Here is a 144,179-nt window from a genome sequence, read left to right on the forward strand (position 1 = left end):
CCATCCCTACGGTGAAGCATGGTGGTGGCAGCATCATGATGTGGGGATGTTTTTCAGTGGCAGGGACTGGGAGACAAGTCAGGGTTGAGGGAAAGATGAACGGAGGAAAGTACAGAGAGCTCCTTGATGATAACCTGCTCCAGAGCACTCAGGACCTCAGACGGTGGCAAAGGTTTACCTTCCAACAGGACAACGACCCTAAGCACACAGCCAAGACAATGCAGGAGTGGCTTCGGAACAAGTCTCAATGTCCTTGAGTGGCCCAGCCAGAGCCCGGACTTCAACCCAATCGAACATCTCTGCTGAAACCTGAAAATTGCTGTTCAGCGACGTGCCCCCTCCAACCTGACAGAGCTTGAGAAGATCTGCAGAGAAGAATGGGAGAAACAGCCCAAATACAGGTGTGCCAAACTTGTAGCGTCATACCCAAGAAGACTTGAGGCTGTAACCGCTGTCAAAGGTGCTTCAACAAAGTACTGAGTAAAGTCTGAATACTTATATAAATGTGATTTCAGTTGTTTATTTTGAATACATTTACTAAAAATTAGAATGTGGGTTACATAGCGGTTAACTAGGCCTCCCTGTTCAGGGCAAAATCTTCCCAGGTGTACACGGAGAGGGGTCAAGCGTTATGGAATGACAGGTCATATTTATGCAAACATGTCCAAATAATTGGAATAGAACGTTTCACTTCTTCAATCCACTAGTCTTGTGACAAACATACAGGATCTGGTACAGCCTTTTGACCATTCCCAGCCATATCATAAGAATGTTATTCTTAGTTGTCGAAAACCATTGAGTGCTGGTGTTTGTGCATGGTGACTTTCTAGCATCTGAAATGATGTGTTGTTTGGACTATGAGTGCCCCTCATCTCCTACTTGAGAGTTGAAGTGTTGTGCAGGGTCCAGCTGATGTCCAGTCATACACTACATGGCCAAAAGTATGTGGACACCCATTTGTCGAACATCTCATTCCAAAATCAAGGGCATTAATATGGAGTTGGTCCCCCATGTGATGCTATAACAGCCTCCGCTCTTCTGGGAAGGCTTTCCACTAGATGTTGGAACATTGCTGCAGGGACTTTCTTCCATTCAGCCACAAGAGCAGTAATGAGGTCAGGCACTGATGTTGGGCGATTAGACCTGGCTCGCAGTTGACATTCCAATTCATCCCAAAGGTGTTCGATGGGGTTGAGGTCAGGGCTCTGTGCAGGCCAGTCAAGTTCTTCCACACCGAATCATCTAGAATGTCATTGTATGCTGAAACATTAAGATTTCCCTTCACTGGAACTAAGGGGCCAGCCCCAGAACATTATTCCTCCTCCACCAAACTTTAGTTGGCACTGGCATCCGCCAAACTCAGATTCATCCATCGGACTGTGTGATGGTTAAGCGTGATTCATCACTCCAGAGAAAGCATTACCACTGCTCCAGAGTCCAATGGCGGAAAGCTTACCATCACTCCAGCCGACGATTGGCATGCGCATGGTGATCTTAGGCTTGTGTGTGGTGGCTCTCCCATGGAAACACGTTTCATGAAACTCTCGATGAACAGTTCAGATGGAAGCAGATGTTGCTTCCAGAGGCAGTTTGGAACTCAGAGTGTTGCAACTGAAGACAGATGATTTTTATGTGCTACGCACTTCAGCACTCAGCGGTCCCATTCTGTGAGTTTGTGTGGCCTACCACTTCGCAGCTGAGCAGTTATTGCTCCTAGATGTTTCCACTTCACAATAACAGCACTTACAGTTGACTGGGGCAGCTCTAGCAGGGCAGAACTTTGACGAACTGACTTGTTGGACAGGTGGCATCCTATGGCGGTGCCACTTTGAAAGTCATTGAGCTCTTCACTAAGGCCATTCTACTGACAATGTATGTCTATGGAGATTGCATGGCTGCGTGCTCAAATTTTATACACCTGTCAGCAACAGGTGTGGCTGAAATAGCCAAATCCACCAATTTGAAGGGGTGTCAACATACTTTGTATACACAGTGTGTTTGTTATTGTAACAGGGGTTGCCTCAAGTTCATAATATTCCTGTCACCATGCCAGACTGGCCAGCCCTGAGGAAGGAATATTTTTTTACAGTAGGTGTATTCCTGTCCCTCATGCGCAGAGCTCAGGGCGGATGGGAACGGTGTGCAGCAAGGAAGGCTGAGGAGAAATATTCTCATTAATGATGACTATGTAATGTCCAGGGAAATGAATGTCAATGGGGAAAGAATTGCCTGCCCAGGAAAAACATTGTTAGGGCCCTAGTTATAGGCTATTCCTGTTCAGTTTATGTGGTCAGGAAAATCTCAGGGTTTTAGTCATGTCTAATGCAAGAGAAACCTGAACATGGTGTGACACTGCTTGGATCTAGTAAGCATTGATTTAAGGTTGCAAGTTAAAGTCCTTTGAAGAGGCTAGTAAACATACCAGGAAAAAATTGGGATCGGTACATCATTTTTTAACTTTTAAATAAATTATTTATACCCCTTGATTCTTGAAGTATCTAATTTATAAATGCCTCATGCGCCTAGTTCAACTGTCGTACCCCATCAGAAACCAAAATATATGCTTGTTTTAGAACCAATGTTTGTAAACAATGTAAATGCAAACCAAATGAAATCACATTTTATTTGTCACATGCGCCGAATACAACTGGTGTAGACTTTACCATGAAATTCTTGCTTACCAGCTCTTCCCAACAATGCAGAGTTTAAAAATAAAATATTAACACGAGGAATAAAATACACAAGAATGGAGCTACATACAGGGAGTACCAGTACCAGATCAATGTGGAGCTACATACAGGGAGTACCAGTACCAGGTCAATGTGGAGCTACATACAGGGAGTACCAGTACCAGATCAATGTGGAGCTACATACAGGGAGTACCAGTACCAGATCAATGTGGAGCTACATACAGGGAGTACCAGTACCAGGTCAATGTAGAGCTACATACAGGGAGTACCAGTACCAGGTCAATGTGGAGCTACATACAGGGAGTACCAGTACCAGGTCAATGTGGAGCTACATACAGGGAGTACCAGTACCAGATCAATGTGGAGCTACATACAGGGAGTACCAGTACCAGGTCAATGTAGAGCTACATACAGGGAGTACCAGTACCAGGTCAATGTGGAGCTACATACAGGGAGTACCAGTACCAGGTCAATGTGGAGCTACATACAGGGAGTACCAGTACCAGGTCAATGTGCAGAGCTCCGAGGTATTTGAGGTAGATATGTACATGAAGGCAGAGTAAAGTGACGGCATCAGGATAGATAATAATAAGAGTAAAATAAAGAATAGAGCAACAGCAGCAAATGATGAGTGTAAAAGTGTGTCTGTGTGAGTGTGAATGTGTGGTGTGTAATGTGTGTTTGTGTTGTGTCAGTCTGCCTGCCTGCCTGCCTGTGTTTTCTGTGTGTGTGCATGTAAACATACAAATACTGTACAGCCTCAAAACATGGTTAAAACTATAATTGTCATACCATGGAAGGCCAGTCCCTGCATCCATAGCTCTGTCTATGAATTGGAGAGTGGTTACATTGTTTGAACTGCAGATTGGCGCTTTAACTACGAGACTACAAACTAAATTATTCAGAACTCAGTTTAACAGATGTAAGATCTTAATTTGAGCCAGCTTGCTACAACAGGAAAATAATGTGAATTATTATGTGGATTATAAATAATGGACATTTTTGTTGGGATTGATACATTTTTCGTTAGGGCAAATCAAGTGAAAATTACAAACTTTAGAAGTTTTATAAAAACTCAAATACACAACAAGTTAGCATTTTCTGTTGTGCAGGAAGATTCTGAGCAACAAAAGAGTGATCAAATTAAGATCCTACACCTCTATCTACTTGTCTACCGAAAGTTACTCGCAAAGTTACTACATGGGTTTGCCTGCAACTACCAGTAGTCTGTGTAGGTAGGATGAAGGCAAAGGCTACGACATGTCAGGGTTTGTTTTCCTGTCCCTGGAGTTCTATCAGCCTGATTTAAAGATCCCTTCTCTTTGCATGTACTGAGTGACACTAAACAATTGCTGGAAACACATTCCAATGTGTTTATACATAGGTCAAAAAACCATCCTGTTGTACACCAAACCTCTCAGTTATTTTCTCAGTAGTAAACGAAATCTGGCAAGAACTAGAGGGTCTGTGTGATTTTCCTATTGGAGAAGCCCTATTTTACAATCTCAGGGCTAGCTGTCTCTGAAAACACATTCCACCACAGGGTATGTTCTAACTGAACATCCACTATGTCTCCGTCCATCTCCTTCCATTGAACAGTCTCACTCTGAGATCTAGGAAAAGATAAATAATGACCGGATTCTGAGACTCAAACCCCCAGGGATGAAATTTGAACTCAGCCTACCCAAGAGATGGAATTTGTTGTCCATTAACCACAATCTTTCAAAACTCACTTTCGTTTGAGTCTAGATTGTGTATTTTGAACTATTAAAGGGGTTTTGATGAAGATGCATGGTATTTTTCTTGTTTAAACTTAAGTGAGCTGTGAAGGAGTGATATGATCTAAGAGTCCTGTGAGGCCATTTCCTGCCGGTGGATCTACCTTTCCTCCCGTTCTAACACAGGACATGATTTACACTACGATTATTATCTGTGCCTCTCAGGCAGCGAAACACAATATCCTCACAGTGAGTTCCTTGAGGCAGAGGGTTAAGAGGTTCAGAGAGGGTCAACAAAGCAAAGCAAGGTAAGCTTAGGCTGTGGCAGACAGAATACTAAAATATGACTGGCTGGGTTGGGTCCACTAGCAATAGCATGAGGCATGCCAAATCATTTTGAGAAGAATTTCGCTAGAATCATATTACGTGGTTGCTGGGTTTGACAATCCCAACATAAACGTGAGTGAGTAAGACTTTTCATGTATTCATTACACATGGTACATTTCTGTGGAAAATGTGTGTCAAATTACATAACTGCAAGTTATGAGCAGATTGCAAATTGATGCTCCTAAAATGCAATGCTGTTGTTAAGACAAAATTGTAAAGTTTCAAGTTTTCAATATGGCATGTCTATATATTCTTTAATAAATATATAAATGTCTTCTTTCATCCTCCACACTCTATAGTTTTCCATTGACAACAACATGAGGGAATCTTTTTCAAGGTCATTTCGACCATTTCCATAAAGGTTATCATCAATGTAGAGTTGGTTGGGAGTAGCCATCTCATCTCACCCATGCTATCTATGGCCTCTTCTGTCAATGCTTATTCAGAGAGAAATCACTCCTGAGAGGGTGTGTTGCACAGAGAAGGTTATCGGTACAGACCTCCTCCCTTTCTCCTCATGCCCAGCTACACCCTGCAGGGGAAGACCTCCCATTTCCTCCATCACAGATAAAAGACTGTTGTACCCTGTGGCTACAAAGAACTGGTCCCTTTTGAGGTACTGTTTACTCAATGATATGCTTCAGATATGTTATTGGTGGCACCAGCAATGTCGGAACTGGCTGCGTCAGAATGTGGCTATGCAAACACAAGCCAAGTAAGTGTTGGAAAGAACAGGCACTGTTTCTTCCGTTCTGGATATCTTTGATTTTCCCAAAATAAACATTCTGCTGCAGACACATCTTGAAGTTTTCACTAGTAAGTTTTATCAAATAGATATGCAAAATAGAGAACATTTTTTTCCCCAGGTATATCAAGAAGCCATCAATAATTCACAAACGCCACTACTTATCATACAATGTCCGTAATGGTCTTCATCGTGACGACCTTTTTGTCATGAAGACCACAGTAGGCCTAATCAAATGAGCGGGTTAGACAGATTTTGTTACCATTGCATGAACAAAAGATTGCTTCCCCGAATGCCAAAGCCACCTCACTTCCACCCCATTCCTCTCACTTCATCCATTTTTTTCAAAGGAAATACGGAGACGCTGAAATAGCATGCCGTTTCTATCAACTGCTACCGTGAATTGTGGGGTGGCCTTAGAGGAAGTGAGCCCACCTTCCACGTCCTGTAGCACAATGTGTAACTCATGACTCACACTTTCCCCCTGGGAAAGGTCCCTCCCACGAGTGATTATGTTTCTACTCCTCCCAAATAAACAGAGAGACCCAGAATCACTACATGACCAAACGTATGTGGACACCTGCTCATCGAATGTTTTATTCCAAAATCATGAGTTGCTCCCCCATTTGCTGCTATAACAGCCTCCATTCTTCTGGGAAGGCTTTCCACTAGATATTGGAACAGTGCTGCAGGGACTTGCTTCCATTCAGCCACAAGAGCATAACATGCTGACTAGACCAGGGACGTGCGTCCATGTGCACAATCGCACACGTGTTGATTTTGTCCTGATGCAATCAGGACACACAGGTTGAAATATCAAAACGAACTTTGAACCAACTATATTCATTTGGGGACAGGTTGAAACACATGAAACATTCATGGCCATTTAGCTAGCTAGCTTGCTGTTGCTAGCTCATTTGTCCTGGGATGTAAACACTGGGTTGTTATTTTACTTGAAATGGTCCTTTTTTTTCCTGGATCTTTGTAGAATTTTGGCCCATTTTGAGTCACACAAAATCGTGTGTTCTCTGACAATTAATCCACAAATAAAAGGGGGAACTTAGTTAGTTTCTAGTAATATCTCCTCCTTCAGTCGTTGTCTTTTTCTTCTTCTTCTTCGGACTTGGTGGTTGGCAAACATCTTTAAGGTGCATTACCACCACCAACTGGACTGGACTGTGGACCTCAGTTCATCTTGCAATCACCCATGTGGGTATATGCTCCTAAAAACCAATGAGGAGATGGGAGAGGCGGGACTTGCAACGCGTTAAGCGTCAAAAATAGAACCACGTTCTATTTTAGCACCTGTCTACGCAAACACTCGTTGACGCGCGCGAGCAGTTTGGATGAAATTATTGAATAACATGTATGTGTACATTTATTTTGCATTGCTCACGCACGTAACACAGGCAGTGTGGTCAGCATGTTAGTGAGTTCGGGCATTGATGTTGGGCGATTAGTCCTGGTTCGCAGTTGGTGTTCCAATTCATCACAAAGGTGTTCGATGGAGATGAGGTCAGGGCTCTGCGCAGACAGTCAAGTTCTTCCACACCGATCTCAACAAATCCTTTCTGTATGGACCTCGCTTTGTGCACTTGGGCATTGTCATGCTAAAACAGGAAAGGGCCTTCCCCCAAACTGTTGTCACAAAGTTGGAAGCACAGAATCGCCTAGAATGTCATTGTATGCATTGTAGGCCTACCATGAACAATGAAAAACAGCCCCAGACCATTATTCCTCCTTCACCAAACTTTACATTTGGCACTATGCGTTGGGGCAGGTAGCGTTCTCCTGGTATCCGCCAAACCCAGATTCGTCCGTCGGACTGCCAGATGGTGAAGCGTGATTCATCACTCCAGAGAAGGCATTTTCACTGTTCCAGAGTCCAATGGCAGCGAGCTTTACACCTTTCCAGTCGACGCTTGGCATTGCGCATGGTGATCTTAGGCTTGTGTGCAGACGCTCGGCCATGAAAACCCATTTCATAAAACTCACAACGAACAGTTCTTGTGCTGACGTTGCTTTGGAAAATCGGTAGTGAGTGTTGCAACCGAGGACAGACAATTTTTATGCGCTACGTGTTTCAGCACTCAGTGGTCACATTCTGTGAGCTTGTGAGGCCTACCACTTTGAGGCTGAACCATTGATGCTCCTAGAAGTTTCCACTTCAATAACAGCACTTACAGTTGACCAGGGCAGCTCTAGCAGGGCAGACATTTGACGAACTGACTTGTTGGAATGTTGGAATGATGAGTGTACAAAGTAATTTATTCCACGAACAGCACCAGTATAAAACAAATACTAAAGGTGCGTGAAATTACCGGTCACTCTTAAATAACGGGCGTAATAACGAACCCGGCAAACAATACCAGCCAACAAGTAACGATCTGAACATTATAAAAAAACACGCACACAAACATGGGGGAAACAGAGGGTTAAATAATTAACATGTAATTGGGGAATAGAAACCAGGTGTGTAGAAAACAAAGACAAAACAAATGGAAAATGAAAAATGGATCAGCGATGGCTAGAAAGCCGGTGACGTCGACCGCTGAACGCCGCCCGAACAAGGAGAGGGACCGACTTCGGTGGAAGTCGTGACAAACCCTTATTTTACCAGGTAAATTGACTGAGAACACATTCTCATTTACAGCAACAGGATGAATGAGCCCATTTGTAAACTGGGGATTATTAGGTGGCAATGATGGTACGAGGGCCAGATTGGGAATTTAGCTGATATAGCCGAATCCACTACTTTGAAGGGGTGTCGCGATGTGATTTCTGCCCAGTGCTCTGAATGTCAAAGTGAAGAAATTCCATGAAGTGAAATTCCACACACAACATACACTACATGGCCAAAAGCTGACTTAGAACTGGTGCGGATCATGGGAATCCGACTGTTTAATTAAACCCAGCTATGTTAAGTAAACAGTCGGATTCCCATGGTCCGCACCAGTTCTAAGTCAGCTTTTGGCCATGTAGTGTATGTTGTCAATATAATCACAGTTGTTCCTGAATATCAAGTATAATAAGATATTATTCAGAATTCATGTATTCAAATATATCCTAAAACGTGTTTAAATCACCTCATGAAGAATGTGTTTGTCCTCGTGTCCCCATGTCTATTTGTAATAGCTCAGAATGTGCCATTTGGCTGCCCAATAGGTATTCTCATGAGAGAACCACATAAACACAAGGAAAGAACTGAGAAAATTAGGCTGCATATCACTGAAATATGTTATCTACGTTTTTAATTTCATTGATGTGTTTTCAATGTGTTTCTTATTTAAATGCTAGTTTTGCCATATGTGCATAATTTGACTATAGCTTACTACAAATATACATTTCGTGTGTGTGTTGTGTGTGCACGTGTCAGTTCAATGTATAGGTTTGATTTACATTTGGCTGAGTTGTCAACTAACGTCAATTCAACGTGAAAAAAAATCGCCATGTTAGATTTAGTTAATGGTTGGGTGAAAATATTACTTTTTGCAAATCTAATTAGTTTTCCACATTGATTCAACCTCAACACATTGATATTTTGGGTTGAAATTAGATGGAAACAATGTTGATTCACCCAGCTGTTACCCAGTGGCTGGATGTTTGGCATGATAGTCAGGTTCAGAGAGAACTTGTTTGTTCTTGGTCAGCAACTACGCCATCCAGAAAGGAACTTCCTTCCTTGATCAATCGAAAACATGGAGGGAGGCTTATATAAATGGGAGTTATCGGCAGTCTTAACGTTCATTCTGCTACTCAAACCATGCCTGATAGACGAGTAGCCTACATCTAAATTATATGCGAAATTGTTATATTTAGTTTGAGGCGTAGGAGATTGATTTAAAAAAATGACGGATACAGTAGTAATACTCGTTGCCCTGACGTTCCTGTTGAGAGTGAACGGGGAAGCCCCCGGTGTCGGATACTGCATCGGGAAGCAGTGCTTTGCCGTTTTCCAGGACCAAGCTAACTTTGGAACAGCTCAAAAACGTTGTGAGGAATATATTAATGGATATTTAATGACAGTTCGCTCTTTGATATCACATAGCATCCTATTAATATTACTTGGTATTCATACAGGAGATTATTGGATTGGTTTACATTTGCCAAGCGGGCAATGCCCCGACCAAGCATCGTTTTTACGAGGGTACAGGTGGATAACTGGAGGTAATGAAACCAAATTCCAGAACTGGGGGAGCTTTGATGATGTCTGTTCTTCAAAATGTATTTCGGTATCAAAATACGACTTTGTGTGGAAGGAACAACCATGCGATAATAAAGTAGATGGATTTATTTGTGAGTATAAACTTGACAGTCCCTGCCAGCATGTAATTGTAAAAGGGGACGATTCAGTTCTGTATGAGACCCCGTTGGGATTCAAGGGAGAGAACCTACTGACATTACCCCGCGGAACCACTGCAACGATCAAATCCATCGGGTCGAAGTATATCTGTCTATCTGAACAGTGGCTACAAGCACCGTGGAGTTGCGAGGTATTCAAAGGTGGCTGTGAGCATGACTGTTCCTCAGTTAATACTAAACCTGTATGCACCTGCCCACCTGGAAAAACTCTCCAGGACAATAACGTCACATGTGAAGATGCGCAAAATGACCCCTGCCTTGACTCAGGATGCGCACATCTCTGCCAAAAAAAAGATGACAGCTACACTTGCATGTGTCACCATGGGTATGCACTGGCAGACGATGGGAAGGAGTGCAAAGACATTGATGATTGTATCGATAATAGACAGTGCCCGGGACATAACATTAAGTGTGTGAATACTGTTGGTGGATTTAAATGCGAATGCCATAAGGGATATGTGTTTGAAAATGACAAATGCGTTGATGAAGATGAATGCTTCATGGGTCCATGTGACCACGAATGCACAAACACAATAGGCAGTTACAATTGCTCCTGTTGGGATGGATTCAAAAGAATGACAGAAGACACCAACCGGTGCCAATTAGTTTGTTTAGCAGAGTGTATCGCAGAATGTGACCCAAGTACACCACATGATTGCAACTGTCCAAATGGTTACTTACTCGATGAAAAAAATGGGGAGTCAATTTGTGTTGACATAGATGAATGTGAGATGGGTGAGTGCCATCATAATTGTACAAATACGTATGGAGGTTACTTGTGTTCTTGTGATGAGGGATTCGACTTGGTTGGTTTAAATGATTGTGTTGAGAGAGAAGCATCAAATGATTCAGGTTTTACCATACCATTTACACCATTTGTCAAGCATCCAACTGAGCGCCCTTCCACTGTAAAGGCTGGGGGTCTTCTTGGAATTATAGTATGCATTGTCGTTGTTATTTTTGTGATGGTTGTACTTATTCACCTGATACTAAAACGCCGAGGTAATTTAGACATTGCTTTCGAAAGCCAAGATTTTGGTAATCACGATTTGCAACAAGTCACAATGGATAAGTACAAAACATTATCATTTGACAGACAGTTGATATAGGACAATCAATATTTTGTTGGATAACTTTGTCATTTTCATTGTCATGACTTTTTTACACGTCTACAAAGGAGAATCAGATGTTTGAATGTTTTATATTTTTATTTCATACAGTTGTAGTAAACCTATCATAAATGTAATGGCTCCATAAGCATCTCATTACTGAAAATTCAGCTCTGTCTAAGTGACCAAAGCCAATAACAAAGTAGGCCTATGACTTGCAAATGTATAATCTGTTATTTTATATATACACTACCGTTCAAAAGTTTGGGGTCACTTAGAGATTTCCTTTTTTTTTAAAGAAAGGCACATGTTTTGTCCATTAAAATAATATAAAATTGATCAGAAATACAGTGTAGACATTGTTAATGTTGTAAATGACTATTGTAGCTGGAAACGGCAGATTTTTGATGGAATATCTACATAGACGTACAGAGGCCCATTATCAGCAACCATCACTCCTGTGTTCTAATGGCATGTTGTGTTAGCTAATCCAAGTTTATCATTTTAAAAGGCTAATTGAGCATTAGAAAACCCTTTTTGCAATTATGTTAGCACAGCTGAAAACTGTTGTTCTGATTAAAGAAGCAATAAAACTGTCCTTCTTTAGACTAGTTGAGTATCTGGAGCTTCAGCATTTGTGGGTTCGATTACAGGCTCAAAATGGCCAGAAACAAATAACTTTCTTCTGAAACTCATCAGTCTATTCTTGTTCTGAGAAATGAAGGCTAGTCCATGCGAGAAAATGCCAACAAACGGAAGATCTCGTACAACGCTGTGTACTACTCCCTTCACAGAACAGCGCAAACTGGCTCTAACCAGAATAGAAAGAGGAGTGGGAGGCCCTGGTGCACAACTGAGCAAGAGGACAAGTACATTAGTGTCTAGTTTGAGAAACAGACGCATCACAGGTCCTCAACTGGCAGCTTCATTAAATAGTACCAGAAAAACACCAGTCTTTAATGAAGCTGTAAATAGTCATTTACAACATTAACAATGTTTTCACTGTATTTCTGATCCATTTTATGTTATTTTAAAGGAAAACATGTGCTTTTCTTTAAAAAAAAATGACATTTCTATGTGACCACAAACTTTTGAACGGTAGTGTATATTAAATTGTCATTATTTGTGCGTCTTTTACATTCTTACCACAATACCCAATCCTTTGTGAAGTGTGACCCCTTGTGGACTATGAAAGAGGCTGCTTTTTGATGACGCTTATTTATCCTTATCTCTTAATAGTCAGCCCTTTTTCATTGACTATAGCTTGGTTTCCATCCAATTGGCAACAGATTTTTCGTGTGAATATTCTAGAATCTGCACAAGGAAAATATCTGCATTTTCCCACCAGTGGTATTTTTCCACCTGCATTGCTTGTTGTTTGGGGTTTAAGGCTGGGTTTCTGTACAGCACTTTGAGATATCAGCCGATGTAAGAAGGGCTTTATAAATACATTTGATTTGAAATAGACTTGGTGAGGATAAAAACCAGTGCGTGATGACATGGTGCACAGAAAATTTACTTTTTTGCTTAAATGTCCATGTGGAAAAAGTACTAAATGTTCATACTTGAGTAAAACTAAAGATACCTTAATAGAAAATGACTCAAGTAAAAGTGAAAGTCACCCAGTAAAATACTACTTGAGTAAAAGTCAAAAAGTATTTGGTTTTAAATAAACTTAAGTATCAAAAGTAAACATAATTGCTAAAATATACAAAGTATCAAAAAAAAAAAAGTATATAAAGTAAGGTATAAATTATTTCCATTTCCTTATATTAAGCAAACCAGACGACACAATTTTCTTGTTTCTTTTTTATTGACGGATAGCCAGGGCATGCTCCAACACTCAGACAATTTACAAACAAAACATTTGTGTTTAGTGAGTCCGCTAGATCAGAGGCAGTAGGGATGACCAGGGATGTTCTCTTGAACCATTTTCCTGTCAAAATGTAACGAGTACTTTTGGGTGTCAGGGAAAATGTATGGAGTAAAAGGTACATTATTTTCTTTAGGACTGTAGTGAAGTAAAAGTTGCCAAAAATATAAATAGTAAAGTAATGTGCATATACACTAAAAAACTACTTAAGTAGTACTTTAAAGTATTTTTACTTAAGGAGCAGTTATCTCTATGTGGGTCTAACCCGAAGAAGTTCTGGAAAATAAGAATAAACCCTCCTCCTCACAGCTGCCCATGTCCCTTAATGTTGATGATATGGTTGTTACTGACAAGGAGCACATGGCTGAGCTCTTTAATCACCACTTCATTAAGTCAGGATTCCTATTTGACTCAGCCATGCCTCCTTACCATCCCAACATTTCCTCATCTCCCACCACTTCTAACACGACTAGCCTCGATGCTCCTCCCTCTTTTTCCCCTGCCCCGCTACAAAGTTTCTCCCTGCAGGTGGTCACTGAGTCCGAGGTGCAAAAGAAGCCCCTTAAACTTGACCCCAAAAAACCATCCGGGTCAGATAGTTTGACCCTTTCTTCTTTAAGATTGCTGCCCCTATCATCGCCAAGCATATCTCTGACCTTTTTAACCTGTCTATCCTGTCTGCGGAGGTTCCCATTGGTTGGAAGGCAGCAATGGTGCGTCCTTTATTTAAAGGGGGAGATCAAGCTGATCCTAACTGTTATAGGCCAATTTCTATTTGGCCTGTTTATCAAAAGGGTTGGAAAAACTTGTCAATGATCAACTGTCTATAACATTCTCTCTGGTATGCAATCTGGTTTCCGCTTAGGTTATGGATGTGTCACTGCAAACTTAAAGGTCCTAAATGATGTCACTATTGCCCTTGATTCTGAGAAATGTTGTGCTGCTATTTTTATTGAATTGGCCAAAGATTTTGATACGGTAGACCATTCAGTTCTTGTGGGCTGGCTAAGGAGTATTGGTGTCTCTGAGGGGTCTTTGGCCTGGTTTGTTAACTACCTCTCTCAAAGAGTGCAGTGTATAAAATAAGAACATCTGCTGTCTCAGCCATGGCCTGTCAACACGGGATTACCCTAAGGCTCGATTGGAGGCCTCACGCTCTTCTCACTTTACATCAACAACATAGCTCAGGCAGGAGGAATCTCTCTCATCCATGTATATGCAGATGATAGTCTTATACTCAGCTGGCCCCTCCCCGGATGTTGTGTTAAATGCTTTACGACAAAGCTATCTTAGTGTCCTACAAGCGTTCTCTGCCCTTCACCTTGTTCTGAACACCTCCAAAACAAAGGTTTGGTAAGAAGAATGCCCCTCTCCCCATCAGTGTGATTACTACCTCTGAGGGTTTAGAGCTTGAGGTAGTCACCTCATACAAGTACTTAGTAGTATGGCTAGATGGTACACCGTCCTTCTCCAAATTAATCCTGATTCAGATGACCATCCTACCCATGCTAGATTACGGAGACGTAAGTTATAGATCGGCAGGTAAGGGTGCTCTCGAGATGTTCTTTACCATTTGGCAAACAGATTTGCCATCAATGCTCCTTATAGGACACATCACTGCACTCTATACTCCTCTGTAAACTGGTCATCTCTGTATACCCGTCGCAAGACCCACTGGTTGATGCTTATTTATAAAACCCTCTTAGACCTCACTCCCCCCATCTGCGATACCTACTGCAGCCCTCATCCTCCACATATAACATCTGTTCTGCCAGTCATATTCTGTTAAAAGTCCCCAAAGCACACACATCCCGGGGTCATTCTAATTTAGCGACTGGAACTACTACTAGCGACTGGAACGAGCTGCAAAAAAAACCTCAAACTGGACAGTTTAATCTCCATGTCTTCATTCAAAGACTCAATCATGGACACTTACTGACAGTTGTGGCTGCTTCACGTGATGTATTGTTGTCTCTACCTTCTTGCCCTTTGTGCTGTTGTCTCTGCTCAATCATGTTTGTACAATGTTTTGTGCTGCTACCATGTTGTGCTGCTGCCATGTTGTGTTGCTACCATGTTGTTGTCGTGTTGTGTTGCTACAATGCTGTGTTGTTGTCTTAGGTCTCTCTTTATGTAGTGTTGTGGTATCTCTTGTCGTATTGTGTTTTTTGTCCTATATTTTAATTTTATTTTTAATCCCAGTGTAACGGCTGTCTTTAGAGAGAGTGGACCAAAATGCAGCGGAGTTAGTGTTCATCATATATTTAATGATCAAATGGACACTATACAATACAAAACAATAAACAGACAACCAAAACAGTCCTGTCACGTTTAACTTCTCTAGGGCCAGTGGGACGATTTCGTCCCACCTACGTAACAGCCAGTGGAATCCCGTGGCGCGTTATTCAAATACCTTAGAAATGCTATTACTTCGATTTCTCAAACATATGACTATTTTACACCATTTTAAAGACAAGACTCTCGTTAATCTAACCACACTGTCCGATTTCAAAAAGGCTTTACAACGAAAGCAAAACATTAGATTATGTCAGCAGAGTACCCAGCCAGAAATAATCAGACACCCATTTTTCAAGCTAGCATATAATGTCACATAAACCCAAACCAGAGCTAAATGCAGCACTAACCTTTGATAATCTTCATCAGATGACAATCTTAGGACATTATGTTATACAATACATGCATGTTTTGTTCAATCAAGTTCATATTTATATCAAAAAACAGCTTTTTACATTAGCATGTGACGTTCAGAACTAGCATACCCCCCGCAAACTTCCGGTGAATTTACTAAATTACTCACGATAAACGTTCACAAAAAACATAACAATTATTTTAAGAATTATAGATACAGAACTCCTCTATGCACTCGCTATGTCCGATTTTAAAACAGCTTTTCGGTGAAAGCACATTTTGCAATATTCTAAGTAGATAGCCCGGCATCACAGGGCTAGCTATTTACACACCCACCAAGTTTAGCCCTCACCAGTCAGATTTACTATAAGAAAAATGTTATTACCTTTGCTGTTCTTCATCAGAATGCACTCCCAGGACTTCTACTTCAATAACAAATGTTGGTTTGGTCCCAAATAATCCATAGTTATATCCAAATAGCGGCGTTTTGTTCGTGCGTTCAAGACACTATCCGAAAGGGTAAATAAGGGTTACGCGCCCGACGCGTTTCGTGACAAAACATTTCTAAATATTCCATTACCGTACTTTGAAGCATGTCAACCGCTGTTTAAAATCAATTTTATGCCATTTTTCTCGTAAAAAAGCGATAATATTCCGACCGGGAATCTGTGTTTTAGTACAAAGAGAGAGAAACTAAAAACGTGGTGTCGCCCCATGCACGCGCCTCAGCTCATTGTCCTCTGATAGACCACTTAACCAAAGGCGCTAAAGTTTTTCAGCCAGTGGCTGGAATTACATCATTCAGCTTTTTCTCGGGTTCTGAGAGCCTATGGGAGCCGTAGGAAGTGTCACGTTACAGCAAAGATCCTACATTTTCAATAAACAGAGCCAAGAAGCCCAAGGAATGGTCAGAGAGGGTACTTCCTGTACAGAATCTTCTCAGGTTTTTGCCTGCCATATTAGTTCTGTTATACTCACAGACACCATTCAAACAGTTTTAGAAACTTTAGGGTGTTTTCTATCCAAAGCCAATAATTATATGCATATTCTAGTTTCTGGGCAGTAGTAATAACCAGATTAAATCGGGTAAGTTTTTTATCCGGCCGTGTAAATACTGCCCCCTAGCCCTAACAGGTTAACACAGTAACAAGAACAATTACCCACAAACCCCAAAGGAAAAGTAGGCTACTTATGTGTGACTCCCAATCAGCAATAACCCTCTACAGCTGTGCCTGAATGGAAGCCACACGGCCAAAATAAACCAAACAAACAAACCAACCTACACACTTCTCTTCTGCCACGTCCTGACCCAACTACACCCTCTACTGGTCAGCACGTGACACGCAGCCCCCGTCCCCGCAGGAGGCCTTTTGGTAGGCCGTCATTGTAAATAAGAATTTGTTCTTAACTGACTTGCCTAGTTAAATAAAGGTTAAATAAATAAAAAATGTAATATTGTATATTTGAGATTCTTCAAAGTAGCCACCCTTTGCCTTGATGACTGCTTTGCACACTTGGCATTCTCTCAACCAGCTTCATGAGGTAGTCACCTGAAATGCATTTCAATTAACAGGTGTGCCTTGGTAAAAGTTAATTTGTGGAATTTCTTTCCTCATTAATGCGTTTGACCCAATCAGTTGTGTTGTGACAAGGTAGGGGTGGTACACAGAAGATAGCTCTATTGGGTAAAATACCAAGTCCATGTTATGGCAAGAACAGTTCAAATAACCAAAGAGAAACGACAGTCCATCATTACTTTAAGACATGAAGGTCAGTCATTCCGGAACATTTCAAGAACTTTTAAAGTTTCTTCAAGTGCAGTCGCAAAAACCATCAAGCGCCAATGGTGTAAAGTACTTTGGTACAAAATACTTTAAAGTACTACTTAAGTAGTTTTTGTGGTATCTGTACTTTACTACTTATATTTTTGACAACTTTTACTTCACTACATTCTTAAAGAAAATAATGTACTTTTCACTCCATACATTGTCCAGAACACCCAAAAGGACTCGTTACATTTTGAATGCTTAGCAGGACAGGAAAATGGTCCAATTCACTCACTTATCAAGAGAACATCCCTGGTCATCCGCATTGCCTCTGATCTGGCGGATTAACTAAACACAAATGCTTCATTTCTAAATTATGTGTGAGTGTTATAGTGTGCCCCTGACAATCCGTAAAATAAAATAAAAACTAGAAAATGTACCTAATAAGGAATTTTAAATGATTGTTACTTTTACTTTTGATACTTAAGTATATTTAAAATCAAATACTTTTAGACTTTTACTCAAGTAGTATTTTACTGGGTGATTTTCTATTAAGGTATCTTTACTTTTACTCAAGTATGGCAGTTGGGTACTTTTTCCACAACTGTCAAGCGCTATGATGAAACTGGCTCTCATGAGGACACCACAGGAAAGGAAGACACAGAATTACCTCTGCTGCAGGGGATAAATTCATTAGAGTTACTAGCCTCAGAAATCAGCAATTAACTGCACCTCAGATTGCACCTCACAGAGTTCAAGTTACAGACACATCTCCAACATCAACTGTTCAGTATATACTGTATACTAATACTGTGAATCAGGCATTCATTTTTTATTTATTTAACCTTTATTTAACTAGGCAAGTCAGTTGTCTTATTTTCAATGACAGCCTAGGAGCTCTGGGTTAACTGCCTTGTTCAGGGGCAGAACAACAGATTTTTACCTTGTCAGCTCAGGGATTGCGATCTTGCAACCTTTCGGTTACTAGTCCAACACTCTAACCACTAGGCTACCTGCCAACTCATGGTCGAATGTCTGTAAAGAAACCACTACTAAAGGACACCACTAATAAGAAGAGACTTGCTTGGGCCAAGAAACACGAGCAATGGACATTAGACCGGTGGAAATCTGTCCTTTTGGTCTGATGAGTCCAAATGTGCGATTTTTGGTTCCAACTGCGGTGGTTTTGTGAGACGCAGAGTAGGTAAACGGAGGGTCTCCTCATTGTGGTTCCCACCGTGAAGCTTGGAGGAGGAGGTGTGATGGTCCTTTGCTGGTGACACTGTTGGTGATTTAATTACAATTCAAAGCACACTTAACAAGCATGGCTACCACAGCATTCTGCAGCGATATGCCATCGCATCTGGTTTGCGCTTAGTGGGACTATCATTTGTTTTTCAACAGGACAATGATCCAAAACACATTTCCAGGCTGTGTAAGGCCTATTTGACCAAAAAGGAGAGTGATAGAGTGCTGTATCAGATGACCTGGCCTCCACAATCCCCCGACCTCAACCCAATTGAGATGGTTTGGGATGAGTTGGACCGCAGAGTGAAGGTAAAGCAGCCAACAAGTGCTCAGCATATGTGGGTACTCCTTCAAGACTGTGCATTCTTCAAATTCATTATTTTACACAATATCTTATCACAGCACTGGCAAACCATGGTTAACCAACTCCCTGACCAAGATGGCTGACCTTTATCAGAATGGTCCATGGCCATTCTAGTATTCCAATTCCACATTTATGGGAGTGGGTCTTTAAGTAGCCCAGGTTTTTGGATTGTATATTACTATATGGAGTTTTGAGACAAGTTCCCCTGGTTCTACACATTTAATTAGCATAATGTGTAATAGCAATGTAATGCATTGAAAGCTACAGAATTTCAATTGGACATGATGAACTTCTACAACTTTGCAATGTCAGCTCATTGGTGGTCTGTAAAGCAGAAATGTTGCAGTTATTTGGAAAATTGACACAATATTGCACAACATGTTGACACAGAGGGAAAACATGTTTTCCCTTTGTGTTTCAAGAGGACGGTTTGAACTTGTAAGACCACTGGACTATAAAAACTGAATTTAAAGTCAGTCAGATTATTGTGTAATTAACTCTCAAACATGGTTGCATAAGAACATTTCAGTCAGTTTCAGGGGAGGAGTTAATGAAAAACAGTGCGTCGAGTTACAGTATCTGCGACTGGAATAGCCTATCCGGTAAACAGGCTCAAAGGCTCGACGACGCGTATTTAGGTAAGCCACAACTATTACCTTTAGCCTACTGTTTACTCTAAGTGCATAATCATGTATAGTTGTTGATAGATATCAGAGAACATTTCTTTTGGTTGTCGTAGTTCACTTCAACAAATTAGATTATTGGCCTATGCCTACTTGAATGGTTACATTGCCCAAAGACAACTTTACTCATTGATGCACCAGTCTGCAACAATTGCTGTCATATTAAGACCTCACAGTTCTTTAGATGACAACTTTATTAAATGTCAAATAATTGTAGCCTCATTAGGTACATTTAAAGGGGGAAACTGGGATTGGTAGGCCTACATCCATTTTCTGATTCTTGAAGAACATACTGTATTTTATAAATTGTCTTACCCCATCAGAACCCCAAATAAATAGCTTCAAAACATGGTTAAAACTGTAATTACAATGGATGGTCAGTCCTTGCATTCATAGTACCCTCTATTTGAGAGTGGTTACATTTCTCCAGCCCCATCCCTCAGTTGTTTGCCAAAAGAGTGTCACAGTTTTTGAATCTCAGATTGCCCCTTTAAAACAATTTTACTGGCCACATAATAGGTCTCATGATAATCGTTCAGCCACATCAAACGAAGCCATAATTATATTGCCCAAGGCACTCTCATTGGTTTACTGACTTGGGGGTAGAAGTGATTCATTCGTATAATACAAACATCCTTATGTAAGCCTTGTGACACCTGACTAGAGTAAGGCTGTGTACCCAGCACACAAATAAAGTATTTTCATTATCAGGTTGGGACAGAAACTGTGGACTATGGATATTTCAAAGAGACAGTTAAATGTGAATTCGCTATAGCCAAGGATGTCTCATCTGAAGCGGATACTCTAAGACTGATACAGCCAACAAATTCATTTATGGACTGTAGCCCTGTAATGTCATAACAATCATTTGAATTATTTTGTAATAATTTGCATTATTTTCTACTTTCTGTCAGGGGGATGATGAGGAACCTTATACTGCTGGCTGTCTTTGGAGTCTATCTGCAGGTGGTGAAATACACCCCAAGATGCCCACTATATTGCTCTATAGCAGCTTGCACCAGCCAGTCTCTACATCAGGTCCCTCTGCTGCCTCCATACATTACCATTGTGTATATGAGTGAAAACTACAGTGAGATCAATGAGACATCATTCTCTTGGCTTGAAGGGTTAAAGGAACTGGACCTCAGTTGGCAACGAGGAAATGGGCTTATTATAAGAACTAACACCTTTCAAAGGCTGGCAAACTTGGCAAAGCTCTATTTAGGACATAACTCAGGTTTACAGATCGAACCAAATGGGTTTGTGGGACTGTCTAACCTGAACTCTCTCTCTATATAATTGTGACCTGACTGAATCTGTGTTTACAAGGTGACTATCTCAGACCCCTGGTCTCCTTGGTATCGCTAGATCTGTATGGTAACCAGATGAAAGGAATTCAACCTGCACTGTTCTTTGTGAACATGAGATTTCCAAGAGCTAAATGTTACCCTAAACAGGATGAAAAGCTTATGTGAGGATGATTTGCTTGGCTTTCAAGTCAAACACTTTCAGCTCCTTGACTTGAGCAGCATCCAACTGAATAGTATGACTCCACGTGGCTTTGACTGGAAAATATGCAGACATCCCTTGAGTTTGAGTTTATTTTATTTTTACAGGGACAGTGCACATTAATCAACGTTTCAGTAAAAGTGCCGGTTTTAGCCAGCCGGCTAATTTTCAACCGCAGTCCCTGGGCAGGTTATTAAAAACAATTACAATATAGACAATCATTGAACAGTGAGCACACGCAGAGTAACATAGGACAAGCAAGACATAGCATACAGACAGAGCAACATAGGACAAGCAAGATGTAGCATACAGACAGAGCAACATAGAACAAAAAGCAACAAGACAAAATCCATAAAAACAACAGTGTTTCCACACCTCACAAGTTACAGACAACAGACAACATGGAAAGTGGCAATACACAGCTAGTGATTATGTTCACAAATCTGATTGACCTTTAGCCATGTCTTCATGCTTTTTGTGAAAGTGTGATATGTGGTGCAGTTGTGTGTCTGATGGCAGTGTATTCCAGACATGGGAAGCTCTCACAGAGAAAGCGGATTTACTAAAGGTGCTTTTCCTTAAGGGAACTATACAGTCACCTCTCATGGCAGACCTTGTGGATCTGCTGCCATATGTTTGGGTTTTCTGTTTAACAAAAATACTGAGTGGAGGGGGAGCTAGGCCATTTAGGATCTTGAATACAAGACATGCGTCGGTGTATTGAGCTCATGCTTTCTGAGGATGTAACAGTGATGATGGCTATTGGGCTTCCTATCGAGCACTTTGAGAGCCTGTTTGTAGACAGACTGAATAGGTTTTAATGTTGTATAGCAAGCTTGGGCCCAACTAGTCAAGCAGTATGTTAAGTGGGGGAGTATCATCGATTTGAAGTACAGTCTTGCTACCTCTGTGGTCAAACAATTTCGTATAAATCGGAAATTAGCTAGGTTGAATTTGGTTATTTGAATGACCTTTTTCACATGCTTTTTAAAAGAGAGGTTGGAATCAAGTATGATGCCAAGGTACTTAAAAGCAGATACCACCTGGAGCTTCTCCCCTGACACAGACATCTGGCTCAGTAGCATCTGTTGCCCTCTTTGTGAAGAACATGCAAACAGTTTTTTTCACATTGAGATGCAAACACGAGTCACTGAGCCACTTTGTAACCTGGACCATTACAGTAGTGAGTTCTTGTGCAGCTTGTTGTTTGCTCTTTGCATGCACATATATCACTGTATCATCTGCATACATTTGAACTTCAGACCCAGTGCAGACAGAAGGCAGATCATTAATGTACAGGCTGAACAGGAGGGGCCCCAGTATTGACCCTTGGGGCACGCCCACATCATAGCTAAGAGTGGGCGACAGCTCATTGCTCACTCTGACACACTGAGTTATGCCTTCAAGGTATGATTTCATCCATCTCAAGGCATCGGGGGAAAAGTTCAACTTGGACAATTTTGTGATGAGAATCTCATGGTAAACAGTATCGAAAGCCTTCCTTAGGTCCAGAAACACAGCCCCAACAATGCCCCCTTTGTCCATCTTGGACTTCACATTTTCCAGAAGAAAGCAGTTGGCCGTTTCTGTGGAGTGTTTCGCTCTGAAGCCAAACTGCATGGAGTGTAATGTGAAGGGGCTGTTGTTGAGGTGGGAAATCAGTTGTTCTGCTACACACTTTTCAACAACCTTCGACACCACAGGTAGTATACTAATGGGCCTGTAGTTACTCACGTCAGCAGGGTCGCCCGATTTAAAGATGGCCGTTATTATGGCTGACTTCCATACCCTTGGAAACACCCCCAGACCAATAGATGTGTTGGTGACCTTAGTAATGGGGCCAATGAGTGACTCTTTGTAGTTTTTAAGAAAGGTAGAGTCCAGCCCAAACACATCTTTAGATTTAGAGTTCTTTAGTGAGCTAATCACCTTGTTCACCTTTGACTCAGAAACCTCCCTTATGATGAAGAGAGGTTGAGCGTCATTCACTAGCACTGAGCCCAATAAACCAGTGGAGGGGTTCTGTGTCAGTACCTTGATAGAGTCAATAAAGTAGGAATTGAAGGCTATTGCGACTGCATCCTGTGTTAGATTGTTATTCACCATGATTTCTAGTCTTTTTGCATCATTACTATGGTCTTTCCCTGTTAACTTTTTTAGATTCTCCCAGATCAATTTAGAATTTCCCTTTGCCTCACCAATTATGTTAATAAAAAAGTTTGCCTTGGCCTGTCTGATTTCTTTCGTCACCTTATTTCTCAACATGGTAAACCTACGTCTGTCATGCTCTAATTTGAATTTTAGGGCTGTTTTTAGAGCATAATCTCGTTCTTTCATCAATTTCCAAATTTCTCCATTTAGCCAAGGAAGAGTGCTCTTTTGGCCAGGTTTGGATTTGATTTTCTTTAGGAAACCATTTATTGTAGCCTGGATTGTGGATAGAAAAACCTCACTATCAGCTTCCACGTCTGTATAGGACTGTAACAGCTGTCTTCAAAAATGGACCAAGGCGCAGCGGGTATGTGGATACTCATAGTTTTCAATAAACAAAAGTAAAGCATCCACAGGGAAAAAGCAATCAATGATACTCACGACAGGAACAGTCTTGCAGGCACACGAAACGCAATGCAAGAACAACTACCCACAACCCCAAAGAAAAACACACACTCCTATATAGGACTCCCAATCAAAGGCAACTTAACACACCTGCCTTCAATTGGGAGTCCAATCACCCACACAACATTTAACAAACACAAACCCCCTGCCACATCCTGACCAAGACTAACACAATTACGCCCTCTGCTGGTCAGGACGTGACATGGACAAGAGATCATTCCAGTTAATTCCATTAATTGCGTTTTCAAAATAGTTTAATTCACTCTTCGGTATTCTTAGTTGATCCAGCTTTCTAACAGTAGAGAGCTTAAATCTGCTCTTAGACAGCTTTCTGGCTATAAGTGTCAAATTATGATGAGATAGCCCAGTAACCATATTGAATGATTTAGTCACTCTCTCTGGTTTATTACTGAACACCAAATCAATCTGTGTTTTAGAGCAACAAGTCACCCTGGTTGGCCCTTTAACGAGCTGTGTAAGGTCAAAGGTATTAGTGATCCGTTTGAGGGTTTTCCTACAAGACTTGTCTTCATAATTAATATTAAAATCTCCCATTAAGATGACCTCCTTCCCAAAATCACATTCCCTAAGCATGTTATTAAACTGATCAAAAAACACACTTTTGGTGGAAGGTGGTCTATACATTCCAATAAGGGTAAAGGACATTTGGGGAGACAGTGTAACGTTCAGGCCAATACATTCTAGTTCATTATCACATGACCACTCAATTTGTTTACATCGGATATGTTCTTTAATGTAAATCATCAGACCCCCTCCTCTTCCTTCAACCATGTCTCTCCTGAAAACATTGTAGCCAGGCACAATCAAAGCAGCCCATGGAGAGTTTTTATGGAGCCATGTCTCTGAGAGGCAGAGGAAGTCAAGGTTGGAGTCTGTGAGTAGATGTTGAATTTGATCACTTTTTGGAATGACACTACGAATGTTCAAGTGCCCTCCTAGTAGTCACTTGGGCTTAGCCCGTGGGTCCCAGATGACTCGAGAGTGATTGACACATTGAAAAAAGTTAAATTTTCTGTGTTTTCTGACAGCTGGGTTTAGGCCGTTTTGTTTCGTTTTGATTAGGGACAGTTCGGTAGTGGAATGAACAATCCCTCCCGCTTGCACTGGATGCGGAGAACTAATTAAAACAGCTTACGGAACATGTCCATGGAGATACTTGACTTACCGTCCAATGGATTCAATGTGGACAAGGCAAAACAGTTTTTCAGTGCAATCCGAGGGACCAAAATTCCCCATCTTATTCTGGAACATAGCACCATGGGGAAATAATTTTGTTTCAGCAACGTCAAAGACCCAGACAGGCAAACATTGAGGGCTTCAAGAATAGTGGTGTCAAGATTCTAGATTTGTCCAAATGCTTTATTTTTACTTTGCAATATGCAGTATTCAATCCACTGAGAGAGGTACAGGACATAACAATAGCCCAAAACAAAATTAACAAGATTGACAGGGGTGAGTTTTTTGGCCTTGAAAATCTACAATGGCTGAACCTGTCACACAATCTTATAGGGGAAATCTATTCTTACACATTTGAAAATCTACCCAATATTTTAGAACTAGATTTATCCTACAACCATATTGGTGCATTGGGATATCAGGCATTTACAGGACTTCCACACCTGCAAGTCCTTGATCTTACAGAAAACTCTATTCGTGATCTAGGTACAAATGGTTACCTTGCACCACTCCCAAACATCCAACTTCTTCATTTGACTGATAATAAGATCACATCCTTAGAGGGCCTCGCTGGCTTTGCTGATAGTACGATCATACTTAATATTCAAAACAACAGGTTAACTAATTTAGAGGATGTATACATTGTTTTAGCTAAATGAATGCACATTAAGCTTCTCTGGTATGGTAACAACTTCATAAAGTGGTGCACCGTTAACAATAATATTTCAGTGCCAGCTGTGAACTATTTAAAGCTGCTTGAGCTAAGGAACATCGCCTTGCAGGTGATATGGGCACGGGGAGAGTGTTTGCATGTTTTTGAAAATCTTGGCAACCTTTTTAGTCTGGATTTAAGCTTGAACTCCCTGCAGGCTCTCCCAGATGGTATATTTAAAGGCCTCATCTCTCTGGAAGAGATGAGATCTCCACTTCAACTTCCTCACATACCTCCAACCAGACATTTTCCCAGAGACTCTCAAAACACTTCACCTCTCTTACAATTCCTGGCCTCTCCTGACCCAGCGGCTTTCCATTCTCTCAGCTGGATCAACCTGTATAGGAATCGATTCCACTGTGACTGCGGCCTGGAGGACTTTCTGACTTGGCTGAACGGGACTAACGTGCCTTTTCCAGACCCTGGCGTGGATGAATTCAGCTGTGATTTTCCCTCAAATCTCCATGGCATCAGCCTGTTGAATACATCAGTCATATCGTGTGAGTAGAATGACGAGGGGCTGGTTCAGGAGCTGAGGCTCACGCACTTCGTCTGCTCAGCCCTGATCACCGTCGGAACGACTGTTTTAGCCCATCTCCGTGGATACCTCTTCAAAGTTTACAAAAAGGTGATCGCCAGGATCCTGGAGGGCCCTAGGAAGGATCCTCCTGCTGATGGGCCCCGGTAGGACGCTTACTTAAGCTTCAGCAACAATGACCCCAAGGGGGTAGAAACTGCCCTGTTGAAGAAGCTTGACTTTCAGTTGGCGGAGTGCAACATACTCCACTGCTGCTTCGAGGCCAGAGACTTCATCCCAGATGAAGATCACCTGTCCAACATCAGGGACGCCATATGGGGGAGCAGGAAGACTGTGTGTATCGTGTCTAAAGAGTTCCTTAAGGACGGCTGGTGCCTTGAGGCCTTTGCCCTGGCTCCGAGCAGGATGCTGGAGGAGCTCAGAGATTTTCTCATCATGGTGATCGTGGGGAAAGTCCCCCATTACGGACTGATGAAATGCGAAGCCATTAGGACCTTTGTCCAGAAGAGGGAGTATCTACAGCGGCCGGAGGACACACAGGACATAGAATGGTTCTATTACATGGGCTTGCTCCTATTACATGGGCTTGCTCCTACCTATCTTTCCGATTTGGTCCTGCCGTACATACCTACACGTACGCTACGGTCACAAGACGCAGGCCTCCTAATTGTCCCTAGAATTTCTAAGCAAACGGCTGGAGGTAGGGCTTTCTCCTATAGAGCTACATTTTTATGGAATGGTCTGCCTACCCATGTGAGAGACGCAGACTCAGTCTCAACCTTTAAGTCTTTACTGAAGACTTATCTCTTCAGTAGGTCCTATGATTAAGTGTAGTCTGGCCCAGGAGTGTGAAGGTGAACGGAAAGGCTGGAGCAACGAACCGCCCTTGCTGTCTCTGCCTTGCCGGTTCCCCTCTCTCCACTGGGATTCTCTGCCTCTAACCCTATTACAGGGGCTGAGTCACTGGCTTACTGGTGTTCTTCCATGCCGTCCATGGGAGGGGTGCGTCACTTGAGTGGGTTGAGTCACTGACGTGGTCTTCCTGTCTGGGTTGGCGCCCCCCCCTTGGGTTTTGCCGTGGCGGAGATCTTTGTGGGCTATACTCGGCCTTGTCTTAGGACGGTAAGTTGGTGGTTGGAGACATCCCTCTAGTGGTGTGGGGGCTGTGCTTTGGCAAAGTGGGTGGGGTTATATCCTGCCTGTTTGGCCCTGTCTGGGGCTATCATCGGATGGGGCCACAGTGTCTTCTGATCCCTCCTGTCTCAGCCTCCAGTATTTATGCTGCAGTAGTTTATGTGTTGGGGGGCTAGGGTCAGTCTGTTACATCTGGAGTATTTCTCTTGTCTTATCCGGTGTCCTGTGTGAATTTAAATATGCTCTCTAATTCTCTCTTTCTCTCTTTCTTTCTTTCTCTCGGAGGACCTGAGCCCTAGGACCATGCCTCAGGACTATCTGGCATGAAGACTCCTTGCTGTCCCCGGTCCACCTGGCCGTGCTGCTGCTCCAGTTTCAACTGTTCTGCCTGCGGCTATGGAACCCTGACCTGTTTACCGGACGTGCTTGTTGCACCCTCGACAACTACTATGATTATTATTATTTGACCATGCTGGTCATTTATGAACATTTTAACATCTTGACCATGTTCTGTTATAATATCCACCCGGCACAGCCAGAAGAGGACTGGCCACCCCTCACAGCCTGGTTCCTCTCTAGGTTTCTTCCTAGGTTTTTGGCCTTTCTAGGGAGTTTTTCCTAGGGAGTTTTTCCTAGCCACCGTGCTTCTTTCACATGCATTGCTTGCTGTTTGGGGTTTTAGGCTGGGTTTCTGTACAGCACTTTGAGATATCAGCTGATGTACGAAGGGCTATATAAATACATTTGATTTGATTTGATTCTATGAGAAGCTTATGTCCAAGATTCTTAACAACAGGAAGATCAAAAAGGACACAGCCAAAGATAACAATGGTGATATCACACTTGTAAATATGCAAGCAGTTGGAACTTAAAGACTCTCCAACTTTTGTATAATTTCAGGCAGTAGTTTTGAAAGTGGTGCTCACATTTTTTGTTGTTGCAATTCCTATAATATGTTACAAATCCAATTCTTACTATATGTTACAAACACAGGAGGCTGCTGAGGGGAGAACAGCTCATAATAATGTCCAGAACGAACCAAATGGAATGAAACACATGGAAACCAACGCTGGGCCAATTGCCAATTCGAACTATGGGACTCCCAAGCACTGCCAGTTGTGATACAGCCTGGATTCGAACCAGGGTGTCTGTAGTGACACCTCAAGCACTGAAATACAGTGCCTTAGATCACTGCGCCTTCACTGTATTGTGAACTGTATTTTGAAATATGACATTTTTTGTCTGTACAAGAGTAAATCATTGTTACCATATTGATTGCAGTCAAAACACAAGCATTTTCGCTACACCCGCAATAACATCTGCTAAACACGTGTATGTGACCAATTTAAATTGCATTTGAATGGGGAGGGTCCTCTGAATTTTGGCATAGCTCCTTTTTTACCTCTAGATGGCAGTCTCAACCTGTATTCACCAATCTTGGTCCTGTGAAATATGACCTGTTTAGTGTGTTTTGCAGTGTGTACGTTGCAATTGTCTCCTATTATACATTTACACATTGTAATATAATTATTACTTTATTATTACTTTTAATTAAAACAATTAACACTTCAACAGCACTACTCTTATAAACTTGAATAATTCTGTGAACTTTTATACTGTATGCATTCTTTCACTTGTTCAGTCATTGTTTTTTTTTAATCCCCTATCTCCTCCCTATTTCCTCAATATAGAGTGTATGTCTGAAAACAGGATGCCACTGGACAGAGCAACTTCCTTCTGTAAGTACTTTTTTTGAATTTTATTCGGATCTCCATTAGCTGTTGCTGAAGCAGCAGCAACTCTATCTGGGATCCAAGTAAGGAGGAGCTGAGAATCAACTCATCCTCTCTCAGCAGTCACAGTGTTTGGGACTTACGTACGGAAACCTCTCCTGACCTGTGGCAATTAACACCACACATGTTTAGACCTCTATTTTCAAGGACCCTAGAACTCAATTTAAAAAGATTAGCAAATATTTACCAAGTAAATAAACTGCAGGTCTCCCCTTTCAAGTTATTTCAGGGATACGTAGTATTTGTGGAACACAGGCGCACGCCGGTCAGATTCCCCTCACAGGAAAATGTAATAAACACTGCCCCCTAACCATAGCCAATATTTGACCTCTGTTAAAACAAATATAATATTCTTTCCGTGCAAGCTGAGGTGAAATCCATTGACTGGAGTGGCCAATCTACAGTGAGCTGACCTGGTGTATAAAGGCACCCATGGTGAAGACCTAAGACCAGGGAACACAGTGCATCCAGTCTGGGTCATATAAAGCCCATCAGTTCAGTATAACAGGAGCTCTCATGCGAATCCCTCTAACGCCTCACTTTCCCCCTTGGTGGTAAACTTACGCAATGTGTTTTTAAGGGTTTGTTTGTAGGTTTGTATGGTGTTTGTGTGTATGGGATTTGGGAGGGCGGGGGGGGGGGGGCATATACATAGGGGCAATTCCACGAGAACGGAAATACGCTGAGACTCCGATTTTTTACTTTAAAATGTGTGCCAAACAAAAACAATGGATTTCAAACCATGAAACCCTATGCACAATGACTAATTGGACAATTTACACAGATTCAAGGTTTGGTAACAGAATTACTGAAAAATCTCCCTCAGATTTATTCTGTTGCCAAACTTTGTATCTGCACAGTTCTTCCTGTAAATGTGTTTTTGTAAAAGTTTCAGTGGAAACTGTTAAAAGTAGTCCTTGTGCATAGAGTTATATGGTTTGTTAAACTTTGAAATCAATGTTTTTTTTGTTATTTTAAAGTGAAAAATCTGAGTCAGTGTAATTCTGTTACCATGGAATTGCCCATATCAAAACAGAGGTCAGTAGTGACGCACAGTGGTACCTTTGATTTTTATCTCTATTTCGGAAGGGGATAAGGGAAAATAATATTGAAACATTTCCATTTAAGGCCACATAGGCCTGTTTCTTCCAGTTTTCTGTACTTGCTGACTGCAGAAACATTTAGGTACTGGTGGCCTACCCAACCCAGGCTAGAGGCCATGTGTTAGTGAAGGAGTTGATGGAGCATCTACAGTCAACTTCTCTGAGTGCTGTCTGTCCTCGGAGAGAAAGACGGGCCCGAGTGGCCATCAAGAGCATGGAGTTTTAATAGAGCATAACTGCTTTCCCATCTACCCCTGGGGCTCCGGCTGTAAGTGTTTGGTTCAGGGACGTATCTTATGTTTCCGCCAGAGGATCAGCCTTCACATTCCAGAAGGAAAAGGAAAGGAAAGGCAGGGAAGGGGAGAGGACCTATTTCCCAATTGACCCTTCGGAAACAGGTGTTTTCTGCACTTGGAACACTGGTGTAGCCTTGCCAGCGTGAGGAGAGAGAGAGAGAGAGCAGAGGGATAAAGGATTAGGATATTATTCCTGCCTCCGTCACCTGTTTTTCTAGCTATATCTCACCTGCAGTTTAAAGTTCTACATTATTCAAGTTATCTCCCCTGGTAGACGCTTCCTATGCGATTGCAAGAGCAGCCAATTTTATGAAAATAGTGCATTTGTGATACCAGAAAGTTTATATACAGTGCCTTGCAAAAGTATTCATCCCCCTTGGCGTTTTTTCCTATTATGTTGCATTTCAACCTGTAATTTAAATGTATTTTTACTTGGATTTCATGTAATGGACATAGACAAAATAGTCCAAATTGGTGAAGTGAAATGAAAAAAATTAAAAAAAGAAAGTGGTGTGTGCATATGTATTCACCCCCTTTGCTATGAAGCCCCTAAATAATATCGGTTGCAACCAATTACCTTCAGAAGTCAAATAATTAGATAAATAAAGTCCACCTGTGTGCAATGTAAGTGTCACACGATCTCAGTATATATACACCTGTTCTGAAAGGCCCCAGAGTCTGCAACACCACTAAGCAAGGGTCACCACCAAGCAAGCGACACCATGAAGACCAAGGAGCTCTCCAATCAGGTCAGGGACAAAATTGTGGAGAAGTAGAGATCAGGGTTATAAAAAAAATCTGACATTTTGAATATCCCATGGAGCACCATTAAATCCATTATAAAAACAATGGAAAGAATATGGCACCACAACAAACCTGCCAAGAGAGGGCTGCCCACCAAAACTCATGGACCAGGCAGGGAGGGCATCAGAGGCAACAAAGACACCAAAGATAACTCTGAAGGAGCTGCAAAGCAGACTCCCCAAACATATGAAAGAAGGTACTCTGGTCAGATGAGACTAAAATTGAGCTTTTTGGCCATCAGGGAAAACGTTATGTCTGGTGCAAACCCAACACCTCTCATCACCCGGAGAACACCATCCATACAGTGAAGCATCAACGGCAGCATCATGCAGTGGGGATGTTTTTCATCAGCAGGGACTGGGAAACTGGTCAGAATTGAAGGAATGATGGATGGTGCTAAATACCGGGAAATTCTTGAGGGAAACCTGTTTCAGTCTTCCAGAGATTTGAGACTGGGATGGAGGTTCACCTTCCAGCAGGACAATGACCCTAAGCATACTGTTAAAGCAACACTCGAGTGATTTAAGGGGAAACATTTAATGTCTTGGAATGGCCTAGTCAAAGCCCATACCTCAATCCAATTGAAAATCTGTGGTATGACTTAAATATTGCTGTACACCAGTAGAACTTGGAGCTGGAACAGTTTTGCCTTGAAGAATTTGCATAAATCCCAGTGGCTAGATGTGTCACGCTTATAGAGATATACCCCAAGAGACTTGCAGCTGTAACTGCTGCAAAAGGTGGCTCTACAAAGTATTAACTTTGGGGGGGGGGTGAATAGTTATGCACGTTCAAGTTTTCAGTTTTTTTGTCTTATTTCTTGTTTGTTTCACAATAAAACATATTTTGCATCTTCATAGTGGTAGGCATGATGTGTAAATCAAATGATACAACCCCCCCCAAAAAAATTCAATTTTAATTCCAGGTTGTAAGGCAACAAAATAAGAAAAATGCCAAGGGGGGTGAAGACTTTAGCAAGCCACTGTAAGCTATGTAAGGTGAACTTCAGGGTACAGCTGTGCATCATAGACTCATTTTAATGTGCTGTGCACAATGAAATACCAGGTTAAATCAACCCAAGTCATGGCAATATACAGATAACTGCCAAAATAAAGTTAACACCAACATAGTGTTTTAGTAGGGCGTGGGGCCATCACGAGACAGAACAGCTTCAATGCACCTTGGTATAGATTCTACAAGTGTCTGGAACTCTATTGGAGAGATGCGACAGCATTCTTCCACAAGATGTTCCATAATTTGGTGTTTTGTTGATGATGGTGGAAAACACTGTCACTGTACTTGCTTGTTTTGTCAAAAACTGAAATTAGGCAAACTATTAGCAAATGGCGGAGAAAATTCTGCATAATGCATCTTTAATTATCTCAGGAACCACACCTGTGTGGAAGAACCTGCTTTCAATATACTGTGCATCCCTCATTTACTCAAGTGTTTCCATTATTTTGGTACTTATCTGTAGGTTTATCACACATCATTCTCTGCCTAATATTCGGAGTATACAGACTAACGGCTAGCCCTTCATGATATAGACTGAGTAGTCTGAAGGTATTCTTCTTGAGATATGAGGTGTCAACCCCCGGTTACAATGTAACCATTTATCAGGCAAAGATCATCAGAGTTCTTTACTGATGCCATTCCTCAGGGCAGGGGTCAGGGAGGCAGAAACATTGGGGCTAGTTAAACAAAGGCAAGCTTACACAGGAGACATGTCATTTTGAAAAGCTTCCAGGTAGCGCGAGGTGAGAGGTTTGAACAATCACACCTATGAGTGACCTCAAATCCCATCTGCATCCCTCAGTAATTGGCAAGGCTGAACAGGGATAGGGATATGTATTAGCTGGAACTAGAGCTAAGAAATGTCCGTGCCTAGTTCCTGTATGACCCTTGCCTGAGAGTGTGCAAGAGAGAGGGAGTAATTAGAGAGGACTTAGCAGTCACTAGAGGAATTTCTCCTCGCTCACAATATGTCATAGTTTTATTGTACCCCTGATCAAAGTTAAGAGTTGCTGCTGATCTTTTTTTTTGAGGGGGTGTTGGTGTCAGAGACTTAGGGGAGATGGACTACAGTGCCAGCTTGGTGTCTCTCTCACAGATAATTACAGGCGTCTGGTAGCCTACGATACAAGTTCAGAGCTGCGCATCTGACACTAATTCAAGAATGAAAGTGTAATTATAAATCTGTATGCTGTGCTGTAGTGAGTCATACGGCCTGCAGAGCCCGGTCTAATGTATATGTATGCTCTGTAGCAGAAGGTTTGGCCAGGATCTTGGACCACCAGGGAAACCTGTTAGAAGGGGGGATGGATGGCAGGAGCCAGAAGAGCAAATAAAACACAGGATTCGTGAATGAATGGAATTTGTAAATGAATAGGATACTTTTTATTGGATGGAGTTAACAAAGGGCAGCCAAAGATTCTGAGAAAGGTAATAAAATAGCATGTAATTGATATGTTACAAAATCAAATGATAGGACCCATATGTGTTATACTATTGTTGGGTTTCAGAGTTTATCTTTGATATTCATGCCCTTTTCACATACGTCCTTGGTCACTGTCAGAAAATGACTCTGTGGATGAGGGGTGTGGATGGTCTATAACAGGGTTCCCCAACAGGGAATTTGGCATGCGGATAGTTTTATCCCCCCGCCCACACCAGAAAATCAGCTCCAAGTGATTTTATTTTAGGAAATCTGTTCCCAAGTATTCCCACGCATAATAGAGATGTGATTATATCCAAATGTAAGCAAGGTTTCAAATTATTGTGTTTTAGTCAAATATTATATCTGTTTGGGCCTTCTTGCGGTCAATTTGCAGTCTACAATTAATTTGTAATTATGTTCCGGTCCCCTTACCATCCGCTCAATATTTTCTTTTTTATCTAGTTGAGGATCCCTGCTGTAGGACGTCAGCATTTCTCATAGACTTACAGTGTATGACCAGCTTGGAATGTGATGCAGGCTCTTGGGGAGTGGAGATTACAAATCAAACGTCTGTGTGATGTATGAGAGCCCAGCATAGCACTGTGGCCTCAGGCCAGACAGAGCAAATCTTCTCAAGGCGCCAGCGGGAGTGAGACAATGAAACAGGTGTACCATTTGTTATTCCAAACCATGCCCTTTGAACAAAACCTTGAGATACTTTCATTTCATACTATAGGAGCAGTGGGAAAAAACAGACAATCGGGTTAAAATGACTTTATAATCATAGAGTACATCTTTCATATTGGACCGAGAGGCATGTGGCAACGTGAAACAGACGTCTAACTAAGAAGGCCTGTGGTTCTTAGAGACTAAAGTAAATGGTTCACCTTTCCTTAGACATGTTAGAGCTCCATAAACACACCACATATTTACTGTGTACTCAAAAACAGTACATCTGACTGATCAAACCAATTTTATCTGCACAGTAGATACAGTAATCACAGAACATATAGGACCATACTTTTAGATGAAAGACATGAGGCACTTGGTCTATGAAATATACCAAGCACTTTAATTGCACAGGGACACTGCACATTATAGCTTGATATGACAAATGTTTACTCTTTAGATATAGTCTTTCAGAATTATCTTATAAGTTTATTTGCTGTCAACATAAACTTTCAGATAAGGGTTTTGAATTTATTGCAAGAGCAGGCACATTGGCTTCAGCTTTTGGCACATTAAACTCGACAGAATTGCACTTTACCTTCAAAGTTCTGTTAAAACAGTAGAGTTTGTTAGGAGAGGCTGAGGATGCCCTCTCCTTTTTGGGGTTCTGTTTGCACTTGTCAACACTTTCTTCCTGTGTGATGGGAGTAGTACTAGTTTCAAGCTTCTCCTGGTTGCTGTGCATCTTATGACAAGCGCCCTTTTGTGTTGCGGTGGACACATTATTATCCACGCTTGGAGCGTTTACTGTTCCATGGTTGATCCTGCAGCAGCCTTGGTGTGTGTGGGCTAACGTGCAGCCCAGAGGGGAGGCAGGAGGACCTTGAGTCTGAGTCTGAGTCTGAGCTGGGGTGTTAGGACTGTCACCAGGGCCAGAGGACCCTCCAGTCCGGTGTGAATCCTCCAGCCCAGATGGGTCTGGGGCAGAGCTCTGGTCCCTGGGGAGGCCACCCAGGACGTGGACAGTGTGAACACAGTAGCTTCTGAGGTGGCAGCTGTGAGGGCCCTGTTTGGGCATCCTGCCCGGGGTGCAGTGGTGGAAGTGGGCTGGGGGACAGTGTACATAGTTCATACGGCAATCTATGGGTTTGTAGACGGCGTCCAGAGTGGACAGGAAGTTCTGGCCTTTGTTGGCACGGCTGCCTGTGAGGGGGAACTGAGGAGTGGGGCATGGGGAGTCCTGGGTTGTTTGGGTGCATGGGTGGGAGGTCCACTGCATACCCATAGACTGCTGAGGAGGAGGGGGGTCCCCACATGTGCAGGTTGTGTTATGAGAGTACTGGCATTTGGATCTGGGTTTGGTAACCAGTGTGCCCAGTCCCTTTTCAGAGCAGGGCTCTCTGCCGGGCTCTGCCTTGCTCTGAAAGGGGATGTGTGTGCAGAGGGCAGAGTGGGGGGCTATTCCATTATAGAGCTGGGTGCACGCCCCCTGTTCCTCTGCAGGTTTCTCCTCATTCCTAGGGTTTGAAGCTAAAGGTTCCAACTCGTAATGCTCATGCTCCACCTCCCCTCCTCGACTGTCCAGTTGGTACTTGGTGCCATGCTTGCCCTGGGGCGAGGGGACGTTGGTGGTGCCCTCTTTGAAAGCCTGGCACTGAAACCTCTTGGGCAGGGGGATCTGTCCACAGGTGCCCTGGGGGCCCAGGCAACGGCACATGCACTGGAAGAAGAAGGTGGCGAAGGCCCAACTGATGCACATGATGAGCATCATGAATGTGCCCAGCTGGGTGTAGGCCAGCACCGTGGACGGCATCATCATCGCCCCGGCGACAAACGTGGTGAGCGCCGCCATGGCAATAGCGGAACCCATCCGGCCGAGGGAGAAGACGACTTTCCCCTCACGGTCGGGGTTAGGGGCGAGGCGATAAGCAACTCCGTAGTGTACGGCGAAGTCCACCGACAGACCCACCGCCACTGAGATGGTGACTGACTCCAGCACGTTGAGCTCCCAGCCCAATAGAACCAGCGAGCCCACCGTGACGAAGATGGTACCCGCGATGGAGAGGATGGCGTAGAGGCTGATGATGATGTTCCAGGTGGTGAGGAGCATGACCACGAAGGCCACCACCACGGACAATGCCATGGCGATAAGAGTGCCATCCGATAGGCTGTCCTGCAGGTCGTAGAACTCCAGGTTGCTGACGAACCAGCCGTAATTCAGCCCGGCCGGGGCGTTCTTCAGCTCCTCCTGGATCCAGGTGTCCACCTCATGGTAGAACTGGTGCATCTTCTCGTAGGCCAGTGTGAACAGGTAGGTGCTCTGGAACTCCAGGACGATGGCCCGGATGGTGTCGTTGATGTCGAAGCGAGGCCCGGGGGTCTTACTGTCCAGGTGGAAGCTGGTGCTGCGGTCCAGCTCCATGATGGCCCTCTTGATGCACAGCTCAAAGATGTCCTGCTTGTAGGGGAATGTTGACTGGCTGCAGCAAGGGTAGACCGAGGCCTCTTCACAGTCCCGGTTCTCCATCCACTGCTTAAAGGTCTCAATGAAGCAGCTGGTGAAGTCCTGCTCCTCCGACTGGAACACAAAGCTCTGGTTCCTTAGCCTCTGGCAGAAGTTGAGGATCCACAGCTGGGAGTCTGGGCTGGCGATGTTGAAGGTGTTGTCCAGCATAAGCTTGCCTTTGTTCTTAGGGTTGAGGGGGTCCCCATTGTCCACAGGGGTGACCCCCCAGATGATGGTGATGGGCATGTGCAAGTCCTCCCCATGGTGGACTCTCTCAAACATGAACAGTTTCTTGTACTCTGCGTCGTAGCGCTCAAAGGGGTGGGAGGAGCGGAACACTTTGAACTCTGAGAGCTCCAGGGAGGGCAGCTTCATCTTGGGGTTGACACACACCACGTACGCCCCTCCCACTGTGAAGGCCAGGAACCAGAAGAGCCAGAGGTAGCGCAACTTGATCACGATGCAGGGCAGCACCTTCTCAAAGAAGATTCGGGAGGCCTCGGAGACGGTGAACAGGCACTTGCTGGCCTTCTGGCACAGGTTGGCCCAGAGAGTGCAGAACCCACTCTGCTGTGGGGGAGGTTGAGAGCAGGTGAAGATGTTGGGCAGGTAACGCTCATGGAGCACCACCACGGCCGGCAGCCAGGTCACCATCAGTATGTAGTTAACCAAGATGGCCGTGCCGGCGTAAACGCCAAAACAACGGATTGCGGTGATGTTGCTAACGTAGTTGGCGTAGAAGGCGGCAGCCGTGGTAAAGCTGGTGACGAACATGGAGAGGGCGGCGTGCTGCAGAGTGATGCTCACCGTCTCCGACAGCTCAGCATTGGGCTTGTCGAACTTGGTGTAGTTCCACACGTCACAGAGGACAAAGGCGTCGTCTGCCCCGATGCCCACCAGGATGATGAGGGCCGTGAGGTTCATGAAGGGGAAGAATTCAAAGTCGAACACCATGCGGTACAAGAAGTAGGACACGATCAGGGAGCTGATGATGGCGATCATGGTCATCAGGGTGATGAACACAGAGCGGGTGTACACACACATGACAAACAGCACAATCACTATGGCTATGGCCGGATACACGGTATCCGTCAGTAGGTAGTCCTGGAACAGGTTATGTTTGATACCGAACTCAATCCCCGTGATGGTGGTGACACCGTCCGAGCAGTTCCAGTTCTCAAAGTTGTCCAGGTAAATGTTCATCATGGTCTCCCCTTTCTCTGTGGGGGAGAACAGCATGCCGTGTTTCAGGACAGGAATAAGGTAGTCGGTGTTCTTTGGGCTCATGAAGTCTTTGTCCACCAGGAAGTGGAAGATCTGGTAAACGGCGTTGTACTTGGTGCACTTGCGGGGGATGTTGGTGCACTTGGACTGGTCCTTCCGGCGCGTGGTCATGTCCCAGCAGTCAGGGCCCAGCGTTCCGTTGTGGTAGTATTTGGCGCAGGAGCGCAGGATCTTGAGGGTGTGTGACACGTCACGCTCTGTGATCTTCTGGCAGGAGGACTTGTTGGTGAGGATGGCCACGTAGTTGCCTAGGGTCCAGCTGGGGCAGCAGGAGGCGTCGGTGGTGCGCTGGCACAGGCTCCAGTACTGGGGGTGGGAGCGCACCTGGGGACAACACAACAAGATATAAGAACAGAGTACGACTAGAACATAACTATTGACCCAAGGAGACCATAACAGGAGACAAGGCCAATATATCAGGAAGTTGGGTTAGTTCCAGCCTGAGGCAGCATAGACTCCCAACATACAATTTCTAATATGATGGGGCTTAGTTCAGGCATTTAAAAATCATTAACATGGCACAATTTGACATGAGCAAACGCTGAGGCACATCATCAACAGTGCTGTTCCACTTACCCGTGTATTGTCCAAATTGCACATGGATTTAATTGCTTGTATATTCCAAAGGTTCTTCCCCTCTGCAGATGTGAATACTAATCTGGAGTATCTGTCACCTGCACATACATTAAGAGCATCCGGTTAGCATTTCATCGCAGTCAAACATTCAGTCAGTCAAACACTTACTAGACAAACACTTGAAACAGGAGAAGCGTGATGAGTTTGTACCTGGGACATCACAGAAGAAACTGTCTTTACTGAAGTCCCAGTCAGCTTGTCTTTTATCTCTGTCAAAGTGATCTTCAGCCCACCTGTCCTCTTGGTGACTGGAATACAAAAGTAATGGTGTGATTGCACTGTTAACACTTCATACATTACAATTAAGTTACCTTGAAGATCCACATAACAGAATGAGACTGAATCCGCTTAAAGCAAACACACAGCAGAGATTTGCACATGGTAACCAAAGAGTACTGAAAGGTCATTCTTAAAACAAATTAAGGAAACGGGTTTAGACCGACCCGTTTAAACGATTACAAAGCCAGTGATTATATCATAATCGGTGAAGTGATCACTATCACGTTGCAATCTCATTGTGATGAGCAGGGGTTTCAGGGACACATCATCTGACAGAGACATTATTCCTTTAATCAGGAGTCTGTTAGAGGAGACTGAGTGGCCGAGGCAGAATGATGCAGAGAGTCCTGTTGACAGGCCTGACCCCCCCCCCCTTCCCCCCCCCCCAGTGATCAAGATGAGTAATGGAGATGGGCCGGGGATTGAACAATCCCCCCCACCAATCCTCTTGCAGGATGGGATTGAGATTTAGTGTGTGTGCTTGTCTGTTTCTGTCTGTCAGCAGGATCCATCACTCCATTTCATGGCCTGAGGCCTGATCCTGATCAGCCCCCTTCATCAGGGATGTTGAATCAATACATGTGTCACTAAAGGGTTAGAAGGATGACATTAAATGGACAGGATCTGTGAGTTCGGCTTTGTTACCTTTTCGCCTGCTCGTCGGCATACTTGAATGGGTAGTTAGCTAGGGTTGCTTTGTACCCTGTGTTTTTCACCATGTTATTCCATGTGACTAATCGCTGGCCTATGGCCGTGCCTCGTGGCTCAAATCCCTGAAGAAACAGACAAACAGAGGACATCTTTTTAGTTCACCAGGAAATTGACCTACGACATCTTGGACTCCACATGCACCCAAATAATGATTTTGGTGTGCCAGAAACACAAGGTTTTCAATCTTGATCAAAATAAAGTCCAGTATTCTCTATGGAGAAAGTTTTGTGCCTTCCTTCGATTGGAATGTACTACTCACCAGTAAGGGGTCTGAGAAGTCTGGCAGGTCTGGCACCAGAATACCCACCAGGGCACACACCACGATGAGGACTGTACACACCCCTAGCACCACCACTGGCCAATCAGCAATCAGCTCTGCATAGCTGGAGATGAAGATCAAGTATTGATTAAACACAAAGCTGATGGCTTTATAACTATATGAATATTATATGTACTGATAACCAAACAAAAAAAAGAAGGGTACATTGATACACTAGTAGAATATCCAAAAGAGTATAAGGTGCTCATTAAAACGCCATTATTGATTTTGTCAAATCGTCATGTAGATATTTGTTAAGTATATTCAGTGTTCTGACTTGAGGGAAACTCAGGGGAAGGCATGTCTTGTAGAGGAGCATGGGATGTGGTTAGCAGGTTCCAGGCACAGAGAGCCCTTTCCACATCGATAACTGTGATGATTCACTACACAGGAATGACAGCTCGGCAGGGTTTTGATGGACTCAAGGAGAGCGAGAGGAGAGCTTTCGTAATAATAAAAATATATATATATTTTTGGCAGATCTTACCTTTTTGGGAACCGAAAAGGCCTTGCAGGGCTGAAAAACAAAAGAGAGATAAATCAGATTTACATTTAAAAGTCAAAGCAAAATCCAATCAAAACCAGATTTGCCTCGGCATCCGTGCAGGGGGAATATGTTTTTTCATGAAAGGTTTTTGAGCAGCAATGCAGCACACATCTTGTGTGGAACAACTAGCTCTATTCAAACTTACATACCCTCAGGGGACGGTGACCTCTTTTTGGTGAACCTTTTGTTTTCATTAAAAAATAAATAAAAATCCAATCAATCTTTCTTTAGATAATGTATTCAAAAACCACACACACATGTAGTGCCTGAAGAATCTCTGACACTAACCGGTTTAGACAAGACTAACATCAATGTCAATCTCTTTTAGGTCTGCTTTGTGTTTCTAACCTACAAAGCCCCACACAGTGCTGCAGTGCATGAAGAACCAGTAGAGGTAATAGTTTTAGAGGACTAGAGTCCCATTAGTGTGATCTCTCTTGTGCCATAAACACAGACAGAGAGGATCAGCACTGGGCTTCCCCGTTGCCAAAAGAAGCTTTCAGCGGCTCTGCATGTGTCTGGACTTCCCATCAGCACCTTCCCAGATCAGTGGGAAGCCTACGGGCCGCAGAGTGCAAGCACGAGTCAGAGGGAATCAGATACGCCCACAGGACAGATAAGAGCAAGGCCAGAAGGGTGAGGACATGGGGAGAGGAGGGAGGGTAGAGGTGGGGCGGAGATAGGGCTGGGCGATATAGCCAAAATATCATATCACGGTATTTTAAAAGAATTGGATGGTATGGCGGTATTTGAATATATTTGATGTTTTTGAATAATAAAAGTTCTACATTTTGCTTTGAATAGTGCACGACCCTAGGGTGACAACACATTCATTCTAGGTGATTTCAATGAGTCATTCTCGATTCCGATTGTTTTATACTGTTCAATTCAACTTTATCCAAAAATAATATCCAGCATTTTCATACATTTCTGTATTTCCTGTACTCATTTGAGATCATTTCCACACTGCCACGTACGGCTGCACGATCATTTTTAACCAAATGTTGCAAATGCTATTTGACACTTTTGGAATGGAAATAAATCAAATCAAAGTTTATTTGTCACGTGCGCCGAATACAACAGGTGTAGACCTTACAGTGAAATGCTTACTTACAGGCTCTAACCAATAGTGCAAAAAAGGTGTTAGGTGAACAATAGGTAAGTAAAGAAATAAAACAACAGTAAAAAGACAGGCTAAATACAGTAGCGAGGCTACATACAGACACCGGTTAGTCAGGCTGATTGAGGCAGTAGATGTAGATATGGTTAAAGTGACTATGCATATATGATGAACAGAGAGTAGCAGTAGCATAAAAGAGGGTTGGGGGGGGGGCACAATGCAAACACAATGCAAATAGTCCGGGTAGCCATTTGATTACCTGTTCAGGAGTCTTATGGCTTGGGGGTAAAAACTGTTGAGAAGCCTTTTTGTCCTAGACTTGGCACTCCGGTATTGCTTGCCATGCGGTAGTAGAGAGAACAGTCTATGACTGGGGTGGCTGGGGTCTTTGACAATTTTTATGGCCTTCCTCTGACACCGCCTGGTGTAGAGGTCCTGGATGGCAGGCAGCTTAGCCACAGTGATGTACTGGGCCGTCCGCACTACCATCTGTAGTGCCTTGCGGTCAGAGGCCGAGCAATTGCCGTACCAGGCAGTGACACAACTTGTAGAATCTTAAGGATCTCAGGACCCATGCCAAATCTTTGTAGTTTCCTAAGGGGGAATAGGCTTTGTCGTGCCCTCTTCACAACTGTCTTGTTGTGTTTGGACCATTCTAGTTTGTTGTTGATGTGGACACCGAGGAACTTGAAGCTCTCAACCTGCTCCACTACAGCCCCTTCGATGGGAATGGGGGCGTGCTCGGTCCTCCTTTTCCTGTAGTCCACAATCATCTCCTTAGTCTTGGTTACGTTGAGGGATAGGTTGTTATTCTGGCACCACACGGCCAGGTCTCTGACCTCCTCCCTATAGGCTGTCTAATCATTGATCAAAGTTCATCACTAAGCTAAGGATCCTGGGACTAAACACCTCCCTCTGCAACTGGATGTGTCGTCTGCAAACTTAATGATGGTGTTGGAGTCGTGCCTGGCCATGCAGTCGTGGGTGAACAGGGAGTACAGGACGGGACTGAGCACGCACCCCTATGGAGCTCCAGTGTTGAGGATCAGCGTGGCAGATGTGTTGCTACCTACCCTCACCACCTAGGGGCGGCCCGTCAGGAAGTCCAGGATCCAGTTGCAGAGGGAGGTGTTTAGTCCCAGGATCCTTAGCTTAGAGATGAGCTTTGATGGTACTATGGTGATGAACGCTGAGCTGTAGTCAATGAATAGCATTCTCACATAAGTGTACCTTTTGTCCATGTGGGAAAGGCAGTGTGGAGTGCAATAGAGATTGCATCCTCTGTGGATCTGTTTTGGCGGTATGCAAATTGGAGTGGGTCTACGGTTTCTGGGATAATGGTGTTGATGTGAGCCATTACCAACCTTTCAAAGCACTTCATGGCTATTGACGTGAGTGCTACGGGTCTGTAGTCATTTAGGCAAGTTGCCTTTGTGATCTTGGGCACAGGGACTAGTTGGTCAGCACATGCCCGGAGCACACGTCCCGTTAATTCATCTGGCCCCGCAGCCTTGTGTATGTTGAGCTGTTTAAAGGTCTTACTCACGTCGGCTACGGAGAGCGTGATTACACAGTCGTCCAGAACAGCTGATGCTCTCATGCATGGCTCAGTGTTGCTTGCCTCGAAGCGAGCATAGAAGTGATTTAGCTCGTCTGGTAGGCTCGTGTCACTGGGCAGCTCGTGGCTGTGCTTCCCTTTGTAGTCTGTAATAGTTTGCAAGCCCTGCGACATAAGACGAGCGTCGGAGCCGGTGTAGTATGATTCAATCTTAGCCCTACATTGACCCTTTGCCTGTTTGATAGTTCGTCGCAGGGCATAGCAGGATTTCTTTTACGCTTCCGGGTTAGAGTCCTGCACCTTGAAAGCGGCAGCTCTACCCTTTTGCTCAGTGCGAATGTTGCCTGTAATCCATGGCTTCTGGTTGGGGTATGTACGTACAGTCACTGTGGGGACGACGTCCTCGATGCACTTATTGATAAAGCCAGTGACTGATGTGGAGTACTCCTCAATGCCATCGGAAGAATCCCGGAACATGTTCCATTCTGTGATAGCAAAACAGTCCTGTAGTTTAGCATCTGCATCATCTGTCCACTTTTTTATAGACCGAGTCACTGGTGCTTCCTGCTTTAATTTTTGCTTGTAAGCAGGAATCAGGAGGATAGAGTTGTGGTCGGATTTACCAAATGGAGGGCGAGGGAGAGCTTTGTACGCGTCTCTGTGTGTGGAGTACAGGTGATCTAGAATTTTTTTTCCCTCTGGTTGCACATTTAACATGTTGATAGAAATTTGGTAGAACTAATTTAAGTTTCCCTGCATTAAAGTCTCCGGCCACTAGGAGCGCCGCCTCTGGGTGAGTGGTTTCCTGTTTGCTTATTTCCTTATTCCCCCCCTCGTCTTACCGGAGTGTGCTGTTCTATCTTGCCGGTGCAGCATATATCCCGCTAGCTGAATATCCATGTCGTCATTCAGCCACGATTCCGTGAAACACAGGATATTACAGTTTTTGATGTCTCGTTGGTAGGATATTCGTGATCGTACCTCATCTAATTTATTGTCCAATGATTGCATGTTGGCGAGTAGTATTGACGGTAACGGCAGCTTTCCCAGTCGCCTTCTCCGGGTCCTGACCAGGCATCCGGCTCTTTGTCCTCTGTACTTGCGTCGCTTCCTCTTGCAAATAACGGGGATTTCGGTCCAGTCGGGTGTTTGGAGAATGTCTTGTGTGTCGTCTTTGTTGTAGAAAAAATCTTTGTCTCAGGTGAGTGATCGCTGTCCTGATATCCAGAAGCTCTTTTTTGCTGTAAGATATGGTTGCAGAAACATTATGTACAAAATAAGTTACAAATAACACGAAAAAACCCCACATAATAACACAATTGGTTGGGCGGCTGTAAAGCTGCTGCCATTTCTTCCGGCGCCATTTTATCATAATAAATAAAACCATAAATAACAACAACAAATAACAATAAATAAATAATAAATAACAATAAATAATACAAAAATAACAATAAATAAAACAATTATTCTTATTCTATAGTTAGAATACAGTGCCTTCGGAAAGTATTCAGACCCCTTGACATTTCCAAATTGTCTTACGTTATTCGAAAATGGATTAAATAAATTCAAAATCCTCAGCAATCTACACACAATACCAGATAATGACAAAGCGAAAACTGGATTTTAGAAATGTTACCAAATGTATTAAATTTAGAAAACAGAAATACCTTATTTATATAAGTATTCAGACCCTTTGCTATGAGACTCGAAACATAGCTTAGGTGCATCTTGTTTCCATTGATAATCCTTGAGATGTTTCTACAACTTGATTGGAGTCCAGCTGTGGTAAATTCAATTGATTGGACATGATTTGGAAAGGCACACAACTGTCTATAAAAACGTCCCAGAGTTGACCGTGCATGTCACAGCAAAAACCAAGCTATGAGGTCGAAGGAATTGTCCGTAGAGGATTGTGGATTGTGTCAAGGCACAGATCTGGGGAAGGGTATCAAAAAAATTATGCAGGATTGAAGGTCCCCAAGAACACAGTTCCCTCCATCATTCTTAAATGGAATAAGTTTGGAACCTAACGTTGGCTGCCCGGCTAAACTGAACAATCGGGGGAGAAGGGCCTTGGTCAGGGAGGTGACCAAGAGCCCGATGGACACTCTGACAGAGCTCCAGAGTTCCTCTGTGGAGATGGGAGTACCTTCCAGAAGGACAACCATCTCTGCAGCACTCCACCAATCAGGCCTTTATGGTAGAGTGGCCAGACGGAAGCCACTCCTCAGTAAAAAAGGCACATGACAGCCCGCTCGGAGTTTGCCAAAAGGCAAACAAGATTCTCTGGTCTGATGAAACTAAGATTGAACTCTTCGGCCTGAATGCCAAGCGTCATGTCTGGAGGAAACCTGGCACCATCCCTACGGTGAAGCATGGTGGTGGCAGCATCATGCTGTGGGGCTGTTTTTCAGAGGCAGGGACTGGGAGACTAGTCAGGATCAAGGGAAAGATGAACAGAGCAAGTACAGAGAGATCCTTGATGAAAACCTGCTCCAGAGCTCTCAGGACCTCAGACTGGGTGTGAAGATTCACCTTCCAACAGAACAGCGGCCCTAAGCACACAGCCAAGACAACGCAGGAGTGGCTTCGGGACAAGTATGAGAATTTCCTTGAGTGGCCCAGCCAGACCCTGGACTTGAATCCGATCGAACATCTCTGGAGAGACCTGAAAATAGCTGTGCAGCAACGCTCCCCATCTAACCTGACAGAGCTTGAGAGGTTCTGCAGAGAAGATCTAAGAAGACTCAAGGCTGAAGCCTGTAGTCGCTGCTAAAGGTGTTTCAACAAAGTACTAAGTAAAGGGTCTGAATACTTATGTAAATGTAATATTTCAGGGTTTGTTTTATTATAAATTTGCAAAAATGTCTAAAAACCCTTTGTCATTATGGGGTATTGTGTGTATATTGAGGAATAAAAACAATTTAATCAATTTTAGAATAAGGCTGGTCTAACGTTACAAAATGTGGAAAAAGTTAAGGGATGTGAATATTTTATGAAGGCACTGTATAATAGTGGGCACTTTGAATACAGTGTTAGAAATGACAACGAATGAAAATGCCAGGGAGGAGTTATTGTGACAGGGTAGGAACCAAAGTGTTGACAAGTGTTTCCTAGGGATCCTATAATCTTTGGCTACATTGACTGTTTTGTCTTAGCTACTTCATGTAGCTAACATATTGTTGTGTCACGTATTCCTCTTTGATTTAAAAGATACATTTGCTCAAACAACATGCTGATTTAGGTCTACACCATCACTGGTATTATCAGGCTGTATAGCTAATTCCGTTTGCTCTGACTCCGTACATTTATTAGCTAGCGATTAGCATTAGTGGCTACAATTAGTGGCTAACAAGATTTAGGCCCATCTTGCTAAGAAAATACAAACTAGCTGTTTGCAGATGTAAGAAACACAAACTAATAGCGTAATTATAGAACGCTAGTGAATTTATATTAAGACGCAAAGTGAAAACAGCATCGTTGTCATCAACATTGATGCAATCGCTGCATTGACCATGCAGACTTAATGCAAGTGTCTTGTGGTCGAGGAACAACACATCTGTTCCTTGAATGATGGGGCGGGGCTAGGACTGTGTGGAAAGCGGCATGGAGAGAGATGACTCAAGTAGCAAAGTAAACTATAGAAATTGACATTACACACGGCGTATCACATTTAACAAACCAAACATTCAAATACCGTTATAGAAAGTAAAGTAAAAACCCAAACTGGTCCGTGCATCAATACCGGTATATCGTAAAATACAGTATACCGCCCAGCCCGAGGTGGAGATGTCTTCATATGCCATAAAAAAACAAATGTATAAAACATCAGAAACATGACCAGGTGAATCCAGGTGAAAGCTATGATCCCTTATTGATGTCAATTGTTAAATCCACTTCAATCAGTGAGCTAAAGGGGAGGAGACAGGTTAAAGAAGGATGTTTAAGCTAGAGGTCGACCGATTAATCGGAATGGCCGATTATTTAGGGGCGATTTCAAGTTTTCATAACAATCGGTAATCGGTATTTTTGGCCACCGATTTGCCGATTTTAATTTAATTTTTTATTTTTATTAATATATATTTTTTATTTTTATTGACACCTTTATTTAACTAGGCAAGTCAGATTAAGAACACATTCTTATTTTCAATGACGGCCTAGGAACGAGGGTTAACTGCCTTGTTCAGGGGGGATTCGTTTTTGCAACCTTCGGTTACTAGTCCAACGCTCTAACCACCTGCCTTACATTGTACTCCACGAGGAGACTGCATGGCAGGCTGACTACCTGTTACGCGAGGGCAGCAAGAAGCCAAGGTAAGTTGCTAGCTAGCATTAAACGTATCTTAGAAAAAACTATCAATCTTAACATAATCACTAGTTAACTACACATGGTTGATGATATTACTAGTTTATCTAACGTGTCCTGCGTTGTATATAATCCATGCGGTGCCTGTTAATTTCTCATTGAATCACAGCCTACTTCGACAAATGGGTGTTGATTTAACAAGCGCATTTGCGAAAAAAGCACTGTCGTTGCACCAAAGTACCTAACCATAAACATCAATGTTCAATTCTATAAAATCAATAGAGAAGTATATATTTTTAAACCTGCATATTTAGTTAATATTGCCTACTAACATGAAATTGTGTCACAACTCTAGCATTCATTGCACGCATGAGTCAGCGTATATGCAACAGTTTGGGCCGCCTGGCTCGTTGCGAACTAATTTGCCAGAATGTTACGTAATTATGACATAACATTGAAGGTTGTGCAATGTAACAGGAATATTTAGACTTAGGAATGCCACCTGTTAGATAAAATACGGAACGGTTCTGTATTTCACTGAAAGAAAAAACTTTCGTTTTCGAGATGATAGTTTCCGGATTCGACCATATTAATGACCTAAGGCTCGTATTTCTGTGTGTTTATTATATAATTATAATTAAGTCTATGATTTGATAGAGCAGTCTGACTGAGCGGTGGTAGGCACCAGCAGGCTCGTAAGCATTCATTCAAACAGCACTTTCATGTGTTTTGCCAGCAGCCCTTCACTGTGCTTCAAGCATTGCGCTGTTTATGACTTCAACCCGGGTGGGTATAATTTGTGGAACGTTCCAACAGGAATCTATTCCAAAAACTTCGTAAATAACAAGGTTGCCAAAAAACAACGCATACAAAGTTGTATAGTGGCAGAATAAGATACCGGGTAGGGAGTGCTCTATTTCATTGCGTTTTTCACTCATCACGTTTATTCCGAAAAATGTCTGTCCTCACTCTGGTTGCCTATGGACAAACATTAAGAATAAGCTACCTGGTGAGTTGATGCCTATTCGGCAGCTAGTTTGCTAGGTTTGTATGCGTTGTTGGTTGGCAACCTTTTACTTTACGTTTTTTGGAACAGATTCCTGTTGGAACTTTCCACAAATTATGCCCCCCCACCCCCCCACCCCCCCCTTCAAGCCTATCAACTCCCAAGATTAGGCTGGTGTAACCGATGTGAAATGGCTAGCTAGTTAGCGGGGTGCGCGCTAATAGCGTTTCAAACGTCACTCGCTCTGAGACTTGGAGTAGTTGTTCCCCTTCCTCTACATGTGTAACGCTGCTTCGAGGGTGGCTGTTGTCGATGTGTTCCTGGTTCGAGCCCAGGTAGGAGCGAGGAGAGGGACGGAAGCTATACTGTTACACTGGCAATACTAAAGTGCCTATAAGAACATCCCATAGTCAAAGGTATATGAAATACAAATCATATAGAGAGAAATAGTCCTATAATTCCTATAATACTACAACCTAAAACTTCTTACCTGGGAATATTGAAGACTCATGTTAAAAGGAACCACCAGCTTTCATATGTTCCCATGTTCTGAGCAAGGCACTTAAACGTTAGCTTTCTTACATGGCACATATTGCACTTTTACTTTTCTCCAACACTTTGTTTTGCATTATTTAAACCAAATTGAACATGTTTCATTATTTATTTGAGGCTAAATTGATTTTATTGATGTATTATATTAAGTTAAAATAAGTGTTCATTCAGTATTGTTGTAATTGTCATTATTACAAATAAAAAAATAATAAATAAATAAATCGGCCGATTAATCGGTATCCGAGTTCTTTGGGCCCCCAATAATCGGTATCGGCGTTGAAAAATCATAATCGGTCGACCTTTAGTTTAAGCCTTGAGACAACTAAGACATGGATTGTGTGTGTGTGCCATTCAGAGGGTGAATGGGCAAGACAAAAGATTTAAGTTCCTTTGAACGGGGTATGGTAGTAGGTGCCAGTCACACCAGTTTGAGTGTGGGCTTTTCACACTCAACAGTTTCCCAGCCAACTTGACACAACTGTGGGAAGCATTGGAGTCAACATGGGCAGCCTCCCTGTGGAACACTTTCGACACCTTGTAGAATCCATGCCCTGACGGATTGAGGCTGTTGGAAGGCAAAAGGGGTGACTCGCAATATTAGGGAGGTGTTCCTAATGTTATGTACACTCAGTGTATACTCTGAATGGTCAAACTGACAGCGAATGGCAGTGACAGACTCACATGATCACATACACACAGGCTGGTGGCTATGAAATCTCTAGAACTGTGGACATACTGTCCTAACATTATGTCCTAGGGACGACAGACATTATTACTTTACACTGCAACCTTGACATGTTCATCCTCATTCTAATCTTCTATTCACTGCAACCTGCATGAGTATTGCACTACCACGGTCACAATTTGGCACAGAACTCACAGCCCACATCATGGACAAGGTAAGATTACACAAGAAACGTAAACAAGGAAATCAGTTTCCAAAACAGGGAAGTGAGCTCAGACGATTCTCTGCATTAGCCAATCACAGTGCACGCACACAGGTGCCAGGAGGTGGCTATTTTTCCTCCTTCTCCCCTTTAAAAGGGAATCCATGGAATGCTATAATTAGTGGTTGCCATGGCACTGTGAAGCACAGATGAACAAAAGCTATTGGCAGGAATTTTTCACCACAGGGTAACTTCTGGGGAGGCAGTAAATCCACTTTAAAGTTAGCTGGACATGTTAATATGACAACCAGATGTTGTACGGCACAGACTTTGAACAATCATCATATTGTAGACACAAGTTGAGTCCCATTAACACTACCAACTTGGAGTGAAACTCTTTGCTATTTTTTTTTGCATTCAAGTAGACAGTGATTCAACCTTTTAAAATGCGAGAGCCTGATACTAACAATACCAAATGAAAAACACATTCCCCCTACCTTAAGTTAGCATTGTTTGCCAAGGAAAAATCTGTAACTTCATTTATTCTATGCTGTCTGTTAGTTTCCATGTACGGGCCTCGAACGGCGGAATTCGGGATGGAGATATGGTCCAGAACGAAGGAGAGTTATTGTAAATTGTTGAACTGGATTCATAAAGCATCTTTACTCGTGGAGCCATCAAAAAAAGCACGGCTGCCTATTTATTTGCGCGATCTGTTTTGGATCTATTTGCAACTTTCCGAACCCTGACCACATTTCAGACGAATAAGAAGATGTCTAAAACAGAGGTAGCCCTATACTTTGGATTTACGACAGACATCAGAATCCTCAGATACTATTTCAAGCATGTTTTTTGCATGAAGCAAACTTTTACATCTTTAAAAAAAAAAAAAAAAAGTATAGGCCTAGAATATGAATTGAAGTTGACATTAAAAATATCAGCTTTGTGTCTCAATTCTTTTTTCCAATCTGTCAATGGGAGTAGTAATGTGAAGAAACGCAGACTAATGTCCTTGAAAAAACATCCGCTAAAGGAGAAGAGAGGAGGTGCTGGGGTGGGGAGGAGAAATCCGTTGACTGATGATCACAGGCTCTAAATCCAGCAGGATGACAACCCACAGAGTCAGGTTTCCTCCCCTCCTCTGATCCCAGTCCCCTTCAAACAAACTCCCACAATTCTTCCACAAACTTACAACAGCTACCCTTCCTAAATGTTATTCTATTTACCCGAAAGGGGAATGTTTATGGATCACAGGGTTAATTAATAAAGTTACTTGGGAGCAGCAGCCAGGTCAGGCCGCGGTGGCCATGTTGACGTGTGGTGGAGTGAAGGGAGGAGAGAGAGGGGTCAGGGGTTACAGAGCTGAGGGGGGGAAACTGCTAACAGACACAGCGTATATTCTGTAATAAGGGGCTGCATGAAGTACTCAAGTCAGCCCAATTACTGTCAACTCTCAATTATTTGCTCCTGTGATTAAAACTAACTGGAACACTGCACACAATTAAAGTCTTGTTCAAGTTATGGAATTGTAAGAGTGGCTTGAGGGTGAAATACAAATATCAGCACAATATCATAGGCATAACATACAGTAGTGAAATGTTGAGTTTTAAAAAAGTACTGATCATCAGGGAGTAGCCACCAAAGTCAGGGCTCATCAACTTCCATTGTACACCTTAAATAGATTTATGAGGTACAGTATTAATTCTTACAAGCTCGTAAAACTGTATTTACAAGCTATCTACACAGCACAGGTCTCTGATAGTTATTTTGGGGAGAGAACAAGGCCTCTGGATGCAAGCGTGTATGAGAAAATGTGAGTCTGAATAAGAGGTTATTGCTGTATAATAAGTCTTTGCGCAGTTTGTTTGTTTGTGTGTTTGTAGAAGGGAAATGGACAGCTACATCAGCCAGTGCAGCGGGTCTGGAGGTCACAGCTGCCATCTCCACATTCTTGGGATTGAAATATGGGCGTGTACAAATTCCAGACATACAGGCCAGATTTCAACACTGTAGCCAATAGTTACAAGCTGTCCAAGAGATGTCTTTATTATCCTGTGGCCTCGCTCCCTCTATAGCAACCAGCTTAACCCCCTGAGTCCAGGGGCTTCAGAACCAACCCCAAAGAATGTATGGGTATTGCACATGCCTTCACCAACCCTGCACCAACCCGGCACTGCACCAACCAACAGACATTGTCAACTAGGCCGAGCAGGGCGAATTACCAATACCGATAAGTCATTATGTCAATAAGTATGTCCATGTCATGAATTATTAATGTAGTTGCTTATGGTGTTCATAAGTTATTTGCTCAATAGACTAGATCCATGATGAGCAGTTTAACCGGTTTTAGCAATAATTTCTACAATATACCACCAATACCAATACCTTTAATTTCATAGTCATTATGATGGACTTCATGTCAGTCTTGACACAGATCCAACAGGAGGCAGTACTAGATGAGTGTGTTGCATGTTGGCCTATTCCTGTAGCAGAACAACAGGTCAAAGTCTCTATTGCTGAACACATTCGGTACAATAGGCTGCACAAGACCTCCAGCAGTGGAACCAATAGCTTTCAGCTGCCAGCCCAACCAGCCCCAACACATCACATCCAACATCCGCATTCAGACCTTGAGGACCGGGCTTCTGCAAGACGGGAGGCTGTGTTACCATTTGCTTCTTGCATGACCGGGATTTCTCTACTGCACAAAGTCAAGGAGCGGAACCAATGGCAAGCAGCTGTGCTGACCCATCAACTCCTCTCCCAGTGCCTTTATGAAGACGTCCAACAACTTATTAAGTCCTGGAAGCTGCTTGGTACGAGATCTGGGAGTTTCGCATGATTGACATGAGCTGCCCACCCCTAGTTGACACACTGTTGCTGCATTAGCCAACTCTGTTGCAGTTGTCATGCTGGCTAGAGCAGTTAAACAGAATGGTAACCAGGCTAGAGTTCCCTGCCTGTAGTGGCGGCCATTTTGAGAGAAACCTCCCCCTCATTTTTTTATTACATTTTTTATTTAACTAGGCAAATTCTTATTTACTCATCATTTGGCCCAATTTCAAGATACGCCCTCCATTAAGACTTGATACGTGATCAGGTGCATACATGTCTAGACAGAAAGGTAAACTCATGTAAAAAGCCCAGCCCAAGCACCACATATTCCTCTTTGTTTACCTACAATATCCAGTTTCAAGCACAGCAGTGCCTCTAGCTCCTGCCTGGGTCTCTTTGATCCAGCACGCCCGTTTGTTGTCCTGGGACTGATCTCACAGAGATATCAGGGTATCTTTTGTGTAAAGAGATACATGTTCATCCCTCCCACCTCCTCTTTATACTATTCTATCCATGTTCTCTGCTCTCTCCGGGCCATCTAAGGCCACAGTGTCTGAAGGCTCTCCAGCTCTAACCGCAGCTCTTGACAAAGAGGGTTTGGCGAGACGGCGCTGTGACATCTTGGAAGTGTCTGGTGACACAGCCGTCTGGTGAGTTGCAGACCAGGGCCAGCGGCTGTTGGGGCTGAGCGTCAGTTAGAGGCCAGTAATGAAGTCTGACCTGTCCTCCCTGAGCTGAGAGAGTGAGTGTGAGGATGGGGGGGGTGGCCGAGCTGGAAAATTCCAACCATTAGCTATGTTCACCAAGTGCGCAGAGGCTGAAGAAACTAAGAGAAAAAAACGAAGTGATTCATAAGAACCTTCACATCTACAGTATATCAGAATGACGTTAGTACATCAAGCTGCATGCATTGTTATGTTAAATGTTTGAATATTAATTGAATCCAGGAAGAATAGTACAGTGTATTCTCAAGACTGGTTTTGAACCATTATAAACTAAATATACAATGCAATTCTGCACATACATGATTGAGGGATTGTGCCTCAACTTAAATACCATTAGGACAGGCTGTTAAAAGGGCATTATACGGGATCACACTACATGCTAGTAACTATTTATAAAGCATTACAAAAGTTATCAAATCTTCCATTAGGCCTAATCCCCAGGGAGCCGAGTCAGCCGTGGGAGGACCAGTAATGAAGCCTCACTAACTGCTCTCTCTACCAGAAGAAGACCAGTAATGAAGCCTCACTAACTGCTCTCTCTACCAGAAGACCAGTAATGAAGCCTCACTAACTGCTCTCTCTACCAGAAGAAGACCAGTAATGAAGCCTCACTAACTGCTCTCTCTACCAGAAGACCAGTAATGAAGCCTCACTAACTGCTCTCTCTACCAGAAGACCAGTAATAAAGCCTCACTAACTGCTCTCTCTACCAGAAGACCAGTAATGAAGCCTCACTAACTGCTCTCTCTACCAGAAGACCAGTAATGAAGCCTCACTAACTGCTCTCTCTACCAGAAGACCAGAAATGAAGCCTCACTAACTGCTCTCTCTACCAGAAGAAGACCAGTAATAAAGCCTCACTAACTGCTCTCTCTACCAGAAGAAGAAAGAAAAAAGAGCAACCAAATTTGAAGTTATGACAGAGTGCTGTTCAGATCCAGCTTTGATCCTGGTTTATAGGATAGTATGGCTTGGGTGGGTACCTTTATGGGCTTTGCTTTGCCCCATGCTCAGGGGCCATACAGTATAGAGCATGGACTGGAGCAGTCTGGAGCAGGGGCACTGGGAGCTCACCCCTCCTGTTATTTTCCATGCATGTACGGGAGTCAGCTGCCCCTCCCCCCCGAATCACTCTCACCCCCCCGAAGCCCTCTCACTCCCTAACCCGTGGATGAGAGCATTAAGTTGGGTTTCTTCAGGTGAAAACGTCTAAAATCAACAAAAGCGGCTTACAAGCTTCTAAGAGACCCAGATTGTCAACTTCACCAGCAAATTAACTGCTGAAGTAAGAGGCCAGTAGGGTCCCATTTCTCAAGTTTTACAACAGGCAGAAGTGTCTCAGTGTTAAAGCAGGTGATAAATTGTCCCGGGGGGGGGAGAAGCTTTTTGGCCCAATTCGGTTGATCCTGGGTAAAGGTATGCATGGGGTAAAAACACTATGTACAACATAGCAACTCTGAGGGCAGAAACAGGGTAGTGTTGACCTGTCTGTCAGTGGAGCTCCTCCCTGTACTCATGTAGCAGGCTAAATCCTTGACACACACACACACACACACACACACACACACACACACACACACACACACACACACACACACACACACACACACACACACACACACACACACACACACACACACACACACACACACACACACACACACACACACACACACGTTGATCAGGAGGGTGTGCTGTGGTGTACTAGACTACTGCCTGTGCTTAACTCACTCCACATAGATGCAGACCTGTTCTAAGAAGCCAATGGAAGGCTCTGGAAGCAAACTGGGTGGTTCCCTCCCTCCTTCCCTCATATTTTGTGTCTTCCTGGGGCAGGCAGTGCTCATCTCTCCTTTCCCCTGATCTCCCCAGAGACACCAGGGTGCTTCTTCATCAGTCAAGGCTGAGGCTGGGCGTGATGGATGTCTCTGTACAGTGGTTAATGGGCCAAATGGATAAAACGGTAGCGTGAAGAGCCCTGCCGCTACTTCACAGGGGTTCACATCGAGGTCCAGGACTCCAGGCCCCCTCAGACCGCAGCAGGCATAGCAAACAGTTGTTATTCTTGATAATGTGCAAAGCCTTGTCAAACTGACACCCTGAAATCCATAGCACAAAGATCAATTTCAGGCCGCCTGGCCGGTTGGGGCTTGCAGCTGTCAGACAGCTTGGCATATTAGTTAATGTCTCCAAAAATGATCTCTCACTGGGTAAAAGATATCTGAGGCGTGATTTAAAAAAAAGATGGTCTATGCATTCATATCAAGGCTTTTCTGCCTTGATTTTCCATATATTTCCATATATGGCCCCTAGTCATAATTGCGTATTCAACTGATAGGATTTTTTTTAATTCATCCAATATGATGAAACATTCCAGCTGGATGAGGTGTCATGTTTTTATAGGTTTTCCTGCACACCATGGAAACAAAAAAAATGGTACTTGGTACAAAATCAAACACGTGTGAGATAATAAAAATATGCCTGCTATCTGAGAAAGCATGAAACCAATCCAAACTTGTGGCCGCTACAATAACATGAATGTACTGTAGCAGGAAGCAACGCATGGGCAAAACCCTTCCCCGGGTGAGTGGAGTGTGAAGGGAGAGGTTACAAACATGACATGACCCTGAATAGTTCAGTGTCAGCGGGCTCTTTGGGGGTTGTTCAGCCTTGGAAGGTCAGGCCAGTCTCGGCAGCACAGGTAGATGCAGCTCTCTCGTTCTCTCTCTCTCTCTGGGAGAGCAGCAAGAGCTGAAAGGTGCCTTGAGAGTGTTCTATCAAGACAATTAAAGGCGTGGAAGAAACCAACACCTGAAAACCTATTGAGATGAGGCTAACTGCAGTCAAACGCCTGACTGACTGACTGACTTCAAGTTCACAGACTCAGACTCATCCTCTGCTCTGACTGTTTCCCCCTGATCCTCAAATCATAAAAAATAAAAAAAAAGTCACCATGAAGGATAATCTTACCATTCAGGCACTGCCAATCTTAATGCATTTCCCAGACCCAGACAGAGAGATCCTTCATCTTCTCAACAGATCTGCTGAGCTGGCCTTTTCCTTAATAGTGGATTTTGGACATGACATTCAAGGATAAGTCCATTTACTTCTCAGAGTAAAACACATACACACAGAAAGAGAGACTATAATTTTACAATGGGTGGATTAATACTTTCCATGTATCTCAACAGGAGTTATATACTGTAGTTCCTAAATGTGTAGTTCTTGGACAAACACACAAAGGCCTGAAATGCCTGAGGAAGAAACTCCAGTGCAACCTTATATCGGGAGGGGGAAGAGGAGGGGGCCTCTATAAAGCAGGGCGTAACGGCCAAGTGCTGTAATCATACACGTAATCCCCTGCCTAATCTCACGGATCACAGCCTTTGAGATCAAATTGATATTTGACACGATCTTGTCTGACTGCGTACCCTCAAATTACCAAGGCATTAAAAAGCCTCTCCCTCCATGCGAGGAGGGATTCTTTGGCGCACTGTGCTCCAACACGACGGTAAAAGGAGAGGCCCAAAGCCCTGAACGTCTGGGGCCAGTCAGGGACTCGGAGACTGTGTACCAGACAGCCAGGCTTATCCTTCCCTCTTATCTTTCCATCTCCAATCTCTCTGGAGACACAATACTACTGTACAGGGGATTGGAACTGAGAGCAACTCAACATCGGCCTGTAATTCAAACCTGTCATCACAGAACAAGAGGGACCTATTTACTAAATACAGTGGCTGAGGAACATCAGCTCTTTATTCAGACACGGAATATTTTTTTATTTTTTTTACGAAAGCCACAGATGCCAGCGAATGCATCCAAATGGCTGCAATGATATCCTTTGCCACACCTTGCCCACCCAACTGCCTAATGTGCGTGGATGGAGTTTGCTGTGCGCACACCGGCACCTGATACGAGTATATACCTAATCTCTCACAGCCACAGAAGACATTTCTCTAATGAAGATACAGGGATCTAACTCAATTCGGTAGGAAATTTCCAGGCGAAAAGATAGTCTTACACAAATGAACCTCTCCGTAACTATAAAGAGGAGCTGACATGAGTAAATAATTACAACTGCAATATTTATCTTCTATTTTGTATGCTGTGGAGTTGGAGATAAATAACAAAATACACAAAGTAAATAAATGATTAAGGAAAGCATTACATGGCTCCAGTGTAAAATATAGTTCAGTCTGTGGTTTGCAGGAAGGCGGAGAAAACGACTTGCTAAATGCGTCACCTTGTGGACTGGCCACTACGTAAAATTAAAGCTCTTTGCTATGAGACTCGAAATGTTGCTATGAGACTCGAAATTGAGCTCAGGTGCATCCTGTATCCATTGATCATCCTTGAGATGTTTTTACAACTTGATTAGAGTCAACCTGTGGTAAATTGTATTGATTGGACATGATTTGGAAAGGCACACACCTGTCTATATAAGGTCCCACAGTTGACAGTGCATGTCAGAGCAAAAACCAAGCCATGGGGTCAAAGGCATTGTCCGTAGAGCTCCGAGACAGGATTGTGTCGAGGCACAGATCTGGGGAAGGGTACCAAAACATTTCTGCAGCATTGAAGGTTGACAGGAACACAGTGGCCTTCATTATTCTTAAATGGAAGAAGTTTGGAACCCCCAAGACTCTTCCTAGAGCTAGCCGCACGGCCAAACTGAGCAATCGGGGGAGAAGAGCCTGGTCAGGGAGGTGACCAAATACCCGATAGTCACTCTGACAGAGCTCCGGAGTTCCTCTGTGGAGATGGGAGAATCTTCCAGAAGGACAACCATCTCTGCAGCACTCCACCAATCAGGCACATGACAGTCCACTTGGAGTTTGCCAAAAGGCACCTAAAGGACTCTCAGACCATGAGACACAAGATTCTCTGGTCTGATGAAACCAAGAATAAACTCTTTGCCCTGAATGCCAAGCGTCACGTCTGGAGGAAACCTGGCACCATCGCTACGGTGAAGTATGGTGGTGGCAGCATCATGCTGTGGGGATGTTTTTCAGCGGCAGGGACTGGGAGACTAGTCAAGCTCCAAAGTGCTCAGGACAGACTGGGGCGAAGGTTTACCTTCCAACAGGACAATGACCTTAAGCACACAGCCAAGACAACGTAGGAGTGGCTTCGGGTCAAATCTTTGAATTTCCTTGAGTGGACCAGCCAGAGCCTGGACTTGAACCCGATCGAAAATCTCTGGAGAGACCTGAAAATAGCTGTGCAGCAACGCTCCCCATCCAACCTGACAAAGCTTGAGAGGATCTGCAGAGAAGAATGGGAGAAACTCCCCAAATATAGGTCTAGCAAGCTTGTAGCTTTATACCCAAGAAGACTCGAGGCTGTAATCACTGCCAGAGGTGCTTCAACAAAGAACTAATGAAAGGGTCTGAAACGTATGTAAATGTGATATTTCAGTTTTGTATTTTTATATATTTGCGAAAAATTCTAAAAACCTGTTTTTGCTTTGTCATTATGGTGTATTGTGTTTAGATTGATGAGAGGGGGGGAAACAATTTAATCCATTTTACATTTAGGCTGTAACGTAACAAAATCTGATAAAAGTCAAGGGGTCTGAATACTTTTCGAATGCACTGTGTATGTTCGGCAAACACCAGTCTCAACGTCAACAGTGAAGTGGCGACTCCGGGATGCTGGCCTTCTAGGCAGAGTTGCAAAGAAAAAGCCATATCTCAGACTGGCCAATAAAAAGAAAAGATTAAGATGGGCAAAATAACACAGACACTGGAGAGAGGAACTCAGCATCCCGGAGTCGCCTCTCACTGTTGACGTTGAGACTGGTGTTTTGCGGGTAGTATTTAATGAAGCTGCCAGTTGAGGACTTGTGAGGCGTCTGTTTCTCAGACTAGACACTCTAATGTACTTGTCCTCTTACTCAGTTGTGCACCGGGCGGGGCCTAACACTCCTCTTTCTATTCTGGTTAGAGCAAGGTTGCGCTGTTCTGTGAAGTGAGTAGTACACCGCGTTGTACGAGATCTTCGATTTATTTGGTAATTTCTCGCATGGAATAGCCTTCATTTCTCAGAACAAGAATAGACTGACAAGTTTCAGAAGAAAGTTATTTGTTTCTGGCCATTTTGAGCCTGTAATCGAACCCATAAATGCTGATACTCCAGATACTCAACTAGTCTAAAGGCCAGTTTTATTGCTTCTTTAATCAGAACAATGGTTTTCAGCTGTGCTAACATAATTGCAAAAGGGTTTTCTAATGATCAACTAGCCTTTTAAAATGATAAACTTGGATTAACTAACACAACGTGCCATTGGAACACAGGAGTGATGGTTGCTGATAATGGGCCTCTGTACACCTATGTAGATATTCCATTTAAAAAAATCTGCTGTTTCTAGCTACATTAGTCATTTACAACATTAACAATGTCTACACTGTATTTCTGATCAATTTGATGTTATTTTAATGGACATAAAATGTGCTTTTCTTTCAAAAACAAGGACATTTCTAAGTGACCCCAAACTTTTGAACAGTAAGTATATATGTGTACATATATATATATTTTACTTTATTTGTTATAATTTAAGGCCGGACACCACACCCTAATGGCAATTTTTTGTTTGTTCTAGATTGCAGGAAATGGCAGTTACAGGGGTTAAAATACGCAAAATGATTTGAGTTATGACAACAGGGAGATGCTGCATGGAGGAAACCTCTGTCCCCGGCCAGACATACTTGTAGAGATTATCTCGTCTGGCTGAGCTGTGTGTTGGTACTGTCTGCATTGTGTTTGCCTTGGAAAAAGGACACCCAGACCATGAAAGGACACCCAGACCATCAGCACCTGTCCTAGAAGAGCCTCAATGCTGATGAGCGAGCGGAGGCTTGGGAGAGGCCAGGGGGACAGTCCCTGTGGATTGACGGGACAGGCTGGGGCCTGAGGAGGGACAGCGGCCCTGCAGCCCCTGGGGCTCTCAAAGCTCTCTTTCATTGGGGTTGGGGGGTGCAGAGGGGGTGGCTCTGGGGCTGGTATTGTGCTCCCTGGGTGCCTGGATGGCTGACCCCTCCTCCTCCCTGCATCTGCTGGGTTGGCACCCCTGGGACCACAGGTTATCTCCCTAGGAAATCACCTTGACCTCCACACAACAGAACAATCAGGCATGGGTCAACAGGCAGGCAGAGGGATTATAGAGCTGAATTTAGATATGTGTTAGGAGAAAAGGGCAGTTCTAACTATGTATTGATTTCTCAATACAGGGTCCAATTCTGTAGCATGCAAGCAGTTACATGACTGACATGGTGTAATGCAAAATTACTATTTAACCATGTCAAATGTTGAAAATGTTTCAGATATCACACTATCAAAACTGAAAACCCACCCTACATAAACAGTTGACTCAAAACACATTCCTCTGGGGAAGAATTCAAGGCTACAGTTACATGCATGTACATATTCTTAAACAGCCATGTACATAATGGTACTACATAGCACCCCTAACATTATCCCTAAATACTGTGATATGTTAGTAAGCATTCAGTCAGCACCCATTCAGCAAGGAAACGCAATGAAAGGGCTTCTGTTGGAGAGGCAGGGTAATAGAGATATGCCTAAGGCCACCCCGTGGCAGAGAGAAGCACGAACCGGCGTACACACAGAAACACACAGTCATCACACACGTACCTGAGGCCAGCCACATTGGGCTGGTTCTGGAGGTGCTCCTGCCAGCGGTGGTGTAAACAAAGGGATGGAGGAGAGGCCTGCAGGCAGCAGGAGCCCGGTTGAAGGGGCAGGGCAGGGGCATGGGTCTGGAAGATGTGGCACTCCTGCTGGTTGCCGTGGCAGCACAGGGGGGGATGGAATGGGCAGCGGTGGCAGCACGGGGGAGGTGGAGACAGCGGAGGAGAAGAGGGGAAGGAAGTTGTGGAGGGCAGGAGCTTGGACAACCTTTGAGAGTCTGTGAGGTGTGAGGAGGTGGAGGAAGACGAAGGGGCCCTTAGGGAACCGTTCTGCTTGATGATGCCTCCATTCTGACTCACTCTGGATCTCTGCTGGGGCTCCTTGTGCGGTGGTGTTGGCCTTGGTTGGTGCCTCTGCCTCTGCTGTGTTCTGGGTGTGGAAACAACGGTGACGTCCCCTCTTTCCGTGCTGCTGAGGCTCGCACTGGCCTCTGGGCCGCTGGCCGTCGTGGTGACGCTGGGTGACAGGCTGCCATTGCTGAGGAGCAGGAGGTCACCATTGGCGTCACTCAGGGCCATCGCCCTCCTCCTGCCGGCCTGGTGCAGTGTTTGCCACTCCTCTGCAGAACATAAACGGAAAAGGGGAGGTAAAGCAGACAGGCCAATAGTTAGCTCTTAACTGTAGCTAGTCATGTTGACATTCAGATGAACATTGACTCTATTCACACAGAGCTGGTGAGCTGAGCTGAGTGGGGCAACGAGAGGAAAGGAGGCCTGGAGCCAGGGAGCAGCGTGGGCGAAGGGGAGAGAATGAGACAGTAAACAGTACAAGGGTTCACACTCAAAACTCAGATCAAAACAGAATGCAATGACCAGTCAGGAAAACAGATAATTAACTTGTTCTTTCTAGGCCAGGAGGAGACTGGGAACAGATACAAGCAACACAAAGTTAATTAGTGATCAATCCTCATTGATTTTCTGAATTAAAGCTAAATGGGAAATATTAGTCACTTTACCATATTTCTCTACCTTCCTCACTGCCATTTTTGTCTGAATAGTGTGATTTATAAGGTATGGATACGACACGATAGGGTATGAATTGGCAGACTCTGTTCAGGGAGCATGAGATAGGCTATTTCTACATTATGAAAAGTATGAAACATTTCCAACAGAATAAGATTAAAACAGAGGTCTTCAAGTGTTCAAGTTGCTAGCATTTCAGCCCCTATGACTCTTACTACAGAATACTTTCAGGCTATGTGTAATATAAAATGACTTCAGTTGGGACATTTTGGAGTAAGATTTTTTTTTTAAGTAGTGAATTGCCTTTCACAGGTAATGCACGGTTATGGTTGGTTGTTAAGTTGGAAGGTTACCAAACACCAACCCCCGCTGAAACAGATTTGACGTGAACCCAGATAAATACATCTCTCTCAGTCAATGTGACGGGGAGTCCTGAGAGAACCTCATCTCCCTACAATAACTAAAGGCTGAGGTGGGGAGAAAAAAACGACTTCTCACTAGTTCCCACGCAGTACGGTCTACTTCATCCACATCACGCCTAGGACCGAGAGATAGACATGGAACTGCACTAGATGGAAATGTACTGCAGTGCAGAAAATCCCCCTGTACATCACAACACATTATTACTACCATATCATAACGCATAAATATTGCCTTAAAAAACAAATCTACTGAATGTGGCTTCTATTCTTCTTTATTTTCCTATTTGATAAACTATGCAACTTTTTTAAAGGCTACTTTCTTTACCGTACCTTGTAGAAATTTTGCATTTTAAAATATTCACATCTGTCAAGACAAACTTTACACATGACACAGCTTCTTGCAAATTACGTTCCCTCAAACTCACTACGGACCCATTTCTCCAAGTTCGGCTTGGCTCCATGTGATCGCATACGAACACAGTACACACACACACACAATCGTAGGCTACATCAAATATATTGATGCCAAACTAAACTGGATGTGATTGTGTTCAACCGACACCCATTAGGATATATAATATAGCCTTCTAGGAAAATCTTTTCTCCATGCAGGGAAACAGCCGTGATGCAGTGAATGTGAATGAATGTGTTCTGCGATGCCTCAACATGAATAAGGTAGGGGGTAACATGAGACTGACAGCCCAGTCGAGTCAGAGCTGTGGGAATGGGGGGGGGGGGAAGGAGAACTTCAATCTCGCTCTGTCGGAAGGGCTCCGAATAGCAGGCAGTGCAGGGGAAATGAAGGTTACGTTTTTAGTTTCCCAAAAATCACAAGTTACCAACAATGATAGAAAAGCTGAAAAGCTGGCAATGAAATGATTAAGTATGAAAAAGAGACTTAAGAGAGTAGCCTGGATCTTTGTGATATGAACTGTGATATGAAAAACATGACTATGCTTGGCTAAAAAAATCAGTTGCGTCCCTCTCTCTACCTGTACACATCTTCCTTTAACATTGCTCCACGGCCACAGGAATTTAGATGGCTGTGTGGGCTCCAATACTGAGCGCTGAAATCCAGGTGAGACATCTAGGCCAGTCTGTAGTCTGACACAAACAGGGGTCTGTACCCCTCAGGAAACAACGGACATATTACAGTGTGGAACGACTGTCCTAAAAAGGAACACTGACGACATGTCCTTAACAATTATTTAATTAATAAACTGTTTATATATACATTTTTTTGTGTGTATCTGCAAACACTGGGATGTTACAGATTTTGGTTTTAAGAACTGACGGTCACACTATGCTTACGACCGACACAATGAGGTTTGTGGAAACTGCAAAGGTTTAGAATAACGGATGCATTTTTCTGCATTCATGTTGAGTTTGTGATTCATTTGGGGTGAACCTGTGCAACTACGAGGTATGCAGCAGGAGGCAAAGTACCTCATCCCTTTATTTAAAGCTAATAGGACAATCATTAATAAAAGGACTCAGTCAAGACAGTTAATAACTTCCGCCTAATAACAGAATGTATCCTGGAAACTACAAGTACATGCCTGAGAGGACTGAGGACTTTGACATTCATATTCTAACAGTGTCTGAGCAGCTTATGACAAGCCTGAAACTTTGGCCCATTTCCACAGCTGGGTTTTACATACCTATATGGCGTTCTCGCTCAAGGCTACTGCATTGTATCAAGTTAAATAGGTAAATAAGCTGGTTTGGTGTCATACCGTCATCATGCCTTGACCAATCAATGTGAAGCTGAAATGAAGACAAGCAGCATATTTATTTTTTCTATTTTATACATTAGCCATAATGTATTAAAATACATTGCTCCAGAGAGAGCATTAGGATTAAATAAGAAAATAAACTACAATGTTGCATCACTATGAGATATGAAACCATATTAAATGATTTTTTGTAAAATTTCGTTTTGTTTCAACTTTAAAAGTAGGCTGCGTGACCACTAACGTTTTAACTAAGCTGCGGTCACACTGAATAAGCTTTTCTGTTATGTCGATGTATGGCCATATTAGCCTACCAAATATAATGTTGATCAACTAAAGTTATGTAGGTTACATGATGAGGCTAAACGCGTCTAAAAAAACATTCCGATAGGAATCTACACCAGCGTTCAGCAAAAGACCGGTGCATCCCATTCAGCGAAACATCACTTTTCATTATTTCGTTCCAATACCTTGTAACAGCGGAGAAGGAATCCGCTATCTATATCGTATCCTAAACTCCCACTTTAGTAGCCAAAACAGTTGGAACAAGACACAAATATACATGTATAACCATTAAGATTATGGATTTTAAAACAGTATTTTTTCAGAGGATCGATACACAGCAGACATTTAACGAATTTTTGATACGGTACCTTATCGAAGTGTTCAAGCTCTGGATGCCTGCGTTTCGTTCGTGCTCGTCTAAATTGAATGTATTAACCGAAAACGGATTACGTTTACAGTATCCACCACTAGTTTAACAAAACACTCAGAAAGAGAGCAACACGTCGCGGCGAAAGAAGGTCGTTTCTCACTGAGAAGCGGACTGCCGGAATGACACATACATGCACCCTGTCTCCGTAAACGCAGGCGGTGGTCTGGGTGTGGGACTGCGCACTAGCCCACTGATAGGATGTTCGTGATGATGCTTGTCGACTTTTAACCCAATCAAGGCCTCTGCAGCACACAGCAGCTGGAAGAACGGAGGTCCAGCATCATCATCATCATCATCAGTAGTAGTATTACCATCACTAGCTAGTTATGCCGCGTTCAAAACAACTGGGGGACTGGAGTTGGAACTCCGAGTTTGATTACCGTTATAATCGATTTTTCTCAATCTCAGCACCTTTTTTCCAGTTCCCAGTTATTTCAAATGCACTGAAGTAGGAAGTTGGAGATTTCCCAGTTCTCAGTTCCGAGTTCTCAGTTGTTCTGAACGCGGCATGTGTCTCGCGTTGCCATACCTTTAAAATCACGTCGTTTTTCGACGAGGCTACTAGCTAGTAAACAGCAAAACAAACTAGACTAGAAACAATGTGTTATGAGTCTGATTTATTTCATAATCACGACAGGAAAATGAAAATCTTCTGAGCAGCTTATTTAGGATGTTATTCAGACAATCACTGACTATTATTGAGAGGTTTCTAAGGCCAGGATTCAATCCGATCGCGCTTTGTCGCCTATCTGCATTCAAGATAAACGCTGCATACTGTATGTCGGCTCAATTGGAAATTATACTTTTAAATGTAATGCGCATTATAACGCGGATTTCCAGCCAGAGGGATGTGTAAGAGAGAATAATGACCTAACACCAAGTTTACAAATGAAACTGACCAATAAAATTAAGTCGTGAAATAATCACGGTTTTGGTATCAATACAACTTTTTGTTTTACCTCAAAACACTTCATTATGACTCCACCCACGTCATGGCCTACACCAAATTAAAGATTACAGTCCAGCTGTGTTCTGTCTTTTGGCTGGGTCCTATAATGTAATAACTCCCTAAAATATACTCCCCTTCTGCTCAGACCTCCCTTTAGGTCAGACCTCTCTGCCCTGCCCATTCCCTTGAAATAACTGTGGTTTGATTCAAAACACACTGTGGACTTTCTGATAAAACCATACCCAACCAACAGTTGGGCCGCCGCCACACAATAAAATGTTTACCATATCCTTTGGACTATTTCAAGAACATTTTGTGCCCATGTTGCATGTCTCCATTACACCACCATGCAATATCACAATCTTTCCCACATTGAAAAGATGAAAAATGGAAAGAGCTCGTCTTCCGGACTGTTGGAAAATCTTTGGACACTTTCTGTGCTCAGAGCATTCTGCTCAGCGGGGTGGGTTATTCCTCACATGGAATCATGGAAAGGGAGAGGCTATACCTGGCTTTCATTTCAGCTGTCCGCCAGCATCAGGACACAGTTCATATAGCACACCATAATATGCACTGCAGTAGGGTGCTGGCTCCAAGGAAAGTACCTAGGTTTTCTTTGTTTAGAACAGTTGTGTTTACCATTCTTTACCAGCAGCAAACTTTCAGGTCAACTTTCATTGAGTCCTAACTGCTGTATAGGCCTACATTGTGGTTTGTTATGTACATCTGTAGTTTCAATGAGCTATACTAATGTTAACCTAGCAGAACATCCAACACAAATCTTTCGATAAACACCCTGTTTAAGTGATTACTAGCCAACAAAAACAATATAGCCTAACGTAAGCCTACTTGCAAAGCAAAAATACAGTAGGCCTACACTACATTATGTAGGTTACTGTAGACACAAAGAAAATAATAACAAGCAATTTGAATAAATTACATCACACAGTACCAAGAAAGTCCCACTCAACAACAAAGCCTGTGCGTGTGACCAAACATGATTATTACCTATTCATATACAGTTGAGTGTACATTACAGCAGTGGTTCCCAACCTGTGGGGCGCAGGGGGACCTCAGTCCGGCTTTAAACTTACTCTTCAAAGTTGTAATAGTAGAATGCACAGGGTGTCATTTAGAAATTGGGTAGTGCATCATCAGTTCCTCTTGTCATGTCAGTCATTACATATCTTAGAGAGACATAACTTGTCAGAAATGTCCATGTTGTAATTTTTTAGTCACTCAAATATCACAGGAATACACATTAGACATGGCAAAATGTATAAAATGGTAAGAAAATTTGCTTCAAAACTGCTAAATGTTCTTTGCACCCAATGACAAAATGTGTAGAGTTGCAGAAAATAAGCTTGAAATCTGCTCAATTCTCTCCATCAACGAGGGGTGTAAACAGTTTGTGTCATGAACAGTGCTGTGCGCGGGGGAGCGGGGGATGTTCGCCAATGCTGGAAGGGGGGGCTGAGTGAAAAAGTTTGGGAACCACTGCATTACGGGCTAGTTAGCTCAGTGTGAATAAACGCTTTATGGTTGAAGTGCAGAGCCTATAGCCCCATTAAACCTCATGAGTGGCTAGGATTATCACACTAAAGCCTGGTGTATCAATATCCAGCCATGCCTGTGGTGGTCATCTGCCTGGTCAGCCCTGGCCATCCGAGTCGAGCGAGGATGCCCCCTTTGAAATAACAAGAGGCTGGCTGGCGGCCACTGTGGCCCTGGACTGCAGGGAAACCACATCAAAGGGCACAGTAACGGGATGAAGCTGTAATCAAAGCATACTGGTCCCAGCACTGATCACCCACAGTTCATCAAACTGACGGGGTCAGCCAACAATGAAAGAAAAAAAAGGAGAGAGAGGTTTCTAAACACTTCCAGGAATGGACTTGGAGTAAGACAGTTGTAAGAACGGGTTTTCTGTTTCATGTTCCCTGTTATAATTTGGCGCACCAATGGAAATGTGATAAAGTTTTGCAATAGCCTGCTCTATTGGAGCTTGTACTTCCTAAATGCAAGGGTCAAAGCAATATTGAAAGTACTAGGGTGACAGAAAATACTGTAGGACAACTGAAGGATCCCTTACAAAAGATACACGTTCAGGTTTGCACAGATGCAGAATACATTTAGGCCTACGCTTAAACAAAATGCAGCACAAATGCCCAAGGTAAAGAGCCAAAGCCGCTCCCTCTTGCACATTCCATGGACATAAAACTTCAAACAGCTGAGAGAAAAAACATGCACTGCACAAAAGGTTTCCTGCTATAAATTAAACATGATCCAACTCGTTTTGATTTGGAAGCACATTTACGGTGACCTAATAGGCAATCGTGAAAGCTGAAATCAGGCAGGAACCATCCGTCAGATAATGTTACAACCCCATTGTGCATTGCAGTTACCCCTGCATGTGGTAATGGGGGGGGGTAGTATCGCTCTCATCTTGCAGCATTGCTGACATTGCTATGTGGCTTCTGTGAGTCTACGTTTCGGAAACCAAGGGAAACCAAATACCTCTGACACCTCCAGAGTGAGGACGGACATCTCCCACCCGATTAACACTCCCCAAGTCCGCAGGGATGGCCAGGACTTACTGCCAGAGTTAGACAAGGCCTAAAGAGAACACTCTAGGTTGGGCCTAAATCTGTACGTTTATTAAAGTACACTAAACTTTATACACACAAACTGAGGCTTCACTTCTCCCTATGGCCACAGACAGTTAGAAGAATAGCCTTTGTGCTGAATTATCCTCGTTGTCTAGCTGGAGATTCAAGGGACCAAAGAACAAGTGCAAGGAGTTGCTGGAGTAGCAGGAGAAAGTGAAACCCCAACCAGCTACATGCTGTAGCCATATGACCTGCTTCATGTCCCAGAAGAGAAGATAAACATGAAAAAAGGCTGGAGAAACCTTGAAATTAAAGAGATACCGGGGTGGTGTAGCTGGATGGCCGTAATGCTAATCTACATTCCTCTGAGAGGTGTTGATGGGCAGCTTGGAGGTGTAGATGAGATCACAAGCACCTGTTCTATACTCACTTTGACAGACTGATAGAAGAGTGACATTTTTGTCATTTGCTGATAAATGGTTTGTTCTTTCCTTTCAAGTCCTCTAAGGATGGAATAGGCCTATTATCGTGATGATCAAGAACAAACTTATTTTGGGGCACAATGAATTGCTAGGCCATATCTTTGACAATCCCAGAACACACACCAAAAAAAAAACCTAGATGTGTATGTTTCAGAAGACAAGGGGAAAGGATTCTTAGAACCCAATTAACAGAGGGTTGTTCTTCAGCCTTACTCCAGCCTTGGACTGGGAAGTAACCTCCCAACCCACCAGTACCACCCTCACAAAGCCCTTTGGCACAAAAGCAGGCTCTGCCTTCTAATTACAGTTGTTTTTACAAAGGATTTCACATGGTGTCAGGGCTTTGGACTGGGCCTTTGTCCTCCTTTCACATACAGCGGCAGTGCACCCTCGGCTTTCTCTCTCTCTCCACCTCTATCCCTTTTCTTCCTCTTCTCCTCAAGTGCAGGGATTTTTCTGCCATTGTAATTCTTGGGCGGGCCACCTAAGTGTTGTGTAAAAAAAACTATTATAATAATATTCAGCTAGACAGTCAGGGAGAATTGAAAATTCACAAAACAATCAATTTAGCAGTATCCATTTTGATATTATGTTTGAGCAAAACAGCATTATCCATGGCAGAATATTAAATAAAAAATGAAAAAATCTCAGCTCTCAGCTCCATGGCAGAATATGGACATTAGAGGATTAGAAATCCAAGGCTTAAAAACAAAGGTGTCCATGTATGCCGATGACTCAAGTTTTATATTAAGTCCGCAATGTCTCATTGAAGATCTTGATAACTTTTCCGTACTCTCTGGATTAAAACATAATTATGATAAGTGTACAATATTACGTATTGGATCTTTAAAAAACTTTTACATTACCCTGCAGTTTACCTATAAAACAGGCTGATGGTGAAGTAGACATACTTGGTATTCATATGACAAAATATATAAATAAGCTCTCCATAATGAATTTCAATAGAAAACTTGTAAAAATAGACAAGATCCTGCAACCATGGAGAGGTAAATACCTGTCTATTTATGGAAAAATTGCCCTGATTAACTCCTTAGTCATATCTCAGTTTATTCACTTACTTATGGCGCTGCCTACTCCTGATGATTCGTTTTTCAAATCATATGAGCAAAAAATATTTTTATTTATCTGGGACGCTAAAGCAGACAAAATAAAACGTGCCTATCTATATAATGAATATGAATTGGGTGGGTTGAGATTATTAAATATAAAAGCACTAAACCTCTAAAAGCTTCACTTATTCAAAAGTTGTACTTGAACCCTAAATGGTTCTCAAGTAGATAGTAAGAAAAGCTCATCCATTGTTTAAAAATGGCCTTTTTGCCTTTGTGCAGATTGCCATGTCTCATTTTCGATTCATTGAAAATTATACTTTTTTCAAAGTATCTCTCTTTTTCAAACAAGCATTGCAGAGCTGGCTACAATTTTTCCCTGAAAAGATAGAACAAATATTATGGCTGAACTCAAATGTGCTGGTTGATAAAATACCTGTACTTATGGGAAAGATGTTTGAAAAGGGGATTTTGTTCTTAAATGATATTGTAAATTGGCATAGTAGAGTTATGTCCTTCATGGAGTTATCAGACTTGTACGGGAAGATCTGCTGAATCCAAGAGTACAACCAATTGATTACCGAATTACCCCAAAAATAGAGGAGGCGGGTGGCAGCGGGAGGAGGTAGGGAACTGGTCTGTCTGCCCAATATAAAGGATTAAAACTGATGGAGGAATAAAAATAGCATAAATAGGAAAGTATACCAGTTTAATTTGAGGACCAGGATGTTGACAACTGTGCCATACAGATTGCAAAATAGTTGGGAAGAGATTTTTGATGTACCAATTCCATGGTACAGGGTGTATGAGTTGATATATAAAACAACGCAAGACTTGGTGCTTTTCAGCTAAAATTATTATATAGAATTCTTGCCACCAACAAAATGTTGAATATTTGGGGCATAAAATCATTGAAGCTCTGCAGATTGTGTTGTGAGGATACAGAATCAATAGACAATTTATTTTGGTATTGCCCTCAGGTAGCCTGTTTCTGGTCTCAGGCTCAGGAATGGCTGAAAATGCATAGCATTGATCTAAAATTGACCCCAGAAATAGTACTGTTAGGAGATCTGGAGAGACCGGGTCAGTCAATTACTAATACTCTTAGTAAAAGTATTTATCTTCAACTCGCAATCTGTGGATTCTATTCGATTAGATAGATTGAAATTGTACGTTAAACATCACAGCATAGTTGAAAGATATGTGTTGCGTAGAAACCCGAAGTGGGTGGCCAGCAGAGATAGATGGGATGGGCTGAGGGAAGCTGAGGGTTGGGATGTGGAATTGGAGACAAGTGGGAGTGGAGTTGCTGTGCGGGAGATAGAATGATGGTCAAAGATAAAATTAAAAAAATAAAGTCAAAATAAAACTTAAATAGTACGTTTGAATGACACTGAGGGGCAGTTTTTTTTACCACTAATGCCGGTTTGCCTGAGGCTGATGCCGTGCAGGTGTTTGTACACATGCATATATACACACTCTCATTCAAATAAACATACAAGAACTCACACATACATGTAATAGTGCCAGACATGCACACAAACATATACAGTTGGCATTGCTGTTATGATGATGAGTTGTCCTTGATGTCCTTTGTTTTAAATGTTTTATTATTTAAAAAAATGTTGCATTGTTGTTTGCTGTTTTCTTCTGTCTTTTTATTTTTTTCTCTTTAGTTCATTCTCTTGGTTGTTGGTGCATTGGGAGGGTTTTTGGGGGTGGGGAATGGAATTAATTGTATTTTTAATTTTAATTTTTCTTCTTGTGGGGGGGGGGGGACTGTGGGAGGGGTCTCGAATGATTGAGGGACAGCTATTGGGGAACTGTGGGGGGATCTTGGAGGGTTCGGGTTCACGTTTTTTGGCCTGGTGGGAGATCTGTCAACGTGCCCTTGAACAGGGCATTGACCCTGGATGATTCTGTGTGTCGCTCTTAATGGGAGTCTGTTGGATGACTGGTATGGTGTAGTAGTTTAGCGGCTTCACTGCAAGTATATTGTATGTTTCGGATATTCAATAAAATAAAATACATTAAAAAAATTAAAAAATAAAAAATAATATGTAGATTCGCAGGAAATTAGCTTTAAAACTGCAACATTTTCTCTCAGCTGCATGGCAAAATGTGTAGAATTGCAGGAAATTAGCTTTAAAACTGAAAACAATACATCTCAGCTCCATGGAGAAATTTGTAGTATTGCAGAAAATTGGCTTAAAATGAAAATGCTCATTGCCACGCCCCTGCCACGGCCCATGCCACACCCACCACCTAAGCACCTTTTTGATCCATAAAAACACGTTCAGTGCCAGAAGAGACACGTGGTATAGTTCCTCCTCTGGTCAATGACAGTTTTAATCCCTGTCTAGCCTCTCAGAGAAGGGGGCTCTCACAGCACTAACAAACTGAGGCTGGCACTACAGACACTAGAGGAGAGTGACAGTGGAAGGAAGGAGTTGTTGTTTGATCTTGGGCTTGCTGAGATGCTAACGAAGGGCTGAGACAGACAGGGCAGTCCAGCCGAGCCGACGGGGAAGGAAAAGGAGGAGGCTGGTGTTGGCCTGTGGGGGTAATGGAAAGAGACTCTTTGAGGAGCCCAAATTTAGCGTTTGTTCATCAGGTCGGCTGAGCCTTTGATGAATTGCCCAAACACAGCCAAAGCTTTCCAGAGTCAAACTTCCCCCTAGCCCCTGCTCTACAAACACAGGACAGGGCAGCTCCTCTCCTCTCCGGCCTCTGTTGGGAAGGAAAGGGGGTGGGGGGGATGTCTGTCAAAATCCAGCCTCCGATGGCTACCTTTTGGGACGGGGATGTCAAATTTCTCTGGGACCCTCTGATTCCACGGTTGGTATATCACACAGTGCCGGACAGAGAGGAAAAATCATGACGCTACATTTTCTGTGGCAAAACAGTCTAGGTGTGAGATCACACACCACTGACATAATACTGTCATTCAGAAATACTGGGAGAGCGCAAAATGAATGAAATTATGGATAATAAGGTACACACATTATCCAAAAATAATAATGTAAAAAAAGTTGCTTTAGGAGTGGAGACATGAACAGGAACCTTTCCCAACTTTCATCGTCATGCATTCTTCAACGTCACCACCTGTCTTATTTCAGTGGGGTTTTCAACACAGGCTTTACAAAGGCAATGCTGGACGTGGGTCCAATGTACTGCGACACAAACCTTTTGGTTCCTGTCCCTCTCACCATCGTGAGACGTGTCCAAGAACTCTTGGCAGGCCTGGCATCAGCCCGGTCTCTGTGCCAACATAAATGGAATGACTTCATCCTGTGTCATCTCACTCAGCGGCCCAAGGACAAGCAGACTTTCTGACGGGGTTGGGGTGAATTCGCCTCACTAATGAGACTCTGGTTTGGGAGGGCTAGAGCGTGTGTGTGTGTGTATTAGCCTTACTAATGGGTCTCTCTGTTTTTAGGAGGGTTGGGGCAGAGCTGGCATTTGGACTCTGTCATACTCCCTACGGAGGGGGTAAACCACTGAGACGGGGCTTAGGCCTCTGCAGCTGCTCCTCCAGAACTGAAAAAAAATGGAAAAGCGTCGACATTTTAACACAATAAGATTTTCACATCTCTCTTCCTTTCCCACCTCGTTCCTTTCCCACCTTGTTTTTACACGGTAAGTGCAGGCCCAGTTATTAGATCTGTTCACAGCTAAGTAATACTACTCTATACACCTCAAGACCAGTACAGAACAGTGCATTAACCTTTCCCAGAATGACTGAGTAATGGCATTCAGCTAGCTACTGGCAGCTAACCAGCTATACGTCGTTACGAGGGTTTAGTAAAGAATGGCAACCAATGTAAAAAGCTGGTCTTGGACTGGTGTAATTATGCTTTTATGGGCACGCTAAGACGGCTCTGTGCACTTTATGATTGGTTAAAAGGCCCAAGAGGTTATTTACCATTCTTGCCAAATTAAGCAATTTCAGGGCTCTCAAGTGGCACAGTGGTCTAAGGCATAGCATCTCAGTGCAACAGTCCCTGGTTCGAATCCAGGCTGTATCACATCCAGCCGTGATTGGGAGTCCCATAGGGCGGCGCACAATTGGCCCAGCATCGTCCGGGTTTGGCCGGGGTAGGCTGTCATTGTAAATAAGAATTTGTTCTTAAGTGACTAGTTAAATAAAGGTTAAATAAATGTAAAAAAAATACACAGGTGAATATCTTAAGTGGTTCCAAATAAAAATCACTTCAGCCCTGAAGGCACAACACTTCTCTCTCTTTAAGGCTTATCCCTGCCATATGTCGTGAATGGCTAGGGTCGCAAGTTTGATGGAGCAAACCTTTCAAATTCTTCCCTGTACAATCTTAAGACCAAACAACAAAATGACTGTAGAAAAGTTAGGCCCATCGAGTTCTCCTGGACCAGACTGGATAGATTGCGAGTTCTCAAGAGTGATTTCTGTGGTGAGGGGTGCATTTATCAATGTAAGGCAAAATGTGTGTGTGTGTCAGGTGTGCAGGTGCTGGGTGTCGCGCTGAGTACCAGCAGAGGGAGAGAGACATGAGAACGCAGCACTGACACCAGCGGGCCACATGATAAATGTGCTCTTTGACAAATGTAGACTATAAATACTCACATATGTGTACTCCTGTCTGTCACATTCACATGTGGCCCTGATACTGCGGGTGTGGAGGATGGGGTGTGTGTGTCTTTTCACTGTGATAGAAGAGGTGCGCTGGGAAGGGGGGGCAGTGTGGGGAAAGGGGGGGGGCTAATCTCAAAGTCCCTATCCGTAAAGTAAAAACAAATAATACTAAAAGAATCACTCACAAAGAATGGCTGTGGAACTTTCTGACAGCCGATCCACTTAACACATTTGAAACGTTGCTGCCCCGGGCCCCAAAACCAATAACAAATCGTACATCAAAAGGACACTGATACTGTACCAGGAGCCGAGGAGAAAGAGACTTGAGAGCTACAGGTGTCTCCTCACAACTCCCTGTGTTTGTATAGAATGCCCCGGCCCATCCATCCACCCACTTCAGGACATCAGGGTACGGAGCAGACATGGACATATGAGGGTATGTTTGTGTATGTAAGAGAGTATGTATATGCATACTTATAGGGGTGAAGGTCTGTTTGTCATTTTCATTTTACATGAGAAAACAAGCTGTTATTATTATTATTAAAAAAGGGTGGATACAGCTTTTTGGCGTCTCCACCAGCATTATATAATATCTTCAAAATTAAAACTGGAAAGCCGTCCAGTTCCTAGTCAGACCTGACTTTATTAGCTGTTATGTGCATAAATATTTATAAACAGTGAAATATGACAGTAAAATGGATGGAGCAGGAAAAACTCCTCGCCCAGAGAAAATTATGGGGACCTGCCTGCTACAGAACCTGGATTAAACTCCTGCCCATTAAAAGAAGTGGGAAAATGATAGTGACAGGCTTATTGAATTACATCATGCTTTGGGTCAACATGCCTCCCCAAACGGCATTGGAGAAGCTTTTTTCCTTTCATAAACCTCCCCCACGGGTTCGTGTCGCATGCACACACACACACACACACACACACACACACACACACACACACACACACACACACACACACACACACACACACACACACACACACACACACACACACACACACACCAAGGCTACACATCCATAATCAAGCAGGGAGAGTGTTAAGGAACAAGTGAATGAGAGTGGCTCATAAACCACTGGCTGGCACAGCCGTGGACATGCACCCACTTAGCTCCATACTCAGCCCATTAGTCTGCTAGAGCAGCATGACCAACAACACAGCTTTAACTGAACTAATTACAACACACCAATTAAAAACCCTACAAAGAGACAGATTGCCAGCCTGTTATTTTCCATAATCATCCTGTCTGTTTGTTTGTTTCATTCATTTCCCTTTGTGTTGATTCCTACTCATTGTTATGAATTCTAACAAAGACATTGTTTGTTTGGAGAGGAGTGTTGGAGGATTCTAGCCAGTGATGACTGGTCTTTGCCCTCTGTTCCATGATGCAATCCATCATTAACAACCTAACATTAAAGTTCAGTGCTGCAATTATATACACTGAGTGTACAAACATTAAGAACACCTGCTCTTTCCACGACATAGACTGACCAGGTGAATCCAGGTGAAAGCTATGATCCCTTATTGATGTCCACTGTTAAATCCACTTCAATCAGTGTAGTCGGAATGGAGGAGACAGGTTAAAGAAGGATTTTTAAGCCTTGAGAAATGGATTATATTTGAGTGCCATTCAGAGGGTGAATGGGCAAGACAAAAGATTTAAGTGCCTTTGAACGGGGTTATGGTAATAGGTGCCAGGCGCACTGGTTTGTGTCAAGAACTACAATGCTGCTGGGTTTTTCATGCTCAACAGATTCCCTGTGTGTATCAATAATGGTCCACCACCCAAAGGACATCCAGCCAACTTAACACAACTGTGGGAAGCTTTGCAGTCAACATGGGCCAGCATCCCTGTGGGGGTGTGTGGGGGGGTGTTCTTAATGGTTGCTAGAGTTTCTTTTTACTGCCATCTACACCATGGCAAAATGTCCCTTCTACTTTCCCCCACTCTGTGTCAGGTAGAAGTGAGCTGTCCCAGTGTTGAGAGGCTCAGTGACCCTGGACTGGGCTTTCTCTACCTCTCTCTGCTGTGGCAGCCAGCGAGCGCTAAGCCGTAACCGTGCCAGCCAGAATGATTCTCGGAGTGGAAACGGTTGGAGTGAGGGGTCAGGCCCATTCACCCCGGCACAATGCGTTTTGTTGAAGAACTTCACACCTTTGGAGGAGTAATTATGGCAGTAAATTATGAGGATTTAGGAGTTACAGTAAATCACTGTGTTGATCTGAATTATAGGGCCCCATGGTTGCTCCCTCTCCTCCTGGCCAGGGAACAACCTTCGCACACTAAGCCCTACGTCGCCTGCAGTCTTCTGGGCTGTTCATGTCAGTCACACTGGTGGCGCACGGGAGACAAAGACCTGCTTTAAGGTCTTTCCAATGGAACCCGGCTGAAGCCTATAGAGAGCGGAACCCCCGTTTTCATTGTTGGCATTAATTGTGATGTAGGCCTAGTGTACAAAGGTTTACAACTTAACAACTAATCTAACATAGGAGAGAAGAGGGGGAGGTGGGAGAAAGGACATCCAGAGTGTGTCTAAAGGAAGGCTGGTAACTTTACTTTAAAAAAAGACAAATACAAACACACAGAGACACACACACAATTGTGTCAGTGTTAGAATGTCAAAGAGGGGGGTAAAAGAACGGAAGAAAGAAAGATGGAGTTTTCCAAACAGAGGAGAGAGAGCGCTGACAGAAAGGATGTCTGATCGCTCAAACAGTGTGAAAGATCTTAAATATATATTTAGACAGAAAGTCCCCTTAGTGGCTGCTGTGGGTTCTGGTGAAAACCCCGCCCTATAAATGAGACTTCAGCTTGAGAGATTCCTTTCCCCCCAAAAAACCCTCCTCCAGAAATAGCCAACTAGTCCCCCCCCTCTGCCAAATGCCCCTTTAGCCATGAGTTCTGGTGAAAGTCTCATTCTCTCTCTGGGCCAGCCATTGTTGTGCAGCCTGCTAAATATTTACTCTTCCCAGCTTTCTGAGAGGAGGATGAGAAGGTCCCTTTGTACTGGAGGGGTCAGAGACACAGAGCTGGTCCTTCCCGGCACCCAACATCAGGACCAGGCATCCTCTAACTTCAATTAGCCCATTAAAACCAGAGGCACAGGCTCTCTGAGAGAGAGAGAGAGGAGGAGAGGGGAACCCCTTTCAGAGTTGTTTACATGGGACCACCAGCAGAACTGCCAACACAATAGACCAAAGATGAGACAAAACAACAGCCAAAATGAATTATAGGGAAGAGTGCTGCCCTAGCTATGAACAGCCTACATCTGCCCTTTGATGAAACCTCTCGGACGGCAAGGAACCCAATAAGGGAAAAGAAAACTCCAATCAGAGTGACCGACTGGGAGTTTCAGAGTTCGGGCATCCGTTACTGAACAAATATACTCACTACACCGCCTATGCTGGAGTCAGCGGTGAGGTGTCCAACACAGATGGGATCACTGCCAGAAATAAGCAGTGACTTGAGCATTAGGTAAAAAATCTCCTGCTAGGGTTGAATCATTCATGAAGCGGGTAGAGAGGTTGTATGCTTTGTGGGTTTGAACATGTCAAAGCAGAGAGGAGCAGCTCTGGCAGCATGTAGTGGGCCATCTGGTATCTAGACTATCAGTTTACCTCAGGGCTCCATTTGTCTGAAACATCCAAGGCCCTTCATGAAGGTCACACATGACTCAATTTACTCAAAGTCATCTTGCCGACTAACAATTGGCAACTATCTCATACTTTCTCAATACATTCATCAACAAGTGCACTGAGGAATGTGTATCAAAATCGACAGATAATAAAAACTTTAAAATAACCTAGTATATCTTCCTCCCAAGCTGCCACAAATGGGCACAAACAAACTACTCAAAAGTTCCAGTGTTTCCCCTTGGATTTGTTTTTGGGGGGGGGGCAAAGAGTAAAGGCCACAGTTGTACAGGCCAAGGCCAAATGTTCACTGTTTTAAAGAAAATTTCCTGCAATTCTACACATTTTGCAATGGATTATGCCGTATTCTTACGCTATCTGAGTGAATCAAACACTATAACAAAATCATGACATTGGAATTTGGGAATTTCAGATTCTCCTTGACTGTCTAGTTTCTATTTTGGTGATTGTTAGTTCTCAAAGATTATCTTATTTAAAAAATATATAGGCTCCCTTAACTTTTTACATAGTTTACATCTGGTTTTAGTCATTTAAGTTTACACTGAAAACATTTTACCATCCCAGAAATTATTATAAAAAATACATTGAAACATTTTTTTTTTTGAGTGGCGGTAGCAATTTAGCATTGGCGGCCCGCCGCTGCTAATTGAATATAAGGAAAACACTGAGCTCGTTACCAAAAAGATTCTTCAGCGCTGGCATCAAAAGTGCTTGAGGGCCCAGTACTGTAGATAAAGATTTCAACCCCTTCATAAGCTAATAAACCAGGGTATTACCTGAGGCCTTAGATGATGGAGCAGTTTACAATGCTAAATGATCAAAGCTGCTCCTCGCTGAGACTGCGGCCTTGCCAGAATATTGCACTTTATAATCAGTGCCTTTCTTCGCAGTCAGACGAGACGGTCAACACAGCTGCTAGGTTTCCTCGCAGGCAGCAGCCATATTTTTACTTAGCTAGCTGCACTGCAACCCCCACCAACGTACACCCCCACCCCCACCTCCAACCCCTTAACCCCCATCCCGTCCCCTCCAGCTTTGTCTTGGGTACATAAGTGGGCCTTATTAAGAGCAGAATCATTGCAGCTGTGCAGGAAAGGTGTAGAGCATGCAGCTTTGCTCTGAATCAACACCAGACTCTGACATTACAAAACAAGCCAACATAGCAGACCCAGCTGTTCCATTCTGCTCCTCTCCACCTTTCATACACGCACAGATATTGGACCGCAACACACACACACTGGCACGCACACGCACACAAACACAAAAACATACAGACACACCTTTATGAATCAAAGCGACAGTCAAAGAGAAGGAAAGTGGTCAGTCTGGTCTTCAACATGAACTTGGGAAACCCCTCGCAAAATGTAACAGTTGTCGGCTTTTTGACATGGCTCTGGATGTTTTTCAACATGTTAAGCTGAGAGTAGCTGTGTGTGTGTGTGTGTGTGCGTGCGTGCGTGCGTGCGTGCGTGCGTGCGTGTGTGTGTGTGTCAGTCAGGTTCAGTGGTTCAGCAGGGCCGCCTGCATGAGCTGCAGGTAAACATGTTCACCTTGTGCTTCTCACTGACCCAGTTGTAGCAAGAGCAGAAAAAAAAACCTTTGTTTGACTTTTACTGACAGCTTGTCTGGGCACGCCAGACAGAGAGGAATGGGAAAGGGGGAGAGGGTACAATGGAAAGCAGAGTGTATTCACTGTGAAAAATATATACTCAGTGTCTGATTACATTAAAGTTGGAATCATTATTATCCAACAGGTCTTTGAAGACAAAGTGCTGCTAACTATTAGTAAACACAAGTTTGTTTATTTTAACTAACGGATTAAAACTTTTAAAAGTTATTGAAATGTCAAGGAAAAAAGTACTGAGTATGTACTTGGTTCCGAGGATTTAGACCTATATCTGTTTATCAGTCAAACATGCGTAGTGTTGAAAAGTAAATTGTTTTGCTTCATGTATAAGAGGAAAGAGAAAGATGTAGTAAAATGCCTTACCAGGGGAGTGATATTCTCCAACCTACTGATGTTGTTCATGAATTCAGATTGGAAAGAGCTTCACAATGGGTAAGCTGTAAGAGAGACAAAAATACCAAATTAACCACAACAGAACAGTTTTTTCTTCCGTTGGGAAATGTAAGGGTCTCTAAGCAAAACTTAATGGAAGTTTCACTCTGGCAATCTCATCATGATGGACTAACTGGCTCTCAATGGTGATATACTGTACTTCTTCCTTTTTGAACTTGATGGCACAACATGTTTTATGGCTCCCCAAACAAAGCCAACACTGAGCTGAGCCAGTGTATGCAGCAGACTTTATAAAGAAGAACAACCCATCAGTCCCATATAAAATACCTTTCCAACAAACCAAAAACATCCTACCTCGACAATTCCAAAGAATTGTGATAGAAACGTTCTAAATCGACCTCAAATAGCCTACCTACTCAACAGAAAAAGAAAATTCCCAACAAAACATCCCAAAAAAGACTGATTCAAAACAACTCCCAACTCGCAGGCCTGAAAAACCACCAGTGAGGAAAATCATTTTAATTGGAGGAGAAAAGGAAAGGAGAACGTGACATGTTTCCTGAGGGTTTCAAAGGAGCCTCTCCTCAGGACGCTCTCAAGCTAATAGCTGCTCCCCGCCTCAACCACCTTGACCCCCAAGAGGAGGGGTCACAGCAGCCCTGCCACTCTCGCCCAGTTAATAAGGTCACGGAGGTCACGTGAAGATTACAGACACTGGCAGCAGCAGGGCTGTGGAGCATCTTTCAAAACAGCCTGCCCACTGGCCAGCTTTCCATCCAACCAACGCTCTACCAAGAGGGGTTTGGAGGGAGGAAGGGGGAGGAGAGGAAGCTATTCCTCCCCCTCCCTCCCTTAACGATGATGCCAACAACTATGTGCCTGGGAAAGAGAGGTCCTGGTGCCAGAGGTCCTGGTGCCACTGGCTGAACAGAGCACTATTGAAAGCCAACATGTGGTCCACATCACCAATTACCAAGGTGTGCTGAGATAGCCACAAGAAGATCAAGAGAACTGTAGCCAGTGAAGAAGTGAAATGTGGACAGATTAGTTTTTTGCTGTAAATTGGTGTAAAAACGTTAAGTCACAGGGACATTACCATAATGGACAAAAATGTGCAGTCTTCAAGATCCTCAAATTGTTCGACATTCCTTCAATATAAATTCAAGATCTTAATGACTTAACTTATTTTCTAAACAACTTAATTCACACAGTAGACCTAACAGTCCAAAACCTGAACTTCTCTCTGACATAGGCCTAGGTCTACATTCACCACAATTCTACATCAATTAAAGCTGCAATATGTAACTTTTTGGGGCAACCTGACCAAATTCACATAGAAAAGTGTGTTATAGATCTGTCATTCTCATTTAAAACAAGTCTATGTGCGCTATTTCTATGCTTCCCATTCTTAAGTTCCGTTTTTGCGTCTTTTACGGTGGTTTAGATGGTACAATGATTCTCTACACCAGTGGTTCCCAAACTTTTCATAGTCCCTAACCCCTTCAAACATTCAACCTCCAGCTGCGTACCCCTCTCTAGCACCAGGGTCAGCGCACTCTCAAATGTTGTAAGCCTGCCACACACACACTATATGATACATTTATTAAACATAAGAATGAGTGAGAGTTTTTGTCACAACCCGGCGCGTGGGAAGTGACAAAGAGCTCTTATAGGACCAGGGCACAAATAATAATATAATAATAATCAATCATTTTGCTCTTTATTTAACCATCTTACATATAAAATCTTATTTTTTTATTGAAAATTGTGAAAAACTCACCACAGATTAATGAGAAGGGTGTGCTTGAAAGGATGCACAGAACTCTGCAATGTTGGGTTGTATTGGAGAGAGTCTCAGTCTTAAATCATTTTCCACACACAGTCTGTGCCTTTATTTAGTGTTCATGCAAGTGAGGGCCGAGAATCCACTCTCACCTATAGTACTGTTCAAAAGTTTGGGGTCACTTAGAAATGTCCTTGTTTTTGAAAGAAAAGCACATTTTTTGTCCATAAAATAACATCAAATTGATCAGAAATACAGTGTAGACATTATTAATGTTGTAAATGACTACTGTAGCTGGAAACGGCAGATTTTTTATGGAATATCTGCATAGGCCCATTATCAGCAACCATCACTCCTGTGTTCCAATGGCACGTTGTGTTAGCTAATCCAAGTATATCATTTTAAAAGGCTAATTGATGATTAGAAAACCCTTTTGCAATTATGTTAGCACAGCTGAAAACCATTGTTCTGATTAAAGAAGCAATAAAACTGTCCTTCTTTAGACTAGTTGAGTACATGAGCATCAGCATTTGTGGGTTCGATTACAGGCTCAAAATGGCCAGAAACAAATAACTTTCTTCAGAAACTCGTCAGTCTATTCTTGTTCTGAGAAATGAAGGCTAGTCCATGCGAGAAAATGCCAAGAAACTGAAGATCTCGTACAACGCAGTGTACTACTCCCTTCACAGAACAGCGCAACTGGCTCTAACCAGAATAGAAAGAGGAGTGTTAGGCCCCGCCCGGTGCACAACTGAGCAAGAGGACAAGTACATTAAGAGTGTCTAGTCTGAGAAACAGACGCCTCACAAGTCCTCAACTGGCAGCTTCATTAAATAGTACCCGCAAAACACCAGTCTCGTCTCTCAATACAAAAAAACGTGTCATACTTTGCCCCTTGATAACCAGCGTATGTTGTAAAAGCATTACATGGTCACTGCCCATATCATTGCATAGTGCAGAAAATACAAGAGAGTTCCGGGGCCTTGCTTTAACAAACTTAACCATTTTCACTGTAGTGTCCAAAACATATTTCAAGCTGTCAGGCATTCCCTTTGCAGCAAGAGCCTCTCGGTGGATGCTGCAGTGTACCCAAGTGGCATCGGGAGCAACTGCTTGCACGCGCGTTACCACTCCACTATGTCTCCCTGTCATGGCTTTTGTGCCATCAGTACAGATACCAACATGATCAGCAGCTACGTTTGGCTACCTACGGACCGTTAGTGGAATTCCTGCGAGAGATTAACGGTTAATGTGATTGGATGTTAATTATTTGACTAGGCTACCTGTATTTGACATTGTGTTGTTATTTCGCTGAACATGGTTTAGTTTTATTTTTGGCAGTGTAACGAGGCTACTCAGGTGAGAAAAAAACCTCACCCAAATGTATAGCCCCGTTGGAAAATATAAATGGACTGTTTGAAAATGTGAAGAAAAAAAAAAAAAGTACAAAAAATGTATATCACATTTTTATTTGGTGAATTTTAGCAAGTAGGAAATGGTGGAGCGATTTCTGCATAGTGCATCTTTAAGTTGTTCAACCTGACTTTTTATGGAAACCACTTCTACATTCCATGCTTTTTTCTGTCTCCCAGATATGTAGCCTGCATGTTCTATGCATGTTACTATTTACAACATAGACCATGTGGTCTGTATTAGGAGGGGAAAGGAACATCATTAGCATTTGACAAGGAAAACATCTGGCTTTATTTATTACATCACAAAAAGACAAGCCAAAGTACCAACAAATGCACTAGTTTGCTGAACAATTTTTGAAGAGTAGTAGGAGAGACGATGCTCTATGTCGGCTACATTTTCTTTACAATTCCAGTATAACATCAGTTGTTTCGTGCGGCAAAACTAAGTTGGTCTCTGCTGTTTTGGTACAAAAATGTGTCTAAGATATTTGAGGGTAAAACACTTCCATACTAATTTAGATGAAGTCCTAAACACAGGCCCAATTAATTCACATACATCCTGCTCACAAATTATTTCCATCTCCCCCTGCCTGGTCACTGAATGGCACAGTCCCAGCATGGTGCAAGCCAATTACTTCAATGAGGCTTGGCTTGAGTCACAGTCAGCACTCATTTCCAAAGGAGTCACTCCAATTCACTGGGCAAGTTCAAAACCATGGAATCACTGAGTCCTGTGTATGAATCCTCTTCTGAGAAGACACATTTTAGTTTGATGTAAATGGACGTTCGGGAAAAAACAAGTGTTCTTTACATTTGAGCTCAATTCGGGGAAATGATCCTCTTAAGCTAAGCAAGAAAGCCTGTTGATTTAGACAACAAAACCATCACCCAAAGTATTTACCTTTGCGATGACAACACAAGGGGAGGAATTCGGGCAATGACTGTTTATCACAGGATCATTTCCATTGAGTGAAGGGCATCCTCAGACACCAGTGTGTCTCCCTTATTCCTGTGCCTCGGGGTTTGATAGGATCCTCTGGTCATGTTTAACACAGGCATTCCACCGATACATACCCTCACAAATCCCAGAGCCGCATTTGTCAACCATTGCCTTGGCAACAAAACCCCAGGAGGACAGAAGAATATAGAAAAATAACAAATCACAAAGTCTGCTGAAGGAGAATGAAGGTGGTGGGGGTTCAAAACAAGTAATGACATGAGAAAACTGTTCACTTCTAAATCATAAGCGTTGCTTACATTGGAGTTTCCAATGGCCTGAATAGATTCCAAAACTCTCCTTGTTTTTAGTTTGAAGACGCCGCAGTATTTGGTCTCCTCCACCACTGAGTAAAGGTAGGCCTATGCCTATATCAACTCCTGAAAGCTTTTGTGGAAAAGACGGACTACCATTGAGGAAAAAGTAATCCCCTTTTTGCTTTCAAAGATCATTTTCCCATTTTTGTTTTACATTTGAGTAATGAGTCATAGACATTTGGATTCCTGCTGGCTTACTGTCTTATTCTATTCAACATGGACGTCTATCTCAATTGTATTAGATCAAAGTTAAAATAGTTTTTCTTTCAAGAAAACTCCAAAAGCCAAAGCAACCTCTGCTATAGGATCAACTATACTGAGCAAAAACCCAGGCAGGCAGGCAGCCTTGAGAGAACATCTCCCAGGATCTATGCCAAGAATGACTCTAGCACTTCTCTTCCTCCCCTCCATTCGCTGACTTTTGCTCTGAGCATACTGTGAATTTACATGCAAGCTAAACTCAATAAGTATAACAAAACACATGAAAGAGCACTTAAGATGCATTTTCCTAAAGTGCTTAACAACCAAGGACAGGGGGAAAAGCAAAGCCCAGAAAGCAGATTAGCAACCGCTGCCCTTCCTGGAGAGCTGCCAAGAAACATCTCTGCGCTGCGCCTTATTTCAGCTGTTCAATTTCACGCTAGATATGGAAATTGCTTCTGAAACTCACACTGTACACCGTATGGGACTGGGTTTTAGGACAGGAAGAAATAGGATCGGATGACATGGGGATATCAACATGGGAAATCTGCAGTGATGAAAGCACAGTGGGGAGAGGCAACACCAAAGCCAAAGTAGACTGAGTAATCCTCTAAACAAATCAAATAATGGCTGGATGAAAAGGGGGAGTAGCGGACACCCTTTGGAGTAAAATCAGCCCTAAAACTAAATCCCCAGTATTGAATCTGTGAACTACTGAAATACCTTGAGACCAACACACACACACACACACACACACACACACACACACACACACACACACACACACACACACACACACACACACACACACACACACACACACACACACACACACACACACACACACACACACACACACACACACACACACACACCTTTATTCTTTAGTGGGCGGAACAGCTATTAGCAAAGTTGCCTATGGATTATCTGTAAAGATAAAGACATGAATAGAGTTACCAGACAAGCAAATATTGGGTCTGGGAACCATTCTTGTCTCACAATGCCTACTAGCCTATATCATTATCAGGTGACATAACATCATTTTAACAGGAATTCTGAAGAAAGGGCACACAAATCTACATCTCTGCCAAACCCGGAGCTCTCATCAAAAAGCAAACGACTTATCAGCTTAACCGCCCCAGCGTTCATTTTTCCACCACGTCCAGAACAATCAACAAACCATGACACATGTACTATTAGGAAGCCAATGTTAGGTCATGGCCTACATTATGTGTACTGTTTGATTCAAGTTTAATATCAAAAATTTGAGTGACTGATTTACCAGTTATCCACTCCCACAACACATACACTTAGCTATCTGTTTTTTTCACACAGCAAGGCTCCCATAAAAGGGTTCCCAAATTTCTTTGCAGTGAAATTACAAATAGGTGTCACAACGTGTTCATTGACATGGAGCGCCCTGCAGCTGTTCCTGTGCATACTGATGGTGTTTGTGTTCCCAGGAGACGCAGACAAAGCGCTTCCAGGTCGTCCTCTAACCTGCCTTCTCATTACTAAAGGTCAGGATATTTGAACACAACAATGACCTGCTGCCTCTAGGGACTCAGGGGGCTGTGAAGCTCAGCCAGAGGCAGTGTTTGACTAAAGGTTCTCAATCCAACCCATCCTTCACTGCTCACTTTCATTTACTGTGGTCGTCCATCTTAAGTTGGCCTAAGACGTCGTACCCGTCGCCCATTCTATTGTGACATAAATCCTCCTCCCGTTACCCTTCTAAGCACTTATTAGGCAGTTAATGGTAAGTAATCACACATAAATTCCAAATAAGTGCCTAAGATAGATTTAGGGTTTTGTCCCAGGCTGTTGTGTTCACTCAAACCAGACCAAAAGATGAGATCGGGTGGAAACTCAGGGGCACGATACATTTCCTTGGATAAGGGGGCCTAATAATGACTTCCTGGCATCCTGCATTTAAAGAGAAAACAAAACACAAAAGCACCCTACACAATGCTGCGAAACAGCATTTTATCGAGGCTTCTAATACTAGGACTATACTGCAATCCGTTTTTAGGGTTATGGAGACGTAGTGGGAAGTCAACATCTGGTTTTCGTAGTCCACGCCTCTGGCCTGACAGTCTCTCTGACTCAATCAAGGAGAGGAACCATTTGGCAACGCTCTGAGGCCCAAAAACGCACTCCTAGTCTGCTTGTCTGTCCCATCCTCCCTCCTTCTGGTCCTCTACTTCAGGAACATGTGAAAAATCCCAATTACCAGGAAACCCGAGAAGCACACGCGGTTGTACGTGAACTTGGAATATGCAAAACACCGGGGCCGTTAACAAGAGCCATGTTGAAATGTGATAGACTGCGTCAGCAGGTCGTAAAACCCTCTCAAGATCAATGTAATTATGGAAGCTTACACACAGACTTTCCGGATAAGCGGGATAGGTTTGCGCATTCTGCCAACCCCTTTAAAACCAAACAAGTGGAAGGTCTCCCCAGCTGCCTTCTATCAGCTAAAATAATAGTGAGTAAAAAACGTCCAAAACACCTGGAGGAGGGTGTCAACAAACACCCCTTATTCCAGGCCAAAGTGATGCACTCCATAAATCCTTTTGATTAGCTACAGTAGCGTGGCTAGGTGCCACTTCAATCAAACCGAAAGGGGAAGTCGCTCTGACCTTGAGCTTTGGAAGTGTCATTTAAGTGATCATTACAAAAACAAAGCTGGTTCTGTTTCTGGACGGAGAGAGGGAGGGAAAGAGGCGGTCCTGGGGGATGAAATTCAAAGCATGGTTACAAAAATAACACCCATTGTTTGAAGCCACCATAATAAAAATGGGGAGAGACGTTTTAGAATATTCTTAGAATTTGTTTCTCCAAAAATAACAGGAAGTTCATGTTTCCACACTCAAAACAACAGATGTAATGAACCAGAAGGGTTTTGAATTGATTAACCAGCGATGGTGACCAGTGACCTTTGAGAAGTTTCTTGTCAAACAAAATGACCTGCTCTATATTAACAAAATTACAGAGTAAAATAGGAAAATATTACTTTCAGAAGTGAGCTCTAAAAACAAAGTTTTTAGCTAAAATGATTTGAACACATAGGCCTACTCCATTTTTTTATTTCACCTTTATTTAACCAGGTAGGCAAGTTGAGAACAAGTTCTCATTTACAATTGCGACCTGGCCAAGATAAAGAAAAGCAGTTCGACACATACAACAACAGAGTTACACATGGAGTAAAACAAACATACAGTCAATAATACAGTAGAAAAATAAGTCTATATACAATGTGAGCAAATGAGGTGAGATAAGGGAGGTAAAGGCAAAAAGGCCATGGTGGCAAAGTAAATACAATATAGCAAGTAAAACACTGGAATGGTAGATTTGTAGTGGAAGAAAGTGCAAAGTAGAAATAGAAATAATGGGGTGCAAAGGAGCAAAATAAATAAATACCTACAGTAGGGGAAGAGGGAGTTGTTTGGGCTAAATTATAGATGGCCTATGTACAGGTGCAGTGATCAGAGAGCTGCTCTGACAGCTGGTGCTTAAAGCTAGTGAGGGAGATAAGTGTTTCCAGTTTCAGAGATTTCCGTAGTTCGTTCCAGTCATTGGCAGCAGAGAACTGGAAGGACAGACGGCCAAAGGAGGAATTGGCTTTGGGGGTGACCAGAGAAATATACCTGCTGGAGCGCGTGCTACAGGTGGGTGCTGCTATGGTGACCAGTGAGCTGAGATAAGGTGAGACTTTACCTAGCAGGGTCTTGTAGATGACCTGGAGCCAGTGGGTTTGGCGACGAGTATGAAGCGAGGGCCAGCCAACAAGAACATACAGGTCGCAGTGGTGGGTAGTATATGGGGCTTTGGTGACAAAACGGATGGCACTGTGACAGACTGCATCCAGTTTATTGAGTAGGGTATTGGAGGCTATTTTGTAAATGACATCGCCGAAGTCGAGGATCGGTAGGATGGTGGAATTTGAGGGTATGTTTGGCAGCATGAGTGAAGGATGCTTTGTTGAGAAATAGGAAGCCAATTCTAGATTTAACTTTGGATTGGAGATGTTTGATGTGAGTCTGCAAGGAGAGTTTACAGTCTAACCAGACACCTAGGTATTTGCAGTTGTCCACATATTCTAAGTCAGAACCGTCCAGAGTAGTGATGCTGGACAGGCGGGCAAGTGCAGGCAGCGATTGGTTGAAGAGCATGCATTTGGTTTTACTTGTATTTAAGAGCAGTTGGAGGCCACGGAAGGAGAGTTGTATGGCATTGAAGCTCGTCTGGAGGGTTGTTAACACAGTGTCCAAAGAAGGGCCAGATGTATACAGAATGGTGTCGTCTGCATAGAGATGGATCAGAGACTCACCAGCAGCAAGAGCGATATCATTGATGTATACAGAGAAAAGAGTTGGTCCAAGAATTAAACCCTGCGGCACCCCAATAGAGACTGCCAGAGGCCCAGACAACAGGCCATCCGATTTGACACATTGAACTCTATCAGAGAAGTAGTTGGTGAACCAGGCGAGGCAATCATTTGAGAAACCAAGGCTATTGAGTCTGCCGATGAGGATGTGGTGATTGACAGAGTCGAAAGCCTTGGCCAGGTCAATGAATACGGCAGCACAGTATTGTTTCTTATCGATGGCGGTTACGATATCGTTTAGGACCTTGAGTGTGGCTGAGGTGCACCCATGACCAGCTCTGAAACCAGATTGCACAGCGGAGAAGGTGCGGTCGGATTCTAAATGGTCGGTAATCTGTTTGTTGACTTGGCTTTCGAAGACCTTAGAAAGGCAGGGTAGGACAGATATAGGTCTGTAGAAGTTTGGGTCAAGAGTGTCCCCCCCTTTGAAGAGGGGGATGACAGCAGCTGCTTTCCAATCTTTGGGAATCTCAGACGACACGAAAGAGAGTTTGAACAGGCTAGTAATAGGGGTTGCAACAATTTCAGCAGATAATTTTAGAAAGAAAGGGTCCAGATTGTCTAGCCTGGCTGATTTGTAGGGGTACAGATTTTGCGGCTCTTTCAGAACATCAGCTGACTGGATTTGGGAGAAGGAGAAATGGGGAAGGCTTGGACGAGTAGCTGTGGGGGGTGCAGCGCTATTGACCGCGGTAGGGGTAGCCAGGTCGAAAACATGGCCAGCCGTAGAAAAATACTCAATTATAGTGGATTTATCGGTGGTGATAGAGTTTTCTAGCCTCAGTGCAGTGGGCAGCTGGGAGGAGGTGTTCTTATTCTCCATGGACTTTACAGTGTCCCAGAACTTTTTTGAGTTTGTGTTGCAGGAAGCAAATTTCTGCTTGAAAAAGCTAGCCTTGGCTTTTCTAACTGCCTGTGTATATTGGTTTCTAACTTCCCTGAAAAGTTGCATATCACGGGGGCTGTTCGATGCTAATGCAGAATGCCACAGGATGTTTTTGTGTTGGTTAAGGGCAGTCAGGTCTGGAGAGAACCAAGGGCTATATCTGTTCCTGGTTCTAAATTTCTTGAATGGGGCATGCTTTTTTAAGATGGTGAGGAAGGCATTTAAAAAAAATGACCAGGCATCCTCTACTGACGGGATGAGGTTAATATCCTTCCAGGGTACCCGGGCCAGGTCGATTAGAAAGGCTTGCTCGCTGAAGTGTTTCAGGGAGCGTTTGACAGTGATGAGTGGAGGTCGTTTGACCGCTGACCCATTACGGATGCAGGCAATGAGGCAGTGATCGCTGAGATCTTGGTTGAAAACAGCAGAGGTGTATTTAGAGGGCAAGTTGGTTAGGATGATATCTATGAGGGTGCCCGTGTTTACGGCTTTGGGGTGGTACCTGGTAGGTTCATTGATGATTTGTGTGAGATTGAGGGCATCAAGCTTAGATTGTAGGATGGCTGGGGTGTTAAGCATGTCCCAGTTTAGGTCATCTAGCAGCACGAGCTCTGAAGATAGATGGGGGGCAATCACTTCACATATGGTGTCCAGAGCACAGCTGGGGGCAGAGGGTGGTCTATAGCAGGTGGCAACTGTGAGAGACTTGTTTTTAGAGAGGTGGATTTTTAGAAGTAGAAGTTCAAATTGTTTGGATACAGACCTGGATAGTAGGACAGAACTCTGCAGGCTATCTCTGCAGTAGATTGCAACACCGCCCCCTTTGGCCGTTCTATCTTGTCTGAAAATGTTGTAGTTAGGGATGAAGATTTCAGAGTTTTTGGTGGTCTTCCTAAGCCAGGATTCAGACACGGCTAGGACATCCGGGTTGGCAATGTGTGCTAAAGCAGTGAATAAAACAAATTTAGGGAGGAGGCTTCTAATGTTAACTTCTATGGGCTAGGTGGGACGCTAGCGTTCCACCCCCAGTACACCCTATCAACAGCAGGTGAAATATCAAGGGCGCCAAATTTGAAAACTATTAAATGTCATAATTCAAATTTCTCAAACATACAACTATCTTACACCCTTTGAAAGATAAACATCTCCTTAATCTAACCACATTGTCCGATTTCAAAAAGGCTTTACGGCGAAAGCATAAAGTTAGATTATGTTAGGACAGTACATTGATAAAACATTACACACAGCTATTTTCAATGCAAAGACAGGCGTCACCAAAAGCAGAAAACCAGCTAAAATTATGCACTAACCTTTGACAATCTTCATCAGATGACACTCCTAGGACATTATGTTAGACAATACATGCATTTTTTGTTCTATCAAGTTCATATTTATATCCAAAAACAGCATTTTACAATGGCGTTGATGTTGAGAAAATATTTTCCCTCCAATACCGCCAGTCAATCAGCACAACAAATTAAATAATTACTATTCGAAACCATTGGTAAAATATTATGCCCTTGAATTATAGATTAACATCTCGTGAACGCAACCGCATTGCCAGATTTAAAAATAACTTTACTGAGAAATCACACTTTGCAATAAACGAGGTGCTGTGTTCAGAAAAATAGGCTAGGCGATACAGACTAGGCGCCATGTTGGAGAGATCTAAAATCCAAAATACTATTGTAAATATTCCCTTACCTTTGATTATCTTCATCAGAAGGCACTTCCAGGAATCCCAGGTCCATAACAAATGTAGTTTTGTTCGAAAAAGCTCATAATTTATGTCCAAAAAGCTCCGTGTTGTTAGCGTGTCCTGTAGGCTACTCAAAAAAATGAACGACGCCTGCCGGACTTGTCTTCACCAAAGAGGGAAAAAAAATATTTACATTCGTTCAAACATGTCAAACGTTGTATAGCATAAATCATTAGGGCTTTTTTCAATTAGAACTTCAATAATATTCAAGGCGGACGATTGCATTCTCTTTTAAAACGTATTGGAACGAGAGTGCCCAAACATGCACTCGCACGCCATAGCAGTATAGGCCAACCGCTTATGACCAACTTACCAGGCCTCTCGTTCGGTCAGTTTTCACAGTAGAAGACTCAAACCACTTTGTAAAGACTGTTGACATGTAGTGGATGGCGTAGGAAGTGCTAAATGATTAATAAGTCCCTGTGTGTTTCAATGGCATAGGCTTAAAAGTAATTCAACACATCAGATATCCACTTCCTGTTAGAATTTGTCTCAGGGTTTTGACTTCCATATGAGTTCTGTTATACTTACAGACACCATTCAAACAGTTTTAGAAAATTCAGAGTGTTTTCTATCCAAATCTATTAATAATATGCATATCCTAGCTTCTGAGTATGTGTAGGATGCAGTTAAAAATGGGCACATATTTTTTTCAAAATTCTCAATACTGCCCCCTAGCCCCAACAGGTTTTAACATGCATGAAACCAAGGCTATTACGGTTACAGAAGTCATCAAAAGAGAGCACCTGGGGAATAGGAGTGGAGCTAGGCACTGCAGGGCCTGGATTCACCTCTACATCACCAGAGGAACAGAGGAGGAGTAGGGTAAGGGTACGGCTAAAAGCTATGAGAATTGGTCGTCTATGACATCCAGAATAGAGAGTAAAAGGAGCAGGTTTCTGGGGGCGATAAAATAGCTTCAAGGTATAATGTACAGACAAAGGTATGGTAGGATGTGAATACAGTGGAGGTAAACCTAGGCATTGAGTGATGATGAGAGAGATATTGTCTCTAGAAACATCATTGAAACCAGGTGATGTCATAGCATGTGTGGGTGATGGAACTGAAAGGTTGGATAAGGTATAATGAGCAGGGCTAGAGGCTCTACAGTGAAATAAGCCAATAAACACTAACCAGAACAGCAATGGACAAGGCATATTGACATTAAGGAGAGGCATGCTTAGCCGAGTGATCATAAGGGTCCAGTGAGATTCAGATAGCTAGCCAGGTAATAGGTAGCAAGCTGGCAGAAGATGGAGGGAGGTCTGTTTTAGCCACCTCGTGCGTTTCCGTCTGTAGATTAGTGGGGTTCCGTGTGGTAGAGGGGACCAATTCAATTGGCAAAATAGTTATAGTGGCCCAAGAAAATTGTCCAATAGACCTATTCAGATAGCAGCCGATAAGACAGCTAACGATTAGCAGGCCGCAGATGGGCGTTCAGGTTACGTCGCGACGGAGGGGCCAAGTTGGATAACTCCCCCGGGCAGATAACGTTGGTAGTCCAGTCGTGGAGGCCCGGTGGGGCTCCGCATCGGCAGTAAAACGGGTCCGGATAGGTGATTGTAGCCCAGGAGTGGCTGTTGGAACTCTTCAGCTGGCTAGCTCCGGAAATAATTGATGTTTGCTCTGGGACCGACATTAGCCAATAGTCACTCGGATAGCAGCTAGCTAGCTGCAAGATCCAGGTGTAAATGTCCAGAGCTTGCGATAGAAATCCGGGGATATGGAGAGAAAAATAGGTTCGGTATGCTCTGGTCTGAGCCGCGTTGAACAAAACTGGCGATAGCTATTCGAGCTAAGGGATAGCTGATGACCGCCAACCGTGGTTAGCTGAATACTAACGCTAGCTTCTGGCTAGCTTCTGGCTAGCTTCTGTTGTGGATTTCAGATTTGAGGTGAATAATATATTTTTTTAATTGGTGAGGCGGGTTGCAGGAGAGTGTTTTGAAGTTGAGTTTTTAGAAAAAAATATATAAAAAGATATGCGAAGAAAATAAGTAAATATATATATATATACACGGGACACGACAAGACGAGGACAAAGGACGTCTGACTGCTATGTCATCTTGGACTCATCTTGATCATCTCATCTTAATCCATCATTGTCTTCAACTGGATGATCAATGAAAAAGTCGCAATTACCATGAATAAGAATGTGATTGACCCTGGAGATGAAGCACATATTTCCAAGCTAATGGCAACCTGTGGATTCACTGTGAAGTAATAAAAAAAGAGGTGACCCAGTTGGTCTCCAGGGGTCCATCCAATCCCTGTGTTTACAGTACAGGAGGGATGGCATAACTCAGGCCTGGGTATAAGCAGACAAATCACAAAGGCCAGTCTCCCGTTCTAACGCTTGGTAGCACGCCAGGTCCACAGAGAAAAAGAGAGGGTGGTCAGGCCTGCTGTAGGAACCGCTGCAGATGGCTACAAGGTTCCACAACAGTCTAATGAGAACAGATGCAATGCCAAAGGCGGGGTGTGATAACCTAGAGGAGCCCACGTCAAGGGCACCAACAGGGAACAGTCCGTCAGCGTTAACCCTCACCTATGAGGAAATGAGACGTTCTTCCCTGTTATCACTTACGTAGACATGGGTGGACTGAGGAGTGAAAGAGAAGTAATAAAGTCAAGCTAAAGTCAAGGCCAAAAGGCATCATCCTATCAGGTTAACATTAAACTACTATTTCCCTTTACTGTTCACTCCAAATTCTGATATCTGGAGGAAGAGGAGGAGTAGGAGGAATGAGATGAATATTGCCTTCATTTAACAGGGTACCCCATTGAGAACACAGTATTTTTTTACAGTAACGACCTGGCCATCTCTGGAGCTCAGGGCTGGGAGAAAGCAAGCAGCTCCTCCACTACACTACACTACACTACACAACACAATCAGGGTCCAGACAGAGCATATAATGGGGATTGAAGAGCTGCCAGTGCTCCAGAGAATCCCATTTAGTAAACACTGACACAAGGCCTTGACTGTGGCTTAACCAGAGCTCCCTCTTTAACGAAAAAAATAACCCCAAAGCCGGGCGCTGGGCAACGTCATGTCATCCACTTTACTGAGCGAGGCTGAGCTGCCGTTCCACCAGGAATCCAAAACAAAATCAGCATCAGTTTAACGCAGTACTAAAAAAAGAGAGAAGACCTTTGAAGTTGTGACTGTTACCCTTACGGGCTACCATTTTCCCCAAAAATGTTGCCTTTCACTGGAACCTGTCTGCTGAATGTGCTTTTTATCAATCGCTAAACCACATCCAAAAATATCTGAATTCCATTGGTTGATATAGAAACATTTCTGGTTGTCCATCAATCAAACTCTAGCAAACAGTCAGCTCACAGTAGTGAAATGAAACACACAGTTTCAAACCACAATTAAATAAAATACTTCAGTTCAACGAAAATATTGGCTACTGCTATCAAAACCAGTATTCCTCTGAGGGGATGGAACGCAAGCTAAATCATTTGCTTGGCAGTCGCTGTGCCTTTTAACTCAATGTATGGATAGGCTCAGACTTTACAAAGGTCTCTGTTGACTGAAACAAAATAAATGGATTAAGCTGAACCCAAAGCCTTCCCATCCCAGTTCCACCTTCTGCATGGTGACCAAATCAGCAGGCCCTCAGGGGGACTTTGGGCCCCGTCCAAGAGTCTTGCGTACAGAGAGCCACTTCCCACCCTCATGGTTCTCTCTGGTTTGTGTCAGTCTAATGAACAGTTTCTTAATTGTTTGGAGCCAAGAACATGGAACTCTGGGAAGATTTACAACACAGAGAGCGAGGGGGAATAAAATCCCACTCCTAGGTTCTGGCCAGCGAATATGGCTTACATTTGCAAATTTTTTCAATTTATCTCTTATTGAATTAAGAGTTCAGACTCTTGGACGCCTTTCAGTAGAAAACGTAGAGGACGTGATAAATGATGGGAGCCTGGTTATGAAAGAGAAGTTTCAGGCTATGAATCAGCAATGGAGAGGGCAAACAGGTTAGGGCCCCGTCTGGCCACGATAAGACCAACAGCAGAAGAGGCCTCTGCTTTGGTTGGGTCTCTGACATGATCATTAGGACCATGTTTCCATCAACACAGTTTCTGAATTCTATCACTAGGCATATTCTAATTGGTCTCCATGGTATTACTGGGGCAGCCCGGATGCCATAAAGAACCAACGAATGAGGGTTCAGTCAAACAACGCAGGTATAGTGCAGAAATTCCATTGAAGAGGTCTGCTGGGAACAGACATTTTCAGAAAATATCTTAAAAACCAAAAATAGTTGGATATTCATTGAGAGTTCCGCCATTTTGGGACTACCAGATGATATATTAATGAAATGATTTGAAAAAGCCTATGTACTTCATCATTAGTTTCACCAAACTGAGGCCATCTCATATTGATCTATACTCAAGCTAATTGCTATTTTGAAAGTGTGCATGGGATGCTGATGTTTGACTCCAGCACACAGGGAGTGAGAACAGACTTTGGGCATATCTCTCCATGCTTTAGCTGCTGGGGCCAGAAGCCTCTCTAGGGTCCTCCATATACCCACATAGACCCAACTGTTTTGTCAGAAAAACCAGCGACAGTAATCAGAAAATGCATCCTTGACCCTGTCACCAAACACCTGTTCCAAACATGCTGCCAGCAAGGGGAGGAGGATGGAGGGCTCTCAGCCTCAGGGCAGCTTTTTGAACCCAACCTACTGACCGATCAACCTTAAGTTTATTGATTTCTATAAACAATGACTACAACTCCCCTATTTTCCCCCAATGCTGAGCAAGGGTGAGTGGCCAAAAGTATGTGCTCTTTATGAACACATTAAGTAGTGTCACGTTAATAACATATATATTAACTAAGTATTAATGGCACATTGACCACGGGGTGACAGTAAGGCATATCAAGGGGAGGATTCATGATATGCACGCATGACCGATATAGTTTCACTTGTGTTTCACCGATGTGTATAAGCGACGAAATAGGCGCCCTTATTATTTTCGGTTCCAACAGGTCTTGTTTGTGACTACGTCACGCATTTTCATATCTGAGCGAGGTTTAGGGTAGTTAAGCAAAATCATTTAGACAGAGCGCTCAAACTGCTGAGTTGGCCTGCATACGACCCCAGCAACACAGGTTAGCAGATTTAAACAGTGGATGCAGAAAGGCATCACATCATTCAGTACAATTATAAGGAATGGGGACCTAGATAACTTCCAGGACCTAAGTAAAAAAACATGGCTTGGATAAACAACATTTTTACAGATACCTACAAGTTTGACACTATTTCTTAGGGGAGATAAAAGTGATTCACCCAAGAGCACCTCAAAAATGTATCCAAGTATTCACTAACGCATACAACTTGGGGAGTAACAAAAAAACGATTTCAAATCTTTACTTGTTCAATCCTCAAAGAAACATTCTACAAACTATATAAAAAGAAATGGGAGGAGGAACTTGACATTGAAATAACTGATGAAACATGTTTGAACATATTAGAGACTCAACGAAACTCCACCAACTCAAGGTCATGGAGAGAATTCTGTTGGAAGAATGTTATGTTTCTTCATAACACCTAAACTGAAATCAAAACAGACTGGCTCCCTACACCCTTGTTGGAGAGAATGCGGGCTATCAAGGGTGGATCACTCTCATATCTTCTGGTCCTGCTCCGCAATCAAAACTTACTGGGGAGAAATAAGATCTAACATTGGAAAAATAATGGGATTTGACATAGAACAAACATTCATTTCTTTGTACTTGGGTGAAAAACCTGATAACTTACACAATAGAGAAAAGTACCTCTACTGGCAGCCAGTAAAAAGGCTATCACTAGGAAATTGCTACTAAAAGACCCTCCCACCGTGACACAATGGATAGATATTGTAAAAGAAATACACCATATGAGAGTATGACCTTTGCTTTAAGAACTCAAGAGGAGAGAGGTCAGGAATACTGGGAAAAATGGGTTACGTACTTGAAAATGGTCTAATTCAAAGATGATGACAATGTAACTAATATGATGAATGTATGATGTGCGCTGTAACTGCCAGATCTTTTGTGTTCTTTTACTTTACTTGTACTTTCTTTGTGTTTCTCAATAAAAACAAAGTATAATATATATATATATATATTTTTATTTATTTTTTATTATTTTTTTAAATATGACTACAAAAAAAATATATCCATTAGCGTGAAACTGTGAAACCTCAGGAAATAAACTTCCTCTGAAAATAGAGGCAAAACACAATCACTTCTAAACTTAAGTATATTTCATTTTAAGTTTGTAAAAAGAGGTAAAACCCCTGCCCCCTGAAGTCACTTGGAAATCAGATGCAAGGTGCTGAAAGTGCCTCTTTAGTGAGTTACATATTCCATATGCACGCCATTACTCAGCATGGCTTCCACTGATTCCTATGGGGACCTGACCTTTCACCATTCCTCACTAATGGGCTCTCACAGAGCACCTTTTCTCAGTTTGCTGATGTATGTATGTATGTATGTATGTATGTATGTATGTATGTATGTATGTATGTATGTATGTATGTATGTATGTATGTATGTATGTATGTATGTATGTATGTATGTATGTATGTATGTATGTATGTATGTATGTACAGTGGGGGGGGGGAAGTATTTCATCCCCTGCTGATTTTGTACGTTTGCCCACTTACAAAGAAATTATCAGTCTATAATTTTAATAGTAGGTTTATTTGAACAGTGAGAGACAGAATAACAACAACAAAAAATCCAGAAAAACGCATGTCAAAAATGTTATAAAATGATTTGCATTTTAATGAGGGAAATAAGTATTTGACCCCTCTGCAAAACATGACTTAGTACTTGTTGGCAATCACAGAGGTCAGACGTTTCTTGTAGTTGGCCACCAGGTTTGCACACATCTCAGGAGGGATTTTGTCCCACTCCTCTTTGCAGATCTTCTCCAAGTCATTAAGGTTTCGAGGCTGAGGTTTGGCAACTCGAATCTTCAGCTCCCTCCACAGATTTTCTATGGGATTAAGGTCTGGAGACTGGCTAGGCCACTCCAGGACCTTAATGTGCTTCTTCTTGAGCCACTCCTTTGTTGGCTTGGCCGTGTGTTTTGGGTCATTGTCATGCTGGAATACCCATCCACGACCCATTTTCAATGCCCTGGCTGAGGGAAAGAGGTTCTCACCCAAGATTTGACGGTACATGGCCCCGTCCATCGTCCCTTTGATGCGGTGAAGTTGTCCTGTCCCCTTAGCAGAAAAACACCCCCAAAGCACAATGTTTCCACCTCCATGTTTGACGGTGGAGATGGTGTTCTTGGGGTCATAGGCAGCATTCCTCCTCCTCCAAACACGGCGGGTTGAGTTGATGCCAAAGAGCTCAATTTTGACCTCATCTGACCACAACACTTTCACCAGTTGTCCTCTGAATCATTCAGATGTTCATTGGCATACTTCAGACGGGCATGTATATGTATTCTTGAGCAGGGGGACCTTGCGGGCACTGCAGGATTTCAGTCCTTCACGGCGTAGTGTGTTACCAATTGTTTTCTTGGTGACTATGGTCCCAGCTGCCTTAAGATCATTGACAAGATCCTCCCGTGTAGTTCTGGGCTGATTCCTCACCGTTCTCATGATCATTGCAAGCCCACGAGGTGAGATCTTGCATGGAGCCCCAGGCCAAGGGATATTGACAGTTCTTTTGTGTTTCTTCCATTTGCGAATAATCGCACCAAATGTTGTCACCTTCTCACCAAGCTGATTGGCGATGGTCTTGTAGCCCATTCCAGCCTTGTGTAGGTCTTGTCCCTGACATCCTTGGAGAGCTCTTTGGTCTTGGCCATGGTGGAGAGTTTGGAATCTGATTGATTGATTGCTTCTGTGGACAGGTGTCTTTTTTACAGGTAACAAGCTGCGGTTAGGAGCACTCCCTTTAAGAGTGTGCTCCTAATCTCAGCTCGTTACCTGTATAAAAGACACCTGGGAGCCAGAAATCTTTCTGATTGAGAGGGGGTCAAATACTTATTTCCCACATTAAAATGCAAATCAATTTATAACATTTTTGACATTCGTTTTTCTGGATATTTTTGTTGTTATTCTGTCTCTCACTGTTCAAATAAACCTACCATTAAAATTATAGACTAATCCTTCCTTTATCAGTGGGCAAACGTACAAAATCAGCAAGGGATCAAATACTTTTTTCCCCCACTGTATGTATGTATGGGTGTGTGTGTGTGTGTGTGTGTGTGTGTGTGTGTGTGTGTGTGTGTGTGTGTGTGTGTGTGTGTGTGTGTGTGTGTGTGTGTGTGTGTGTGAGACCACAGGTCATTGAGGTCAATGATCCTATTAAGATGTTACAAGTACAGTATGACAAATCACTTTAGAGCTCTTTCCATACTGGAACAATAACCTACTGCACATCCAATATGTTTGCAAGAACTTTGAAAGAATGTAAATAGCAGAATATCTGCTACCGGAGTTTTAGGTAGAATATTTCATGCAGGGAATCAATATAAAACGTATTGAAAGCGTAAAAAAAAAAAAATGGTTCAAAGAGAGTCACATCTTTCTGATCTCTCTTTGAGGTCAGTCCACCTGAACTGCATTATTTATTTTCCCCGCTTTTTTCCTGGAGAAAAGGGGAGGGTGATGGTTTGTAGCAATGGTCAATTTAAAAGTCAGATTGCCATATATTACAATAATGTGCTCTGACAACTCTATTGACTCCAGTCCACATTTTTGGGGAAATAAAATAATGGAACTAATACTCAACACCTGTTCCTTTTCAGCATCCCCAGTATATCAAATATGCAAACAGTGACAGCTGCGCTGCAGACTGAGATAGCAGAACCGGGCAACGCAAAAGACAGAGCCATGCGTTGTTCTCTCTGCTTTATCTTGTGGGCCCAGGTCAAATAGCTGAGAACAGAGTGTAATGGTTAAGTCAGTAATATTTAACATATGGCTTTTGAGGAACAGCACGCACTATCGATTTCTCCCATCTAAGCGGAGATTCAGAGAAGCAGCCTCTATCAGCAGCCTGGCTTCAATTATGGGCTCCATAAAGCCCAGTGATAGAGCTGGTGTGATGTACAGCCTGGTAGATGCCAGGATCCATCCCATCCACCGGCATGCCTGCTGACGACACACATGCCATCGTACCAGGTGAATGCTAAGGGAAGTTTAATACAGAGATCATCAAGCTAGGACAGGTTTATGGGTGAGTGAGGTGACGGTGACAAGATGGTGCTCTCTCTGTCAGTAATGAGGACAGTGTGTAGAAATGAATGTCGTAAACTTCAGACAAGATTTGATGGAGGAATTCATTAAACTGTAACGAAAGGTTAAAGACAAGTCGATGTGAAAGCAGTTAAAGGGACTTTGGAATTCTTCCACATTTAGGACAGGAGAGGAAAACAGCTATAAAGAGTGGCAGTTGAATATAATACTATCAGATATAAAATGTATCAATCCAGTTCCACTACCTTCAAACCTGTATTTAATCACAGGACAAGAGCCTCTACAAAGAATGGTGAAATGACTCAGACTTAAGACTTCCGTTCAACTTACTTTGTATGTATTTGTCATGCAGTCAATAGCTACTTTGCTGAGGTCAAAGTATCACTAAGAGTAGGCTTTGCCTCCAGAGCCACTGGCTTGAAGTTGAAGGGTCATGAACTTACAGGGGAACTTCAGGACGACTTGACTAAGGCCTATATACAACTGAACTACTCCAATCTCAGTCCCATCTGACAGATGAAGTCATGCAATCTTACTCATTCTTGATATTTCCAATAACCAAGGGATATTTCAGTAGTTATTCCAATCAGTTCTACTACACAAAATACTGAACTCTACATTACACTATGACTTTTACTTCAACAGCATTGGGCCTGGCAATGACAAAGTGGTTAATCCAAGCCCTGTTTCAGTTTGACGTCTCTACAGGGAGATTAAAGAAGGCAATGTGTATGACTCAAGTGGGAGCAGGGGTTAGATTCGCCTGTCTCTCTCTCATCTAAATGAAAGAGCCAATGATGAGTTATAGACGGTAAGAGTGTAGTCAAGCCTTTAGTGGAACCAACCAGTCCGTTTTACCCATGTCACCACTAGATGGAAGATGTCAAAACTAGACAAATGAAGTTAAACTTCAATGGGATGCCTACTGAAAATGACAGACACCCACCAGAGCCTTTTCTTATATTTCAAATTACAGTAAGAGCACATTCAGCAGACAGGTTCCTGAGAATGCTGATAGCTCCAGATCGCCACTGGGGCATATTCACACAGCAGTAAAAAAATGAGGCCATCAGCAGGTGTCCATCCCAGTTGTCCGAGGATGGCAGGGGTGGAACAGGGTTTGGAAAGAGACCATTCCGAGATGCTCCTCCTATAGGAGAGGACAGCACTCAGATAGTCCAGACAGAGGAACAGTAACAGTCTATATGTATTCTGAGCTGGAGCTGGCCAAGCATGCTAAACTCAAGAGGAATTTACAGTCAAGGCCACAGTCCACACAGCAGTCAACAAAGCTGCAGTTGTCTTTTATGAGGATGAGCCATTCCAAAGCCCTGAACTGCTCAATTTAACCATAAGCGTTTCACCGGGATATATTAGTTATTCATAAAACATCTATTGACGGATTAAATAGATAAGCAGATTCAAAACAAAACTTTTGGTCTTACAAATCTTCAGAATAAGTGGCTCTGGTGGTGATTTACTCCCCCTCTGATAATTGAAACATGCATTCATTGATTATACTACAGGCATTTTAATGTTTGACATTCCACAATAAGACACAATCCATCTTCCAACATATAAAAAAACAAGCTATCCTTTGACATACTTCATCATTTGCACATTTTCTTCATAGCACCTGGACACTCAGGCCTCAGTGGCCTGGATGCAGCATTTTAAGGCCTGGGGCAGTAAACAGGTCACAGTTCCCTGAGGACCACCTCCAGTATCTGAGTCTGGAAAACTTTAACCCCCCTATCCTATCCACCAGCCAGGATGGGCTCCCCTCCTCTCACTTAAGTCCCTCACAGTCCCTACAGCCAGTCATGAGTATATCTCTGAGTTTATGCCTTTTGCAGATACATTTTTTTTTGTCCCTTTCTCCATAAAATACTCAGGGCTGAACACATCTGTTTTTCTATCCGCATTTTTATTTTGTTTGTTCAGTTAACTTGATGTTCATAAAGAACAAGTAAGAAAAATACAAATGCATTGGTTGAGGATGCAATTGCCAAAAATATTGGCAAAGCTTGGCAAATTATTTATTCTCCCCCCAACCAGAAATATGAAATCATAGCAGTGTTTTTCCTTCTACCATAGCTTCTTACACACTCACTCTCTTTTGTTTAGTTAGCATTTGAGCACCCCCTTGTGGGAATTGTTGAAAACTGCTCAATTCTGTGTGGATTCTATCATCTGAGACCATTCCAGAAGTCTATCATTTTGAATGAAACATTCAACATTCATGACATTTTCAGGAGTAAAATACAAACATACTCCATTACGCTAAACAATAAAACAATGTTGTGAAGTCTAAGCCTACCTTAGGACCTCTATTAGGTCATGACTGGCTTGTGTGCATTAATGTGAAACATGCAAGGGGGAGTGTCTAACTTATTAAAAGGTACTTACTGGGAATTCTCAGACCATGTCAGAATGTAGCCTAATCTCCGGGCTCTGGCCTCCAGTTCTGACAGCATATGATCTCAGTCCACTGGCTTCCTGAATCCCTGATAAAAACATGACATTGACAAAGTAGAGTTCTAATCAGTGGAGTATTCTGGGATTCTCTGTGGAGCACTCCAACCTTGGTTGGAAGGCTAGGCTATATAACAAAAATACTGTACAATACATATTTCAGTGACATGAGAAAATAAGGGAACATCTCTAGAAGAAAAGAAGGGATCAGCATTCCTCTTAAGACACATATTTAAGCTGATATAGCCTAAGTTCAACTGCAAAAACAACACTTTATGTAAAGCATTGCAACCATTATCACTACCGTTTCACATTAGATGTATATAAGAATTCAATGTTGGCCATTTAAGAAACTAAACCACTTCATCCATTGAGTTGCATGCAGAATCCACTCGTTTTGTTTCTCAGCTGATGCTGGTTGTTTCCTTTCCAGCTCTTTCAGAGACTGAAGTGGAGACAAAAGTAAGCCTACCCATGCCCAAAGACCCAGTTTTCAGAATTATGTTCAGAGAGCAGGATCTAAATTTAGGCCTACCCCATTCTGTTTTCTCAACTATCGGTCTGTGATGAAATAGGCTGGCCATTCTCATCCTAACATCTTTATCTAGAGGGGGTGAAAAATGGGGTCATCCACCAACAGTGTCGGGAACTGGATAGTGTGCAACCCCAGGAGAAAGACTGTATAATTTACTCCCATAGTAAATCCTGAGGCGTCTGTGCATGGGCAAACAGACTGACTGGGGCTTCCTGGGCCTCAGACTCAGGGATTCTCTTTTAATGATGTGGGGAGCGAGGAGAAGCCACATGGCTGTACTAGAACCATTCCTCTACCCTAGGCCCTAAGGGGAAAGAGGCCATAGAGAAAGGCTCATGTCTCAATGTCTGCATCAACAAAAACATGTGTTCCTTCTCACTGGTTCTTTACAAAGTTAGATTCGTATTCATACACATGAGTTTAGCCTAACAAAGATGTTGCCCAAAATAGAAACCCAGTTTCAATGTTATTGAAGAGCATCTTGTACCTGGAGATTATTTTGTGATGGGGATAACATTGATACAGTTACATATCGGAATATTATTTTTGCACCAAGTATTTTTCCTTCATAGCTTGTCCTCTAGTTAGTTCTTCCAGTTAGCCAACTAGTTTTCAGCACTTTACATCTATGACTGATTAAAACTAATTTCTCTCATGGCTCTTTCTTGTCTCTCAGCAGCTGATATATAGAGAGCAATATGTTTGGAACATCAAATAGCAATAGATATCGTATAAACACCATAGTATCGTGGTAATATCGTATCATGAGGCCTCTGGCAATTCCCATCCCTAGTCATATTTGGGAAAGAGCTCGGAAAAAGATGTGTTGTGTGATAATTATGCTTCATTACTTTTTTTCTCTGATCCAAACTCTCAACCATTAGGCCTTATTTCCCCACACAGAACAGCAAACCCTCTTAGCTAGGGAGCTGTTGGTCACATTCATATGATGTAAAGTAGGCATGAGAACTGGATTAATAATAGAAACACTTCCACCAACAAACTAGTGTGGGGCACCCAACTAACTGTGCCCCACAATTAGAATGGCCAAGCTGTGTTTTCTACTAGCACAGCAACATATAACTAATAGACATACCAGAGCTGACCCTCACAGCCAGAGCCATTCTTGTGTGATTTATGTTGTCAGAAAGCAGGATGAGGCAGCATTACATTAAATCAAGTTTCACCCTTCCTTCTCTCCCTCTCATTAGGGCCAAACAAGGTCATTTTGGAGGCATTGGGTGGTGCGTCAGAGATGTCGTGAAAATTAGCGCTCTCTTCAAACGTTTGTATTGATAAAGAATTGGAAGCAATGGACAATGTATGAGGAATGTAGGAAACCAACAGGGAACAAGAATAATGACTTCAAGCCAAGTTAGCGGGTGAATGGATATTAAAACTTCTTCCCCTTTCAGACCCTACATGCAGCTGTTAAAAACAAATGGCTGTAGAGAGAAAGGGATGTCACTGCTTTATGATAATGTGAAAAGAGCAGGTTCAAAGGGATACAGTGCATTTGGAAATTATTCAGAGCCCTTGACTTTCCACATTTTGTTACATTACAGACTTATTCTAAAATGAATTAAATTGTCCCCCCCACACACCAAAAACATACAGAATTATTTTAATAAATATTCAGACCATTTGCTCAGTACTTTGTTGAAGCCTCTTTGGCAGCGATTACAGCCTCGAGTCTTCTTGGGTATGACGCTACAAACTTGGAACAACTGTATTTGGGAAGTTTCTCACATTCTTCTCTGCAGATCCTCTCAAGCTCTGTAAGGTTGGATGGGGAGCGCCACTGGACAGCTATTTTCAGGTCTCTCCAGGGATGTTTGATAGGGTTCAAGCCCGGCTCTGGGTGGGCCATTCAGAAACTTGTCCCGAAGCCACTCCTCCGTTGTCTTGGCTGTTTGCTTTGGGTCATTGTCCTGTTGGAAGGTGAAACGTCACCCCAGTCTGAGGTCCTGAGCGCTCTGGAGCAGGTTTTCATCAAGGATCTCTGTACTTTGCTCCATTCATCTTTCCCTTGATCCTGACTAGTCTCCCAGTACCTGCTGTTGAAAAACATACCCACAGCATGAAGCTGCCACCACCATGCTTCACCGTAAGAATGGTGCCAGGTTTCTTCCAGATGTGAAGCTTGACATTCATGCCAAAGATTTCCCACTTGGTTTCATCAGACCAGAGAACCTTGTTTCTTATGATCTGAGAGTGTTTAGGTGCCTTTTGGCAAACTCCAAGCAGGCCGTTTTGCCTTTTACTGAGGAGTGGCTTCAGTCTGGCCACTCTACCATAAAAGGCCTGATTGGTGGAGTGCTGCAGAGATGGTTGTCCCATCTCCACAGAGGAACTCTGTCAGTGACCATTGGGTTATTTGTCACCTCCCTGGCTTTTCCCCCACAATTGCTCAGTTTGGCCAGCTCTAGAAAGAGTCTTGTTGGTTCCAAACTTCTTCCATTTAAGAATGATGGAGGCCACTGTGTTCTTGGTATCAAACCATTTCTGCAGCATTGAAGGTCCCCCTTCCCCAGACCTGTGCCTTGACACAATCCTATCTCAGCCCTCTACGGACAATTCCTTCAACCTCATGGTTTGGTTTTGCTCTGACATGTACTGTCAACTGTGGGAGCTTATTTAGACAGGTGTGTGCCCTTACAAATCATGTTCAATAAATTGAATTTACCTCAGGTGGACTCCAATCAAGTTGTAGAAACATCTCAAGGATGATAAATGGAAATAGGATGCACCGGAGCTCAATTTTGAGTCTCATCGCAAAGAGTCTGAATACTCACGGAAATAAGATATGTTTTTTTTATTTGCAATAATTGAGAGAATAGAAACCTGTTTTTGCTTTGTCATTATGGGGTATTGTGTATAGATTGATGAGGAAAAACATAAATTTTTATAAATTTGGAATAAGGCTGTAACGTAAGATAATGTGGAAAAAGTGAAGGGGCATGAGTACTTTCCGAATGCACTGCAAATGAAAAACCCATTGAAGACATTTAAGAGAACACATACAACTGAAAAAGTTTGACATTGGCATAGGCTATAAACTGGGTAAGTGATTATATGGCATTTCCATAGCATGTATTCCTGCCAAAAACCAGCATATAATTTTACAAAATAGGCATTGGCACATCAGTCTCATCCACAAATGATTTACTGGCATGTCTGACATTTCTAGCTTAGCCAAGTCTACATTTGGAGACTGGCAAATGCAATAGGCTATAGCCATTTTACCCATGACAAAGTGGATAGCTAGGAAGCAAACTAAGATAGCAATGCTAGCCACACAATATAGGCAAAGTTGCATTTGGATGGTGGCCTCGACTTATATAACAAACTAAATTCATTAAAGTAAAGATTCCCTCTACCACAGACGAAAAGGGTTAACTAGCTAGTTATCTTTGCCTCTACAATTTTACCCTGGCTTAGATAACTGGGTCATTCCTACTAGGCAGTGCCTTTTCTGTCCCAATGGAATATCAGTTGTTATTTGGTGTAAAATGTGGATTACAAAATGCTTTAAATAAGGTCAACTGTCCTTACCTTAACACCAAATATGGATCTCAATTTAAACCCATGTCTCAGTGGATGTAGGCGGTTCTCCAGGTGCTATTTAATCAAGTGCCACAAGAAATAGAAGCCAATAAATGTTTAAAATCTCTTTTATAGTTAGTATTATCAATACAAATTGTATTATTTCAAGATTTTCTGTATGTCCCCGATATGACTTTGCACCCTGTTAGTTTGTAGTAGTTCTCCATTTAAGAAAACCCCTTCCTACAATGACACCACATTCAGGAAGTGTCATAATTTCTTTGTTGGGAAAACTATGGCGCAAAGCTAAATAATTATAAAACACAGTTGTATCCATTTGTCACCTGTTAGTCCATGTCCCGCTCAAATGTCCACCCAGTTAGGCTACTTATTTTTTTTTAAATGTTGTTCGATAAATTAATCCTGTTCAAGTGTTCACCATTATGCTAGCTAAATCTTGCGCACTCACATTTATATCTAATTTAGGCTCAAAATGTCCCTGTTAGGTTCCACCCTGTTTAAATGCCTGAGCTTTACGAATACGTTTTTTTGAAAGTCAATTGTCCTTTGAAAGAATCTTTTTTGTTTTATGTTGTCGGAATGGCACCGCATAGGAATAACCAAGATAGAAGTGCATTCTTGCCTACCTCCCTAACATAACACATCCCTGGTAGGTAGTTAACCAGCATCTGTTAGGTTGCGTCATGGCAACTCCACCGGCCGCAAGACCCTACAGGGCAGTACGCTCTGTCGAATGCACCATAATTGTGCCCTGACTGCCATCAATCCAGGACACCTACATTACATTAACTACAGATAGCTAGAAATGCCCAATGGCAATCTAGGCTAGCAAGGTAATCTAGTTCAAGACAGTAAATTACCAGCTATGCAGTCATTCAACACAGATATTTAAAGATACAAAAGAACGCATGTAGCTATGGTTTCTTACTTCAGTCTATCCCGACAAAAAAAAGGGTTCTTGGGTTAGTGTAGTCAATCTGCGAGCAGTGTGTGCAGACTTGCGTCTAACTTCCGGTAGGCAGCTTTCGTTTAACGAATTTCAAAATAAAAGTTGTGCAAAAACTTGGACTTTAAGAAATCGCTTCTTTTTTCCCCTTTACAAGAAACGGCCCTGAATTACCATGGGATACATTGAAAAGTTTAATATACAAGAACGAAATCAATAAAAATAAAAAAGTCAAGCAAAATAACACTGACAGTTTAATCGCTTTTAAAATGTGCAGTCTTCTAGATGAATAAAATGACTAAGTGAAAACAACTTTTGCAAGTAGTAATGATCAAAATTACTTATCAAAGTTAGTTGAAAGACAATGTTTATTACATTTACATTAAAATCAAAGACACATACAATATCTACTCCAATAAGAGCTGCTCTGCTTCCTCAAGAGCCTTTTCCATTTCTTCAACTTCCAAGGAGAAATTCTCCCTCTCCTGCACCAGACGCTCCCGAGAATCAGTGAGAGCCTTCATGGTCTTTTGAACGTCCTGGAAATTAATTGCAAACCAGCTCTAGACAGACTGGCATACAGGATTACTGGCAATTCTGCTTTAATTTCAATCAAACATATGGAACTTACTGTTAGTTGTGCACTTTGTTCTGTTGCCATGTCACCAAATGTCCGCAGTTCACGTAACAGATCTTGGGATACGTTCTGCATTGTTGGGAGAGATCCATTTGAAAGAAACCACTAAACACAATTACAAAGCCAGATTCCTGCAAACAAGGACCTGAGTAACATTTGAGTCCAAGTAATCAGACTGAAGTTCAACAATATGGCTGAAAAAACAAGACCTTACCACCACCTCTCTTTGTCGATCCTCATTTTGCTGTGCAGTTTTTCCAATTTTCTCTCCCAAAACTGAGGAATAAAGTCAGAAGAAAGGTTAAAGCAATCTTTAGAAAGCTCACCAAACTGTCCAAATAAACACTCTGAACCTGTAAGGGTGAACCAATTCCTGTCATCTAATGATTACCTGGATCAATATTTCCAGCAACTAGTAGCACATGGCAGTCCTTCAGTTGTTTCTGGATGTCTGCATTGGTTCCTTGGAGGTCACTGTATTGTTGCTCCAGCTGGGCAACTTTTTGCTGCAAAATTAAAAAGGCTTGTGTTGTTTACAAAATAACAGACTACAGTGAAAGTGCACAATACAGCCCTGAACCAAACAGAGAACAGTGACTATTCTCCTTCCTAAGACATTCCATTCAATAGCCCATTGAAAAACCCTAGTGCATTTTGTTCACATATAGCCTACATTTGGAACATAGTGAATCATCCCTTTAACGAACTTGCCTGTGTTTCTGTAAGGTTTTTCTGCAGTTCTTCATTGGCTTCCAGTAAAAGTTGATTATGGCTCTTGAGTTCTGACTGCTGCCCATATCTGGTGGAAGGTCTATTAAAACAAAGACTGAATGCTATGAGAATGTAATTGTCAAATGTATTTCTCCCAACTTATAAAAGAGTATCTTACCCTTTATGCACTTTGGCTACAACATTCTTTCTGGAAAGAAAAGAGAAGGTAGATAACATCTTGCCTATACATAGTCTTAACAAAGGCTATCTTCCCATTGTAAATTGAAAGTTAGTCACCTTGGTACATTCTCACTGAGAGGCTTGAAAGTAGCAGTTTTTGGAAAGAAATTGAAGTCTGACGGTACAGCAGTCTCTTTGAAAACGTATTTATTGGCCGCCCTCTTCATTTCTGCAGCACTGCCAGTAGGTCGCACACCTGATATAGGTAAAGAACAAAATGCGAAATTAAAATTAGCCAAGTAGCCTGGAGACAGATGTTGAATTTCATTGTATTCAACGTGAGCCATAAACTAGCATTTTGATCAGGAAAGTTTTAATTTCCCAGTACTTGCGATTGGTACTTTTGAAAGTAGGAATGGGAGACACATCCACAGGAAAGCATAATTAAATTCAACTTAACCGTGTAAACACGTGCACAACATGAACGTTTTTTATGCGCGGGCTGCAGGTTATAGAAATCTGAATGTACTACCAGAGTATTGGGGAAAAAGTAATTATACTTTCATGTGGATATGCCTCACATTCTATCTGCAAAAGGACAAACTGCACGGACAACCGGTAAAGTTAAAATATAATTTTAGTCAATATTCTGGCTTGTGGAGGTTTGTGAGGGGAATTGTCCTGAGCCAAAGGCTTATTTCTGCCCGACCTAGAATTCAATATCGGGTTTCCAGGCTATGAACCAATATGCTTACTAGTTGCATTTTTTGTTGAATGACAAGACAAACACCGAAAACACTGTAATCCCGGAGGCTTGCGGTGGAGGCGAGTTGTGTGAATGTAGAAACTGAAGGGAAAATAACTTACACGTATTCTGTCCGCATCTAGGAATTTTCGATGCCATCAAACTGTGTTGCAACGAAAATGGTAACTTTTAGCAATAAATATATCCAAATTACACAACAAGCCAACAGCTGGCTAGTGACTGGCTATGAACTCAAATATAAATTCACGCCACTTCAATACAGTTACGACCGGAAGTGACTTTCGTAACAGGTTAGGATAATTCACGTAGAAAGTTAGGAGAAATAGGTTAAGGTTTGGAAAAGGTTTAGCGAAAATGTTCTCCTTACCTGCTATGAAAATCCTTTCCGGTTGTAGCTGTATCGAAGTGGTGTGAAAAGAGTGACGTTATCCCAGCTCCAGAACTGTCAGGAGGGAAAGACGTAGCTATTTAACTCAAATTTACACCTCCACACCCACAGAATAAAACACTGAATGGGTAATATTCTGACATAGCTTTGTTTTATTACTACACTAATCAGCTTTCTTCCCGTATATTGTACTCAATGATAACAGAAAAACTTACTTTAGAAAGCGCCCGTTCTGTTACAGCTAGCTCAATGAACGCGCCAGACAATTTGAAAATGTTGGTCACGTCACTTCCGTATCACGTTATATCAACACAGGAAATTACGTAGGGGCCTTTCTTTTTTTTTTTTTTTACATCAGTGATTCCGACAGGGGACGCACTGCTTCAATGCGAAGTGATTTGTGATTTACTTTTCCAAAGCAGCTGGTCCATGTCTTAACATGAATAAATGTGAGCTCATGGCTGTCAAAGATTGTGTGAAACTGAAGATAACGTACAACACTGTGTACTACTCCCTTCACAGAACAGTGAAAACTGGCTCTAACCAGAATAGAAAGAGTGGGAGGCCCCGGTGCACAACTGAGCAATATTGTCTAGTTTGAGAAACAGACACCTCAACTGGCAGCTTCATTAAATAGTACCCACAAAACACCAGCCTCAAAGTCAACAGTGAAGGGGCTTCTCCGGGATGCTGGCCTTCTAGGCAGAGTTGCAAAGAAAAAGCCATATCTCAGACTGGCCAATAAAAATAAAAGATTAAGATGGCAAAAGAACACAGACACTGGACAGAGGAACTCTACCTCGAAGGCGAGCATTCCGGAGTCGCCTCTTCACGTTGAGACTGGTGTTTTGCGAGTACTATTTAATGAAGCTTCCAGTTGAGGACTTGTGAGGCATCTGTTTCTCAAACTAGACACTAATGTACTTGTGCTCTTGCTCAGTTGTGCACTGGGGCCTCACACTCCTCTTTCTATTCTGATTAGAGACAGTTTGCGCAGTTCTGAGAAGGGAGAAGTACACAGCGTTGTACAAGATCTTCAGTTTCTTGGCAATTTCTCACATGGAATAGCCTTCATTTCCCAGAACAAGAATAGACTGACGAATTTCAGAAGAAAGGTGTTTGTTTCTGGCCATTTTGAGCCTGTAATCAAACCCACAAATGCTGATGCTCCAGATACTCAACTAGTCTATAGAAGGTTTATTGCTTCTTTAAATCAGGACAACAGTTTTCAGCTGTGCTAACATAATTGCAAAAGGGTTTTCTAATGATCAATTGGCCTTTTAAAATGATAAACTTGGATTAGCTAACACAAGGTGCCATTGGAACACAGGAGTGATGGTTGCTGATAATGGGCCTCTGTACGCCTATGTAGATATTCCATTAAAAAAAAATCTGCCGTTTCCAGCTAGTGTACCTACTTATTAACAAAATTAATGAAGTTTGTTTTAAATTATTCATAAATATTATCCTGCCAACCACTATATGAAGAGGTTAAAAAAAATACATAAATCAAATTTCCCTCAAGAATGTCCCTGTATTTAGCACCATCCATCATTACTTCTATTCTGACCAGTTTCCCTGTGCCTGCCGATGAAAAACACCCCACAGCATGATGCTGCCACCACCATGCTTCACTGTGGGGATGGTGTTCTCGGGGTGATGAGAGGTGTTGGGTTTGTGCCAGACATAGCATTTTCCTTGATGGCCAAAAAGCAAAATATTTGTCTCATCTGACCAGAGTACCTTCTTCCATATGTTTGGGGAGTCTCCCACATGCCTTTTGGCGAACACCAAACGTGTTTGCTTATTTTTTTCTTTAATAAATCTTCTTAGGGCTAGGCCCCTTTTTTCTCCACTTTCTGCCTGAATAACGTGCCCAAAGTAAACTGCCTGTAGCTCAGGCCCTGAAGCCAGGATATGCATATAATTGGTACCATTGGGAAGAAAACACTTTGAAGTTTGTCGAAATTTTAAAATATTTTAGGAGAATATAACACAATAGATATGGTAGTAGAAAATCCAAAGAAAAACCAACCGGAAATGTTTTTTTTTTTGTTGAGAGACCATCCTCTTAGAAATGCAAGAGACAAGTCATATTGAAAATTAGCTCCCTGGATGCAATTCATATGGCTTCCACAGGGGGTCAGCAGTCTATACTCAAGGTTTCAGGCTTGTAACTTAAAAAAGGAATAAGAAATAGCAGTTTTAGTAGAAGGACACTGTCTTGAAAATTCATGTTTGCGTGGTCCATGAAGACATTACGCACCTGCTAAAATCGGTTTCCTATTGAACATATTCTGAAATAAATATTATAGTTTGATTACATTTTAGGGTATCTGAGGAGTAAATAGAAACATATTTTGACTTGTTGAAAGAAAGCTTACGGGTAGATTTTTGGATTCCTTTCTCTGCAAGTTGAACAAGTGGATTACTCAAGTCGATGGCGCAAACTAAACAGACTTTTTGGGATATAAAGAAAGATTTTATCTAACAAAACGACAGTACGTGTTATAGTTGGGACCCTTTGGATGACAAATCAGAGGAAGATTTTCAAAAAGTAAGTGAATATTTAATCGTTATGTGTGAATGTATGAAACCTATGCCGGTGGAAAAATATTTTGATGTGGGGCGCCGTCCTCAAACAATCGCATGGCATGTTTTTGCTGTAATAGCTACAGTAAATTGGACAGTGCAGTTAGATTAATAAGAATTTAAGCTTTCAGCCAATATAAGACACTTATGTCCCTAAATGTTTAAAATCCATAATATTTATGATTATTTATTTGAATTGCGCTCCCTCCAGTTTCACAGGAAGTTGTCCCGCTAGCGGGACACCGATCCTTAAGTTAAGCAATGGCTTTTTCTGGCCACTCTTCCATAAAGCCCTGCTCTGTGTTGTGTATGGCTTAAAGTGGTCATATGGACAGATACTCCAATCTCCGCTGTGGAGCTTTGCAGCTCCTTCAGGGTTATCTTTGGTCTCTTTGTTGCCTCTCTGATTAATGCCCTCCTTGCCTGGTCCGTGAGTTTTGGTGGAAGAAATCTGTCTTGGCCCCAAAAACCCTCACAAACTTTTAGAGATGCACAGTTGAGAGCATGCCGTCGGGCTGTATCACCGCCTGGTACGGCAACTGCACTGCCCGCAACCACAGAGCTCTCCAGAGGGTGGTGCGGTCTGCCAAAGGCATCACCGGGGGCAAACTACCTGCCCTCCAGGACACCTACAGCACCCGATGTCACAGGAAGGCCAAAAAGATCATCAAAGACAACAACCAGCCGAGCAACTGCTTGACAAAAAAAATCTCACTCGACCAACAGCATATCAACCAAACAATCTACCAGTTGACTAAATGGGGTCAGACCTAATATTTGGTGTGTAGTTGGTTGGCTTTTCTTGTTAGCAAGATGAGATCTCTGCTGAAGTTGACTAACGTTAGCTCAAACCAAAATAAAATGTTATTTGTCACATCCGCCGAATACAACCTTACCATGAAATGTTCACTTACGAGCCCTTAACCGTTCAAGAAATATAATTAAGAAAATATTTACTAAATAAACTAATGTAAAAAGGAACACAATAAAATAACAATAACGAGGCTATATACAGGGGGTACCGGTATCGAGTCAATGTACGGGGGTACAGGTTAGTCGAGGTAATTTATTAATGGAGATAGGGGTAAAATGACTAGCTTGCTAGCGATGTTTTGAGGAGAATAGGCTAGCTCCCTGTAGAATCAAGAGGGGATGGGGAGAAGATTAGATGTGCAGTTGCTTCAATTGGGTTGTTGCAGTACCCAGATGAGATGACAGCAAACTGTTACAGAGATCAAATCTGAGATTTCACCTTTTATCTTAGTTAGATATCTAGATATCAATGTCGAACCAATGCAATAATATACATTTTATTGGCTAGCTATGAGCTGCTTTTCATGAAAATGTATATCTGATATAGCTAGCTAGTTGTTCTGGTGTAATGTCTATTAAATGTTACAGCCACAACATCATGATCATGCATCTGCAGACCAGCGAGGAGGAGAAATGCCTGCTTTGGTGAGCTAGAACAAAATCAACTATAATATCAGATGGACATTTTCTAGGAAAAGCATGGACAGAGCTAGCCATCTGCAGTAACATTATTACTTGACAACACCTATCTGTATTACCTTCCATATGATTATGTTTTCATCTATTTGTACTGTAATGCTATATGTCTTAAGTTGTACAAATCATCAGCATGAAGAATCCAGAATTTTGCTGAATTGTCAAGTGGACTGAATTGTCATTCAAATAATGTTGTGCCTCCTTCAGATCTGCCAAACACAACTCTGCCTTTGTTGGGTAGGCTCCTTCCATGATGGCCATGTCTAGGATCGGTTTTTCCTTTTAGATCATAATGGATCAAATGATATGGACTGATGGGACCTGACCCTATGGGCCCTGAGTGATTGTAGGCATGCCTTCACTAATCCCCCTTCTCTCTGTGTATCCCCTCCTGGAGTTCCGACTGCAGCTGTGGACCCCTGGCCTGATTTCACTGTGCATGCTACTTTGTCCCGGACCCATGCTAATCAAGCTCAACCAGGTAGTCACTGTGCTTCTGCTTTGCTTGCTCTTTGGAGTTATAGGCTGAGTATCTGTAAAGCACTTTGTGACTGTTGATCAGGGCTGTCCTGATTAATGTGAGACAATAGTCATTAACAAGAACAGTGAGTGTTGTTGGAGTTGTTCAGACGTATTTTGTAAATGGGAATGTTTAACTGATCTGGAGTGGACTACATTTCAATTAAAATTATTCTCTAGAATGACTAACATCTATCATTATACATGACTATCATCCACATGAAATCCACCGCCACTTTTCTAATGAACACTCCTCAATCTATTGTACATGGAACAACGTTCTCTATATTCATGATTAATATTCCCTTTTGTCAATAGTTGCAACATGTTTGACTGACTTTATGGGGGTTAAGGGGCCCATCAGATTTCATATTATGTCAAAGTTATCAATTCGGGAAGATGGTGCTGTTCCGAATTACATGTTCATGACTGTTGATGTTCACAGAACTCTCCAGAGAATTAGCACCCGTCAACCTTGGATATGCATTAAGTAAAGTGGACTTGTAAAGTGAACAAACATGGATAAACAAACGTTACTGTCTGTCACCTGAAACGTGTCTCTCGACCTGTGTGCACCTACGTTGTAAACTTTCATTCATAGGCTAGGTTGTAGCAACCTCATTATGGGTACAGGGAAAATGTTAGTATCATGTTGTAGCCTAAACCTATTGCTATTACATTGAACTGGGTGAATGGAATATGAATGACAGTCATCCAATGTGACAGTCCTCCCTCATCTTAAATGGCATTGACCGCCACTGGTGGAAATCATACTTTACATGCTTATACACTTATTACATTATTTTACCTTCATATACGTAGGGCTAAAATAACAAGTGGAGTCAAACTTGCTTATACAGCTTTTGTTGTAAAAGTGGATGAAGATTTATTGACGTCCAGGAGGTCGCAGTATAACGTTTGTATCCACACAAACCAGACAGTTTGAAGAACTTGATCCGACTGCGCATGCTCAAGGGAGGGCGGTTAAATTCAAAACCAACAACAACTTTGATGGCTACTAGCTAACGTATTACAATTGTTTGAGAACAAGTTGCTAAGGTATGTATGTGGCAAATGATACATTTACGTTATTATGTGAGCAACTTAACTAGCTAACGTTAAGTTAGTTCTTTACTTAAAAGTCGTAGGTTCCGACACCACCAGCACTTCTTGCTCACGTTAAATACTTTCATTTTATCCAACCTTTCATAAATGTCAGTGTTTTTTCATGTGTTTACTACTGACACAATTTTATTTAAGAGTGGCAGAAAACATAAGCGTTCATATGGGTTCCATTGAGGATGGGGCTCAACCAATCACAGGTAGGCCTAGATTCTCTGATATCTTAGGTATACACTGTATAATGCACTCTGTGACCAAGATGCCTTAAACTGTTTTGCCTTCCATTTGTGAATGTAGACATAGAAACATTGTTGAATGCTCCCCTCCATATTTCACACCGAAGAAATAGGGTAAGCTATGACTGAAAAATGGAATGGTTCTTTAAATTGGACATTCAGATGGCACAGCTACATTTATCCAATGTTTATATACAGTACCAGTCAAAAGTTTGGACACACCTACTCATTCAAGGGGTTTTCTTTATTTTTATTATTTCCTACATTGTAGAATAATAGTGAATACATAAAGTATGAAACACCATATGGAATCATGTAGTAACCAAAAAAGTGTTGAACAAATCCAAATAGATTTTATATTTGAGATTCTTCAAAGTAGCCACCCTTTGCCTTGATGACAACTTTGCACACTCTTGGCATTCTCTCAACCAGCTTCATGAGGAATGCTTTTCCAACAGTCTTGAAGGAGTTCCCACAGGCTGAGCACTTGTTGGCTGTAGCCACCCCACTCTGACCATTGTACTCGCCCCAGCAGAGCTGGTTAGGTTGTTTTCATGTTATCCTGAGTGTTAGTGACTGTGCTGCTGGCAAAATTTTATTAGCTTTTCTGCCGACGTTTACTGACACCGGCCATATTCAACGGGTGTTGAGTGTTCGTAAATTCATCAGTTATTCTGTGCTCTGGCACACTCAGACGAGAGTGCTCTGAATCGGAGTAGATGGCCCGACTGAATTTACAAATTCACCCGAAATGTTTACTTGCATAGTGGAGTCTTTTGTTAAGACATGTAGCAAACTAGCTAAACAATGAACATCATAACTCATGACGTTACTACCCTGCATGAATCTGCAGGAAGCTAACAAATGTCTATCAACAGTTGCTGCAGTGACATTCTATTGAAATGGATACTTGCATAGCGGAGTCTTTTGTTAAGACATGTAGCTAGCTAGTTAGCTAAATAATGAACCATCATCACAACTCATGACATTACAATGCTTACCCGTATACATCATAGATGGATGCGTCTGCTGTCACGGATGCCTTGGTTGCCCTTAGTTTGAAGATGTAATCGGAGACAGGTGTTTTCTCCATCTCCTTAGCTATCATACTCAAATTCCACATAACTTGGTCCTCCAGAAAGTGAAGAGTAACATTTATGCATTTTTACTACACAATACATTTAAAAAAAATGTTTTTAAATAAGCTGCATTAGACAGGATTACCAAAACATACTGACCAGCTCAAATAGACAGAAGCGTGTTATATGGTAAACCAATCCAAACTCATCTCTCGGCATGTCCAGCCCACTCATTATCTCAGCCAATCATGCCTAGCAGGAAGGTTGCTGTTTTTTTCTGTGGCTAAACCAACTAAGCTTGTAATTTTGAAATTGTATTCGTTCACATGTTTGAGAAGGCATTTCTGCCAAAAAACACTTTGCGTTCAAACGGCTCTCCTGTGAATTAGTGAATTGTGACATACGCATAGTTTCCTGAAACGGGTCACATATGGAGTTGGTCTTTTACCAAATAGGACTGTTTTCTGTATACCACCCCTACCTTGTCACAACACAACTGATTGGCTCCAATGCATTAAGAAGGTAAGAAATTCCACAAATTAACAAGGCATACCTGTTATTTGGAATGCATTCCAGGTGACTACCTCATGAAGCTGGTTGAGAGAATGCCAAGCGTGTGCAAATCTTTCATCAAGGCAAAGGATGGCTACATTGAATATAAAATATATTTTGATTTGTTTAACACTTTTTTTGGTTACTACATGATTCCATATGTGTTGTTTCATAGTTTTGATGTCTTCACTATTATTCTACAATGTAGAAAATAGTTTAAAAAAATAAGAGAAACCCTTGAATGAGTAGGTGTCCAAACTTTTGACTGGTACTGTAGGTACTTACAAATTCATTAACCTGTCTGGGCTAGGGGGCAGTATTTTCACGGCCGGATGAAAAACGTACCCAATTTAAACAGGTTACTACTCTGGCCCAGAAACTAGAATATGCATATTATTAGTAGATTTGGATAGAAAACACTCTGAAGTTTCTAGAACTGTTTGAATGGTGTCCGTGAGTATAACAGAACTCATATGGCAGGCAAAAACCTGAGAAAAAGTCAACCAGGAAGTGGAGGATCTGAGAATTGTAGTTCTTCTTTCTAGTCCCTTTCGAAACTACAGTATCCGTGGGGTTATGTTGCACTTCCTAAGGCTTCCTAAGGCTGTCTAAAGCCTTCAGAAAGTGGTATGAGCATTCTCCTGTCACTGGGCAGAGTATAGGAGCTCAGTTACTGAGTGGTCTGCCTGGCAACAAAGGGATTGGATATGCACGGTCACGCGAGCACGCTGTTCCTTCTTTTTCTCCTTGAATGAATACGCTATTGTCTGGTTGGAATATTATCGCAACTTTACGTTAAATACCATAAAGATTGATTTTAAACAGCGTTTGACATGCTTCTAAGTACGGTAATGGAACATTTGACTTTTCGTCTCTGGTTCCGCGCTCACGCGTTATGCCTTTGGATAAGTGATCTGTACGCACGAACAAAACAGAGGTATTTGGACATAAATATGGATTATTTGGAACAAAAACAACATTTCTTGTGGAAGTAGCAGTCCTGGGAGTGCATTCTGACAAAGATCAGCAAAGGTAAGAGAATATTTCTAATACTAATTCTGAGTTTAGGTTGCCCCGAACTTGGCGGGTGTCTGAATAGCTCGCCGTGATGGCTGAGCTATGTACTCAGAATATTGAAAAATGTGCTTTCTCCGTAAAGCTATTTTAAAATCTGACACAGCGGTTGCATCCAGGGGTAGTTTATCTATAATTATTTAAATAATTGTTATACATTTTGTCAACGTTTATGATGAGTATTTTTGTAAATTGATGTGCACATTCACCGGACGTTTTGGTGGGAATACATTTTCTGAACATCACGCGCCAATGTAAAATACTGTTATTGGATATAAATATGAACTTTATCGAACAAAACATACATGTATTGTGTAACATAATGTCCTAGGAGTGTCATCTGATGAAGATCGTCAAAGGTTAGTGCTTCATTTAGCTGTGTTTTGGGTTTTATTGACACATTTTACTTTTTCAATTAAGAAAAGTGAGACTGTGTGTTCCCAGGACTCAACAGAGAATTGTGCCCTATTTAAAAACTCTTCCACCTCAGTCAGAGATATAGATCCAGAAGAAAGTCTTGTGGCTCCAGGGGCAATCAAACTCCCAAATCCTCAACTACAATGGCATTCCACAGAGCTGTATCGCATCCAGAAAAAACGGACAACAAATGTTTCCATGCTGCGCTTAATGCGCGCAGGTCTAGAGTTGATAAAGAGAATCAGGTTCCAGCTTTGTCGACAACGCGGAGAGACTGTACAGTGGCCTCAGTTAGCCCTAAAAGGCAAGGTCCTCACTTCATGAATACATCTACGATGCAAACTGAACTGGATCAGTTGGATCTGACAAAAAGCCATACAACTTTGATAGATGGCAAAGGAGTATTTCAGTGTCTACAAACTGTAAGGTCTGAAGAGCAACGGCTTAGGGGAAGCACTTTCAGCCAGGTATCTGTCTCTACTGATCCAAATGAAATGGAGTTGACCAGGAGCCAAACTGTTGCCATTGACTTCAAAGCCATTGGGATGATAGGCCCAAATCCCCTTTGGAACATTGAAAGCAGAAGTGTGGTCTTCACATCAGATCCCAATTAAACCCAGATCTTCTCAGATGATGACCATGGTATGGAGATGACTGCAGCTCTCAATGTACCTCTCCAGGAGAATGTGTGTGCTCTGACCAAGAAAGGTGAATCATCACCCTGGATGTTTCCCAAGAAAAACAGAATCTCATTTGAGCCAAATCAACAGACCTTTCATATCACCTCATGCCCAAACTGGGATGACATAGAGATGACAAGATGTCAAACAGTTGCCTTTGATTTCAAAAGTGTAGGCCTAATCGAAATCCCCTTACTAGGGAATACAAGGAACAGTTTATCCTGCATGAAATCCTCTCAGAGAGGTGTTTTTTACAGAAGACTGTAATGGTATGGATATGACCGAGGACCTCACTGGAAATATTGTGGCCAACAGCCATACAGCGACCAATGAGCCACTCCAATGCTTGTTCCCCACAACAGAGATGTCCTTTCATTCTGATCGAAGGGCCAACATGGAGATAACTTTAGGACAGAGAAGTTGTAATGTATGGGAACCTGCATCCTCTGATCCAGATGACATGGAAATCACAAAAAGCCTAACTGTTGTAATTGATTCCAATTCTTGTGTGATGGAGAGGCCTTCTCTTAGCAAACCCAGTACCAACTTTAACCTGGGTCTATCCTTAGTGCCATCCATATGGAGACTGCCATGTTCTCAGATGATGCTCACAGTGTGGAGAGGGCTCTGCATCAGGGAAAATTCAGAGGATTCAGTGTTTCTGTAGCCATATTGGATCCTGATGACATGGACATAACTAGAAGTCAAACTGTTGCCATCGACACCAAAAGCCTCATTGTGGTCAATTGCATGCAAAACCCTACTAGGAAAGGTATCTCCTTCATGTCAGCTTCCAACAGAGCCAGTCATCTATCAGAGGATGACTGGTATCGACATGACCAAATCTCTCACTGTGTCTATAGATCACAGAAATTGTCTGAACATGACAGATGAGACCACGGGCAGATTGTTCCACATAATAAAAAACCAAAAGGAGAGGTTTGAGGAGAGCCAGGATAGAGCAGAACTTAGTACCAATGACATGGAATTCACAAGGAGCCAAACTGGGGTCATTTACGCCAGATGTTTTGGTGTCACAACGCCTTCACTCCGAGGTGGTAAAGGAAGATCTGTCAGCACATTGGATTCAACTAAAACACTTCTCGGGGAAGATGGCAATGGTATGGAGATGACTCAAGCTCTCACTGCACAGATATGGGAAAATGTTTGTCATTCTGCCAATGGGAATGAGACTTTGGCTAGGATGTCCACCATCTCAAAGACGAATTTCAATAGAGAAAAGGGCAATCATTTTGTTGGAGTGGGTCACAAAACCGATCAACATCAGTCTTTTGGATTCAGATTATATGGATATGACAAGAAGTCAGACCGGTGTTATTGAGTCTGACAATATCAAGATGGGGCTTCATGACCCTTTCAGTGCGAGGAAACATTTTATCCAGTGTGAGTGGGACCCTGCAGATAGTTCCTCCCTCAGAGCAGAGTGCACGTGGTGGGATTACATTTCAGTTAGGTGCTGAAAGCGTCTGCAGTAGTAACATCTTCTGGCTCTGATTAAATGGAACTGACAAGGAGCCAGACTGTTGCAATTGAATCCAAATGGATTAACACAAATTGAACAACATGATGCATCCACCAATGATGATGTGAAGAGCCCTTCATCCACCACAAAGGCAATTTCTTTGTTTCTCCCTGAGGGTCAACTTCGAGAAATCCCCACTAACCTTAGAGAACACTTTAATGGATTGGCAGACATAAATGATCCTGATCTGAAAGACAAAGACTGCTTCTGTATTCCTAACAAACCAGACAGATCTCTCATTGCCTCTTCAGTCTCAAAATATAATGTACCTTCAAAGAAGGCAAAGACCAGGCGAATGAGTTTGGCCGATCTCCAGTTGAAACTTAATCTTATGAGCCGCATGATAAATGAATCCACTGTAGTGATGGGTAGCTGCACTGCACCTTCATCTCAGCTGGCGAGGATTTCCAACAAACACAGTGTAAAGACAGAATCTTGAACAGCTATAGATTACGGGTCTAAAACCATGGGATTAATGACTGAGAATCCAGCAAGTGTTGAATTGGCAGACCATATTATTCACAATGTCAAACCTAATATGACTACTACTTTGAACTGGAAGAGTAAAAGCCTTACATCACGAATGTCATTTGGTGGTTTCCTGCCTAAACTCCCACAAAGGGCCAAACCGTCAGAACTAAACCAGACTGAGTGCAATAGTGTGACTGATTTTGGGAAACTTCTGAAGAATTGCTTGGGTAGCACTCATGAACTGAGGAGCAACACCCTGATGGACAACATTGATAATAAAGTGCTTCCAGATATTAGCAGTGAAGCAGAATTATCAGAAACTTTGGACACATTCCCCTCAGAGGGTCGATGACGAGGAAAATATTTTCCAAGGCAGATTACCCACTCGCCGTCGGATCCTTACAAGGCACCCAGACATATGTCACCGATATCTATGTCTCTTTCTTCTGTGAATGACGTGGATGAGAGCCTTGTCGGGTGTTTGGAATAAATCCTTCACGTCCGACTCGTTAAAGGAAAAAAAATGTATTCTTCCAGTACGGGGTGAGTAATTGCTGTCCTGATATCTAGAAGCTCTTTTCGGTCATAAGAGACAGTGTCAGAAACATTATGTACAAAATAAGTTAGAAATAATGCGAAAAAACACGCACAATTGGTTAGGGGACCGTAAAACGGCAGGCATCTGTTCCGGCGCCATTATAGATGGATCACACACCATAATGTAGAAATACAACTCATAGAAAGAACATTTACCCTCATATCAGACCACCAGAGTATGTTGACTGAAATGGGACTGACCGTTCTCGGACATTTCCTATATATAGATACATATAATAGATATCTGAATGAAAACATTTTTCTTTTTATCAGAGTTCGAAACCTGTTTTCTAATCTGAAGACATTTACCAAGTTCGAGATGACCGTAGTTGTTACCTCCACCTACCCCATCTGTCTCCTTCATGTGCAGAACTGACAAAATCACATTGGAAACACAACGTAAGACTTAGGTTTATCTTCTCCTGCACACTTCTGTTTCTAGGCAATTGATTGTACTTTGTTGCATCAGGGCACCTTAAACAACTGTAACACTCTTTTCATTGTTTCTATACAGGAAAGACCAGGTGGAGGACATTGTATCATCAGTAACACCAGCCAAGAACTACTTGATCAAGATCATCAAGAGTATGAATGTCTGCTGTGAGACCAGCTCCAGTCAATAATGGTGCTATATTCCATGTGGTGAATGAAAATATGTACACTGAACAAAAATAGAAATGCAACAATTTCAAAGATTTTACTGAGTTACAGTTCATATAAGGAAATCAGTCAATTTAAATAAATTCATTAGGCCCTAATCTATGGATTTCACATGACTCGACAGGGGTGCAGCCATGGGTGGGCCGGGGATGGCATAGGCCCACCCACTGGGGAGCCAGGCCCAGCCAATCAGAATGAGTTTTACACCACAAAAGGGATTTTTACTAACAGAAATACTCCTCAGCCCCACCCACCCCTTCACAGACAATATGCCACACATGGCAGGCGGATGGATTGTCTTGAGAAATGCTCAATAATAGGGATGTAAACAACTTTGTGCACTAAATTTGAGAGAAATAAGCTTTTTGTGCGTATGGAAAATTTCAGGGATTTTTTTATTTCAGCTCATGAAACACCCCATTATGTAATCTATGTGATAGTTTTAAATGTTGTCTACTGTACATTTTGATAATTATTGTATCATTTTTAAGGGAGGAATAGTTATCTTGTATTGTAAAAGTTGGCATTTACATATCAAACAATAGAGTGAATTACATTGACAACGGAAAAGCGCTTGAATAACACCTTGTCTTAACATTTTAATAATGATTGACAATTAATACAACTTTTACTCATGTTTTCTCCCCTGTAGGATAACAGTTATATCTGTAAACTTGGCTCTTCATTACCCTTTCTATGAGCAAATGGGGGAAACAGATCGTGTTATATTGTTTTGACAATCATACCGAAATTATTTCATAGTATGGAAAGTCAACAGGATCATTACATTGACATACTGGTATGCTCATATGGCGTCATCTCAATAGTCTAAAGTGGTCTCCTCTTCATCGTCTCTGATTTGTAATGAGTAGGACTAGCAACAGCATAGGCTATAATAGTGCTCCTTGCCCATTGAATTTTGCTTGTTTCCATATACGCTGTGTTTTTTCAGATCAGTGCAGAGAAAGATTCTAAATGGTGCAGATCAAGGGAATGAAACACGGTGAGGAATTTGATTTAGAGATGCAACCCAGCCATTGAGGTACAAAAGAACCCAACACTTTCAAATCCTAGCCCAAAGGAAATGGGAGGCGAGCTCTCCCCCATCCACATTGACGGGGCTGCAGTGGAGCAGGTGGAGAGCTTCAAGGTCCTCTGTGTCCAAATCACTAAAGACTTAAAATAGTCCAAACACACGCAGTCTTGAAGAAGGCGTGATACCGCCTCTTCCTCATCAGGAGTTTGGCATGAGCCTTCAAATCCTCAAAAGGTTCTACAGCTCTACAATTGAGAGCATCTTGACTGGCTGCATCACTGCCTGGTATGGCAATAGCAGCTTCCTCGATCGCATGGCGCTACAGAGGGTGGTGCGGACAGCCCAGTACATCACTGGGGCCAAGCTCCCTGCCATCCAGGACATCTGCACTACATGACCAGAAGTATGTGGACACCTGCTCATCGAACATCTCATTCCAAAATCATGAGCATTAATATGGAGTTGGTCCTCCCTTTGCAGAGAAGGCGTTTCCACAGCTCCAGAGTCCAATGGCGGCAAGTTTTACACCACTCTAGCCGACGCTTGGCATTGCGCATGGTGATCTTATTCTTGTGTGCAGCTGCTCGGCCATGGAAACCCATTTCATGAAGCTCCCGACAAACAGTTATTGTGCTTACATTGCTTCCAGAGACAGTTTGGAACTCAGTAGTGAGTGTTGCAACAAAGGACAGACGTTTTTATACGCTTCAGCACTCGGCGGTCCCCTTCCGTGAGCTTGTGTGGCCTACCACTTCGTGGCTGAGCCGTTGTTGCTTCTACTAGATGTTTCCACTTCACACTAACAGCACTTACAGTTGACCGGGGCAGCTCTAGCAGGGCAGAAATGTGACCTACTGACTTGTTGACGGTGCCAAGTTGAAAGTCACTGAGCTCTTCAGTAAGGCCATTTTGCCAATGTTTGTCTATGGAGATCGCATGGCTGTGTGCTCGATTTTATATACCTGTCAGCAACAGGTGTGGCTGAAATAGCAGAATCCACTCACCTTTGTGTATAGTGTATATCAGGCAGGGTGGAAGGAAAGGCCCGGAAAATCGTTAAAGCCATAGACTATTCTCTCTGTTTCCGCACGGCAAGCGGTACCGGTGCTTCAAGTCTGACACCAACAGGCTTTTGAATAGCTTCTAACCCCAAACACCACTGCTTAATAGCTAACAAAATAGCTACACGGACTATTTGAGTTAACCTTGTATCTTTATTTTTGAACTGTCTCTATGCACAGTCACAGGGTCCTACACACTCACACTCCATCATCTTCTCATTCACACATAATATGCACATACATTTATACTGACTCTACACACAAGCACACTCACTCACATACAAGCTGCTGCTACTCTGTTTATCTTATATCTTGTTGCTAAAATATATAGCTAAAAGGGCTTTAACACAAGTTAAAATTGATATTCATGCTCCACTGGGTAGAGGTGAGGCCAAATGTAAGATCAGAGCCATTTTTTGTGGCAGAAGAGTTGGGACTCCGAGCCAAACGTCGGCATTTATATGCCCTCCAAAGAAAGGTTGGTGGACCAAGATTCAAAGGTCAGTTTAGGAAGGAAGAGGTGGTGTTTGCTTGGTTGCGCCTAGGACATTGTACATTAAACATGTAATTACATTTGGTTGTCAAGCATGTGAATGGTTTCTGTACGGCCGGTGTATATGGTTGATGAAACTATGGAGCATGTGCTATTGTATTGTTGTATGTGGAAGAGAGGGAAAGATTCATGTGTAGGGTTATTGAGGTTGGATGTGGTTGGAAGGGTTTGTTAGAAGTTAGTAGGGCTCTTTTTTATTTTCTTAGTAGTGCAGGATCAGGTAGGAGTAGGAGGGTTAGGTTTTCTTAAAGGCCCAGTGCAGTCAACAATGTGATTTTCCTGTGTTTTATATATATTTCTACAGAATGAGGTTGGAATAATACTGACAAATTGTGAAAAGGACAATTATGCCCCTTTAGTGTAAGAGCTGTTTGAAAGGACCACCTGAAATTTCAGCCTGTTTTGGTGGGATGGAGTTTTGGCCTGCCTGGTGATATTACCAGGCGGTAAATTAGTTAATAGGTCTATAAGAAAGAGAGTTCCAAACCTCTCTGCCAATAACAGCTAGTTTTCCCCTCCCCACTCAGACCACTCCTAGACAGTCCTAGCAAAATTCTTTGTTGAGAAATTCGTCTTTGCGCAGAAGCTATTTTTGTTTCTATTTGACGATTTTAATTGAAAAACAATCACACTTAATTGTTACCCAGAAATTATTTGATATTGTCATAAAAAGGCTGCATTGGACATTTAATGTTTGGTTACTTCAATTCTAATATCTGTGATCTGTGATTGACTTTACACCCGGGTACAGTAGATGGCGGCATGCACCTCTAACGTTTGTTTGCGGACCACTTTTATATTAGAGATGAAGAAGAATCCCAGCGCTCTGGTCGTCACTAGTTACCACAGACACAAAGTCATAAATCCCGCATATTTCTACAGTTTCTCTTCTTAAAATTTGATTTTAACCCCAACCATACTCACATACTTCTAGCCTTATGCCTAACCTTGAATTAATACCAAAGAGCGAATTTTGTTTTGACCAACTTTGTGGCTGTGGTTACTAGTGAAAACCCAGCCCTCGAGTGAAAGGACAGCGTATTTACGTAGCACGCTCAATAGCTAAGTTGATTTTGCGAGCGGGAGATTTTTGTTCAAGGAAAGCAAGAGAAACTGGTGGTAAGTGGACGCTGTTATTGTAACATTGGACATCCTATTCATCACTTTAAATTAACATAAGCTAGCGACTATTTTGAGCGAAATGTGGATAACTCAGTTAGCGTTAGTGAAGTACACGTAAGCCAAGTCCTAGACCATTTCATTGTTGGCTGAGCTGAACAAATAGCGTAAGCTAGCTACGTTTCATAACACAATATCGGTCATATTCAAAGACTGTTCAAGTCCAGTATTTAACGTTAGTAAAAAATATATATAATCACTACAACACCTATCTAGTTAAGTCTTATATGTTCAAGTACATTTTTATGTGATGATAAGATGCGCAAAAGTCATCAATAACTTGACTAAGTTAGCAAGTCAGTTGCAATTTCCAGTTGTGTAAACTAACTAACTAGAATAATTTTGGATTCCATTCCAACAAGGAAACAACCCTGTCTTGATCAAGTTTAATAGCATATGAGTGCGCCTCAGTAACTAACACAGAAGGAAACGACTATATGCCTTTCAGTTTCATCCTCTGTGAAAACAACTTATTTTATGAACTTAACAGACATACCTCGCCTGTCCATAAAAAAAGATGGCTATGAGAAGCGAGGCCAGGGCAGAGGCAGAGGCAGAGGTAGAGGAGGAGAGCTTTGGACCACAGCCACTGAGCAGACTTGAGGTAGGTGTTGGAGCATTTATGCCCATACTAATTTATCTGGGTACAGTATTAGATGTGTGTTTGGCTGATATTGACTGAGGATATTCCCTGTACTAGGCAGACCTGATGATCAATATTAAAATATCTAAACGTCAAATGCATGATGGTAGTGTAATTTGCAATGTCTCCACACAGCAATGTGGCATCAGTGCCAGTGACCTAAAGAAGCTGGAGGATGCAGGGTTCCACACCATTGAGGCAGTGGCCTATGCCCCCAAGAAGGAGCTGCTCAACATCAAGGGGATCAGTGAGGCCAAAGCAGACAAAGTCCTGGTTAGGTCACCTTCATTTACCAATCTGAGTTTTTATTTTCTGCTCATTTTGGGTTGTCCACAGCTGATATTAGGCCTGCTATTGACTGAATGATGTTCCTATACCTCTATGGTAACTCCTTCAGGCTGAAGCTGCCAAACTAGTGCCCATGGGCTTCACCACAGCAACAGAGTTCCACCAACGCCGAGCTGAAATCATCCAGATCTCCACTGGGTCCAAAGAGCTGGACAAGCTGTTACAGGGTGAGGATGGGGTCTCTTTACCAGTTACTTAGAACCTTAGTCATGACTGTTTTTCCACTTGCCCATTTTTATTTGTCACTATCATGGGTATGAAAGGCTTTCTCACTCTCTCTCAGGTGGGATAGAGACGGGCTCCATCACAGAGATGTTTGGAGAGTTCCGCACAGGAAAGACGCAACTGTGCCACACCCTTGCAGTCACCTGTCAGGTACTTGCCATGACATTATTTAGCACTAACAAAGGTAGACTTGGCTGTATACTCCTATCTCATCCCAATCACATCTGCTGACATCTTATGACAATAGCACTCTCAGGACATTGTTTGCGTTCTTGTTCTGTAATGTTTTCCCCCAACTCAGTTGCCCATTGACCAGGGTGGTGGAGAGGGCAAAGCCATGTACATTGACACTGAGGGGACCTTCAGACCAGAGAGGTTACTGGCTGTAGCAGAGAGGTGAGTTTTCTCATGGACCAACATAATAACAATGGAGTAACTACTGGGTTATATGACACTGACAGAGTGAAATTTGGAGGAACACTATTCCACTACAGGAATAACACACATCAATTTATGTCTGTTCAGAGAGTTACCATAGTACATGCAGTACTTCCTTCAGAAAACTGTACCACACTAGAATGTTCTGTTTTTTATTAGGTATGGACTTGTTGGGAGTGACGTTCTGGACAACGTAGCCTACGCTAGGGCCTTTAACACAGACCACCAGACCCAGCTGCTTTACCAAGCCTCAGCCATGATGGCAGAGTCTAGGTCAGACCACCCCCCCTCTATCCATCCATCCTTCCCCCCATCCCTCATCCATCCTTCCCCCATCCCTCATCCATCCCCTCCATCCATCCTCCCCCCTCTATCCATCCATCCTTCCCCCATCCCTATCCATCCCTCCCCCTATCCCTCATCCATCCCCTCTATCCATCCTCCCCCCTCTATCCATACTCTCCCCCCCTCCCCTCCATCCATCCCTGCCTCCCCTCGATCTCTCTATCCCTCCCTTAACCCGGTTCCTGAGGGTTCTGATCCTTCAAATGTTTTTCTATTTCTCACATTCCTTTGTTTTCCTTCCATATTGATAGTATTGTTTATGACATGAATTGAAGTGATCTGGAATAAGGCCACTACCCTCTGGTCACCCAGTCTGCAACGCTATAGGTCTCTAACCATATGGCCCCTTCTCTCTCAGGTATGCCATGCTGATAGTGGACAGTGCCATGGCCCTCTACAGGACAGACTACTCAGGGAGGGGAGAGCTCGCTGCACGGCAAGGCCACCTGGGACGTTTCCTGAGAATGCTGCTGAGGCTAGCAGATGAGGTAAGGCCAGGGTTAGAATTACAGGGGCTTTGTCTGTTTGCTGAATTCCTTATCCATGACTCTGGTGACGATCTAATAAAATACGTTTGTCAGTAATGTTCTGAACTCTACTTTATGGGCCCATTATGTGTGTGCACAACTCTTCACAGTACGGTCATAATGCTAAACTTTGTCTCTCTCGCCTTGTCAGTTTGGCGTTGCCGTAGTGATAACCAATCAGGTGGTGGCCCAGGTAGACGGTGCTGCTATGTTCTCGGCAGACCCTAAAAAACCCATCGGGGGCAACATCATGGCACATGCGTCAACTACACGGTGAGTAGCTCCATTGGGCTTTGCAGAATAAAGAATGGGGATCAGTTTTTTACATTCTGTTCCCCGTCTGTTACGTTCGAATGCTTTCTAACATAGCATACCACTTGTTAAGCCCCTGGTGTTCTAGAGCAATTTAGCTAAACCTCTGCTTGTTTTTAGACTGTACTTGAGGAAAGGCCGTGGGGAGACCAGGATCTGCAAAATCTATGACTCGCCCTGCCTCCCTGAGTCTGAAGCCATGTTTGCCATCAACGCAGACGGGGTGGGTGATGCCAAGGACTGAGCTCAGCTGGAACCATGCCAGGGGGTGAGAGCATGGCTGTATTTCATGAGGCCATGCCCCTCACCCGCCACTGTAGACTTACACAATGGCAGCTCTTTTATGCTGTGTACACTTCCCTCAGGTAAGGGCTAATATGGGAGATGCTGGCCATAATGGGTACTTTGCATGGAGTGTTGCCTATTGCCCTGAGAAACTCAGTGATGCACATGCTTAGGCCAACACTGTATACAGATCTGTATGGCCCTATGAAGCTTTGAGAACCAGAGGGAGCTCAGCTTCACAGAAATGTGTGGACATTTTTTTCACCAACCCAATAGACTTAAGATAATTCTTGTATTAAGTCCACTGGAGGATATGAACTTATTATTTAACAAATGTGTTATTGTGACTTCGGTTTTTCAAGGATGTCTGGGTTTTCTACAAGTGTTCTTCATTACAACCATTGCTTGGATTTGACATTCCCACTGTATATCAGATCTATTCTATTATTAAGAGCAGATGTGAGTAAACATACCAGTACAGAACTATACTTTCTGTATAAGATGCTTTGTATTAAAACATTTGATCATTAGGATACCCTGTCTCTGGTCTACATCTGAAGTTATTTGAATTGACTTAATTTGTTCACTATCATTTCCCAATTGTACTAATGACCAGTAACAAATACCAAAGAATTGTTGATCCTTTTTGGCGACAGCTTACCGTATGACAGTAGATAAACAAAGATTAACTTTATGAATGCATTTAACTGAAGTCCTCATGAATATACTGCAAGTAAATCCTTCCTATAGTATCGGGATCAGTACAGTAAAAAGCTTCTCAAACCAGGCCAGTTTCACAACTGTCACAGGGAAAGATTACAACATGACATCCATTAAAGGACTTTATTTTACCAGGTAAGTTGACTGCGAACACAATCTCACTTACAGGAATGTGTATTTGAATGTTAAGCGATAACTTGCCCTCTTGAAACCAACAAATGGAGGAATATAAATGCAATGAGTGCCAAGTAAACGTTATCTTTAACAAACAAAAATAAATAAAAGGTAAACATTTTCTCAAACAAATCAAAGGCAGCATAACACTCTGGAATTAAATAAAGTAGATAACCTAAGGGTCCATGCTTCTTCTAAAATGCTATTACATGGACTTAAGACTGGGCTTGTGCTTAGTTCATTGAAACATTATGCACTAAATCTTATAATAATCATGCTATCTATATGAGCTGTGAGGCCAAATGATTGTCAGGACATGTTTTGATCCAATTTGATTTTACATTTAGGATAAGTTGTCAACATTGTATCACAACACCATCTAAACAACGGTAGGGCTGATGTTTGTACAGGGGGATTAGTCCGATCTAAGTTACTCTCCACACAATGCACACATTTGGTCAACAACACTAGCAAGAAACAAACATGCTAAATTACAGTAGTACCGGTTAGATGAAAGTGCTTTGAAAACATAACATGTTAAGTAAATTTGTGAAAAGGAAGTGAAAGGCAAAGATCATTCTGAAAAAGGTACTGACTTCAATTGAGTGGTCATGTGACTGCAATATAAATAGCTCACTCCATATCGATTCAGTGACATAGGAAGTTGAATATCTACTTGGCGTACTGAGAGGGAAAGTTGTCGGTAGATGTTTCTAGTACACAGCTGATTGGGTGGCCTGTGATGAGCGGACTAGTTTGCCAATGGTCATCCAGTGGCAACTGCTGTGTCCTGCCCTATTTGTCCCCACCGTCGAGAGAGAGCTCAGTCGCTTTGTCAATCAAGGCTCCCAGCTCTGCCTCCAACTTAGCACTATCCTCCTCCTAAAGAATGAAAAGAAAGGTAAGTGCTGCCTAGCAAAGTTAACCAGGTGTGCTCGTCTCCATCTCAAAGAAATGTCTGCTTACCTCACTGGAGCCACTAGGCATCTTCAACGCCAACAGGGCCCAGTTTTTGGCCTCCGACACATTCCCCAGCTCCTTGTGACACTAGAAATCAACCAAGAGGACAATCAGAGGATCAGAAAAGTAAACTTTTACACTAGTTACAAACTGGAGAAATTCACTGTTTAATTGATCTTGTCGACAGAATTGTATTTCCAATACCTTGGCGATGTAAAGTCTCACTGTCTTGGAGAATCCTGGGTTCAGCTCCTCTGCCTGAAATCAAACAAGGTGTAATAAAAAAATGAAACTGACAAAACATTTCAATTATTTTTTTCTTCTGTATAGAGGCTAGCAGTCGATTTGGCTTTGGGCAACTGATTAAGTACCTTGAGGAAGTTTCCAAGGGCGTCGTCGAGAGTAGATGTTGGTGGTTTGTCATACAAGGCAGCTGCCGCCTTCCTCTCCAGCCAGCCAAGAGTGGAAACCTACAGAGGAAAAAGGATAGGGAACACGGCGGCACGTTTTAGTTAGCATAGGACTGGTTGTATGGTTGTTGTTTTTAAGTCAAGTCCCAAGATAAGGATTTGGGATAAAAAGCTTGTTCTGCTTACCTCATAACACCAGCGCCCCAATAGGTAGAAACACAGTGGGTCATCGTCCCTAAGGGCAATCGCTCGGTCTAAATGCTCCTAGCGAAAAGGAAGGGTGAATAGTGCATACAAAAGTCACTTTCATTGTTTACTGTTTACAACATTTTAGGAAAGTGCAGATCTTGACATTCACAATTGTTTTCTGATATAGATGACTTTATGAACGGAGGACTTGGATGACATTATTCCAATAGGATTCTGAATAGAGTTAGAAAAACACACCTTTAGAATGTGACTGCTTTTCAGTTTGCTATGCATAGTCTCGTATTGGGAGGTAAGGCCTGTGAGAACAGCAAACCTGTGGAGTATTGAAAGAGATAAAAAATATATACCTTACCACTTTGTAAAGGGTCAGCACAACATCTGATGGTTTTCAGTGACTCACCACTTGTGACATTCCGCATTCAGGCCATTCTTCTTTAGAGCAAACTCTGCTTCTTCACGACCTGTGGAGAATAGATCAAAGGTCAAAAGCAAACCATCTGACAGTGCGTGTTAAAGTGAGAGTTCACTACAAAATCAAATGTTTTCTTTACCTTGTTCTGCATATGACTTCTTCTCCTGCTTGTCCTCGGTAGAATCATACATGTCACTGTAGGCACGGGCCAGTCGCCATAGAAACTCCCTGCTGTCGCCATACTGGTATCACAAAAAAACAAAAAATATGACAGATGTAGCTAGACTGAACCAAAAAATATTTTAACAACTTCAGCAACATGAAAACAAAATTTGCCACAAAAGATCCACATTCTCAGGCTCCTTTCATTTGGGCTGACCTGTAGCTTGTTGGCAAGGAGCAGATGGAAGCCCTCTGCCTTCAGCCTAGCGTCACCCGTATGAAGGATATCACTCTGGGCCAGGAGTAATGCCAACTCCCCACTTGGCACTTCAGCCATCACCTCCAACATCTCCTCCTCTTCGTCATCATCATCTTCGTCTTCCTCCTGTGGTTCCTCTCCCTCCTCCTGGGAGTCCTCCTGGCGTAGAGTGATGGTCGTGGCACAGCTCTTGTCCTCATCGGATTCCTCATCCGGCTCTCTTTCCGCCTCCTTGTCGGTCTCCCGATCCGTGTCCCGATCCGTGTAGTCTGACTCAGCGTTGGCGGTGGAGTACCTGAGACAGTATTGGCAGACAGTTAAGGTCGCTACAAAAGTATAGTCCAAGGGCCTCCCACCAAAATGGTGTTGTTTCGTGACCCAGGAAACAAAACTGCAAAATGTCAAAAACATTACATAGGTAATGTTATGAATATGAACACTGTTTAAAACTTGTAAAAGTTGCACATTAGTTATGTTTAATAAAAGTGAAGATTTTTTGTCGCAAAATCATTGCGCATCTTGTGTAATTTCCCTAGCAATGTTCCGACATTGCCACGTTTCACCTTGGTTACTTTTGTTGCACACAGCCTCACAGAACCATGTGAGATCAGTGCTCATCCTTGCATAAGCTCAAGCAACACGTTACCGATCCTTTACTGATCCAGTTGAACCCCAAAACAAATAAATGTTTTAACCATATACAGTGGTTCTCAGTTAATCTAAGACATTTTGGCAGGTGTATTTAGCCTACAAGGGACATCATTGTCTTGCCTGCTAGCCAAACTAAAGACAGCACAACGTTTTCTAAATAATACAGCTCACAAAACATTTAAGGTCACAACAGCTACATAAAGCCCTGTTCTGGCATCTGAGAAAAATCAATTTAGCAGCTTAAACAGCTTTTTATCTCGTATTATTTCGGATTCCTCAGGTCCGGTACATACCTTGCTTTCTGCAAGCATGGACAACAAAATGTGCGTAACAATTACAACCAAGGTGTAACATGGCAACCTCATTGCTGCTAGGGGAAATTACCCAAAATGCACTATGATTTCAAAATTGTACCTTTGCTTTAATATTTAACGTGCAACTTTTACAAGTTTGAACCACACAGTGTTCATATTCATAAAATTATATATGTAATGATGTTGAAACTGAGGTTGTTTTCTGGGTCACAGAATGCCTTTTCTTAAGCCTTTTTTGGTGGGTGGCTCTTGGACTAATAGCCCTATGCTCATGTTCTTACAATGCTATCTATCCCATGCAGTGATTGCAGTCCATGCTGATCTTACCCTCCCTCGCTGGTCTCCCCACCATACACGCCTTGACTGGCAGAGAAATAGATGGAGCTGGAGCTCATGGAGTCAGTGCGTTCCCGATGGCTGATGATGTGGCGGCGTCTGCGTGCCCTCTGGCTATCCTCAACACCCTTCCTGCACAGAGCAGCAAAGAGACATTCAACATACATGTCTTGAACAAAAAACCTGAAACATGATATATCCTAGATTCAGTGTCCACTTGGTGAACCCATGTGGCCACCACCACTCACTTGACATCCTGGATAATCTGCTGGGCGATGTCCTGCAGGCCGGTCCTGAGCTCAGCCACCTCGAAGCGGAGGGAAGACACACAGGTCAGCACCTCATCCAGTTGGTTCCTCAGCTCCACCTGCTGCTCAGGGGACAGCCCCTGCACCACCACCTCCAGGGCCTGCTGCTGGGCCACCACTTCTGTGGAGGGACAAATGGAGACAGGAGAGATATAGCTAGGTTGTCCGGGGGGGGGGGGAAGAGTCTCAGATTGGACAGAGTCTCAGATTGTGCTGCTATGCCATGCAGTGCTTACCACCTACCTTGTTCAAGTGACTCCATCTGAAGGGGTGTTCCATCTGGGCTGTCTATCAAGTACCCAGGGGGGTTAGTCTGGAGTAATAATGTTTGAGATCTTCTTCTACTCATTTCTTTGTAGATTATTAATGTAATCAAGCCTACACCTGCGGTGGCTCCTACACCCAGTCCGATCATCCAATTTCTTCCTAACGGCTTCATGTTGTGCCAAATTGGGACCATAGCAACTGATAACTTAGCTAAATAAGATTTTATTTGATAATTTCCTTGGTCTATTGATAAATGTCTAGCTAGCTAGCTAGATAAATGACTTATAGTGTAACAGGCAATAACTTTCTGTCCGTCTCGAAAACCCTCATGGTAGCGATATTGATAACGTTATCCACTTTTGCTTTCGAAATGATCTTACAGCTAGCTAGCTTACTAGCATAGATACAGTGAAATAAACGCGGAATTGTAAGGTTAGCTAGCTATCTTGCAATCAATAACGCCAAGCTAGCTGACATCTCTAGCTTTGTTAATAAATATTTAGCATTTGCTGTAAAAAAAAAAAAAAAAAAAAGATCTGCTAGCAAGCAATGTTAGCTAGTTAGGAACGATTAATATAGTCACTTTCGGATCGAGCTGTCAAAACAAGACGCTCGCATCGTGGTACTACTGACAGTGTGACGAATAGCAATCGTTTCAGGAGAATGCCCTTAAATTATCTTAGCTAGCTACCTACTCTATTCCGCCTGCTGATAAGATACGTTTAAACGGTATAATGTAAGAACAGTAACCTTAAAAACACCCCACTTTCGTTTGCGTTTCTGTGCCGAGGGGGGACGATAAAAACGCTTGAGTCCATGAAACGTGTCACATATGAATAATTCCGTCGAGAAACTATGTTTCCATAAACGTTTCTGGAGGTCTTTGGGAGATTTATTATGCTACCAAAAATTGTTTCCCAGCTATTTAAATTATCATCACCAAACATCCGTCAATTATATTTTTTGTATTTATCATTTAGGCTACTTTTCCAGTGTAACATTTGTTTGTAGCACATTTGATTGAACTAGACCAGGGCAATCCAACCAGGGGCGAAAATCTGATATCAACTTTGGAGGGGACAATTACATTACATTTTCTCAAGTGCAATTCCTGAGGGGGACACCAAAAGTAGTGCTGTAACACATAGCCTACGTTTAATATGGTAAATGTATATTGAGGAACCAAAGAAATAAGGTGTTTGCCGTACTCCTAACTACCTGTACCCAAAACTACACAACTAATCACAACAGCAATACCATTGCCTTTAACAAATCTTAGTTCAGTCACCAGTTTAAGTTGAGAGTGGGGGTATCCATGGCATTTTCCAATTATGTTCCTATTTTACAAGTAAAAAAAATTGAGAACCTTTCATAATGTTGCCAAACAAAGACTCAACAAACTTACCTGAGACTCCCTGTCTCTGCCAGTCTGTCCCTGCATATCTGTCCCCAACTCTGCTGTCTGTGTGCCATCTGTTGCCTGCTCTGCCTAATGACATCATTGTGAAACATTTCCATTAGAATTTAATTTCTTTCTTATGAACATTTTATCAACTAGTCTTTGAGATATTAGGCTATGAGGGTTCTTACTTTGTGTTTTGGTGTACTGAAAAATACTCTGATGTCCGTCTTTTTTCTGCCATTTTTCTGCCATTTTTCTACCTGGTTTGCTACACACACACAGTATGTAGGTTATTTACAGTAGGAGATGGGCTTCTATCATCTTATCTTCTATCATTCTATATGGGCTTCGATCTAAAAGGTAGCTAGCAAATGTGAAACGGATTGCAGTGACAAGAGTTGACAGCTGTATGAGTTCACCATTTACACAACATATGCTGCAACCTTTTGTAATTTTAATCGTTTGTTTCATATTGGCTGGCTTCTAACAATAGCTGAATTTGCAAAGCTAGCGAGCACCAATTCAGTGGTGTTTGCTATAATCTTTGCTACCCGGGTTAAATAAAGGTGAAATAAAATATATAAATAAAAGTCCCCTTGTGACAATTTAGCTTTTAACAACGAGACCATTAAATATATTTAAAACAATGGTAGAAGAGAGTGTAGTTCTGTTCAGTTTATCGCTAACCTTATCACAGGGACTTTGAAGCACTAACTTACATGCATGCTGATCTTGGAATAAATTGACGATAGCAAAGATTCCATCTTTGACGACGCCACATAAATGGAATAGGTACTAGCTAGCTTAATAGTTAATATTTGCGCGCTAGCTCTGCATATTCAGCTAGTGTGTGTGCGCGATTGACTGGATTAACCTCACGTCAGTTACGTGCATTGAGTGCCTTTCAGACAGTAGATACGACCTCTACGTTACCTCGCAAGCTAAGGAACTGGCAGTGGATCAAACCATTGTGAGGCAAAGGGTGGGGGGGTCGCAATCTTTTGAAACTTAAAAACGAGCTATTAAGTGTCTATAATCAGCACAATTGCTTTCATTGCGTATTATTAATATTATTTAAATTACATAGTTATGTTTCAGTGATATATTGGGGGGGACAAATCATATTTTTCCCAGGATGGGGGGGTCATGTCCCCCCGGGGATTTCCGCCCCTGAATCCAACCCTATTGCTGGAGAGCTACCGTCCTGTGGTTTTTGCTCCAGCCCTAGTCTAGCACACCTGATTCTAAAAATTAGCTAGTTGATAAGAATTAGTTTAATTGAAACTGGAGATGGAGTGAAAATCTACAGGAGGTTAGCTGTCCAGCAAAAGGGTTGGAGAAACCTCAACTAATTTGGTGAGTGAAAATGGATCTAGGAAAACATGTTTTTCAATGTCTTTCGGTTTTCCAGTAATGTTTCCTCAGCACCGAATGACAAGTTTACAGACAGAGTTTAAAACAATCTGTCATTTTACTGTAGCATAGCCTTAAAGGATATTAAAGATAGTGTCTGTTGACTTGTCATTGATTTTAATCAGTGCACAAACAACTCACCCAGTTAGCTCCATCATCTGAAGCACAGAGTGTTATTTATCCACACAGAGAGACATCAAAAAGTCCAACATCTGGGAAGTTTTTGTAAGGATGCATAGATACTCATCAGCACACTATTCTGCCTGGTAAGTAGCCTATTTCTATTTTCATCATTGATTTATGCATATGTTGAGAGCGACATGCAGTGGTGGAAAAAGTACCCAATTGTCATACTTGAGTAAAATGTATAGTTACCTTAATCAAAAGTTACTCAAGTAAAAGTAAGTCACCTTGTAAAATACCACTTGAGTAAAAGTATTTGGTTCTAAATATACTTAAGTAGTAAAAGTATAAATCATCTGAAATTCCTTCTATTAAGCAAAGGCGGCACCTTTTTCATGTTTTTGAAATGTATGGATAGCCAGGGGCGCACTCAGACATCATTTACAAAAGAAGCATTTGCGTTTAGTGAGTTCACCAGATCAGAGGCAGAAGGGATGACCATGTGTTGTCTTGATGTGAGAATTGCACCATTTTCCTGTCCTGCTAAGCGTTCAACATGTAACAAGAACTTTGGGGTGTCAGGTAAAAGGTGTGGATTAAAAAGTAGATTATTTTTATTTAGGAATGTAGTGAAGTAAAAGTTGTCATATATTTATAGTAAAGTACAGATGCCCCAAAAAACTACTTAAGGAGTACTTTAAAATATTTTTACTTAAATACTTTACACCACTGGTGACATGTATGTCTGATACAATGTGTTTTATTTAACTACAGCCACACAATTATCTCAATGTAATGTAAACATGTGTTGTGGCATTTCTGCAATTTGTGCAAGAACTAATTGGTCATAGCCATAGCAAATGAGAAAAATATCAGTCCAAAGGCCGAATTGCATTTGGGAGGTCATTTGAAATGTAATTTTACCTTGCATTATCACTGTGCTTTAGGAGACTGGTCCAACAACGGTTGGTGGTGAGTTTTCAGACCCATCCATAATAAACTACTTATGAGCCAGAAAGACGTTTGGAAACAACTTGTGATGAATTTGAATAATTTGCTGCTTTTTAAAAGTAGCTCAGAATCTACAGAATGTGTAGTCTAACAAGTGTTTTATTAACATGCCTTCATAGGGCAAGCAAATGCCCTAGTGTTACTTTGAGTTTATTTATGAATTTACAACAAATACCCAAACACCATACTGTTCGTTTGTAAAGCCTTTGTCTGCCATGGATTTGCAAGGTACAAACCTTTTATTATGATGCATAATAAGGCAAATAATAACTAGATAATTGCATTTACAGTTGGGAGTACCATGTGGATGAGCCTCCCTGGGTGATTCTGGAGAAACTGGGCTTCTCTGGGCGACCATGACAGGTGTGGGTCAAACACTGTTGTGGCATCTACTGTACACAAGCACACCATGTGACAGTCATTACACAAACCACTGGGTGTCGCTACTGCAACAAGGCATGAGTGTTTTCACCATAGTCGGTCAGAATTGTGTTTGTTGATTGGAGGGGTGTCCATGGTCAGTGCTAACTTTGGTGAGGATATGTTTTTTTTTCTTCTCTAATGTATGTCAGTGTCATTTTATTGTTGATGATAAAAATATGACGTGGCTACCGTACTGATGTCGTAGTGTAACTACAGTGCCTTCAGAAAGTATTCACCCCGCTTGTCTTTTTCCAGATTTTGTTACAGCCTGAATTTAAAATGGATTTTGTCACTGGCCTACACACAATACCCCATAATGTCAATGTGGAATTATGTTTTTAGGCATTTTTATAAAAAAGCTTAACATTAAAAGCTGAAATGTCTTGTCAAGTATTCAACCCTTTGTTAAGTTTAAGTTTGCTTAACTCGCATAATTTGCATAGCCTCACCCTGTTTGACTACCTCATCTCTGTACCCCACACTAACAATTTTCTGTAAGGTCCCTCAGTCGAGCTGTGAATTTCAAACAGATTCAACCATATAGACTAGGGAGGTTTTCCAATGCTTCACAAAGAAGGGCACCTATTGGTAGATGGGTACATTGAATATCCCTTTATGCATGATGAAGTTATTAATTACCCCAGTCACTACAAACATACATGCGTCCTTCCTAATTCAGTTGCCGGAGAGGAAGTAAACCACTCGGGGATTTCACAATGAGGCCAATGGTGACTTTCAAACAGAGTTTAATGGCTGTGATGATAAGAGAACTGACGATGGATCAACAACATTTTAGTTACTCCACAATTATAACCTATTTGACAGAATGAAAAGAAGGTAGCCTGTACAGATAAAAATAAAAATGTTCATGCTGTTTGTCATAAGGCACTGAAGTAAAACTGCAAAAAATGTGACAAAGAAATTAACTTTGTCCTGAATACAAAGTCTTATGTTTGGGGCAAATTCAACCCAACACATCACTGAGATCCACTCTTCATATTTTCAAACATAGTGTTGGCTGTATCATGTTATGGGTATGCTTGTCATTGACAAGGACTAATGAGTTTTAGGCTAAAAAGAAACAGAATAGAGCTAAGCACAGGCAAAATCCTAGAAAAGTTGGTCTGCTTTCCAACTGACACTGGGAAACAAATTCACCGTTCAGCAGGACAATAACTTAAAACACAAGGCCAAATATACACAAGGTGCTTACCAAGAAGACATTGAATGTTCCTGAGTGGCCTAGTTAGTTTTGACTTGAATCTGCTTGAAAATCTATGGCAAGACATGAAAACGGCTGTCTAGCAATGATGAACAACCAACTTGACTGAGCTTGAAGAATAAAAAAATAAAAAAGAATGTGGAAATGTTGAACAATCCAGGTCTGCAAAGCTCTTAGAGTCTTACTCAGAAAGACTCACAGCTGTAATCGCTGCCAATGGTGACTCTATGTATTGACGCAGGGGTGTGAATACTTACAGTATGTAAATGCGATTTCTGTATTTCAATACATTTGCAAAAATGTTTTTACTTTGTCACTATGGAGTAGTGTGTGTATATAGGTGAGAAAAAAATATAATTTGAATTCGGGCTGTATAACAAAATGTGTAAGTCAAGGGGTATGAATATACTTTCGAGACATTCAAACAAATTGAACTTTGATGTAGCTACATTCACTATTGCACATACAGTCCTCTGTCTGTCACTAAATTGTTGCGTGTGACAAATTTTATGTTGCACATTTGGTATCATGTATTTTGAGACATAAGTAAATCACAAAATAAAGGTACCCCAGTTTTTGTGTTAATGTTTTCTCATCATATGCTGTTTATTTATGACTGCAATGTTCCAATCTATTCTATTCCTCTTGCATATGAGTGGGAATTGTGTAAAGTGGTTTGTACACAGATTTTGCATAAGTAGATCTATACACAGATTTTGCATAAGTAGATTTTTACGAGCAGAGTTGAAGGGGGATGTTCCTGCTGTTTCTGTCTGTTAATTCCATCCCTTATGACTTTCTTTAAGGTTCACTGGCAAAGTAAGTTTTATTATTGGCTGTTTTCTTGCTCTCTCTTCACAGCTCACAATACCAGTCACTGACAGACATAAAATAGAGATCTTATCCGATGAGTGACATCCCTTATTTGGCTACAACAGGTCTAAGGTGTGCAAAGTGAGTGTCTGCCTCCCGTATTGCTCTGTGCATTTTTCGCAAGCTTCAGATTCATTTATCATTTGTCATCTTCCTTCTGCTGCGGAGGGGAAATGCTTATGGAATCTGAAATAGCCTGATGCAAGAAATCCTTATCTAATGATTGTGAGAAGCAAACCGGGTCTGGAATGCAGGTCCCCGCACTATGTGTACATAACAGGCCGACTTTCTCTTAGAAATCAAGGTGTTCAGCTAGTGATTTAGTAATGCAATTAATTCTGAGTATTTGAAGGGTACTTCTTTTCCACTTGGTCATGGATTGGAAAACCCTAGGACCAGACTCATAATTTGTTGCACAAACCAAAATGTTGTGTGCCTTCAAATGCACGATTCAGAAACAAGCATAACAGTCTATAATAATGTTCAAATCCACAAGTTGGCATAGAAAAGGAGAAAAAGACAGATGAGACAATTATTTCACAATACAATGATGTACTGTAAGATAATCTGAGTCAGTGTTTGTAGCGTACTTAGCATTCTAGTGAGAGATTTATTAGATCATTCACCCTCAAGACTATCATGGTAAGCTGAACATTGTGTCTCTCAGTAGAGATTTCCATTTCAATACTGAAGGGATTGTGCAAACTGAGGTGGCTTCTTACAGACGT

At 42.4% G+C, this 144,179-nt stretch overlaps 4 protein-coding genes and 2 pseudogenes across 9 annotated transcripts; 3 read left to right on the top strand and 3 right to left on the bottom strand.

Moving 5' to 3' along the window:
* Positions 1–19,114: 19,114 nt before the first annotated feature.
* On the top strand, positions 19,115–21,320 carry LOC123743480 (toll-like receptor 5; annotated as a pseudogene).
* A 3,256-nt stretch (positions 21,321–24,576) lies between these two features.
* LOC106607632 (toll-like receptor 5) lies at positions 24,577–28,643 on the top strand (annotated as a pseudogene).
* A 5,018-nt stretch (positions 28,644–33,661) lies between these two features.
* On the bottom strand, positions 33,662–109,169 carry LOC106607884 (protein dispatched homolog 1). 4 transcript variants are annotated; one of them, XM_014205349.2, is made up of 10 exons: positions 109,099–109,169; positions 104,003–104,100; positions 80,594–80,667; positions 61,327–61,942; positions 40,625–40,654; positions 40,078–40,201; positions 39,753–39,880; positions 38,979–39,076; positions 38,769–38,866; positions 33,662–38,516 (listed from the first exon to the last, which is right to left on the bottom strand). In XM_014205349.2, the coding sequence occupies exons 4-10, from the start codon at positions 61,899–61,901 to the stop codon at positions 34,902–34,904; spliced, it is 4,668 nt and encodes a 1,555-aa protein (XP_014060824.2). In that variant the 5' UTR covers positions 61,902–61,942; positions 80,594–80,667; positions 104,003–104,100; positions 109,099–109,169; the 3' UTR covers positions 33,662–34,901. The 4 variants fall into 4 exon arrangements, with proteins under 4 accessions (XP_014060824.2, XP_045576851.1, XP_014060825.2 ...); XM_045720895.1 differs by lacking the exon at positions 109,099–109,169 and adding an exon at positions 108,797–108,815; XM_014205350.2 differs by lacking the exon at positions 109,099–109,169 and adding an exon at positions 108,159–108,718.
* Positions 109,170–109,466: 297 nt separating this feature from the next.
* LOC106607886 (uncharacterized) lies at positions 109,467–112,108 on the bottom strand. 3 transcript variants are annotated; one of them, XM_014205353.2, is made up of 10 exons: positions 112,014–112,108; positions 111,778–111,852; positions 111,512–111,552; positions 110,762–110,900; positions 110,643–110,672; positions 110,465–110,564; positions 110,145–110,259; positions 109,968–110,029; positions 109,748–109,822; positions 109,467–109,655 (listed from the first exon to the last, which is right to left on the bottom strand). In XM_014205353.2, exons 3-10 carry the CDS (start codon positions 111,546–111,548, stop codon positions 109,524–109,526), a joined length of 690 nt encoding a protein of 229 aa, XP_014060828.1. In that variant the 5' UTR covers positions 111,549–111,552; positions 111,778–111,852; positions 112,014–112,108; the 3' UTR covers positions 109,467–109,523. The 3 variants fall into 3 exon arrangements, with proteins under 3 accessions (XP_014060828.1, XP_014060830.1, XP_014060829.1); XM_014205355.2 differs by lacking the exon at positions 111,512–111,552; XM_014205354.2 differs by lacking the exon at positions 111,778–111,852 and having other exon boundaries at positions 112,014–112,085.
* A 16,207-nt stretch (positions 112,109–128,315) lies between these two features.
* LOC106607888 (DNA repair protein RAD51 homolog 1) lies at positions 128,316–132,343 on the top strand. Its single transcript, XM_014205360.1, has 10 exons — positions 128,316–128,618; positions 129,169–129,282; positions 129,457–129,594; positions 129,719–129,836; positions 129,953–130,044; positions 130,196–130,290; positions 130,492–130,605; positions 131,036–131,165; positions 131,356–131,477; positions 131,637–132,343. Exons 2-10 carry the CDS (start codon positions 129,196–129,198, stop codon positions 131,758–131,760), a joined length of 1,020 nt encoding a protein of 339 aa, XP_014060835.1. The 5' UTR covers positions 128,316–128,618; positions 129,169–129,195; the 3' UTR covers positions 131,761–132,343.
* A 287-nt stretch (positions 132,344–132,630) lies between these two features.
* On the bottom strand, positions 132,631–137,819 carry rmdn3 (regulator of microtubule dynamics 3). Its single transcript, XM_014205359.2, has 12 exons — positions 136,961–137,819; positions 136,658–136,838; positions 136,401–136,541; positions 135,067–135,403; positions 134,827–134,929; positions 134,676–134,736; positions 134,513–134,588; positions 134,252–134,329; positions 134,027–134,125; positions 133,860–133,913; positions 133,662–133,742; positions 132,631–133,577 (listed from the first exon to the last, which is right to left on the bottom strand). The coding sequence occupies exons 1-12, from the start codon at positions 137,175–137,177 to the stop codon at positions 133,491–133,493; spliced, it is 1,515 nt and encodes a 504-aa protein (XP_014060834.1). The 5' UTR covers positions 137,178–137,819; the 3' UTR covers positions 132,631–133,490.
* Positions 137,820–144,179: the final 6,360 nt, after the last annotated feature.

This window comes from Salmo salar, chromosome ssa06 (assembly GCF_905237065.1).
Source record: "Salmo salar chromosome ssa06, Ssal_v3.1, whole genome shotgun sequence".
NCBI lineage: Eukaryota > Metazoa > Chordata > Actinopteri > Salmoniformes > Salmonidae > Salmo > Salmo salar.

What these genes read in the sequence shown, in the direction of transcription:
- LOC106607884 (XM_014205349.2), bottom strand. Translation starts at nt 61,901, where the DNA reads ATGGCCCTGAGTGACGCCAATGGTGACCTCCTGCTCCTCAGCAATGGC. An exon ending in CCCAATGTGGCTGGCCTCAG is followed by an intron (nt 40,655 to 61,326) that starts GTACGTGTGTGA and finishes TTTGTTTTTCAG; the next exon opens with CCCTGCAAGGCCTTTTCGGT. An exon ending in ACTTCTCAGACCCCTTACTG is followed by an intron (nt 39,881 to 40,077) that starts GTGAGTAGTACA and finishes CTGTTTCTTCAG; the next exon opens with GGATTTGAGCCACGAGGCAC.
- LOC106607886 (XM_014205353.2), bottom strand. Translation starts at nt 111,548, where the DNA reads ATGGCATCGAAAATTCCTAGATGCGGACAGAATACGT. An exon ending in TGCTGGAAATATTGATCCAG is followed by an intron (nt 110,030 to 110,144) that starts GTAATCATTAGA and finishes TTTATTCCTCAG; the next exon opens with TTTTGGGAGAGAAAATTGGA. An exon ending in ATCGACAAAGAGAGGTGGTG is followed by an intron (nt 109,823 to 109,967) that starts GTAAGGTCTTGT and finishes CCAACAATGCAG; the next exon opens with AACGTATCCCAAGATCTGTT.
- LOC106607888 (XM_014205360.1), top strand. Translation starts at nt 129,196, where the DNA reads ATGGCTATGAGAAGCGAGGCCAGGGCAGAGGCAGAGGCAGAGGTAGAG. An exon ending in TTACTGGCTGTAGCAGAGAG is followed by an intron (nt 130,291 to 130,491) that starts GTGAGTTTTCTC and finishes GTTTTTTATTAG; the next exon opens with GTATGGACTTGTTGGGAGTG. An exon ending in GCACATGCGTCAACTACACG is followed by an intron (nt 131,478 to 131,636) that starts GTGAGTAGCTCC and finishes GCTTGTTTTTAG; the next exon opens with ACTGTACTTGAGGAAAGGCC.
- rmdn3 (XM_014205359.2), bottom strand. Translation starts at nt 137,177, where the DNA reads ATGGTCCCAATTTGGCACAACATGAAGCCGTTAGGAAGAAATTGGATG. An exon ending in GATGGAGTCACTTGAACAAG is followed by an intron (nt 136,839 to 136,960) that starts GTAGGTGGTAAG and finishes GTCCCTCCACAG; the next exon opens with AAGTGGTGGCCCAGCAGCAG. An exon ending in GGGGAGACCAGCGAGGGAGG is followed by an intron (nt 135,404 to 136,400) that starts GTAAGATCAGCA and finishes ATACTGTCTCAG; the next exon opens with GTACTCCACCGCCAACGCTG.